This window comes from Patiria miniata, unplaced genomic scaffold (genome assembly GCF_015706575.1).
Source record: "Patiria miniata isolate m_02_andy unplaced genomic scaffold, ASM1570657v1 HiC_scaffold_2, whole genome shotgun sequence".
Lineage (NCBI taxonomy): Eukaryota > Metazoa > Echinodermata > Asteroidea > Valvatida > Asterinidae > Patiria > Patiria miniata.
The window spans coordinates 11,152,450-11,280,031 of NW_024037058.1; the positions used below are offsets into that span (position 1 = coordinate 11,152,450).

At 40.0% G+C, this 127,582-nt stretch overlaps 9 protein-coding genes and 1 long non-coding RNA gene across 10 annotated transcripts; 2 read left to right on the plus strand and 8 right to left on the minus strand.

The window, feature by feature from the left end:
* The first annotated feature begins 2,882 nt into the window (after nucleotides 1-2,882).
* Nucleotides 2,883-6,987, plus strand: LOC119726927. The gene is made up of 3 exons (XR_005270866.1): nucleotides 2,883-3,051; nucleotides 6,171-6,367; nucleotides 6,507-6,987. It is a non-coding gene; the product is annotated as an uncharacterized LOC119726927 (long non-coding RNA).
* A 4,333-nt stretch (nucleotides 6,988-11,320) lies between these two features.
* Nucleotides 11,321-12,442, minus strand: LOC119726346 (alpha-1D adrenergic receptor-like). Its single transcript, XM_038198002.1, has one exon. The coding sequence runs from the start codon at nucleotides 12,440-12,442 to the stop codon at nucleotides 11,321-11,323; it is 1,122 nt and encodes a 373-aa protein (XP_038053930.1).
* A 5,525-nt stretch (nucleotides 12,443-17,967) lies between these two features.
* Nucleotides 17,968-19,258, minus strand: LOC119726347 (alpha-1D adrenergic receptor-like). The gene is made up of 2 exons (XM_038198003.1): nucleotides 19,203-19,258; nucleotides 17,968-18,739 (listed from the first exon to the last, which is right to left on the minus strand). Exons 1-2 carry the CDS (start codon nucleotides 19,256-19,258, stop codon nucleotides 17,968-17,970), a joined length of 828 nt encoding a protein of 275 aa, XP_038053931.1.
* A 1,181-nt stretch (nucleotides 19,259-20,439) lies between these two features.
* On the minus strand, nucleotides 20,440-21,710 carry LOC119726348 (alpha-1D adrenergic receptor-like). The gene has a single exon (XM_038198004.1). It carries the CDS (start codon nucleotides 21,559-21,561, stop codon nucleotides 20,440-20,442), a length of 1,122 nt encoding a protein of 373 aa, XP_038053932.1. The 5' UTR covers nucleotides 21,562-21,710.
* Nucleotides 21,711-23,099: 1,389 nt separating this feature from the next.
* Nucleotides 23,100-24,218, minus strand: LOC119726349 (alpha-1D adrenergic receptor-like). Its single transcript, XM_038198005.1, has one exon. It carries the CDS (start codon nucleotides 24,216-24,218, stop codon nucleotides 23,100-23,102), a length of 1,119 nt encoding a protein of 372 aa, XP_038053933.1.
* Nucleotides 24,219-31,344: 7,126 nt separating this feature from the next.
* On the minus strand, nucleotides 31,345-33,271 carry LOC119726493 (alpha-1D adrenergic receptor-like). Its single transcript, XM_038198205.1, has one exon. It carries the CDS (start codon nucleotides 33,258-33,260, stop codon nucleotides 32,136-32,138), a length of 1,125 nt encoding a protein of 374 aa, XP_038054133.1. The 5' UTR covers nucleotides 33,261-33,271; the 3' UTR covers nucleotides 31,345-32,135.
* A 2,604-nt stretch (nucleotides 33,272-35,875) lies between these two features.
* LOC119726350 (alpha-1D adrenergic receptor-like) lies at nucleotides 35,876-36,985 on the minus strand. Its single transcript, XM_038198006.1, has one exon. It carries the CDS (start codon nucleotides 36,983-36,985, stop codon nucleotides 35,876-35,878), a length of 1,110 nt encoding a protein of 369 aa, XP_038053934.1.
* Nucleotides 36,986-39,841: 2,856 nt separating this feature from the next.
* On the minus strand, nucleotides 39,842-40,948 carry LOC119726351 (alpha-1D adrenergic receptor-like). The gene has a single exon (XM_038198007.1). It carries the CDS (start codon nucleotides 40,946-40,948, stop codon nucleotides 39,842-39,844), a length of 1,107 nt encoding a protein of 368 aa, XP_038053935.1.
* A 1,293-nt stretch (nucleotides 40,949-42,241) lies between these two features.
* On the plus strand, nucleotides 42,242-108,773 carry LOC119726495 (WASH complex subunit 4-like). Its single transcript, XM_038198206.1, has 36 exons — nucleotides 42,242-42,323; nucleotides 45,398-45,451; nucleotides 46,687-46,752; nucleotides 47,337-47,382; nucleotides 48,624-48,691; nucleotides 50,459-50,541; nucleotides 50,964-51,006; nucleotides 52,225-52,328; nucleotides 54,474-54,594; nucleotides 55,819-55,936; nucleotides 58,399-58,526; nucleotides 79,344-79,507; nucleotides 80,256-80,373; nucleotides 81,844-81,969; nucleotides 82,948-83,055; nucleotides 84,117-84,158; nucleotides 85,424-85,472; nucleotides 85,608-85,663; nucleotides 86,075-86,154; nucleotides 94,975-95,080; nucleotides 95,610-95,726; nucleotides 96,910-97,078; nucleotides 98,654-98,808; nucleotides 99,462-99,536; nucleotides 100,656-100,850; nucleotides 102,012-102,165; nucleotides 102,340-102,406; nucleotides 103,197-103,283; nucleotides 103,422-103,485; nucleotides 103,660-103,743; nucleotides 104,396-104,492; nucleotides 105,180-105,274; nucleotides 105,982-106,068; nucleotides 106,858-106,963; nucleotides 107,078-107,143; nucleotides 108,372-108,773. The coding sequence occupies exons 3-36, from the start codon at nucleotides 46,702-46,704 to the stop codon at nucleotides 108,422-108,424; spliced, it is 3,282 nt and encodes a 1,093-aa protein (XP_038054134.1). The 5' UTR covers nucleotides 42,242-42,323; nucleotides 45,398-45,451; nucleotides 46,687-46,701; the 3' UTR covers nucleotides 108,425-108,773.
* Nucleotides 108,774-116,890: 8,117 nt separating this feature from the next.
* Nucleotides 116,891-119,854, minus strand: LOC119726353. The gene has a single exon (XM_038198008.1). It carries the CDS (start codon nucleotides 119,852-119,854, stop codon nucleotides 116,891-116,893), a length of 2,964 nt encoding a protein of 987 aa, XP_038053936.1.
* Between the last annotated feature and the right edge of the window lie 7,728 nt (nucleotides 119,855-127,582).

A 127,582-nucleotide genomic window follows, 5' to 3' on the forward strand; every position in this document is an offset into this window, starting at 1 on the left:
GACTCTTGCTGTGCAATATTCCATTGACTAAGTTTCCCCTACAGATGGATTTATTGATGGGGCAACGACCATAATTGGCCTTTATATATATCCCACGTGGAGAAATGACAACAGAGCCACAATGACTTTTCGTGCAGGCCTCATTACCTTTCTAACGACCACGTCAAACAGTGACAGTTAATAACTAACTAGACGAAATAATGAAACTTGACAACATGCGGTTGCGATATAATATGGGTTTTGGGCTGTTGCAAACTGCGCTCCGATGCTTGTTAAAAATAAAAGATTAATTTGTGGTAATTAGGTGGCAGAGTGCTGGTCGTTGATGTGATGCGTGGGTGCGTGAATTGGTGATTGTCAGTGCGTGGTTTCCCCAACAAATATCTCCAATTATTTTCGTATACAACAACAGTAGACCTAAAACAGGCAGACCGTGGGTTCAAGTACAACGGATTAATTAACCCCGTCTGGTACCCGGAGACGGTCAAAAGCCTAGACCCCGGCTTCATCTGTGCATCAAGTACCGCTTGACAAGAACCCTATCGGGTCCTTCTCATGACATGGCATTGACATGTCGATGGTTATAATTCCTCTACACTAGCTGGTGGGCGAAGGATCATGGATCAAGTTGCAACACGCTTTACCGTTCAAGAGCTAAAATGGCCGGTTAAGAGTCTTTACACTAAACGCAGGCAAAACTAGAAGCTTGACAAATCTAGGCGTAGTGTATTATAACATTTTGTTGATTGGTTTTACGTTGAGTGGTCATTGGTTTTAACTTAGTAAACAGAACTCGTCTGTTCTTTGTGGTTGCACTGGACATACAGCAAGGAAGTTAAGTTCACACAAGTACAACTGTAGGCATATTTATATGCAATATGCAGGTGCGAGATTCTCACACAATGCAAATTGTGAAAAAATCCAGTTGGTGAATTTGCTCTTTTTTTGTTTTTGTTTGTGCTTTCGCTTAAATCCGAGTAACCATCGCAAAAACTTTTTAAATCAATAAAATAAAATTAAAACCATGAAACAAGTCATGTCACCTGTGTACTGGGTGCACATGTGACAGCGAGTCGCTTTAAATTACGGATTAAATAAAGTGTGAATTCTTTTTATGAAATTAATGAATTAAAGTATTTAAATTTGGAATTAGAAATTATGTTTCTGACTCATTACTCGAAATAAAGTTACATGAGCCCCTTTTTGGTCAATGTATGCTTTTAATTTGACTCGAACCATCAGCAATTCATTCACAAGTTTTTAACATGTTAGTGGAACTTAAAGAAGACCGAAACAAACATAAATGTCTTAAAATTAAAGGCCATCGCCAGCGGAAAATGGGGGGGGGGGGGGGATGAAACTACACGGCTGGCTAACTCCAACCAAAATACACTCATCACCAAAAATCGGGGTAAGCAATGTAACGACTCGGTAGAGTGGGCGTAGCTAAAGGATTTAGGGAGGGGTACGGTCGAGGCCACCCCTGCTCAGGAACTATAGGAAAAGACAGAATAAGCTCTTTTTAAACATTATTTGAAACAAATATGCTACTGCGTCATTAGAGGTACATTGGCGTAACGGGGGTGGGGGGGGGGTGTTTCAGGGCGGATCCAGGAATTTTCGCAGGGGAGGGTTCACATTTATTTTGAAATGTAGACAGTTTTTGTCTCCGGACACTTGGCATCCGAAAAAAAAGGGGGGGGGGGGGTTGAGGCTCGTACCTATAATTTCAATGGGGGCGCTGTTCAAATCCGATGATTATTAACACTATTTTACAGAATAGTGTTCAAATATACCCCAACCAAGTTGGATCTGTCCGTATTTTAGGCATAGGCGGACATAATTACCAGTTTCATTTTGGGGGTGTCAGAGCAGGGGGGGGGGGTTGCATATATATAAAGGAATTGCTATTAATTGTTGTTGTTTTCTGTTGACAGAGCTCGGGGGAAAATTGACCCCCCCCCCCCCCCCCCCCCCCCCCCCCCCCCCCCCGCTTACGGAACCGCGCCTGGGGGTTCCTCCGGGCTCAAGATCTGTAAGCGCCCCCTCGCTCTGAATTTGAAGAAGGCGAACAAATCCATGAATTGTATTGTTTGAAACTATGAACTCACTGCTGTCTACCTCCTCCGGAAAAAGTTACCCCTATAAGCATGTCCCCGCCACCTGCAATAAGGACTACGCTACACTGCCGTGGTTTACTTTCCCTGTTGAACAAAAAAGGTGGTATAAGGAAGGGAGGAAAGGGTTCAATTAATTCATGATAAACAAATGATAAACCAAAGAGTCTATTTGCAAAACGCGATAAACGCCATTCGTTACCTTTTTGAATCCCGCTCCCTCCTAGCCTGGCTGCCCAAAGTCAGTTTAAGCGCCATTTAAAGACAATAAAGCGAAAAATGAAGTTTACAGCCGTTTATATTGTTTTATATTTTAACTTACCAAACTTTGATAAACGTGCACATTTTACTTCTTTTCAACTGGATATATCGCGTTTTGGATATAAACTCTTCCAAATTTTATATTCGGATATTAACTCCATTACACATTGGTACGGACTTTTAACACGCACAAAAAGTAGTTTCGTCAGCGACCTAGAAATACTTTATAACAAAGAAATTCCCGATACAAACCGCTCTAATTAAATCCATTCGCAGACAATTGTCATCTAGGCCCCAAGGGACCACGGGCCAGATGAATCAGCGAGCATCGTAACAATAGCAAAAGCGACAATAATAACGCGGCATTTTTACAGGCAACCCCCTGATCAAACTGTCACTCAAGAAATTCGTGACCCTGACATAATTACGGCCAATCTAATATAGACAGGCCGCGAGAGCGGCGCGGCGCTCGGCGGCTGCCTTTTGTCGTTGTCTCTCGCCCGTGGGTTGCCAACCATGTAGCGAATCCCGCCGGCCCAGACAAATTAAAAAGAAACAGACAGAGAAAAGAGAAGATGAGAAGTGGCCGACTTTACGGATGACAGAGGCAGAGGCGGCGACCGCGCAGGAACAAAGGGATACCAGCCGTCTGCCCCATCTGAGCAAACAATGGGTGATTATCGGGGGATGAACGCCAGTGACCGCCGCTCGATCGTGCCGCGGTCTGGCTGGGGGCCTTGGGTGGGTTGGAGGGAAAATTTGATTTCAGTCGCTGATTCGCAGAATAGAAAAAATCGTCGGCTCAACAATAAAGGGGCCTTAAACAGGCTCGTGATTTCTGGCTACAGTGCCTGGTCTTTAAAGGGCATTACATGAATTTTACTTGGGCTTATATTTTGTGCAACTCTCTACTCCTCTTAAATGTCTCAAAACTGTTTGACGTCCCTTTTTTGGTTAATTTGATTGAAAAGCGCAGGGGTGCAACCCTGCCAAAAAAATCCCATAGACACTAGTGCTAAATGCTCATACTTCAAAATTCTTTTAAAAATACTCAGAACTCTCACAGGTATTCAAGCTGCACAGAAAAATGATGATCCATGTGTCATCTTTCATTTTCTTTTCATTTTTTGGTGGATTGACCACTGACTTTTCGAGATATTCTCACCCAAAGAAGACGACGCCTTTTTTCCCCCAAGCGGAAAAGTAGCCATCTTGAAAAACGATCCCTCCACAACATGTCAAAATAGCAGTGTTGTAGATCTCGAGACCGGTCTCGGTCTCGGTCTCGAGACCGCTTCTTGCTGGTCTCGGTCTCGGGAGCTGTGGTCTCGGTCTTGGTCTCGGTCTCGGTCCCCTTTGGTCTCGATATTTTGGTCTCGAGTCGAGACCAGCCAAAACGACGAAATTTGAGTCGCGCACATAAAGCAAAGTAAGTACCAATTTATGCAATAAGGGCCAACCATTTTCGGGGATTGTATAGTTTATTAGCCCACCTCTGTGGGCGGTAACTTAAGTATTTTTTTTTATTTTTTAAATAAATGAGGTGCTCCAAAAGAGTGACCTTTTCGACCCCAATCTACTCTTTAATTTGGGATAGTATTTTGGAGAGAGAGTAAATTTCCCTGCCTGATTTTCCAGCAATGAGTTCACACACTCTTAGTCTTACCAGTTACCACTCACTGTTGCCATGAGAGTAAATGATAAGACTCGATTTTCTGGTTGCTCTTTTGAAGTACCCCATTGTTCCTCAAAAAGCAAAATCCCAGTCAGAAAAAAAAAATAAAATCCATATCTGGCTACCACCTCTCAACTTTTGGGTCTACATGTACAAGTCTATATTCTATGACTGAAATTTAAAAAAATAAATCAATATTTTCTTGCTTCATGCCATTTTTTTTAAAATCAGGTTTACAAGGAGGCCCGATGTAAAATTAAAGTTGCATTTAAATATCCATTAGGCCTAGTAGTCATAGCTGAAACCAAGGGGTGACTGTGGAGTTTAGGGTCCGAGTTCCTATAACAGATGAAACATCCACCTTGAACTTTTTTCTTTTGTCAAGTTTCAACATTACAAAACATTAGTAAAAATTGTCGTACTCCTAAGTTAGAGTTTCTTCATCAGATTTACATTTCATAGTAGTTAAACAATATTTAAAAAAAAATATTTAAAAAAAAGTGGCAACAATATATGGAGTTCATCAAATTAGGTTTTGCCCTTCCTTAAATTAGGTTGTTTCCAATTTTTTTTAATTGATCGTGACAATAACAAATTCTGTTGCCGTGTTGTAATTTATGGTATGAAGCAAACATGAAGAACATTCGCCTGACACAATTAAGCAGGTACAAGTGATTCCTAGCTTTCAATCACTTCCTTCACATCCCCATCAACATCATCATCTGAAGCACAGACTGTTCAACTGTAATTAGTGTCTTTTTTTTTTTACTTAGATTATTGTCATTTATTATCCGCGGTCTCGGTCTCGGTCTCGGTCTCGGACCATTTCGGTCTCGGTCTCGGTCCGCCTTAAGGGGTTGGTCTCGGTCTCGGTCTCGAAACTTCAGGTCTCGGTCTTGGTCTCGGACTATCCGGTCTCGACTACAACACTGCAAAATAGCGCCACTTTTGAGCCCAATAGCATCCAAATATGCCCGGAATTGAAAGCCCCAAGTCCGGGCTAGAAGTTCATTACCGTATCTCTCCAGTTCCCCAATTTTATGGTTCTCAAACTCTCTAATATATAGAATATTTTGAGGGTATAACTTTTATTCATGAGGCTCGGCGGACGGATTTAGCCTATTTACAGGCGTGCACCCCTAAACTCTTAAAAATGTCCATGCTTGGCTTGACAAATGAGGGCGCTGTTGCTGTGATGTCGTAACAGGAAGACACTGTTTTAGTTTAAGGTTTTTCTGTAAAAGTTGCCTATTATGGGACATTTGTAGAAAAACTGTAACAGTTGCTTATTGTGGGACATTTTGTAGAAAAAATTGGCTCATTGGCCTCATGTCATGTACTGAAACAACGACGAATCACCCCCCCCCCCCAAAGAGAAAATTTACAATTATAACAAAATATCCGAAATTGTGACAAATTTTGATACTGAAATAGCTGTAACATTGAGGTTTCTGCCTGAAATGACATCACATTTCTAGTTTTAAGTCAAATCAGTCAAATCAAATGTAGATAATTAGAGGGCCTAACATTTATTATAAGCAAGACCTTTCTCAGAGGCAAAAAAGTGGGGTTGGTGGTGTGAAAACGGGAAATTTGGCACATGGGAAATGTCAAATTTTAGAGTTCGAGCTACCTTGGATCTTGCCGAGCTTAATAAAAAAAAAATTAAAAAAAATTGAGGTACGGCGTTTGTTGAGTTACAAACGTAGGGTGTTGATATATAGGGCGGGCAAATTTTTCATTTGATCAATTTAGACAATGCTTTAATTTGAAAAGAAAAATGCGTCCTTTCCGGTTATTTCCGGTTTGATGACGTCACCAGTAAAACAAAATGTGCAAACTAAATATTGATTTAGTTCAGAGAGGACACATACTCATTATAAAATGAAAAGAACTTAATATAAAAAAACCTTAACAAACGCAATAATGTATCAATACGTTTTTTTAATAACACCTAACTTTCGGTTTGATGACGTCACAGCATTTGGAAGCCAAAGTTCAACATTGTACCAGACATAATTATTTTTTGCTATTAACGTAGGAATTCGACACGGATCAAATAATGGATTTCAATTAAAAAAAACTAACTTTCAAATTCCCCAACAATATTTCTAAAGGACATTCTGCAACTGTGCCAGAGGGATCCTGGAACTGCACGTTATGTCACGCTCGATAGGGAAGAGAATCTTAGATGTTGACTTCTAGAAGATGGAGCTTCTTCACTGCTAGATGCCAATGAACCAGAAGCAGACATCACCGACACATGACTGACCCAGCTTATTGAGCATGACATTACACTGATTCTTGAGTTAAGGTGAGTTAAAATCAAAAACTTAAATTCTTATTCCTGTGATATTTTTCCTTCCTAAAAACCCCCAATAGTGCTTGGTTTTGTCTTTATTTATAAATTTTTAGGTTTGCTTGCTTACTTTGTTTGTAATTTGTTTTCGAAGTTGAGGACCACCCAGCTTGGATGAGACTGGACAATGAAGAAGTTGCTCTATCTAGATAAGGATGCCACCCAAATCGAAAACCAAGGAACCGGAAGCAGAAGAAAGACCAATAGATATGAACTGATGATCCTGTTGTGTTTGCATTGACCGATTCATGAGGTTAATTTACTCGAGGAACAAGAATAAATATACCCGACAGATAGACCCCCGGCTTTTATCTGTCTCTTTAACCGTGTTATTAATTCACACAAGTGTGAAATAATTATAAGAAATCAGCTTTAGCCTTTGGTTAGCCGTTTTAACTCATCTGAAATCCGTTGTCAATGTTTGTTTTATATCAGAGGAACTGTTTAAATGTTTAAATGTTCATGTATATATTTGTAAATGTTTCTTTTTCATGTCACGTTTTAGTGTGTATTTTGAAACTTTTTAGACATGCAAAATCAAGGCGCATTTCACTGCATATGCAGTCTTATATTATCAATAATACAGCAATAATTGAAATAATAATAATGTTGAAAATCATTTGTATATCAGTCGGGCTTAACATTTAGAATAAAAAAACCCGAAACATTGAAACCATTGATTTCCTTGGTAGATTGTCAGTTATTTTTGCTGTTTTTACGTTGTGGGTTGGGTAAATGAAATAACTTGTTTATATATATTTCTTAATTTTGACCCCGTGGCGATTTGGGACGAGGTGCGCACATAATATGGTTAAGGGAAGATGAAATAAAACTGGCATTCTACAGTGTAGTTCAATGGTCTTTAAATTTGTCTTTAAATAACGTGAACCTTTTTAATGTTAGTATTTAGTGGTATATATATATATATATATTTATATTTAGTGGTATATGTTTATAATTGAAGTATTTGCGCGGCATGGGTGGCCCCAAGCTTATGTCCGTGCCCCGGTTGCCCCACCGTTTAAAGTCTTGAATTGAACAAAAATATGTATCAAGTCTCCCCGCCCTCCCCCCCCCCGAATACATTTATGCACCCCTATAGGTTCCCCAAAAGCCACAAGTTTGGTTAGCCTTTTTATTATTCTCCAGAGTACACGATATAAGCTTAAAATGTTCGAGCATATTGCAAATATTGGCCACGCCAACAACATGGAAAAAAAGATTCACTTTGGAAATGTATTCTGGTATTTTTGGAAATCTGACCAAAAAGTACACACAGCGAATTTTGTACACCCCCAAGTTTGGCTGTGTAATATCCGTCGACAGAGGGCGCTGTAACGCCTTCACGTGATGTTAACGCAATCGGATGGGATGTGGCTTTGACCTTTAGTAAACATGGCTTCTCAAGCGAAACAAGGCTGGGATTTCGACAAGTTTGACGATGGCTCGTTAAGTGAGTAAATAAATTTTAGACCTCTGAGTATTTTCTAAGAGTTTGTTTTTCATTCATGATAGTTTTGGTGTAATTTGGTATTTTCGATCATCGAAATAACACTTTTTTTTGCGCTGGTTAACTTAACTTGGGTGCGTGCATTATGTCTGCATTGGGCCAGTGTAACTAGTGTTACCACACAAAACTAGTTAATTTCAAACAGTGCTAATGAGTATCAGCATGGCTCTCAAAATAAAACAAGTGTCCTGACACAAAGACGAATATTAACTCCTTTTATCCAAAGAATTTATTCAGGACTTTGCATTCATTTGGATGAAAAAAAAATAACGACTAAACAAGGGAATAGCCCCACTAGTGTGGCCGTCGGTATGCTGCGCTGAACCTTTGGCCACACACCGTGGTACCGCGCGCTACTGAGGACGAAGTTTTTCATAAAATTCAGGGCAGTTTCTTACATTTTCAGTTTCTTACTTTCTTATGGTTGTATTCTATGATGTCTCCTATCACTTCTGGGATGCTTAGCATGTGCTTAGATCTAATGATGTTCCATTTTCCGAGATATTCTTCAATCTTTCTGGAGCCCATAATGCACTCGTGAAACGTCTGGTGGTGGCAGCCATTTTGAATGTGACAAGAGATGACCTCAAGCTGTGACGTCGCCGTTTATGCAAATTGCTTGTCGAGCGCGCGAGGGCGCGAGTTGCAAATGCGACGGCTGTTTCCTGTACCATGCATTTATCGTCAGGGGGCCACGTGCACCGATCTCTATTCAGGATCTACGGCACAGGAAACAGCCGTCGCATTTGCAACTCGCGCCCTCGCGCGCTCGACAAGCAATTTGCATAAACGGCGACGTCACAGCTTGAGGTCATCTCTTGTCACATTCAAAATGGCTGCCACCACCAGACGTTTCACGAGTGCATTATGGGCTCCAGAAAGATTGAAGAATATCTCGGAAAATGGAACATCATTAGATCTAAGCACATGCTAAGCATCCCAGAAGTGATAGGAGACATCATAGAATACAACCATAAGAAAGTAAGAAACTGAAAATGTAAGAAACTGCCCTGAATTTTATGAAAAACTTCGTCCTCAGTAGCGCGCGGTACCACGGTGTGTGGCCAAAGGTTCAGCGCAGCATACCGACGGCCACACTAGTGGGGCTAAACAAGGGAAGAGTTCCGGAAACGGACGCTACCCGTCAGCGCTGCCGCCAAATGTATAAATCATTCACCGGAAAGATTTTCATATACGAAGTTCACTAATTTTCCTCTGTATTGACTAACAAGCCCCCAGATAGCAATTTCATGTCATCAAAGTCAATTTGAGCAGTGAGAAAATACAAGCATTTTCTTAGAAAACACTTAGAATTTTTCAGTCCACTCTCATAGGGTTTGTACACAGGGTGTTGAGTGAACTTCGTAAATGGAAATCTTTCCCATTCACCTCTTCTTGTGATTTCATTGAAGGCAAATCCAAGAGGCTCAGTAAAACTGAAAACATCTTGGGAAAAAGGTGTTTTTTTATGTTAGAACTCATTCATTTACAACATATTTTAAGTTGGTCGGACTGCCCCTGGCCGTATGTCTGTAGGTGTAGTAATATGGGCAAACAGGCGATTCGGATGCTCCCCCAAATGCTAAAAGGTGATGTAGCAATTTTGGTACCGATTTTGATCGATATTATCTTCTCATCCAGGACAGAAATTTCCAAAGTTAGGGTACCTAGTCGTAGGGTACCCCTAGTCCGAGTAACTTGGACCCAACTTATCCCCTTTTTAAAATTCGGACGTATGGTTTGGTACAGTAGGCATGGTAGGGTCCAAGCTAAACCGCATCAGTTGGTCGACACAATTTTGTCCTTGACCAAAAACCCAACATTGCCTAACAAAAACATCAGATTTCACCCTCAAAATGGACTACAAATTACTAGATACGCCACCTGAGGTACAAGTAGACATCGATGATTAAAATGGTTGTACTGAAGTTTACTTACGATCCGGATGAAAAGTGACATTTCCCGTTCAATTCCGAGAGCTCTCCTCGCGATCACGTTAAATTTCTGACTCGTGTTAATGTTTAAACGATGCGATGTGGTCATCATGCCCAGCATACATTTGATGGGTCCCCATATCCCCAGTGCGATTCCGTTACCGAGCGCGATGCATCGATTATGATAATGAGAAGACTAGATCACGTTTGTAAACACAAGTGCATTTAGAACGGTAAAAGGGAGTCGGGAACTTCATGTAGCTTGAAATGGTTTCCGCCCATAAAACCTGCCCTAGTTCCCGACTCCCTATTATTGTTTGAAATGTACTTGTGTTTACAAACAAGATCCAGTCCACTCAGTCTATGACAAAACTAATAGAGCAAAATGTTTTTGTAAAAGATATTCAGAAGATCTACATTGTACATTGTATTTCTCAAAGTGAAGGAAACGATTGGGCTTAGATTATGGACAAGAGCAAAAAGTCGTTAATTATTTTTTTAAAATTCGAAATCGCTTGAATGGCCTTCAACTCGAAACAAAAATAACGGTTTTACCGATACCGAAAATATTTTGCTTTGTGTCCGGATTGGCTATAAATTCCCACGATGGACCTTGTTGAATGTGGCCCGCTAAAGCCTACTGAAGTTTGGCAAAGTATTGCGCTGACGTGGCCTTTTTTGTACCAATTCATCGGAAAAACCGCAATCAATTCAAATAACTTGCTTTCCTGGAAAGCCCTGGCAGTTAACCGTGTGTCCACATATTCACTGTTTTTCACTTCCTTTGACCACCAATTGTGTTTTTTTATGTGGTAAATTTGTAAATTGACACTGTTTCCTTCATTGAAACAGCATTTTGAAGGCTTTGCAAAGGTTGACAAAAGCAGGAAATTTGTTCAACTTTGCAATATGTGAACATCGGCAATAAGTATACAACTATTTCCTGTTTAGCAGTGAAATTTCTGTCAATAAAAACAACAAACTTAAATGTGTCGCCTATAAATTGTTTATCTCAATACAAATATCCTTTTATTTTACAAAGCATGTACCGGTAATTGCAAAAATAAATCTTCAACAACATGTCCACCATCCCCATCGCAATAATTTCTCACAACTGATTATAATGCTTAAAGCACTTGCATAAAGTTTACTTCTATTATACAATATTTTAATTGTTAAATAACTGATAGTTTTATCCGAGTCAAGGTCACACCAGGCACATTGTGGATGTCCTCAGTATAAGTTACAATTGCTGCATGGATATGAGAGTTTAAAATGGCTCAGCTGTTGTTGCAGCTGTTAAAGTTTGAATAATTATCCACTGTAGATTTCACCCTAGTGTCGTACCGATATTAAGAAAAGTGTGATTATTACACAAAAAGAAAATGGATACGATCAGGCCTAAATGTAATCGTAATGGTTTTAACAAGATCATGTTTAAAAAGGCTAAAGTCCACAAAGTTTTCAGGTGACCACACCGCCCCCTCCACAGAATGGCCTTTCACCCGATATCAGCGTCTTCAGGAAATCCGAGGGTTCTGGAATGTCCTCCCACTTGTGGCGCAGGATGCAACGGAAGACGGTCTTGAAGTCGCGGTGTTTGGTGGCGTAGATGAGCGGATTGACACAACTGTTGAAGAGCAGGATCGCAAGGGCGTAGGGTAGGAACGGGTCAGTGCCGTCCTTTAACAGGCAGATGGCATAGGGAGTCACGCACAACATGAAGGCACAGACGATGTAGAACATGTTCTTGGTGATCTCGGTCATACGGCGACTCATCTGGGATTTGCGGAAGGTTCCTTGTGTCGATGTGCGTGCGTGGTTACTGCATGTATTCACAGTAGCTACCGATTGTGACTCCACAGTCATGTGGGTGGTCACCAACTTCGCTGAGGATTCAGGCGTCGTCACCGTCTTAGCGTGATTGCGGAGATGCTTCCAGATGAGAATATAACAGACGATGATGGTTATGAGAGGGATAGGGTATAACACAAAAACCAGGATGAGATCGTAGTCTTTGGAGCGGGAATGGGTGGATGGGAATCCACAGAGATGATACTTCTTGTTGTATCCTACCGCACCCACGTCTGCAAGTGGTGGGATGAGGGTGACAAGCAGCGGGATACACCAAGCCACTGCCAGCCATACGCCAATCTTTCTTGGTGTGTAGATGACTGGATGGATAGTCATAGGCCATTTGATCAGCAGAAGGCGTTGCAGTGCGATGGAGGCCAGGGTGTACGTGCTACAACCGAAAGCTGTAGCCTGTACCACGACAGTCACGCTGCACACCCACTCACCGCCCGGAAAGCCGTTCATGCTGAGCATCGCAACGACCGACCACGGGAGAACAAGACAAGTTGACAAGTCTGCTACGCCTAGGCTCACCACAAAGGTGTTGGTGGTGGTACGGAGTTTCTTGGACAAAATCACGGCCAGGATAACCAGACTGTTGCCCACGGTTCCAAGCAGGATCACGATCAGATACATGATGGCCACTATGACTCTCTGTTTGTAGTCATTGAATTCGAATGACGGGTTCTCCATCGAATTGTTGAAAGAGCTGTTTGTCAGATCGCCATCCATATTGCAAGATAATGTGAAACCCGCTTAAACAAAGATTTCTAAAAATAGTCTTGTATTACCAGGCTAAATATTAATAGCAGACTTTTACTTTTGTTCTTAATTCAGCATACATGTAAAGCCTACTGAGGTTTGGGTAAAGCATTGGGCTAGCATGTCCTTTTAAACAAATGATCAGGATGGTGTGCAAATTCATCGGAAAATCCGCAATCACCACAAGTACCGGTAACCGGCCTTCCTTGAAATTCTCAAGCCCAGGCAATTAACCGAGTTGTATTTGCAGGGCAGCTCAGTTGCGCTCAGGTCAAGTTACACCATGGTAGTGCTGTACATGTGGATGTACTATGCACAGTGGATGGTTTATTGTTTTTTTTTTCTCGCTACCTCGGTACCAAAAAGTGTAAAATCTTTGGATAACTTGTAAATCAATAGTGTTTCCTTCGTGGAAACTGCTTAATGTTTCGCAAACAACGAGAGAAAAGCAGGAAAATTGTGCAAATTTTCAACATTCGAGCTGCACACACAGTCACGTACGTAAGTATGTATGACTGTTTCCTGTTTAGGAGTGAAATTTCTGTCCTTATAAGGCCAAAAAAAAATATTCGATCTCTGGTGAGACCAAAGTTCCGGAATTGACGCGGCGACGCGGCTTTTTATTTTTTTCTTCAAGCTTGGATTGTACAGACAAGGTGGGGTACTATTTTGCTATTTGGTGTCCTCATGAACATTGGTGTCCTCCATTATTTGCCTTGGTGCTCTCGATCATTTGCCTTGGTGCAATTTCCCATTCCTTGGTGCTCTTTGGTAAAAAAAATTGAGGAGGTGCGGCAATAGAGGGCGCTGTTGGAGCTACCGCGGAACATTTTGGAAAAAAAGAAAGATTGATGCGCAGGATTAAAATCGACGCGCCCGCTGACCAGAGACCAACTTATTTTTTTTTTTGGCCTAATGTTTTTTTATTTTAAATATGCCACATGCATTCATTTTTGGCCGTTTGATGTCTGGAAAAAGTAAGTGGCTGAGAACTTTCAAGTGTAAAGTGGGCTACTGTTTTATAATGCTATCAGATTTCCCCCCTCCCCCAATTTTTTTTAGATTTTGTTTGTTATTGCATTTAAGCCATAAGGGAATTAGTCGGTCAAGTGGCTTATAAACTTTTGAAAGTCAAGTGGAGAGCGTGTAATACTTTCCTGTGCTAAGCACTGAAACGTTCATTTCAGTGGTCCTCACATCTCGTGAAATTATTTGTAACTTGACCCCAGACAATACAAGTTTCTGTCATATGTGCTTACATGTAGAATGTACATTATGTATATCAGCCATGTGGTTGCGAAGGCCGATTTCTAAAGGTTACGTAATATAGGTTTTCCTGGACAATTTCTGAAAATGTGCATTTGAATTTGTAAAATAAAAATTCAATTTGGCGCTGATTTTGGGAAAGACATATCCTAGTTTCATTTTCGCAATGACTAGCTTTCGATTTTATTTTGCATCATTCAAATAAATGAATGTGCAATAACGTTTCATTTAAAGGATTGCAAAAACGTGATTAGGCTTTCGGTTTAACGAAAGTGTTGCCGATTATTACGAATGTGCAATCTAATTCGCAGAAAATCGATTTGTTATTGTGACACGGGCTGAATTGAACATTCTTTTTCATTTGTCATAATTTAAATTCGCAAAGTCTGCATTCAATTTAAATAGATTGTACAGCCTATACAAATCACGATACAGCTTTGATTGATTCATTAATTAATCAATGTATTGTAGGCCTAATTGATCATTAATATGTTTGTTCTTATACACAAAGGCTTATTATAAATAGGCAAATTAAATGTTAAAAAGGTAATAAATCTTACCAAAATAAAATCAATCAAAGTACACGTAGTCTTGTAGGCTATTATTGGGACGGTAACGGAAACACCACGTGTCATGTTACATGGGATCTGGATACTTTTATTGTTGGTTCTTTGTCTTAATTGTATTTTAACATCTTTCTGTATTTCTTAAAGTTCTCTCTCATTTTATCAGTTCGATTGCTTGGTTATATGATGCGTTTGTAGCAAATGCTGAGCAAAAAAAAGGAACGATTGTCTTCAGCTTAGGTTTTTATGTAGGATTTATTGTATTGTATGTTTCAAAAGACTATACACAACTTGGTTTAGTTCAATCATCATGAATATTCAATCATGCAATCAAACATTTCTCATGTTTCTTTTGTGAACACATAAATGAATTCCAATGCTTGACCAGGCATACGTTAAACAACGCTGCGCAGGAAATCGGCTGCACATTTAGCGAGATAGTTTGATGATAAATTAAAAGGAATACAGGATTGCGGATGTGCCTTCAATTTCGTTCAGAAATGAAATTTCAATACACCGAATTCAGTGCACATTCGGGAACCTGTACGCTGATTTTTTAACGACTGAATGCACCTTCATGGAAATAGAATTATCATTTGTTACTTATAGAAACAGGGATTTGGAACGTTCATTCTATTTCGCACGAAAAAAAAATGCTTTTTTTTACAAATTCATGTGCACATTTTCCAAAATTGTCCGTGAAAACCTATACTTTATTTTGAATGAAACAACATGCACACAGACATGTTGATGTTCGCGGGCGAACTACCGGTATTTGAAAATCAATTTCTCCTGTTTGGAAGACTGTATCTTCATGCAACTTTCAGGGTTCATTTCCCTCATAAGGATCCAACTAGAAGTGCTAAAAATCATTTTGATGTGTAGTACTTTTCGTTGAAATTGGAAAAATAGGCCTGGTTATGTACATTTTTAAAAGTTGTAACACTTCTGTCAATCTTTTAAAGACTCACAAATATTCATAAGATTCCTATCCATTATGGTGTGCAGTAAAACTTTGCAGTATTGCCTCCTTCACGAGTTATTAATTAATAAAAGCAACCTTTTTGCCGGCTTCCATTGGTCACTATTGAGACCCACATGAAGTTACGCGGAGTCACGCTAATATGCTGATATGCGCTTTGTCATTGTTGCCCCCAAATTGGCCAACCTGAAAACCATGCACTTGAGTTTAATAGGTAGGGAAAAAATCCTCATCGAAATTTTTTTGGGAGATAGTTCTAGGTGTAACACAAGTGTTTGCAACAACAGATTAAGCTGAAATTCGGAAGATAAAAAGATGATATTAGTGTTCAACTACTCGTGAAATAACAACGTGTGGGGATGCCTAGAAATTACATAGATATGGGGACGTTTTCAAATGATTTCTTCACAACTTTAAGGTCAGCTTTGTCAGAAACCAGTATTGATGTTTCGGCATCAGTGATGGCGATTTTTTCACTTACATGAAGTTTAGAATTTCTTCTTCCGTTATAATTTAACATTTCAATCATACTGAGCATATTTTCTGAGAAACACAACGTTCAAAAAGCCACGTTTTTTGGGGGTACATACATTTCACTGCTCTGTCTGCAGTTTATGGATGTTGCATATAAAGGGTAAAAGATGAGCTAGTGTTTTCTTTAGTTTTTTTTCCTATACCTTGCTAAGTTGAAAGTGACTAGGACAAGATGAGACAAAAGATGATATCTTTTTTTATTTAAGGAAATACATGTAACAGGCATCTTTTCTGTGTGATATGTATGTAACGTAGACAGTCACACTGCAAGGAAAAGGGTGCTTAGGACTAATTCAGTTTCTAATAGGAACTTCCAGTGACCATGGTGACATTATATTAAGCCATTTTACATTGTTATCAAGCAAAAATATAACAGTTTTCACACTGGCTTCACATTTATGATGTGATTATAGGGTTATGTACAAACAGGGACAGACATTTTGTGACAATGTCCAATCTGTTCGTAGGTATAAATCCTGAGTACAAAGTATCAAATAATTCTTCACATTGACTCTGATTTTTCTAGGTTTTGACTGACAGCATTCCTCCAGGGTACATCTTCTTAAATAAGTCAACATTAGGGCATGATTAAATTGTATGCTTACTTTGTGACTTTATCGAAAATGTCTGTCCTTCGTACATATGTAACACTTTTTAAAACAATATCACTATATTTTCTAAAATACAAAACCAGTTATATCATGCAGGTGAGGATATTTGTTCGAAGCTTGCAATAGTTACAGCAAAAATTGGCAGACCAAGATGGTAGTTTTATCATCAAAACTAAAAGGTCTTCTCAAATGTCACACTTTTGGGCCCATTAGTGTGGAATTGCCCATACACATGTACTAAAGAGATGAAAAAAAATTCAAAATTCCATAAAAGAAAATCACATCATCACTTCACATTCACCTATAAAACATCTCTGTCTGCATCGTATTGTACATGTACATGTAGTTCTCTAGATGTCTTTAACAATTTAAGATGACGTCACGCGACACATCTTTGCTACATACAGTATACAGTATGGTCTTTGTTTACAATGTTAACCTTGTTTAAGATCTGAGCTTTCAAAGTGTCCAAAGTGGCTGCCAGAAAATTGTGTACAAAGTCTATAGGATTTGGGATAACAAGCACTATTATTAATTATTACTATTATTACCTGTATTTTACAAAACATACATGTACATACATTTGTTGTAAAGTGAGTGCCAACATAAATTTTCAAGCACATGTGTGTAGCAACATGTCCACCAACCCTATCGCAATAAGTTCTCACCACCGATTATAATGCTAAAAGCACTTGTATTTACATTGCATTTAAATCTGACTTCTACATGTATAATTTAATATTTCAATTAGATAGAGTATATACAGTTTATTTGCAGCTATCCAAAAACTAACTGACCAAATTATTGTGAAAATCTGATTAGGTTTAAAGATAGTACTGACACTAAACTCCCTGTGAAATTATTTCTTCTGGAATGCTGTGAGTGTCATTTTTGAAGGAAATAACAAAAGAAGGTTTTTGAAGTTTCTGTGAATCAGCTCCCATGGATTCCAATTTGTAGTTGGTTTGCAATTGGGCGAATCTGTGAATGGTTGACAAACGGCTGAATGAGAATCATTCCCTGAATGCTGGTTTCGGGATTGTGTCATGCGAGGGCGCAATTGAAAATATGACTTGGCAACTTTGGAATTTAAAGCAACATGCAGAATATTGTGTTCATGTTTGTTGTGGTTTGTCGAAATATACAGCATTCACAGAGCTAAAACTTCATCGGGTTAGTTATGAAGCAACCGTCTTTAGATTTTGAGCGGTTTTGTTGGTTCAAATGAAAAAAAAATCACAAATTACACATGGTCTACAAAACTACCTTTTGTACATTGTGTAGTTTTATCTGAGTCGAGGCCACATCAGGCACATTGTGAAATTGATGCATGGATATGAGAGTATTAAACTGCTCAGCAGTTGTTGCAGCTGTTAAAGTTCAAAATAATTATCCAGATTAGATTTCTTCCTAGTGGCGTACCGACTTTAAATAAAGTACGATTGTTACACAAAAAGAAAGTGGATACGATCAGGCCTATAATTCAAAAGATTTTAACACAAAATCATATTTAAAAAAGAAAAGTCCACAAAGTTTTTAGGTGACCACACCTCCACAGAATGGCCTTTCACCTGATATCAGCATCTTCAGGAAATCCGAGGGTTCTGGGATGTCCTCCCACTTGCGGCGCAGGATGCAACGGAAGACGGTCTTGAAGTCCCGGTGTTTGGTGGCGTAGATGAGCGGATTGACACAACTGTTGAACAGCATGATCGCAAAGGCGTAGGGTAGGAATGGGTCAGTTCCGTCATTTAACAGGCAGATGGCACAGGGAGTCAGGCACAAAATGAAGGCACAGACGATGTAGAACATGTTCTTGGTGATCTCGGTCATATGGCGACTCATCTGGGATTGGCTGAGGGTTCCTTGTGTGGATGTGGATGCATGGTTACTGCATGTATTCACAGTAGCTACCGATTGTGACACCACAGTCATGTGGGCAAACGTCAGCTTGGCAGAGGATTCAGGAGCAGTCAATTTCTTAGCGTGATTGCGGAGATGCTTCCAGATGAGAGCATAACAGATGATGATGGTTATGAGAGGGATAGGGTATAACACAATAACTAGGATGAGATCGTAATCGTGGGAGCGATGATTGGTAGATGGGAATCCACAGATATGGTATTTCTTGTTGTACCCTACCGCACCCACGTCTGCGAGTGGTGGGATGAGGATGACAAGCAGAGGGATAGACCAAGCCACTGCCAGCCACACGACAATCTTCTTTGGCGTGTAGACGACTCGATGGGTAGCCTGCCATTTGATCAGCAGAAGGCGTTGCAGTGCGATGGAGGCTAGGGTGTACGTACTGCAACCAATAGACAATTATACCACCCGCTGGATCTGTGCCTGTATGTATACATATGTTGATCAAGACTGCCGCGTGAAAGTGAAAATAGTAATTGAGGACCATCAGAAAGAAATTACAACAACATCAAGTGGAGTTTAGCAGAACTTGAAGAGCATCATTGTTTATAAATCACATTACAAAAAGCTAACCTTGCCAGTTGTCTCTATTTTTATGACATTAATTTGTTATCTACACGTATACACTTGCATACATTTTTTATTCATGCAACTTTTAGTATTTTCAGATTTGTCGGTTTTAAGTTCTTTTAATTATTTGTTTACTGTTTTAAATGTTACTTCTAATGCTATTTTGTTTTAGACCCCATTTGTCTCTATGTGCTTCTATTGACTTTTGGACTTTTGAAGTCTCTTAACATGCTCACTTTTACATAAAAGGTAAAGTTCAACACGCGAAACAATACCCGAGATGGGCCTGCTTCCGATGTTTGTGCATGCATGAATTCCGATCGGCTGCCATTCTATGTACATGTATCTTACTTCCATTATAATACAGTTTTTTAATTGTTAAATAACTTATTAGTTTTATCCAAGTCAAGTTTACATCAGGCACATCATGGATGTTCTTCATGATGTCCTTTTAATATCTATTTTTTTTGGTCACTTTTTTAACGCTGTTTTATTTTTGTGAAGCCTTTTGATACTCTTGTATGAAACGCTTTATAAAAATACAAGCATTATTATTATTATTTTACTTTTCTTTTCTTTTACAAAGCATGTAAAGTGAGCGCCAACATAAAATCTTCAACTATGTACATGTGTGTAACAACATGTCCAACAATCCCATCTTCTCACCACCGATTATAATACTAAAAGCACTTGTATAAAAATTTTACATATTTTACAATACATGTACATAATATACAATGTACATTGTAATTACCGGTAGATTATAGATAGAGTATACAGTGTATATTTTTTGCAGCTACATGTAAGTAGCCGACCAAATTATTGTGAAAAGCTTACTTGGTTGAAAAATAGTAATGACACTAAACTCCTTGGGTAATTATTCCTTCTGGCATGCTGTCACTTTTGAAGAAAATAACAAAAGAAGGTAATTTCCAAAGATGTGTCAAGTGACAAATTTTTGGAAGTTTCCGTGAATCCACCCCAATGTTTGACAACCGGCTGAATGGGAATCATATCCCAAATGCTGATTTCGGGATTGTGTCACGAGACTGCAGTTATGGGCACATTTCAAAATATGACTCAGCAACTTTGGAATTGAAATCAAGATCCAGAATATTGTGTTTTTGTTTAAAAATATACAGCATTCACAGAGCTAAAATTTCATCAGGTTAGTTATTAAGCATCCGTCTTTAGTTTTGAGCACTTTAGTTGGTTCAGATGAAAAAAAATCACAAATTACAAATGGTCTACATGTATTCTACCGTTAGTAGTTTTATCTCAGTCAAGGCCACATCAGGCACATTGTGGATGTCCTTCAGTAAGTTTTATTTTTGATGCATGGATACCGGTACATGTATGAGAGTATGAAACAGCTCAGCTGTTGCTCCTAGTGGAATTGATATTAAATAAAGCACAAATGTTACACAAAAAGAAAGCGGATACAGTCAGGCCTATAATCCAAAAGATTTGAACACAAAATCATATTTAAAAATGCAAAAGTCCACAAAGGTTTTAGGTGACCACACTGCCCCCTCCACAGAATGGCCTTTCACCCGATATCAGCGTCTTCAGGAAATCCGAGGGTTCTGGGATGTCCTCCCACTTGCGGCGCAGGATGCAACGGAAGACGGTCTTGAAGTCACGGTGTTTGGTGGCGTAGATGAGCGGATTGACACAACTGTTGAAGAGCAGGATCGCAAGGGCGTAGGGTAGGAATGGGTCAGTGCCGTCCTTTAACAGGCAGATGGCATAGGGAGTCAGGCACAACATGAAGGCACAGACGATGTAGAACATGTTCTTGGTGATCTCGGTCATACGGCGACTCATCTGGGATTTGCGGAAGGTTCCTTGTGTGGATGTGCGTGCGTGGTTACTGCATGTATTCACAGTAGCTACTGATTGTGACACCACAGTCATGTGGGTGGTCACCAACTTCTCTGAGGATTCAGGCGCAGTCACCTTCTTAGCGTGATTGCGGAGATGCTTCCAGATGAGAACATAACAGATGATGATGGTTATGAGAGGGGTAGGGTATAACACAAAAACCAGGATGAGATCGTAGTCTTTGGAGCGGGGATGGTCAGACAAAAATCCACAGAGATGATACTTCTTTTTGTACCCTACCCCACCCACGTCTGCAAGTGGTGGGATGAGGGTGACAAGCAGCGGGATACACCAAGCCACTGCCAGCCACACTGCTATCTTCCTCAGCGTGTAGATGTCTCGATAGGTGGTCATGGGCCTTTTGATCAGCAGTAGGCGTTGCAGTCCTATGAAAGCCAGGGTGTGGGTACTGCAACCGATACATGTAGCCTGTATCACGACAGTCATGCTGCACACCCACTCACCGACCGGCAAGCCGTTCGTGCTGAGCATCGCAACGACCGACCACGGGAGAACAAGACAAGTTGACAAGTCTGCTACGCCTAGATTCACCACAAAGGCGTTGGTGGTGGTACGGAGTTTCTTGGACAAAATCACGGCCAGGATAACCAGACTGTTGCCCACGGTTCCAAGCAGGATCACGATCAGAAACATGATGGCCACTATGACTCTCTGGGTGTAGTCGTTGAATTCAAATGGCGGGTTCTCCGTCGAATTGTTAAAAGAGCTGTTTGTCAGATCCCCATCCATATTGCAAGATAATGTGAAACCCGCTTAAACAAAGATTTCTGAAAATAGTCTTGTATTACCAGGCTAAATATTAATAGCAGACTTTTACTTTTGTTTTTAGTTCAGCATACATGTAAAGCAGGAAAATTGTGTATTAATTTTTTTCCAACATCCGCAAACACCAGGAAAAAGTATACATGTATGACTGTTTCCTCTTTAGGCCAAAAAAAATAATACATGTACATCCGCTTCCGGTTTCCCGACCGACCCTATTTTTAGGCTGCGACCCTAAACATTTTATTGGCAATTCACACACACAAAAAAAAATAATGATTGAAAAAAAATAATAGAAATAAAAACATGTTGTCTTTTCTGTCTTCACAAAATACCTCTCAACAACCATATGTTGATTACAACAACATCAAGTGGAATTAGCAGAACTTGAAGAGCACCATTGTTTATAAATCACATTACAAAAAGCTAACCTTGCCAGTTGTCTCTATTTTTATGACATTAATTTGTTATCTACATACACTTGCATACATTTTTTATTTATACAAGTTTTTAGTATTTTCAGATTTGTCGGTTTTAAGTTATTTTAATTATTTGTTTTTTGTTTTAAATGTTACTTCTAATGCTATTTTGTTTTAGACCCCATTTGTCTCTATGTGCTTCTATTGACTTTTGGACTAAATCTTCAACTATGTACATGTGTGTAACAACATGTCCAACAACCCCATCTTCTCACCACCGATTATAATACTAAAAGCACTTGTATAAATATTTTACATATTTTACAATACATGTACATAATACAGTCGACTCTCGTTAGTACAAACTCTGTTAATACAAAATTCTGGTTATAACAAACATAAAGCCTTAGTCCTGACTGTGTCAAGTGACACATTTTTGGAAGTTTCCGTGAATCCACCCCAATGTATTCCAATTTGTAGTTGGTTTGCAATTGGGAGAATCGGTGAATGGGTGACAACCGGCTGAATGGGAGACAACCGGCTGAATGGGAATCATATCCCGAATGCTGATTTCAGGATTGTGTCACGAGACTGCAGTTATGGGCACATTTCAAAATATGACTCAGCAACTTTGGAATTTAAATCAACATCCAGAATATTGTGTTTATGTTTGTTGTGGTTTGTCGAAATATACAGCATTCACAGAGCTAAAACTTCATCAGGTTAGTTATGAAGCAACCGTCTTTAGATTTTGAGCGGTTTTGTTGGTTCAAATGAAAAAAAAATCACAAATTACACATGGTCTACAAAACTACCTTTTGTACATTGTGTAGTTTTATCCGAGTCGAGGCCACATCAGGCACATTGTGAAATTGATGCATGGATATGAGAGTATTAAACTGCTCAGCCGTTGTTGCAGCTGTTAGAGTTCAAAATAATTATCCAGATTAGATTTCTTCGTAGTGGCGTACCGATTTTAAATAAAGTACGATTGTTACACAAAAAGAAAGTGGATACGATCAGGCCTATAATCCAAAAGATTTTAACACAAAAATCATATTCAAAAATGCAAAGTCCACAAAGTTTTTAGGTGACCACACCGCCCCCTCCACAGAATGGCCTTTCACCCGATATCATCGTCTTCAGAAAATCCGAGGGTTCTGGGATGTCCTCCCACTTGCGGCGCAGGATGCAACGGAAGACGGTCTTGAAGTCCCGGTGTTTGGTGGCATAGATGAGCGGATTGACACAACTGTTGAACAGCAGGACCGCAAATGTGAAGGGAAAGAATGGGCTGCAGGCATCAACCGCATCATAGAGGATGCAGATCATTAACGGACTCACGCACAGCATGAATGCACAGACAATGTAGAACATGTTTTTGGTGATCTCGGTCTGATGGCGACTCAAGTGGGATTGGCTGAGTGTTCCTTCTGTAGATGTGGATGCGTGGTTACTACCGGTATTCACGGTAGTTACCGATTCTGACACCACAGTCATGTGGGGGGCTGAGGATTTAGGCGCAGTCATCTTCTTAGCGTGATCGTGGAGTTGCTTCCAGATGAGAACATAACAGACGATGATTGTTATGAGAGGGATAGGGTAGTACCCAATAACTACGATGAGATCGTAGGCATTGGCGCGAGGATGGTCAGATGGATATCCACAGATATGGTACTTCTTGTCGTATCCTACTGCACCCACGTCTGCGAGTGGTGGGATGATGGTGACAAGCAGTGGGATAGACCATGTCACTGCCAGCCATACGGCAATCTTCCTCGGCGTGTAGATGTCTCGATAGGTGGTCATGGGCCTTTTGATCAGCAGTAGGCGTTGCAGTCCGATGAAAGCCAGGGTGTACAAACTGCAACCGATAGATGTAGCCTGTATCACGACAGTCACGCTGCACACCCACTCACCGACCGGAAAGCCGTTCGTGCTGAGAATTGCAACAAACGACCATGGGAGAACAAGACAAGTTGACAAGTCTGCTATGCCTAGGTTCACCACAAAGGCGTTGGTGGTGGTACGGAGTTTCTTGGACAAAATCACGGCCAGGATAACCAGACTGTTGCCCACGGTTCCAAGCAGGATCACGATCAGAAACATGATGGCCACTATGACTCTCTGTTTGTAGTCGTTGAATTCGAATGGCGGGTTCTTCGTCGATTTGTTAAAAGAGCTGTTTGTCAGATCGCCATCCATATTGCAAGATAATGTGAAACCCGCTTAAACAAAGATTTCTGAAAATTGTCTTGTATTACCAGGCTAAATATTAATAGCAGACTTTTACTTTAGTTCTTAGTTCAGCATACATGTAAAGCCTAGTGAGGTTTGGGAAAAGCATTGGGCTAGCATGTCCTTTTAAACAATTGATCAGGATGGTGTACCAATTCGTTTTCCAACATTCGAGCTGTACACACAGTCACGCAAATACCGGCAAAAAGTATACATGTATGACTGTTTCCTCTTTATGCCAAAAAAAATAATACATGTACTTCTGCTTTCGGTTACCCGACCGACCCTATTTTTTGGCTGCGACCCTAAAAATGTTATCGCCAATTCACAAAAAAAAATAAAAAAATGATTGAATAAATAGAAATAAAAACATTTTGTCTTTTCTGTCTTCACAAAATACCTCTCAACAACCCTTTTGCATCAAAAAAATGCTTGTATATATTTGTTTTCTTACATACATCGCTATTTTTTACAAAAGAAACCTCCGTTATTTTTACAAATTCGCTTCGCGATATAACTACTTCGCAATTCGATGTCACGGTGACTATAATCACGTGCATTAACCTTGCTCAATGAGGCGATGACTGGTTCCCGCCGCGCCGCGCATGGGCCAATTAAGAAGACATGATGAAATGGGGTAACTAGTCTGTGCACGGCTATGCGATCGATAGCGCTAGCATGGCTATGCATTGGGCACGTGCACTGTCATGTCAACTTGTCGGATTTGACATCGTAAAAATGCCAAGAAAACACCGATTGAGAAGGAACATTTTTGCAAGTTAATTCACAGAATTGATCTAGCTTGTCTGTGTATGTATTTTCCATGTTCAAGAGTTCATTTTGAGATCACACTACTGGTATTTGACGTGATACAATGCAGCGTGTTTCCCAAAATTTTCGTTTCGACCGTAAAAACGAGGTCTGTTGACCACGGGCCACACATGCACAGTGCATCACACACTTCGGAGTTTTGGCCAGCTTCCCGTCTTGACTAGCGTTGTGCATATGGTGCGAACGACCTGAATTTTCCATTATTTTTTTTTTACGAATTATCAGGTTTTATTCACTTTTTTGTGGCCATTTTGTGTATAGCTTTCGTAGTGCAATGGAAATAGTTCAGGCTAAACCTTCGCATATAATTGAATACCCTATTCAAAATTTCCGACCAACCGACCGACCCTATTTTTGAAAGGCATGTAATCGGAAGCAGAACTATTTTTTTTTTGGCCTTAGCATTGAAAGTTCTGTCCTTACAATTTTTTTTTTAAGAATCTGCCACATGCATTCATTTTTGGCCGTCTGATGTCTGGAAAAAGTACATGTACCGGTTAAGAGGCTGAGAACTTTCACGATTAAAGTGGGCTACTTTTTGATCAGATTTTCCCCATTTTTCCCCAGATTTTGTTTGTTATTGTATAAGTTTCAAGGGAATTAGTCAGTCAAGTGGCTTATGAACTATTGAAAGTCAAGTGAAGAATGTGTAATACTTTCCTGTGCTAAGCACTGAAACTTTCATGTGAGTGGTCATCACATCTTATAAATTGTCATCCATTTGCACTATGTGGTATTATTACTTGACTTGACCCCAGACGATACACTCCTGTCATACATGTATGTGCTTACATGTACTGGTAGGATATCGTCTGAGTTGTTTTTTGTTCTTCATGTTCTTACCTTGTAATTAGGCTTGGGCAACAAGCATCATTGGGTTTTCCCTGTAACAGATGTACTGTCCTTGGCTCCTTGCTATTTTTGAGTTTCATCCCCAAATTACAACATGTAGGTTTGTTTTAGGCTGCAATTTTTCAAGCGATACAAAAGTTATTCAATTTTGAATGAGACAGCGACAGAATGAAGATGAGCTCAAATTTAGTTATGGATTACTGTTTAATAAAATTGAATTATTTGCAGCCTGACAATAATCAACCGCATGTTCAATAATGCTAGATTCACACATTCCCGATCTTTAAGCTGAATCGCCGCGAATACCAATTCTTGAGTAAAATCGTGGATAGTTCTCGGCTGCCTCTGATGATTCTGTTTAGTTCGGTGAAAGATTATTAAAGATCGGGAAGTGCCCCGACAAATTTGAACATGTTCAAAATTGTCGGGGTGATTCGGGAACCAATTTCAATTCTTGGTTTGTTCTGGTTGTATTCATAACTAATTTGGGAATGTGTGAGCCTAGCATTTCTTCCCTAGCACTTACAAAATAAGAATGCAAATTGGTCTTCACAGCCTATGAGGGTAACTCGTTTTTCCATGATGAATGCAAAGGCATGCGCGAGTAGGCATGATGGATAGGGTTCTTTTTTTTCCCCGAATAAAACACAAAGGGAAACTACCTACATGTGTGCATACCGGTAATATTTTTTAAGTTGAAAGAAAAAATGAGAGGAGGGAGATTTTGAAGATGCCACCTCCGGATTTCCATACCAGAGCTCTACCAACTGAGCTACAACTGCAGTCTGCAACTGCAACTAGTTAAGTTGGTAGAATACTGGATCTGTAATCTGGAGGTTGCTTGCAGGCTCAAATTCGACCAGTCAATTTCTTTGTTCCACTGTATAATCCATTTTTTTCTCAACTTTTTTTTAAAAACATCTATTACAGAGAGCAAACAACATGGATTAAATGAGGAATTTGAAATCCTGTCATTTTTACATCGGTTTGTTAATGTTTTTATGGCTGCGACGTGGTCAAGCATTTGTGGATGAATAATAAAATTCCCTTCATGGCTTAACCTTACAAATGCAGAATCTTGTTGATTTGAGCCTGGTAAGGGGATGTACATATATCAGGGGCGGATCCAGGATTATTTGCAGGTGGGGGTTTTCATCAGCAAAAGCAATCTGAAAATGTAGACAGGTTTTTTTTTTCTCCGGACACTTGGCCTCCATAAAATCACAATCTGTGGGGGGGTTTCTAAGCTGCCCCTATTTTGAACAGGCGGACATTATACCAGTATAATTTTTTTGTCACTATATTTCAATAGGGGGCGCTGTTCAAATTCAACAATTATTAGCACTGTACAAATAACCCCTATCTAAGGGCAAGTTCGCGCAAGGACTATAGTTAACCATTGGTCGACTAACGCTTACCCGAACTCTGTCTAGTCGACGATGGTTAACTACGCTAGTCGACTATTTGGAACCAACCTACTGGGGTTGGTTGCTTTGCTGGTAACCATAGCCGCGCGCATTCATATCGTACAGCAGGGAGCCAGGATCCAGACGTTTTGTAATGACATTTTGACCAGCGTTCGACTAGAGACGTTCGCACTTTGCTATTAGTGCGCAGGCGTAAGGTACGTCACAAATCAACCACCAGTCGACTAATGGTCCTTGCCCGAACTTGGCCTTAGCTGCCCCTGTCCGTATTTTGAACAGGCGGACATTATACCAGTATAATTTTTTTTTTGGGGGGGGGGGAAATTGCATTATTTGTTGGAATTTCTATGAATTTTTTTACATAGCTGGGGGAGGGGGGGGGGGGGGGTTGACCCCCAAACCCCCTCTGGATCTGTGCCTGTATATATACATACCGTATGTTGATCAAGGCTGCCGCGTGAAAGTGAAAATAGTAATTGAGGACCATCAGAAAGAAATTACAACAACATCAAGTGGAGTTAGCAGTACTTGAAGAGCACCATTGTTTATAAATCACATTACAAAAAGCTAACCTTGCCAGTTGTCTCTATTTTTATGACATTAATTTGTTATCTACAAACACTTGCATACATTTTTTATTTATACAATTTTTAGTATTTTCAGGTTTGTTGGTTTTAAGTTATTTTAATTATTTGTTTTTTGTTTGAAATGTTACTTCTAATGCCATGAATGCTATTTTGTTTTAGACCCCATTTGTCTCTATGTGCTTCTATTGACTTTTGGACTTTTGTAGTCTCTTAACATGCTCACTTTTACATAAAAGGTAAAGTTCAACACGCGAAACAATACCTGAGATGGGCCTGCTTCCGATGTTTGTGCATGCATGAATTCTGATCGGCTGCCATTCTATGTACATGTATCTTACTTCCATTGTAATACAGTATTTTAATTGTTAAATAACTTAAAGGGAATGTACAACATTTGCTGTTGCTGCAATATTTAGAAATGGATTTGGAGGATTAGTCATTAGTATGTATAGCAAATGTTGATAAAACTGAGTTGTTTTGTAGATGCTGGAAAAACCAAGAAAACCAATCATGTTCTTGTAGTCCAGTTCCCTGACCCCACTTAAGATGAAAGGGAGCAATTTATAGTCTTTGGGGAATTGTAAGGTCAGAGAATCAGTCTAGCAGGCTGGTTATCCCTTACAGGTGTATAATCAATCGCAAACACAATGTAGATTAACAAAATATGAAAAATTAGGAGCAGCTTTTGAAAAAAGCCAGTTTTCTCCAACGCTGGTTAGCCGACCAGTATTCGAGAAACACACTTTTTCTTGAAAATGTCAGTACACCAGGAGCCCCGATTTTACAGGATGCTTTAGAATGTCATTTCCTAACAATCCAGCAAGGTTTTTCGTGGTAATTTGATAATTGCGTTTTTTGATGTTTGCAAATGTTGTATATTCCCTTTAATAGTTTTAGCCAAGTCAAGGTAACATCAGGCACATCATGAATGTTTTTCATGATGTCCTTTTAATATCTATTTTTTTTGGTCACTTTTTTAACGCTGTTTTATTTTCGTGAAGCCTTTTGATATTCTTGTATGAAACGCTTTATACAAGCATTATTATTACTATTATAATTATTAGGCCTATTACTTTTCTTTTCTTTTACAAAGCATGTCAAGTAAGCGCCAACATAAGTCTTCAACTACATGTATGTACATGTGTGTAACAACATGTCCAACAACCCCATCTTCTCACCATTGATTATAATACGAAAAGCACTTGTATAAATATTTTACATATTTAACAATACATGTACATAATATACATTTTAATTACCGGTAGATAGAGTATACAGTGTATATTTTTTGCAGCTATCCAAAAGGAGCCGACCAAATTATTGTGAAAAGCTTACTTGGTTTAAAAATAGTAATGACACTAAACTCCCTGGGTAATTATTCCTTCTGGCGTGCTGTCACTTTTGAAGAAAATAACAAAAGAAGGTCATTTCCAAAGATGTGTCAAGTGACACATTTTTGGAAGTTTCCGTGAATCCACCCCAATGTATTCCAATTTGTAGTTGGTTTGCAATTGCGCGACTCTGTGAATGGTTGACAAACGGCTGAATGAGAATCATTCCCTGAATGCTGGTTTTGGGATTGTGTCATGGGAGGGCGCAATTGAAAATATGACTTGGCAACTTTGGAATTTAAATCAACATGCAGAATATTGTGTTTATGTTTGTTGTGGTTTGTCGAAATATACAGCATTCACAGAGCTAAAACTTCATCAGGTTAGTTATGAAGCAACCGTCTTTAGATTTTGAGCGGTTTTGTTGGTTCAAATGGAAAAAAAATCACAAATTACACATGGTCTACAAAACTGCCTTTTGTACATTGTGTAGTTTTATCCGAGTCGAGGCCACATCAGGCACATTGTGAAATTGATGCATGGATATGAGAGTATTAAACTACTCAGCCGTTGTTGCAGCTGTTAAAGTTGAAAATAATTATCCAGATTAGATTTCTTCCTAGTGGCATACCGATTTTAAATATAGTACGATTGTTACACAAAAAGAAAGTGGATACGATCAGGCCTACATGTATAATCCAAAAGATTTTAACACAAAACCCGCTTAAACAAAGATTTCTGAAAATTGTCATATATTACCAGGCTAAATATTAATAGAAAACTTTTACTTTTGTTCTTAGTTCAGCATACATGTAAAGCCTAGTGAGGTTTGGGGAAAGCATCGAGCTAGCATGTCCTTTTAAACAATAAACAGAATGGTGTACCGGTACCAATTCATCGGAAAATCAGCAATCACCACAACACCTGGGCTTTCCTTGAAATACTTGAGTCCTGGCAATTAATCTGGTTGTGTCTTTTGAGTTCCCAGTCAGCATCGCAGCTCGGTTCCGCTCTGCAATTTGCACTATGGTAGTACGTGTACGCACATACATTGTACATTTGATAGGTAATCACACTCCAACTTCCAAGGGTTTTTTTTTTGGTCCCAAAATGTGTAATATTTTGGTAAAGTGGTAAATTGACACTGTTTCCTTCATGGAAACTGCATAAGGCTTCGCAAATATCGAGGGTAAAGCAGGAAATTTGTGCAACTTTCCAACATTCACGGGGCACATACCGTAGTCACGTGAACATCATGACGTTTCTATGCATATTAAAAAAAAATAAAAATTAGGCTGAAGATCCCAACAGCCTTGTGATGTCTGGAAAAAGTAAGAGGCTGATAACTTGAAATTTTACTTTAAGATAGGTCGAGAAATAAAACACCTAAAAGCTACCGTTTTGGAATGTCAGTCAGAGTTTTCCAAAGTTTTTAGATAAGTCCCTCAAATTGAGTGGCTTGTGGACTACTACATCTACATGTATTCTATGTCACTGTGTGTGGTACATATAGTGCAATGTTCCAGGCTTTCAAGTATTCCTACTTTTCCTACTTTTATAATTTTTTGTTATTCCTCCCTTATTCTCGAAATTCCTTTTTTTAGTACATTTTCCTACTTTTTTTGTCCCACAACTCCGAAAAATGAAATCTTGTTGACAATTTTTAATACAAAGTCACACAATGAAGGGCTTGGGGACAGGAGTACTGCAACTGTACTTCCAAGAGCTTAGTTACGGTAAAAATGGAGCACAATTTAGTGTTGTGACTAGTACAGAACATGCCAAATGAGGCTTATAAGATGCTGCAGGACATGGATGAGGAGCAACAAAAACTACTCCTCCAAGGTCTTACTTTCGTCCTGATTTTTTGAACATTTTAATTTGACTGTTGAAAGCCTGGTACATGTATTGATCATAATAGGCCAACATGTACTAGGTTTTAGTATACAAATATAACATGGTTTGAGGATTGACAGTCGATATTCGCTCCCTGAGGTATTGGAAGTTGACAAACTATTTGCCGAGGGAACTAGTTTGTCAACTTCCAATACTGAGGGGAGCTATTGACTGTCTACCTGAAATAAACCATGTTATATTTGTTTTACTATACCTCATACATATTCAGTTGCCGATTATTTTTTCGTTGCAGTATGCACCTTAAATAAAATCTTTCGGAGAAACTTGTCCAGCTCACCAAAAGAATAATATTGCTCAACTTCACTATTTCAGTTCGTTTGCAATACAGTAACTACTGACACAAGTTACACATTTTTGGATGTTTCTGTAAATCCTCCCCAATGCGTTCTAAGTTGCAGTTGGTTTGCCATTGGGCGAATCGGTGAATGGTTGACAAATGGCTGAATGAGAATCATTCCCTGAATGCTGGTTTCGGGATTGTGTCACGAGAGGGCACAATTTAAACTATGACTCAGCAAGTTTAGAATTGAAATCGAGATTCAGAATATTGTGCTTACATGCATGTTTGTTGTGTTTTCTTGAAACATACAGCATTCACAGAGCAAAAAAATTCACAAATTACAAATAGTCTACATATGTACACGTTCTTTACCTTCAATAGTTTTACATGTATCTGAGTCAATGTCACATCAGGCACATTGTGGGTGTCCTTCAGTAAGTTAAAATTGATGCATGGATATGAAAGTATCAAACTGCTCAGCCGTTGTTGCAGCTGTTAAAATTTAAAATGATTTTCCATAGTAGATTTCCTCCTAGTGGCGTACCGATAATAAGGAAAGCACAATTATTACACAAAAAGAAAACAGATACAGTCAGGCCTATAATCCTAACGGTTTAAAAACAAAATCATATTTTAAAATGCGAAAGTCTACAAAGATTTTAGGTGACCACACCGCCCCCACCACATCGTGGCATTTCAACCGATATCAGCGTCTTCAGGGAATCCGAGGGTTCTGGGATGTCTTCCCACTTGCGGCGCAGGATGCAACGGAAGACAGTCTTGAAGTCGCGGTGTTTGGTGGCAAAAATGAGCGGATTGACGCAACTGTTGAAGAATAGGATCACGGTGGCGTAGGGTAGGAATGGGTTTCTGTCGTCAAAGAACAGGCAGATGATAAATGGAGTCAGGCACAGCATGAAGGCACAGACAATGTAGAACATGTTCTTGTTAATCTCGGTCTGACGGCGCCTCATTTGGGATTTGCGGAGGGTTCCTTGTCTACATGTAGATGTGGATGTCTTGGCTTTGCTTTTCATGTTAGCTATCGATTCTGACACCACATTCGTGTGGGTGGTCACCAACTTGGCTGAGGATTTAGGCACAGTCACCTTCTTAGCGTGATTGCGGAGATGCTTCCAGATGAGAACATAACAGACAATGATGGTTATGAGAGGGATAGGGTATAACACAAAAGCTAAGATGATATCGTAGTCGCGGGAGCGGGGATGGTCAGACAAAAATCCACAGAGATGGTATTTCTTATTGTATCCTACCGCACCCACGTCTGCAAGTGGTGGGATGAGGGTGACAAGCAGCGGGATAAACCAAGCCACTGCCAGCCACAAGGCAATCTTCCTCGGTGTGTAGATGACTTGATGGATAGTCATAGGCCGTTTGATCAGCAGTAGGCGTTGCAGTCCGATGGAGGCCAGGGTGTACGTGCTACAACCGAAAGCTGTAGCCTGTACCACGGCAGTCACGCTGCACACCCACTCACCGACTGGCAAGCCGTTTGTGCTGAGTGTCGAGACGACTGTCCATGGGAGAACAAGACAAGTTGACAAGTCCGCTACGCCTAGGTTCACAATGAAGGCGTTGGTGGGGGTACGGAGTTTCTTGGACAAAATCACCGCCAGGATGACCAGACTGTTGCCCACGGTTCCAAGCAGAATCACGATCAGATACATGACGGCCAATATGACTCTCTGGGTGTAGTCATTGAATTCAAATGGCGGGCTCTCCGTCGAATTGTTGAAAGAGCTGTTTGTCAGATCCCCATCCATATTGCAAGATAATGTGAAACCCGCTTAAACAAAGATTTCTGAAAATAGTCTTGTATTACCAGGCTAAATAGTAATAGCAGACTTTTACTTTTGTATTTAGTTCAGCATACATGTAAAGCAGGAAATTGTGTATTAATTTTTTTCCAACATCCGAGCTGTACACACAGTCACGCAAACACCAGGAAAAAGGATACATGTATGACTTTTTCCTCTTTGGGCCAAAAAAAATAATACATGTACTTCTGCTTCCGGTTTCCCGACCGACCCTATTTTTAGGCTGCGACCCTAAAAATTTTATTGGCAATTCACCAAAAAAAAAAAAAAAATAATGATTGAAAAAAATAATAGAAATAAAAACATGTTGTCTTTTCTGTCTTCACAAAATACCTCTCAACAACCATATGTTGATTACAACAACATCAAGTGGAATTAGCAGAACTTGAAGAGCACCATTGTTTATAAATCACATTACAAAAAGCTAACCTTGCCAGTTGTCTCTATTTTTATGACATTAATTTGTTATCTACATACACTTGCATACATTTTTTATTTATACAATTTTTAGTATTTTCAGATTTGTCGGTTTTAAGTTATTTTAACTATTTGTTTGTTGTTTTAAATGTTACTTCCGATGTTTGTGCATGCATGAATTCCGATGAGCTGCCATTCTATGTACATGTATCTTACTTCCATTATAATACAGTATTTTAATTGTTAAATAACTTAAAGGGAATGTACAACATTTGCTGTTGCTGCAATGTTTAGAAATAAAAGGATTTGGAGGATTAGTATGTATAGCAAATGTTGATAAAACTGAGTTGTTTCACTTTTTGGGATTGTAGATGCTGGAAAAACCTAGAAAACCAATCATGTTCTTGTAGTCTGGTTCCCTGACCCCACTTAAGATGAAACGGAGCAATTTATAGTCTTTGGGGAATTGTAAGGTCAGAGAATCAGTTTAGCAGGCTGGTAATCCTTTACAGGTGTGTAATCAATCGCAAACAAAATGTAGAATAACAAAATATGAAAAATGTAGGAGCAGCTTTTGATAAAAGCCAGTTTTTCTCAAACGCTGGTCGGCCGACCAGTGTTGGAAAAACAAACGTTTTCTTGAAAATGTCAGTACACCAGGAGCCCCGATTTTACAGGATGATTTAGAATGTCATTTCCTAACAATCCAGCAAGGTTTTTCGTGGTACAGTCAAACCTGTACAGAAAGACCGCTCAAGGGAAACAATAAAAGCGGTCTTTATAGACAGGTGGTCTCTCTGTACAGGTTGGAAATATTTGCCCTCCCTTTGGCTTCCCTAACTTAATGCGGGGGGTCATTACAGTCTAAACCTGCCTCATCCAAAAGTACATGTATGTTCTTCTTTCCTTTAGTTATTTGTTTAAAACATAACTATTTCTTTTAAAAAAAATAATGAAATTAAAAGTCATAAATGTGAATGATTTCAAGTCATGCACATGCCTACTTGCGTAGTGCATTTTGTTGAATGGAGCTCAGCTATCCAAGCTGCTGCACTGACAATAGGAGCATTGTTGATGCGACCACAGACCCAGATTAAGCTTGAAAATGTCCTGGAAATCCTGTGGTTGAGTTACTAATCCTCTGAAGTGGTTTATGTGGCTCTTGCTTTTTCTTTTGAGTAAGGAATCAACCATTGTACAGAAGCAAGTGGGCATTTTGTGGTCGCTTTTCATGGCTTGCGGTCGTTCTGTACAGACTTAAGCATTCCTACAGAAGCAAAATGTGCGGTCGCTGGTCGCGTTAAGCAGGTGGTCTTTCTATACAGGACTTAAGTAATGGGATTTGTCAGCGGGGGATTTTTAAATGGTCGTTACGGACAGGTGGTCTTTGTGTACAGTGGGTCACTAAGGCAGGTTTTACTGTAATTTGATAATTGCGTTTTTTGATGTTTGCAAATGTTGTATATTCCCTTTAATAGTTTTATCCAAGTCAAGGTAACATCAATCTCATCATGGATGTTTTTTATGATGTCCTTTTATCTATTTTTTTTTTGTCACTTTTTTAATGCTGTTTTATTTTTGTGAAGCCTTTTGATATTCTTGTATGAAACGCTTTATACAAGCATTATTATTACTATTATAATTATTAGGCCTATTACTTTTCTTTTCTTTTACAAAGCATGTAAAGTGAGCGCCAACATAAATCTTCAACTACGTACATGTGTGTAACAACATGTCCAACAAACCCATCTTCTCACCATCGATTATAATACTAAAAGCACTTGTATAAATATTTTACATATTTAACAATACATGTACACGTACAAACATGTAATATACATTTTAATTACCGGTAGATAGAGTATACAGTGTATATTTTTTGCAGCTATCCAAAAGTAGCCGACCAAATTATTGTGAAAAGCTTACTTGGTTGAAAAATAGTAATGACACTAAACTACCTGGGTAATTATTCCTTCTGGCGTGCTGTCACTTTTGAAGAAAATAACAAAAGAAGGTCATTTCCAAAGATGTGTCAAGTGACACATTTTTGGAAGTTTCTGTGAATCCACCCCAATGTATTCTAATTTGTAGTTGGTTTGCAATTGGGAGAATCGTTGAATGGGTGACCACCGGCTGAATGGGAATCATATCCCAAATGCTCCACAGAATGTCACTTCACCCGATATCAGCGTCTTCAGGAAATCCGAGGGTTCTGGGATGTCCTCCCACTTGCGGCGCAGGATGCAACGGAAGACGGTCTTAAAGTCACGGTGTTTGGTGGCGTAGATGAGTGGATTGACGCAACTGTTGAAGAGCAGGATCGCCAAGGCGTAGGGTAGGAACGGGTCGCTGTCGTCATAGAACAGGCAGATGGCATACGGAGTCAGGGAAAACATGAAGGCACAGACGATATAGAACATGTTCTTGGTGATCTCGGTCATATGGCGACTCATCTGGGATTTGCAGAGGGTTCCTTGTGTAGATGTGGATGCCTGGCTACTATTCACGGTAGCTACTGATTCTGACACCACAGTCATGTGGGCAGTCATCAGCTTGGCAGAGGATTCAGGAGCAGTCACCTTCTTAGCGTGATCGTGGAGATGCTTCCAGATGAGAATATAACAGACAATGATGGTTATGAGAGGGAGAGGGTATAACCCAATAGCTATGATGAAATCGTAGTCATTGGAGCGGGGATGGTCAGACAAAAATCCACAGAGATGGTATTTCTTATTGTATCCTACCGCACCCACGTCTGCAAGTGGTGGGATGAGGGTGACAAGCAGCGGGATAAACCAAGCCACTGCCAGCCACAAGGCAATCTTCCTCGGTGTGTAGATGTCTCGATAGGTGGTCATGGGCCTTTTGATCAGCAGTAGGCGTTGCAGTGCGATGAATGCCAGGGTGTACATACTGCATCCAATAGCTGTAGCCTGTACCACGGCAGTCACGCTGCACACCCACTCACCGACTGGCAAGCCGTTCGTGCCGAGCATCGCAACGACCGACCACGGGAGAACAAGACAAGTTGACAAGTCCGCTACGCCTAGGTTCACCACAAAGGCGTTGGTGGTGGTACGGAGTTTCTTGGACAAAATCACGGCCAGGATAACCAGACTGTTGCCCACGGTTCCAAGCAGGATCACGATCAGAAACATGATGGCCACTATGACTCTCTGGGTGTAGTCGTTGAATTCAAATGGCGGGTTCTCCGTCGAATTGTTAAAAGAGCTGTTTTTCAGATCCCCATCCATATTGCAAGATAATGTGAAACCCGCTTAAACAAAGATTTCTGAAAATAGTCTTGTATTACCAGGCTAAATATTAATAGCAGACTTTTACTTTTGTATTTAGTTCAGCATACATGTAAAGCAGGAAAATTGTGTATTAATTTTTTTCCAACATCTGAGCTGTACACACAGTCACGCAAACACCAGGAAAAAGGATACATGTATGACTTTTTCCTCTTTAGGCCAAAAAAAAATAATACATGTACATCTGCTTCCGGTTTCCCGACCGACCCTATTTTTAGGCTGCGACCCTAAAAATTTTATTGGCAATTCACACACACACACAAAAATAATGATTGAAAAAAATAATAGAAATAAAAACATGTTGTCTTTTCTGTCTTCACAAAATACCTCTCAACAACCATATGTTGATTACAACAACATCAAGTGGAATTAGCAGAACTTGAAGAGCACCATTGTTTATAAATCACATTACAAAAAGCTAACCTTGCCAGTTGTCTCTATTTTTATGACATTAATTTGTTATCTACATACACTTGCATACATTTTTTATTTATACAATTTTTAGTATTTTCAGATTTGTCGGTTTTAAGTTATTTTAATTATTTGTTTGTTGTTTTAAATGTTACTTCTAATGCTATTTTGTTTTAGACCCCATTTGTCTCTATGTGCTTCTATTGACTTTTGGACTTTTGTAGTCTCTTAACATGCTCACTTTTACATAAAAGGTAAAGTTCAACACGCGAAACAATACCTGAGATGGGCCTGCTTCCGATGTTTGTGCATGCATGAATTCTGATCGGCTGCCATTCTATGTACATGTATCTTACTTCCATTGTAATACAGTATTTTAATTGTTAAATAACTTAAAGGGAATGTACAACATTTGCTGTTGCTGCAATATTTAGAAATGGATTTGGAGGATTAGTCATTAGTATGTATAGCAAATGTTGATAAAACTGAGTTGTTTTGTAGATGCTGGAAAAACCAAGAAAACCAATCATGTTCTTGTAGTCTGGTTCCCTGACCCCACTTAAGATGAAAGGGAGCAATTTATAGTCTTTGGGGAATTGTAAGGTCAGAGAATCAGTCTAGCAGGCTGGTTATCCCTTACAGGTGTATAATCAATCGCAAACACAATGTAGATTAACAAAATATGAAAATTAGGAGCAGCTTTTGAAAAAAGCCAGTTTTCTCCAACGCTGGTTAGCCGACCAGTATTCGAGAAACACACTTTTTCTTGAAAATGTCAGTACACCAGGAGCCCCGATTTTACAGGATGCTTTAGAATGTCATTTCCTAACAATCCAGCAAGGTTTTTCGTGGTAATTTGATAATTGCGTTTTTTGATGTTTGCAAATGTTGTATATTCCCTTTAATAGTTTTAGCCAAGTCAAGGTAACATCAGGCACATCATGAATGTTTTTCATGATGTCCTTTTAATATCTATTTTTTTGGGTCACTTTTTTAACGCTGTTTTATTTTCGTGAAGCCTTTTGATATTCTTGTATGAAACGCTTTATACAAGCATTATTATTACTATTCTAATTATTAGGCCTTTTACTTTTCTTTTCTTTTACAAAGCATGTAAAGTGAGCGCCAACATAAATCTTCCACTACATGTATGTACAGGTGTGTAACAGCATGTCCAACAACCCCATATTCTCACCATCGATTATAATACTAAAAGCACTTGTATAAATATTTTACATATTTAACAATACATGTACATAATATACATTTTAATTACCGGTAGATAGAGTATACAGTGTATATTTTTTGCAGCTATCCAAAAGGAGCCGACCAAATTATTGTGAAAAGCTTACTTGGTTGAAAAATAGTAATGACACTAAACCCCCTGGGTAATTATTCCTTCTGGCATGCTGTCACTTTTGAAGAAAATAACAAAAGAAGGTAATTTCCAAAGATGTGTCAAGTGACACATTTTTGGAAGTTTCCGTGAATCCACCCCAATGTATTTCAATTCGTAGTTGGTTTGCAATTGGGAGAATCGGTGAATGGTTGACAACCGGCTGAATGGGAATAATAATAATAATAATAATTTGGGAGGCTAATCATCCTTACTCGCAGCTGGTATGCTGAATTGCGAAGGACGCGGCTACAACGTGGTCGGGCCGCTGGCACGTAAAGGCGCCTATGGCTGCCGGCCACATCGACCCATATATGACCACGGAGCACAGCCTGAGATCGAAAGTGTTTGATTTTTCCGGAGGGAGGAAAACCGGAGGGCCCGGAGAAAAACCCTCGTGGCACAGGAGAGAACCAACGCACAACTCTACTCACATGCGATCCGCGGCCAGGATTCAAACCGTGGTCACCTTGGTGAGAGGGGAGTGCTTTACGCACAAGCCACCCATGCCACATGCTGATTTCGGGATTGTGTCACGAGACTGCAGTTATGGGCACATTTCAAAATATGACTCAGGAACTTTGGAACTTTGTTGTGTTTTTGTTTAAAAATATACAGCATTCACAGAGCTAAAATTTCATCAGGTTAGTTATTAAGCATCCGTCTTTAGTTTTGAGCACTTTAGTTGGTTCAGATGAAAAAAAATCACAAATTACATTGGTCTACATGTAATCTACCTTTAGTAGTTTGATCTCAGTCAAGGCCACATCAGGCACATTGAGGATATCCTTCAGTAAAGTTCAGTTTTGTTGCATGGATACCGGTACATGTATGAGAGTATGAAACAGCTCAGCTGTTGCTCCTAGTGGCATATCGATATTAAATAAAGCACAATTGTTACACAAAAAGAAAGCGGATACAGTCAGGCCTATAATCCAAAAGATTTGAACACAAAATCATATTTAAAAATGCAAAAGTCCACAAAGGCTTTAGGTGACCACACTGCCCCCTCCACAGAATGGCCTTTCACCCGATATCAGCGTCTTCAGGAAATCCGAGGGTTCTGGGATGTTCTCCCACTTGCGGCGCAGGATGCAACGGAAGACGGTCTTGAAGTCACGGTGTTTGGTGGCGTAGATGAGCGGATTGACACAACTGTTGAAGAGCAGGATCGCAAGGGCGTAGGGTAGGAATGGGTCACTGCTGTCATTAAACAGGCAGATAGCATACGGAGTCTGGCAAATCATGAAGGCACAGACGATATAGAACATGTTCTTGGTGATCTCGGTCATATGGCGACTGATCTGGGATTTGCAGAGGGTTCCTTGTGTAGATGTGGATGCGTGGTTACTATTCACGGTAGCTACTGATTGTGACACCACAGTCATGTGGGTGGTCATCAACTTGGCTGAGGATTTAGGCACAGTCACCTTCTTAGCGTGATTGCGGAGATGCTTCCAGATGAGAACATAACAGACAATGATGGTTATGAGAGGGATAGGGTATAACCCAAAAACCAGGATGAGATCGTAGTCGTGGGAGCCGGGATGGGTGGATGGGAATCCACAGAGATGGTATTTCTTGTTGTACCCTACCGCACCCACGTCTGCGAGTGGTGGGATGAGGGTGACAAGCAGCGGGATACACCAAGCCACTGCCAGCCACATGGGGATCTTCCTTGGCGTGTAGATGACATGATGGGCAGCCTGCCATTTGATCAGCAGTAGGCGTTGCAGTCCGATGAACGCCAGGGTGTACATACTGCATCCAATAGATGTAGCCTTTGCCACGACAGTCACGCTGCACACCCACTCACCGACTGGCAAGCCGTTCGTGCTGAGCGTCGCAACAACCGACCACGGGAGAACAAGACAAGTTGACAAGTCAGCTATGCCGAGGTTCACAACGAAGGCGTTGGTGGTGGTACGGAGTTTCTTGGACAACATCACCGCCAGGATGACCAGACTGTTGCCCACGGTTCCCAGCAGGATCACGATCAGATACATGACGGCCACTATGACTCTCTGGGTGTAGTCATTGAACGGTGGGCTCACCGTCAAATTGTTGAAAGAGCCGTTTGTCAGAACAGCATCCATTTTGCAAGATAATGTGAAACCCGCTTAAGCGAGGATTTCTGAAAATAGTCTTGTAGTTGTAACCTGTCACTGGTAATGCCAAATATTAATAGCAGACTTTTACGTAGCAGACTTTGGGCTAGCATACACTTGATGTTCTTTTAAATGATTGGGATGGGATACCAATTCATTGGAATATCGGCAATCACTACAACTCCCTGGCTTTCCTTGAAATTCTTGAGTCCTGGCAATTAACCTGGTTGTGTCCTTCGAGTTCCCAGTCGGCATCGCAGCTCGGTTCCGCTCTGCAAGTTGCACTATGGTAGTACATGTACATGTTCATTGTACAGTCGTTAGGTTATTGTTCTTATTTGCTTTTCTCTGTACCCAAAAGTGTAATATTTTGGTTAACCTATAAATAGACACTGTTTCCTTTCATGGAAACTGTATAAGGTTTCGCAAATATTGAGGGTAAAGCAGGAAATTTGTGCAACTTTCCACACATTCACGGGGCACATACATGTACCGTAGTCATGTAAACATGAAATATCTATCCATCCTATATTAAAAGATCCTACGCTGTCTGATGTCTGTCTGTCTGTCTGTGTGATGTCTGATGTCTGTGTGTCACGTTTTTTGTAAAAGACCTAAAAAGTGTGCGCAAGTACAAAATGCAATGGTTAATGGAGAGGCTTGGTTATATGTCCCGGTATGCCATGCCCCTATGCCCCAATTTCACTGACCTGTGAACATGTTGAAATCACAGTTGGCACAGGAAAAAAATGATTCATTTTTTAATTTTTTTGTTTTGCATTTTTGGCCAATTTGAATCTCTCAGACTTGGAATAGTTAAACAACATTATCTCTATGAAAACACTCCAAAGCGTTTCTTTGAGATTTTGAATAGTAAAATATTACAACATTATCTCTATGAAATCACTCAAAAATGTTCTTGCATTTCAAAAGCTGACTAAACAATCATGACGATGAACCCAGTCTCAAAAATACGTCAATTGAGGGCGGGTGCCGCACATCATTCCGCTAGTATTAAAAAAAAATTAAATCTGCAAGGTGCGTTTTGGGCTGAAAATCCCAACAGCCTTCTGACTTCTGAAAGAAGTAAGAGGCTGAGAACTTTAAATATATAATTTACCATAAAATCAGGATGATTTAAAAAGTATATTAATGATACAAATTTATCGATATCCAATCAGCTGTGTTCACTCACATGTCCTTAATTTTTTTTTTAAACCCAGAAATTGTCGGAGAGGTTCAACTGAAGAAGTATGGGAAATTCCTGGAGGACTACGCCACTCAGCTCAAGGGCATTGAGGATGCCTTGGACAGCTCCGTCGGTGATGCCTGGGACTTCACTCTCGATCCCATCTCCTTACAAGTAAGTGTGATAGGCCTACAGGCTAAAGTCCCACAAATGTGGCTCAAATACTGGCGATCGTGCAGTGTAGGGCCCCGTTCCCTATAAGAGAACGAACTCCACTTTTAATTTATTTGACTTACCAAACTACATGTAGTTGGCGACATTCATAACAATTGAGTACATGTACATAGAGGGCAGGGTTTTGAATTTTTGAGAGAAATTTGGGGGTATAGTGATGACGACAATGACAAAACGCAACACGTAAAATAAAGATGGTTATCACCGTGATGATGTACCGTGAAAGCGCGATACCAAGCTGAATCGCACGGTACCAACCGTAAACCACGTCTGGTACGAATATAATCGCAATGTCTACCCTACGAAACTGTTTCTATTACAAAAAAGTGTAATTAGAATTGAGAGGTCATTTTTGAAAAAAAAAACCCCTTGACTCTAATTTGATCAAAACTAAAGAAGGGCCCTACACTACACGATTGCCCCAAAAATGGACTTCCTCCATATTGATAGCCACATGGCGGTGACAGTAACATTTGAGGAAAAGTTATTTTTAAGGAAATTGAAACCAGGCCTTTTTTTTACCATGGAAGATACTAACAATAACATGTAAATGTATGGTTCATAACCAGGAAAAAGTAATATGTTAAGGTGATGACCCCTAACCTTTGGAAAAATATTGCAGTAATTTTTGGACAAACTCTCTGCAAATTTCGCCTGAAAATGACAGGATAACTAGACATCTTGATATACAGCTCAGGAATTCCAAGCAGAATTGTGTGTGCATTTGCATGCATGCATGACGTCAGCTTGTCTGGTTTCTGTAGGAATTACAGCTTGCAAGCAAGCCTTTGAGCGTAGTTGGAAAAACAAATGTTGACCTTGTGGACCAAGCAATCAATTTCGCAGCAAAGAAACCAAGCCTGGTAGGCTAAAATTCCCGAGACGTTCTTTTGCGTGCGGTGCGTACATTTGTAGACTGAGTCAGGTGCGTGAATGGGAACATAAATGCTGCTGTGTGGACGGTACAAAGGCTGTGCTTTCTTATCGTGAACTACCACGCTAAGGACGTCTTGCACCAAGACTAGTGCTTGACTCATGATGGTCATGACTTCCACCCAGGCCATTGTTTTGCAAATGTAGTGCCTAAGACAAGATAAGTTTGCGGTAGCACCATGTGAATAAATCCCTTTTCTGAGTATCTGAAAAGAACCGGAGGGACTCAACATTTCGAACAGTGTGCTCTGCCCGTCGTCAGGAGAATGAGGGATTCCAGCGATGATGCCATGTTATATGTGACCCGCTCTGCAAAAATGAGTCCGATGTCGCATAGCTTGAATTCCAGCTTTTACCACTTTTAAATGGAAGCAGTGAAAATTTGCTCAAAATTTGGATTTTTTGTTCTTGTTTTATTTTGGTTGTTTGATAGTTTAAGTTCAGATATCTTACACAGAAATTTAAATATTGTAAGAAAAAGTCAAAAAAATGTATGATTTTTGGTGCTTTTCTTGGTTAGTTACATTGTATTTGTAATTTTTAAACCCTTTTTTCTTCATTGAGACATTTCTTGCTTTGCAAAAACTTGACAGAATTTAAAAAGTCACAACAGTGCAACCAAACGTCCTAGAGAGGCCCATGATATACCAAATGAGAGCTTATTTCATTCCCATTTTATTAAAAACACCATTTAGATTTCATGAACAAGTACATGTACATGAACATTGACATTGACATTGCAACTGAAGCATCATGACGCCATAGGCGACATAGTCTACACAGATTTATTTCAGATCCTCTGATGCATGACACATATTTTTTTCACGAAGGAAGTCTTAATTAACAACCACTAACAAACAGTCAAGGAATTGGGTTTATGGGTCTTCCAGAGGCCGTGAATTAAAAGGAATGGCTGATGGGTTTAGCAAGTTGAGTTCATTGCTATTATTGGATCCCTGGAAATGTTGGTCATCACTAGGAAGGCACAAGCAGTCCTTTTTAACTGGGCGTGGTAATTAATATGACAGTCCTGATCGAAGACATTCTCTCCAGAGCCCAATATGCATTGCTGAGCCCACAACTTTCTGCTAACACGGCTTCTGTCTTTCACAGTGACTCTGAGCCCAACCTGAACCAAAAAGATTTGCTTAAACTAGTGATGCAACAATATAAACGTCAATCAAATTAGGTTTTGCCCTTCACCGACGTACTGTATTCTCAGTGTGTTACATGTACCTCCCAAGGGAAAGTTGGAAAAAAATCACTCGGATGGGACTCGAACCCACGACCTCCTGCTTTCCAGTGCAGATGTCTTACCACTCAGTGGGCAAGTCGTAACTGCACTAGAAAGCAGAAGGTCGTGGGTTCGAGTCCCACCCGATTGATTTTTTCTAACTTTCACTCTGGAGGTAACACACTGAGTATACAGTGTTTATACGTCGGTGAAGGGCAAAACCTAATTTGATTTACATCACCCCGACTCAAAAATCCTATCTGATGAATAAACGTCCACGCACCGGAGCAAGACTTTTCTGCTAGTGATAAGCAGCACCATGAAACTGGCCCAAAGAGAGCACGAGAAGGTCCTCTTTCTTTAAGGGTAGGGAAAACAATTTAATAACTGCCTAACTGTATACATGTTGGGTAGTGGGGAGTAATGTCGTGCAACCCCAACCCGAAACCTAAACCGACCCGACCCGAAACCGACATCAGTTGAGAACGGGTCAGTGTTTCCATCATTTCAGTCGGGCCGGGTCGGTTTCGGTTTTGCGTTTGCAATTTTCGGGTCGGGTCAGGTTGGTTAAGCCATCTTGTGAAAAACCCGAAATACACCAAAAAACCCCCCCACGAAACAGTTCGGAAGTTCGCTCCTGAAGAAGACCAGAGCATACTGATGAGTTTGCACAGCCAACCACAGAACCACACTGCTTCTCACAAGACATTATTCCACATGGTGTTACTGCAACTCTCAGTGTACATATACTGTATTGGGATATTTTCATATCGCAATTATCATGTACATGTATCAGGCTTATCATGACCGTCCTACTGATTAGTTTGTATTTTTTTTTTCTTCATAGTTCCTGCCTTATGAGCAGACCAGTATCCTGGAGCTGATCAAGACGGATAATAAGGTCAGTTTGTCTTATTTCTTCTTGTTGGCTGGTTTGGTCTTTTGTTTGTTTTGCGTGTTTTGTGCTTTTCACTCCTTCATTTTTCCAATTCTTTACTTGCTTTAAACTTTCTCAACTTCAAAATTTGTTTATAAACATTATTTTGAATAGTGTTTTAACCCTCCTAGGCAAACATAGGGGTACATTCTGTGCAAAGTTTATATTTCAGTCAAAATCAGTTGAGTGACTGTTTTTAACAGTTAAGAACTCCCAGCATATGTACATAAAGCAGGATTGATTGCCTGTGACTGTTTATGTAGCTTGATCTATGCTTTGACTGTATGTGATTCATAAGCCAGCTGTGCCTACCAGTTGCCTGCTTTTGTCTGTTGACTGAATTTGACTAGTCACAGTGTTTGCTTGAAATGTGATCTGACTGTTGGTGACTAGCCTGTGTAAAATGCATAGCACGTATCTACCAACAATTAGGTACTCAAGGCACTAGTAATTATGTCTATTTTTAAAGACAGGTAAATGAAAATTTTTGAGAAATCTGAGACCCATTATGTAGCACCTTTTTTGCAAGGTGCTGCGCCGCGCATATTGCAGCCACTGCCAGAAACACCAGGGCAAACCCCTTCTCTAGCGATAAGTGTTACTGGGTTCTTTAACGTGCATTACACAACACACGGGACCTACGCCTTTACGTCCCACACGAAGGATGAAGAAATAATGGTAAAGTGCCTTGCTCAAGAGCACAAGCACCATGTTCCCCGTCAGGATTCGAACCATGTACCATGGCACACAAGTCGAACACCGTAACCATTGGACCTCAGCACCCCACAAGTTCATATATTGGCGAGGGGGAATGCTAGAAAAAGCTAGCTGGCTAGTTGAGTCCGGAGAACAATAAGACTATTGCTCGTTGACCTCAGATGTGACCTGACAGAGTGGAAGTTGCAGCATGTTCTTTAGATAAAGAGGGGCAGAGCCATGAAGTGTCTTGGTGTTCCTGCATGGCATTACGCCTGAGGACAGACAACAAAAGGAGCACAAAGGGGCCATTGATCCTCGAAGGAAGGTGCCTATTGTCCTCGAACGCAGGTTTGTGTGCTTAATCTATGGGAGAGTGTTATATTACAGGGACAAAGGAAAACACAAAGCCAATCCTCGGAAGCATAGCAAAAAACGACTGTGTGGTTATACTTGTGTAAGTTCATTTAAATGATCTTTTTAAAATTCTTATTTTCCTTCAGATCTTCAACAAGGTGATGACAGTATTCGCCAGTCTCTGTTGTGAGATGAACACACTGAAGCATGAGGTATAGTATACACATACCGGTATGAACTGGCAATGAGGTCACCAGTGCACCTCTATGTGCCCCGAGGGACTGTGACTTACCAGAAGAGGGTCTTATTATATACCGGTAGGACCCGGACCCTCTTTTGGTCACTCACAGGCCCGAGGGGGGCATAGGCATGCACTAGTGACCGAATTATGCCAGTCCATATGTGTTTTATAAAGTTCTCACCTCTGTCCAAAATATCAGATGAGAACAGAAACTTGTCAGGGTTTTGTAACTGAACTGTTTAATTCAACGATAAACTCATAAGCAATTCAACTATAAGCAATTCAACAATTAAAGGAACGAGGGCGCTGTCACCAGTCAAAAAATGTTAATTATAGTGCCCGATCAGGCACTACACTCCGGAAATTACGCGTGCACTAGCCTATATTAGTGAACCACATGTAACCGCGTTTCAGCCAACCAGGATAAAGAACCAGCAAGAGGTGTGTTATTATGATAAAAATTGATTATGATCAAGCTCTACTCTTGAAACCTACTTCTTGCAAGAAAAATCAGCCCATTTTATTTGTGGATTCCATTTTGCTATTTTTTTGTAGGCTGAAATGAAGTTCTACCCAGGTGTAATGTTCTATGGAGAAGGAGGTAGGCAATCTATCGACGAGTTGGCTAATGTATGATTAGGGCCCACAAAAAGTTTAAACGTTATCACAACAATGTGTATTGCACAATCTTAAAATATATGTGTGAGGCGTTCTGGCAAAATGAGACACAACAGGGTGGAGGTTAATGCGAGGGTTTGTGGGTATTAGGAAAGAGAACAAAATTCTCCTTACAATACTGTTGGTTGTTCTTGAATTAGACACTCAGTTGACAAGTCATGGCTGTTTAAAGTTTGCACTTTATCAACCTGTCATAAAGTGTAAAATACTAAGAGGAAAGGCCTTTAAAGTCAGAGTCCATCATTTGCAGCTATCCAAAAAGTAACTGGCATAATTATTGTTGAAAAACATACTTGGTTGAAAGATAGTAAGGGGTTTAAACTCCCGGTAAAATTATTATTTCTAGCAAGCTGTCATTTTGAAGAAATCAACGAAAGAAGGCCTTTCCAACGGTGCGTAGACGCACCGTTGGAAATTTCCGTTAGTAGTTCTTTTTTTATTCAGCGAAGTGCGCGCAAGCGTTGGCGCGGCGCGCACGGTTGCTATAATTTGTCGGATCAGTGCGCGACATCGCGTAGCTGCAATCGGCTCAGTGAGAACGTGTCTCAGTGAGAACGTGTCTCGGACGCTGAATTCAGGCCCAATTCAAAACATATTCAGCAACTTTTGATTTGAAGTCGAGATCCTAGAATGTTGTTTTTCTCGAAATATACAGCTGAAGCTGAGCTGAAAGTTCATCAGATTAGTTGTTCAGCACCCTTCTTTAGATTTTGAGCAAGTTTGTTGCTGCAAACGAAAAAAATGCACAAATTACAAATGATGAACTATACCTTTAAAGTTTTGAGATTTGTAGATGTGCAATGCAAATTAATTTTTCTTGAAAACACTTTTATTCCACAATTTTTACTACATTTTATATTCATTAAAATGTGTGTAGTAGACATATCAAAGGTAATACAAGTATATTTTTTTGTGTAAATACACATATAAATATCTAAAAATCGAAAAAATCACCTCGTTTCAGTTTTTTTCATTTTTCTCCACCATGGCTTTTGCCCAGTACCGTCTCATTTTGCCAGAATGCCTTACATATTATTAAATACAGAGGCAGATTCAAGCAGATTCTTCCAATCAACTTGGAACAGAGGAAGGGGTGGTTTGTGCATACAGTAGACATGAATTTGGTTAAGAAATATGATTGTTCTTTAACGATGGTTTTTGCAGAGCCCGAGACAGGTCTTGAGGAAGGTGAAGCCCAGGTACAGATGGGTCGCATGATGCCCTTCATGCAGGTAACATAACCTCTTTCTGAAAAAGGAAGACAGCAACTTTAATAGTCTCTTGAAATTCCTTATTTGCTAGAAATTATATTTGGTGTTTGCCCATTTCTGATGCATTTTATGAGCACTTTATGGGCACCATGCGGAATGGCGTGCGCATCTTAGAATAACGCAATACGCGGAGTGCGGTATGGGCCGTGGCTACATGGTTTTATGTAGCACGGCTTTTTGCCATGGATAGACCAATCAGGATTGAAGAATTCAAGTTTTTATAGACGAGGCACGAGGTCATTCTCGACCAATGAAATTACAGTATCCAAGCAAATGAGATAACAATCCAGGATGCGTGCGAAATTCCCACTGCATGCATGTGTAATACCGGTTAAAGGTAGAGTCCATCATTTGCAGCCATCCGAAAAGTAACTGGCGTAATTATTGTTGAAAAACTAACTTGGTTGAAAGATAGTAAGGAGACTAAACTCCCTGTGAAATTATTCTTTCTGGGAAGCTGTCATTTTGAAGTAATCAACGAAAGAAGGCATTTCCAACGGTGATTCTTAAGAAGCACCGTAGGAAAATTTAAATTAGTAGTTCGTTTTGTTATTCAGCGCAGCGCGCACAAGTATTCGAACGACGCACACGCGCGCGCGGTTGTTATAATTCGTCGGATCAGTGCGCGACGTCGCGCGTATAGTTGCAATTCAAAACAATTCAAAACATGATTCAGCAACTTTTGATTTGAAATTGAGATCTTAGAATGCTGTTTTTCTCGGAATGTACAGCTGAAGCTTAGCTGAAACTTCATCAGGTTAGTTGCTCAGTATCCTTCATTAGATTTTGAACTCTTTTGTTGCTTCAAACGAACAAAATGCACAAATTACAAATGATGGACTCTACCTTTAACCCCTGAATAGGCCATGAACAGTGTGCGTGTTCCATCTTGACCGTCAAGTTTGCTTGAAGATAGATTCGTTATCCCACTCGTGCTCGTTCAACATTGTGTCCAATAAACCACTCGGACTAATGCCTCATGTGGGACACAGACGCACTGCTTTATTCCGTGTTCCACTCGCGCTCATGGGATTACATGTACATTGTTTACTCACTGCTGAATCCATAAACCATAGGGTGCTCAGGCATATCAGGCAGCTCATGGGGTGGTGCAGTGACTATTAAAGGGAAAATACAACACTTGCAAACATCAAAAAATAAAACTACCAAATCATTTTGAAATACCTTGCCGGACTGTTAGTGAATGACAGTGTAAAGCATCCTGTAAAATCATGGCACCTGGTATACTGTCATTTTCAAGAAAAGTGGTATTTTTGTATCAATTTCCAAAGCTGATCGGCCGATCAGCGTTGGAAAAAACTGGCTTTTTTCAAATACTGGCCCCAATTGACCATCGCACTTGTTTGCAATCGATTACAAACCTATGAATGGGTACGAGCCAGCTAGACTAGTTCCCTGACCTTACAATTCCCCAATGTATGTAAACTGCTCTGTTTCTTCTTATATGGAGTCAGGGAACCAGACTACAGGAAAATGATTGTTTTTCTTGGTTTTTATAGCATTTTCGAACCCAAAACCTCAAAAAAGTCAGTGTAACTATATTTGCTATATATTTCCAACCCCCCAATTCCATCCATTTCTGAAAATTACAGCAAAAGCAAATGATGTATATTCCCTTTAAATGGTTGTTATCTAACAAAGTTATCACAGCTATTAAAGGACTTTTTCTTGGCCTAAAATACTGACATGATTTGACAATTCTTTCAGGAAACGTCTTGCTTCATCAACCGCTGTTACGAGGTCATCAAAACCACAATACACCAGCTGGCGTCATTGTACAACAACTCAAAGTGAGTAACATTTGTCTTATTCAAATTTGGCCAAAATGAATTTCGGAAATAGTTTTATGAATCTGGAAAGGTATTTTAACAATAAAGAAAAATCAGAGACAAGGTTAACTAGCTTGAAATTAACAAGAAGAGCAGGTTTTCAGGAAAACCCATGTGGATAAATGTTTTCAGTTATTTGGAGAAGAACCCTACATTGACTTTTCAAATGGTGCACCTTGTTTTTCTACAGGAGAGTACACTTTAATCCTTAAGCTTTTTCCCCATCCAGTATTTTTGAACGGCCTGTCATGTTGACAGAATGGTTGCTAATTCAGGGCTTGACATTCTTTGACCTTATTTCAAGTCGGATGCACAGGCACAGTCGATCTTATTTGTGGCTGTTTAAATTGATTCTCTGTGGCATTTTCTTTCTTTTTTTTCAGAACTGCGCCAAAGATAATTGATGTGACCCATGTACACTTACAAGTAAGTCAAGTTATGAAATTAAAAACATAAGAATCAACATGATCAATGGCGGTGCGTGTACAGACACTGCAGAAATTTAGAAACTGTTGTGTGGCCAGCAGCCGATTTCAGGAGAATTTTCACAACGGAGTAACTGCACTTTAATACGCCACCTTCTGTTGCAGAAGTTGCACAACATTTCACATTGTTTAACATTTTGACACATTTCACAAATTTGTTTCAGTGTGTAAGTCGGTGACTGACACAAACTATGGCGTAATTTTCACAGTCATTTTAGGTGGCGTAAGTTACGGTGTAGAAACTAAAAATGGACTATTTTAATTACTTATAATTACTTAATCATCTTGGAGCCAATCATTGCTCAACTTGTCGAGTTTGATACGAGAAACTCACAGGTGGGGCTGTTCTGAATATGCGAAATATATTCAAATATTCAATCATCAACCGAATAGTCCAATAGCTTTTCACCGGTTTGAATATTTGCAAGAAAAACACTCTACATATAATCGTAAAGTTGTGGGGCTTATTGTCAGATGCCACTGTTTGTTGACGGCGACAGCAACCTTTTCATCCTTTTATCAGGCTTAAGCCCTTGACAATTATTAAATACTTACTGCAATACATTCCAGCGGCCCATAACATCGAGCGTTGCATGCAAATTATTATTATTAATCATTTCTGGTAATGAAACCAAGGATTCCCCAAAAGCGCCCTAGGCACTGTAGCTCACAAGCCTGAAGAAACCCGTGGAGAGAAGACAATGAGAAGAAGTTACAGTTTTAGAGGTGGGAGGGAAAGCCCAAAAGAATATTCTGGGGAAAACCCATGGAATCAGGCAGGGACTGAAAACCCAATCCACATATTGGCCCAGGCGGGATTCGAACCCGGGTCAGAGCGGTGGAAGGCGAGGAAAGTACCGCTACGCCAACCTGACTCCCCCTTGCACTTTCCGTGCAATATTTGAAGGGCATGGCATGCCGTTGCAGCTGGTGTGTGTGAACTTGATAGCAGGTGATGAATATTCAAATGTTCCGTCAAAGGCAGTTTGGAATAAATGAATACTAAATAATTCGAAAATGGATGACCCAACTCACAGCTTCATTTTTGAAGGTCCTTCATGCCTCTGTCTTGTTGACCGTTGAGGGGGTGCTTGTGCAGGGAATCCGTAGTCCATGTACCCATCATCTAGATTTCTCTCTCTTATCAATCTCATGACAGACAGTGTATGAGCATCTTGGGGACATGCTGCGTGTGCTTATCACCCTGGATGAGATTGTAGCTAACCAGTCTACTCTCAAGGATCACTGGACACTCTACAAGAGGCAAGTATAAGCAAGATTCCTTCTCAAAAATTGAGTTGTTTCTTGATAGTCCGATTTTAAACTGTTTTGTCACGTTCAGACAATTGACCTATTGCGGTAGAATCGCGTTAGAATCCCGTCAACGCAGCTTGTGAAATATTGTCCAATTACATGATATATACAAATGGACGCAACATCTGAGACAAACACAACTTGGCATACAAAAATTCCATAGGGTTGTCTAAGGGGCTTTGCTAACTCGCAAACGGCGATAGGTCAATTCCTTCATCTTCTTCATTCGAGTAGCTCACCGGGATCGACTCGGGTAAAGGCAGACGGGTTAGCCAGTAGAGCCGTGCTAATCAAATGCTCAAACACGGACTATCATGATCTTCACTTGACTTAAAGCCCCTGTCACACCTTTGCGTATCTTAATTCCTTATAAGTTCCTTATCAAAAATTTTCAATACGCAGCCGTACGCTCAATTAACGTCGAAATTTTTGATCACTTTGACTTATGTGCGACGCACATCTAGCGTACAAGTAACGAATGCAGCGCATCCATTGCGTATGAGATGCGTTTAAGTTGCGTATGCAGTGCACAACATTATTTTTTGGGCTACGAATAGGTCAGTATGCATTGCACATGCCGAGCGTATTCCGGACGCACCCGACTTATGCCAACCGCATGCTTGATGCACTTCTGAGCGTATTCCCGCCGCATTTCCGCCGCTCGCTGTTCAGCGTGCGTTGCATCTGCGCTGCAAGTACGCTATGTATACGTCCAATACAGGCGGCTCATATGCTGACGGGGTGCGTCACGAACACATAGCGTACTCGTAACGCACTTGATCGATGCGCTGCGTATTTATAACTTATGACCTGCGTAACAGCGTACGCAGTGTAGTTTTGTGCATGCCCAAAACTATCCTGCGTACTGGGCCGTACCATGCGTATATCTGCGTACATAAAACCTACACAAAACGATAGAGATGCAAATGAGGTGCGTATTGTGCGTACGACTGCGTATGAAAAAAATGTCAATGCGCAACTCATAAGGAATTAGGATACGCAGAAGTGTGACAGGGCCCTTAGTAGCTGTGGACACAATCATTGACAAAACGCCTGTTTCGGAATGAGTCTTCCTTTGAGATTTACTGTTTTTTAGTCAATCGCAAAAAGAAAGTAAATCAGGCAGGAAATTTTGGCCTGTGAAGTCCCTGCTGTCGGCAGCCATATTTGTCCATTTCTTGGAATGAACAGTGCACGCGTGTGACGTATCTCCACCACTGACTCCACGAGCAGGGTCTGTGGTGGCTGAACCGGGTAAGCCCCGAGAATGACGTCAGGGCTAATCGAACGGCACGGGGGCTGACCCTAGGCGACTCAGGTGAGCTAAGCTAAAGCATAGTACGCACCCTATAAGTGTATTGGAATTTTTTGCCCATTTTTTGCCAATGGGCTCCGTGCACAAGTACTCCCTCAATGTTAAGAAAGGGAGAGTTGGGGGAGACCACTGGGAGAGACATTGGAACGCGTTGCTGACGACGCCTGATGCTCACACAAAGATTTTGAGCACATCCAAGTAATGCGTACTGTGCACTCTATGCGGTGTGTCCTGTCCATGGGGCTCTCAAAAGTGGTTAAAAAGCGCCGTCTCTTGTTTGCACACCGTGCCCATTGTCCTTTTAGTGACTGATTCACTTAGTGTAATGTCCTAAACTGAGCCTAGTCTTTTTCTTTTTTTTAATATTCCAGTCCACATTAACATCATTTGATAAAAAAAGGAAACAAAATCCTTAATTTTTTTATGTCCTGCCACAAAAGAAATAAGAAATTTTTGCCAGAAAACTTAACAAGACACATTGTTTATTTAAAATAACTATTTAATTCGGTCAAACCTACATTGTTTCAAAGGCTTACAGTTGACTGACACTACTTTTTAACTGTTAGAATTATTTTTGTGCTTATCAATTATCTTAATCTATTAATGAATGGCATTTGGCTTTACTTACTACGAAGAATCCGTTTACTTTTGATGTGCGTTGATCTTTGTTGGATGATCTGTTTCTAAGATACATACATGTGTGTTAAAACAAACTCACTGATGTTAAAGTCTTTATAAAGAAAAAAGGCTTAGAAAGTATTGCATTTTTTTATCTCTAGAATGCTGAAATCTGTTCATCACAATCCCACCCGTTTTGGAGTGGAAGAATCCAAACTCCGCCCATTTGAGAAGCTTCTGATGGGCCTGCAAGGTCAACTGCTGGACGGGATGATTTTTCAGGTGGGTGTGGGCAGTTGGTCGGACGAATGATTCAGTTTTCATTCCCGCAGTTGCTATTTTTCAACGAGAAACTTTATCTCTGTGAATGATTGGAGTTTATTATGTTTTGATAGAAGTCTGTTTCTTACAAGAAAAAACACTTAAAACCTGTTGGCTGTCATTTTGTGGGGTTTGGTATATTTTAAACTCGTGAGGGATGCATGCAATCCAAGAGCAAGATAGAGCTTGAACTGTGGTTTAATAATGATAGCTGTAAGCCAATTTAAGTTGTACTAATGTAGTCAACTATTTGTGAACAACCCGCTTACATGTATGGTAGTTGGTTCACTGGTTACCAATAACTGGGGCAGCATGATGTACAGCAGGGAGCCAGGACTGAGGGTATTTTGATGGTGTTCCAGGGTACTTCAACTTGAGACATCGGTACCTTAATATCACTCTGCGGATGCAACAAACATCGTGAATCAGCATCTAGTTAATGAATGTTCTTTAAACAAGCTTGCTCGAACTTGAGCTAAGAGCTATATCGTCGTGTCAGTGCAACAAGCTCGTAACTTCATTCTGCAACAAAGTTGTATCTCGCGCAAATACGCTCCGTGCAACAAGGTCGTATCTCGACGTCCACTGACTTTGTGTGTACATCCGGGTTATTTTAAGTGAGATACGACCTTTTGACATTCTGAATCTCGCGTTTCACGTACGGATCATTTGAGGAGATACGACCTTGTTGCACGGACATGACGATATGTACATATCTTACTTAAAAATCCATTACCCAAACAACAGCAGTCATTAGTGGTGTGTTCCAGTCATGCGAATGTGTTTGCGTTTTTCAGGTAAGCCCTGCAAACATGCCAATCCCATACATAATGATAATGTAAGTGAAGGACGGTTGTCAAAGTGGCTGCGCCCTGTATGCCTATCGTACAAGTGTCACTGTTTCCAAAGCTTTCAAAATCCTTGAAAAACGAATTATGCCAAGTAATATGAAGTTGCTGGAGATTTAGAAAACGGAAAATTTCCACCTGGACAGGATCATTTTCTTCATTGTGTCAGCCATGTTAGAAATCAGAAAGACCCTTTGCCTTTGTTACTGTAGTTGGTCCCTCTTGTGTAAAATTAGCCAACAAATAGTGCTGCTCATGTATTAGTGGAATGCACCCAAGTTTTTATTTTGCAACAGTTGAAAAAAGATGACATGTGACATGCATTGTTTTTTTTCAGAATTGTGTGGAGCAGGGCTTTGACAACAACAGTGTACTCGTCTCCAAGAACTCCTTCTTTGCCGAGGAATTTGCCTTCAACATTCGCAACATGTTCACCCAAGTGGACCCAAAGATCGGTGAGCCAGTGGACAAAGCCTAAAAACAAGAATAGACTTTTTATAATGGACCTTTGTTTTTGCATCGGGAGATGTAAACATTCAATATTGGGGTTTTGCCCTTCACCGACGTCAGTTACTCAGTGTCGTCCAATGGCTTGCAAGAACAAATTCACAAGCTAATAATGCTAGGTTCACACATTCCCGATTTTTTAACCCAAATCATTGCATAGAGCAAGTCTTGAGTAAATCTGGGAATGGTTTGGCTGCCTCGGGATGATTCTGTTTAGTTCGGTGAAAGATCGTTAAAGATCGGGAAGCGCCCCGACAATTTTGGACATGTTTAAAATTGTCAGGGTGATTCAGGAACTAATTTCAATTCTTGGTTTATTCTTGTTGCATTCGCAACAAATTCTGGATATTCTTTCAGCATTCTGGACATTCTAACAGCATTCTTACAAGTTTCGTAGAGTTATTCTTGGTCTTAAACCATCGAGAATCATGCTGAATCATTATGAATGTTTCAAGAAATGTACGAATATTACAAGAATAACTTAAGAATGCACTAAATCGGCATAATTCTTTGTCATTCTGGATGATTCTGAGGTTATTCGTATTTTATTCTTGACTAATTTGCTACAATTTGGTTTTATTCTGCACTAAATCACAATCATTCGGCTTGATGCAGACTGATTCGGCTTCCAATTCTTACGCGGTTCTTGATTATTTCTGTTTCATTCTTAAGTTATTCTTTTATACAAACAGTAAATCGGGGCTAATTTCTCCTGATGCCATCAATAATTTTTATTCGGTATTGATCTGGGTATTCGTGGCAATAATTTGGGAATGTGTGAATCTAGCATTACCTAGCAATCTTAGTGGTCGAGTGCGACGACATCTAGACTAGCAAGCAGGAGGTCGTGGGTTTGAGTCCCACCTGAGTAAGCTTGTGAGTTTTTCTCTGGCGAGCTTGCTCAGCCTGAACAAAATTCAGTTCTTGGAAGGCAGACAAATTCCTTCCAACCAAGGTCGATAATGTTTGAATAGGAACTAGTCTACTTGGTGGGGTCTAGTTGTGCGTAAAAAGGCAATTCCATGCGAAAGTGGAAATATGGCTGAAAAGTGGAAAACTTAAATCTTCAGAACTACAATCATCATAACCTCAAATGTGGTATTAAATAAAAACAGACGACAAGACCTCTTATTTTAATTGTGAGTCGATGATTTGGAATATGGTATAATGTATTTTTTTGGGGGAAAAAACACACCACTGGTAATAGGGCAAAAATTATGGATCTTTGGTAGACATTTTGTGTTAATATGAGTTTTTGTACAAACCTTTGGCCTTTCAGTTACTGTCATTCTGTTACTGAACCTGCATCAACTTACATGTCTGTACTTTAATTACTGAACAATAAAATTGCATTCATAAATACCTCAGACAGTTTAGCCATTCCTATTGGTCGAGAGCCCGTCACGTGGCCGGTCTTAAACAGATGATAAAGACATGGCTAGCTGGTCTTAAACACTTTTCCAGTGTCACATAAAATGTGGACTCCTAAAAATCCAGTGCCTCTTGCCGTTTTATTGTTTGAACGTTCACAGTCCTCACGTAGGCATGCGCAACACTACCAGTGAGTCAGAATTTTACAGTTCTAAATTAAAAATGCAATGCACCAGGTGCGTTCTGCGCAACATTGCACAGAACATGCCACGCGCGCGTCAATGTCCATAAAAGGGTTGTTTACATCTTAATCGCCAGCTGAACACTCCATTATTGAGCTAGAGGGATGTTTCAAAAAGCATGAAGTGAACTTGTTGAACAAAATCAGGATTTTTTGACCGAAATATTGTATTTTTTTGACCAAAAAGGTATTAATGAATGGGAATAAATGTATGCTCGGTCGGTATTTATCACTCTGTTTAAGACCGCTTAGAGTCTGGGTGCTGATAATTACCCTCGCTTCCGGCTCGGGTAATTATCAGCACCCAGACTTTAAGCGGTCTTAAACAGAGTGATTAAAACCTCTCGAGCACACATTTAATCCCTTAATTAAAAATCATAATGTTAAGGCCTAAATTCTAGTTCTGGCATTGCAACCCTTTAAATCAAGATTTCCTTAAAACATTCATAGACTTATGGCAAAATGTACATTATGTAAAACACATTCATGCCCATTTAAGCGTCATTTCGTTACCCACCTCATTATTATGTAAACAAAAAGAAGTTTTTCAAAAAATTAAAGTGGAAATAAAAGGCAGTGGTAAGAGTTTTTAAGGAATAGTGACATTGTTTAGATCTTGTGGTAAAGGTTTTTGAAGTACACATGCTTAAAATTTGAAAAAGAAAAAAAAGAGTCTGGTGTCATTCCGTTACCGTGGCATTGCCCAAAAGTTACCCAAAATAAAGTAGTTAGTAGAAAAAAATAGGGTTTGAAATGACTGAAATGACTTTTCTTCTAATGGTCAATGTTTGCTTGCAGGCGAAATCAACGAGATCAACCAGCGGCTGCAGTATGTAGGCATCTGCGGTCTGTACGTCCTCCACTTCCAAATATTCCGTGTCATCGACAAGAAGATGTTCAAGTCTCTCTGGGATGTCTACCGAAGGGTAAGGTGTTGCCCCCACCCCCCCCCCAAAAAAAGACCCAAAACGAAAGCATTATTATGGAACCATTGCCAAATTGCTTCAGAACAGATGTTTTTAAATGTTTGTGACTATTTTGTAATCATTCAAACCATCAAATTGCCCTGGTAAAGTTGAGAGCAAACCTGAAAAATAATCAGAAAGTATCACCACAGTCACGAAGGATGTTTACTTCTAAAGCCCTTTTGATACTCGGTCGAAAGCGAACGCGAACATGCGAATGTGAATTTGTGATGTCACGGCAAGTACACTCAACCAAAAAAGAAAGTCCCCCTTAATACTTTGTCTAACTCAAAAACTACCGGGCACATCTTGCTCAAATTATGACTGATCAGTACAGAAATTCCGTAGCAATCTAGCCATACTCTTTGTTTGGCTAAAAACAGTGATAATGTGTACAAAATTATGCAATTTATGACAAATGGTACCGAAAAAAGAAGTTGCACTTTTGTATACGTGCAAGGTGGGTGTGAACCGCAACTTGCACGTATACAAAAGTGCAACTGTTTTCGGTATCATTTGTCATAAATTCAATAAATTTGTACTCATTATCCCTGTTTTGGGCCAAATAAAGAGTAGGGCTGGATTGCTAAGGAATTTCTGCACTGATAAGTCGTTATTTGAGTGAGAGCTGCTCAGTAGTTTTTGAGTTAGGAACAGACCAAGATGGAGGAGCTTTGTTGATGGCCTATGTGCCACTAGGCATCATCAAGGCATTAAGTAAGGAGTATTTGCGTTGCAAATTCGCAAACATTGAGCCATTGGAGCACTGTGGCCCAATTGTTACGATGTTCAACGCATGTGCTGTGGTACGTGGGTGTGAACCCTGAAAGGAAACATGATGCTTGTTTTCTTGAGCAAGACACTTTACTACAATTGACCCTCTCCACCCAGGAGTATAAACGGGTACCTGTGAAGGTAGAGACCAGACTTTACTGATCTCGAGCTGCTGCAAAAACTGGTCTCATGACCTGTGTAAAGCGCTATATAAGCATCACATTATTATGGGTTTTTCCGGCCAGTTTCCTAAAATGTTCATTCACTTCTGAAAATTGGTCATTCATTTTCGTCTGAATTTGAGAATCGCTCTGAACACGCATTTCATTTTCACTATCAGAGCATTCAATTCCATGTCAGTTCAATCAATTAAGTGATTGAGCAGCACATTTCGTTTATGCTCATTCAGATTCGTTTTACAAGACTTCCTTTTCGCTCTCTGAGGGCGATTTCAAAAATTGGTCATTCTATTTCACTTTTAGTTTAATGTTATGTGATGCAATCTGCTATTTTGAATGAGGAAAACGTACTTTTGATTGCCCATTCACGAAATTGTATGTCAGAACTCTGCGTGAAAAGGTAAGCTTGCGTAAATGAATGCACAGGTAACGTAATTGGCTGTCTGTTTCTCAAAACCGAATGCACGGACAATGAAAATGATTGAACTTTCGTTAAATTGAAATGGGATTAAAGACGTGCATTCAAATATAGATGAAAATTTTCAGAGGCGAATGTACATTTTAGGAAATTGACCGGGAAAACCTATATTATTATTTCAACTCCGGCGAAACTCGCTTCGCATTTGCGTGAAGTATGACGTGGCATTAACTTGAGCTAAAATTAGAACAATCAATATAATAACCAGTAACAAATCATTTATAAACAAAAGATTTCATTCCGTCAAATTTGACAAACAAATGTGATGCGGTCAAGCAAAATGAGTCATTTGTCGACCCTGGTCAATTTTTTTTTTTTTACTGTTTTTGAAAAGAGTACAATCTCAGCATTACTGCTGTGAAAACCGCATGCTGGTACCATCGTTAGTTAAACAATTATGGAAGTCAGAAAACCAAGAAATGTGATGAAGTGGCCCTATTTTGGCCTGTACCTCCAAATGAAAATTCCCGACAAACAACTCATTTAGCCTGATCGCATCACAAAAGCTGATTACAGAAAAGGAAAAGCAATTCCCGATAAAAAGATTTTTCTTACCATACTATAGTAAACTCCGGCTAAGACGGCACTCTCGGGACCAGAGAATTTGTGACGACTTACGCGAATGTCGGCTTCTGCTGCAAGTCGTCATTTTGCCGACTTACACAAATACACAAATTGAATCACGGAGTGAAAAAAATTGATTGGATTGATGGCCTATGCGCATCTGTATCTGGATCATGCAAACAAGATTCATGGCTAAAATTCAAAGGCTTTGATTGACCCTGGTTTATTTCTACATCCATGGTTGATACCAGCAAATATATCCTCAATGTTTATCATCACAAACAGGCTGTGGTATTGATCACAGAAAGTCATGCATGTACATGTACGTACGTATGAAGCAAGGACGGCGCAGCCGGCTAGCGTTAACAGTGGGTACGATATACAGATCGCTTGCATACTGTACGTCCATATGTACATGTAGTGTACATCGTACAGTCACGAAGTAAATGTGTGCATGGTACTGGTACAATAAGGGGACCCCCAAAATGAACAGAGTGCATACGTGCAGTTGAGAGGGGGTACTGGTATTGATGTGCTATCGGGAAAACCCCTTTTTGATCGCGCACGTGTAAGCGAACGATGCACACAATGTACAGACTGTGCATGAAACAGTGTACACGTGCGATTAGTGTATCGTCAGACCCCCTAAAGCTACGCGGTCCTTTTTCTACGCATTTACCTTCAATTTGTGTGTGACAACGCGCGGGCGTGTATGCAAGCGTTACCTGCACAGATAATGGAGGGTCGAGGATACACGTGCTGGCCGATGCATCAATCACAGGCTGTGCCATTGATAGACAGATGTCAGTTAGCAGTGTGAGATTTTTCACTCGACACTTCTTGCGAACCGCAGAGCACGATGCAGACTTATACAGAGGAATTTTTGTGGTTTTGAGGAAATGGGACTGAAAGTAACACGCCGACATAGGCGAAATGGCAGCTTACAAAGGCCGACTTAGAAAGGAAAATGTCAATGGAAATGCATTAGAGACAATCGGGACTTTCGTCAGACGGCCGATTTAAGCGATATGACGGTTTATACGATGTCGGTTTAGCAGGAGTTTACTGTATTACAAAGTAGACATTTACAACACCAGTGAATATTAAAATTGTATCCATTCAATCAGTGTCATTCATTGGAAACAAACATTGCATGACTGCTTTTTAAGGGATTGTTTCAGTTGTAGTGAACAAAAGTGAAGGGAAATCACTCATGGAGAAACTGCCCCCCAGTGTCACTTCCCAGTAAATTTTTGCTTGATCACCCGCCACACCTTCTGCAAAACCTGTCGGTGTTCACCCTGCGTATATGTCAGCAACACCGTCCCGAGAAACATTTGACTGAGAGCCATCACCGCAAATGCTGCAACAAAGGGTGCGAAAGTTTGCGTATCTGGCTGAGTCAACACAGCGATATGGATAACAATGTAGACCGGTATCCAGGCTGCGACAAACGTGAAGAAATTGATGATGAAGTAAATCGTAATCTTGTGTTGTGTCCTTCCTGGATGTTGTCTGATTGGAGGATTGGGGGTGGATTCGTCGTCCAACTGAGGGCGGAGTCCTTGAAGATGGGTTACAAGTTGCCTCTCCTGTTGCACTTTTCGTTGTTGTTGTCGGGCGATGCCGGTTAGCGCAACCATCAAACAGAAAATGGCAATGGCACTGGGGATTGCTACAATGTCTATGAAGCAAATAGTTGAATAGGAGACTTTAGAGTCTCCATCATAGAAGATTTGGATGGTGGTGTCATCATCTATAATAAAAACCATCACTGACGTTAACATCACTGAGCCAACTATCCCAGATATTAACCACACCGTAGCAATGATGAATGCGCATCTTCTCCACGACGCCAAACAGATGTATCGCATTGGCCGGGAGACTTTTAGATACCGGTCAGCTGCTACGGCAACCGAATTCATGATAAAACTGCAGTTGCAAAAATAGACGTAGACGCCGAAGAGTCCGACATGCAGCTTTGGCTGTTCCGTTTGCAAGGTGTAATTGTAGCCAGCCAAGACGAACTGGATGCCCATCAAGGACTCCGAGGTGCCGAGACTCGCCAGGAAAATGTTGGACACACTGTGGAGCTGTCGACAGGAGATAATAGACATCACTATCCATAGGTTGATGAGGCTGGTGGCTGAGCCTATGACGCAAGACCCAGTGAGTACCAATGTAGGCCAAGGCCCTGCCGCGTCCACCAAAGTCTGGTTGTCTGATGGTGAAGCGGTTGTCAAACTGGTCAGATTCATTTTTGGAGTCAGCCCCTCTAGGTTTTTAACTTTTTTGAAGAACTTCAGTAACAAGTTTAGAATGGAGAAAGAAGGTTGTGTGGCAGTGGGCTGCCCGATGGTTAATCAGTCATCATGCTTGTCGCATTCATACTTTGGGAAACACTACGGTAACTAGTATAGCAGAAAGGAAAACAAGTTGTTGGACAGTTGCCTGTGTTCCCAACTGACCGGTCAGCCCTCTACTGTCACATGCTCTCAATCATGCAGGAAGCTACTGGTACATAGATGTACACATACGGGTACATGTTCACAGAAAAGGCATTTTATGTACATAAAAGAATGCAGGCAACGGAAGAGCATCAATAGCCACCGGGTACCATTAATCTCTACATGTACATGCTCGGTGGTCCAAGTGTACTTGGAGCTGGTACGTACATGTACATGTACCCAAATGTCGAGACTATTAACTCTGCCTCCACGCAGCAATACAGTTGTAAATGGAGCTCATCTTCTTCGCACAAGTAGAATGCAGAAAACCCTGTGCAGTACCCCTCGATCTCTAGTCCTCTGCCACATCTGCCTGTGTGTGCAGGGTAAACGTGTGTATATTTGTCAATATCCCATAATACACGTCAGGTACAACAAGTTTGTGGTAATGCACCATTCAGGTCTGTGCATCGCACTGTACGTGCCTGCACTGTCAATTTGCACATAATGAATAATGGTCAATGGTCAAGTTGATTTGTTTCCCCCTTCTGCTTAAAAGCATCCTTGATTGGGCTGTCGTTTTAGAAGGCTTTTTGTAGGAAGCCTTTGTTGTATTCACTTCACTGTCAATTACGGTACCTTGATGTACATGTACTTTATTGATGGACCACTCCTTTCGAAATTGAAATTGAGTCACCACTTATTGCACTCGAACGCGGATAATGGTTTTGGCGCATGTTTTCAATTATTATGTCATTGAGTGAAGGTTGTCTGCATATGATGTCGTAAGGAGGTTGTTCCACTTGATTCTGCAAGTAATTATTTCATTGATTGTTTCATAGCCTGTGTGTAGTTTGTGATTTACTTGTACATGTATCAATATATTTAAAAGAAAATAGAAAGATCAAATGACAGTGCAATGGTACAGTTGCAAGTATTGAGTCAAATGTGTATTTATAACACCAGTAATGGGTACTTTTGGTGAAACAAATCTTATTCAAATTTGAAGAATATATTTAATTAAACCAGTTAAAAATGTAACAAATTTTTTTTTTAAATTCCCAAGATCTTTAGCCAATTTCAAATTTCCCAATTTCCCATGGATTTTTTCCCACAATTCCAAGTAAATGTGCAGTTTCGAAAACTCATAGCCCTCCCCTTCCCCCCCCCTTCCCCCCCCCCCCCCCCGACTGATTTTGTCGGCTAGAAATCAAATGTAAATAGTAGGCGATTATCGTTTATGAATTTCACAACTTTAAAATGAGATAATAATCAGGTGTGCAACTTTTCCTCGGATCCGCTGATTTCCACTTTTTCTTTAACTTCTCATGAATGCCATTACAAATTGAAAGATACTGTGCAAAGTCTTTAGTCTTGTGTGCAGAGATACCAACCATTTCTCTTTTGGAGTAGCCTAATTATTAGGATTTTGAGGCATGTTACTATTGAAAACTCCAGCTGCCCTATTTGCCAACATTTCTGGTTACTCTGAAAAGCACTGTGATTACTCTTAAACTTGACTGCTGTCCTATGTATTTACATTAGCATATTACTCTTTGCAGGAAGAATCATTACTATTTTGTAGTCTGTAAAGTTGCCATCTCTGTGTGTGCTCTGGAATTTCCTCTTTTTTCTAAGTTCCCAGTTGCATGCCTGAATAATAACTTCCTTTGAAGTTTTACCTATCTACTTGAAAACTAATAGATTTACAAAAACAATTTGCATGCTTATTAAGTCATCAAGAAAGTACCTTGAAATTGAAGAAGGGGTGTTCTGGCTTGAGCTGAACAAATTATTTGTGACCTACTGTGGCAAAATAAGGAATGTCCCGCAAAACCATGTTTTGAGTAATCACCGCCTGAAGTTGGATACACTAGAAAATTCATGTCAAACTTAATATTGTTTTTTTCTTATTTTTGAGTAGCCAAGGTATCCAAGATTCACACTATGCTTTTTTGTTCTCCAAAAGTTGGAAACTGAAGAACGTTTTACACCACCGTTGGCGGCGCAAGGCATATTTCTTTTTTTCAAAGCCGTTTTTCTCGAATTGAGGTCGGTGAAGTTCGGCGGGACACTGTTGAAGTTCCTGCGTCATATCTTTAGAATAAATTAAGCTACATAAATAAATTTGGTATCATTGGAAAGCCGATTATTTACGCATTGACATGATGTACGTAACTTGAAAAGTCAAAGGTGGGGGTTATTCCTTATTATGATATGGCAGGTCACATTTGAACAGTCAAAGCACAACCAATAGCACAACAATATTCTCTGACATTAAAATTAAAAAGTGCTGAATTTTAAGGGATGTTTTATTAATCAGGAATTACAAACGTATAGACTTTTTCTTACCTCACTGTTACAACCTACCAGTGAATATCGAAATTTTATACGTTCAATCAGAAACAGTCATTGGAAACAGACATGCATGTCTGCTTTTCAAGTAATTGTTTTAATAGCACTCCGCACAAATGACGTCAATTTTGCTCCGCGCCGTAAGAGCGCATACCCTGGATGTCCGACAAATTTTCAAACCTCAGCGCGCACATGCCTGCGCATCTGGCCGCATACATTTGCATAGAAATGGTGTTGCAAGTGTGCGCATGAATCTTCACACGAGAAGTTCGTACAGCATGCTTGTCTGAGATCCAGGTACTTGCTTCTATTTTTAACATTAGTGTGGAGTGCTATTGTAGTGAAAAGAAAGTGAAAGAAATGACTCATAGAGAAACTGCCTGCCAGCGTCACTTCCCAGTAAATTTTTGCTTGATCGCCTGCCACGCTTTCCATAAAACCTGTCGGTGTTCACGCTGCGTGTATGTCAGCAACACCGTCCCAAGAAACATTTGACCAAGGGCTATCACCACAAACACTCCACCTAAGAGCGCGAAAGTTTGCGTATCTGTCAACACAGCGATATGGATAACAACGTAGACGGGTATCCAGGTTGCGACAAACGTGAAGAAATTGATGATGAAGTAAATGGTGATTTTGTGTTGTGGCCTTCCCAGATGTTGTCTGATTGGAGGATTGGGGGCGGAGTCATTGTCCATCTGAGGGCGGATTTCTTGGAGATGGGTTACTAGTTGCCTCTCCTGTTGGACTTTTCGTTGTTGTTGTCGGGCGATGCTGGTAAGCGCAACCATTAAACAGAAAATGGCAACATCACAAGGGATTGCTACAATGTCTATGAGGCAAATACATGTATATGAAACCTTTGAGTTTCCATCATAGAAGATTTGGATGGTGGTGTCGTCATCTATGATAAAAACCATCACTGACGTTAATATCACTGAGCCAACTATCCCAGATATTAACCACACCGTAGTAATGATGAATGCGCATCTTTTCGACGACGCCAAACGGATGTATCGCATTGGCCGGGAGACTTTTAGATACCGGTCAGCTGCTATGGCAGCCGAGTTCATGATAAAACTGCAGTTGCAAAAATAGACGAAGGCGCCGAAGAGTCCAATAAACTGCTTTGGCCGTTCCGTCGACAAGGTTGAAGATAGGAAGCCACCCAAGATGCACTGGATGCCAGTCAAGAACTCGGAGGTGCTGAGACTCGCAAGTAGAGCGTTGGACACACTGTGGAGCTGTCGACATGAGATTATTGAGAGAGCTATCCATAGGTTGATAAGACTGGTGGCTGAACCTATGATACAAGACCCAATCAGCACCAATGTAGGCCAAGGCTCTGCCGTCTCCTCATGAGTCTGGTTGCCGGATGGTGAAGCAGTTGTCAAACTGGTCAGATTCATTTTTGGAATCAGCACCTCCAGGCTTTTAAGTTTGTTTTTTTAAAGAACTTCAGTAACAAGTTTAGAATGGAGAAAGAAGGTTGTGTGGCAGTGGGCTGCCCGATGGTTGATCAGTCATCATGCTTGTCGCATTCATTACTTTGGGAAATACTACAGTAACAAGTATAGCAAAAAGGAAAACAAATTGTTGGACAGTTGCCTGTGTTCCGAATTGACCGGTCAACCCTCTACTGTCACATGCTCTCAATCATGCAGGAAGGTACATACATGTACACTTAATTTACAGAAAAGGCATATACATTTACATGTATACAGAATCCAGGCAACAGGAAAGCATCAATAGCTATCATTCATCTACATGTGTACAAGTTCATTGGTTGAAGTTCTACATGTACATATACTTGGTGCTGATACGTACATGTACATGTACTCAAATGCCGAGACAGTAGAGAAAAAATGATGAACTTTGCCTCCCCCCAGCAATGCAGTTGTAAATGGAGCTCATCTTCTTCACACAAGTAGAATGCAGAAAACCCTGTGCAGTACCCCTCGATCTCTACTCCTCTGCCACAAATGCCTGCGTGAGCAGGGTAGGTACCGGTACATGTCCATGTACGTGTATTTCCCATTATTCATGTCAGGGACAATAAGTTTGTGGTTATGCATCACACAGGTCTGTATCTTGTACGTGCCTGCGCAATCAATTTGAAATAAATGGCCACACTTCCACTTCCAGTTAATTGGTTCCCCTCTCACTTAGAAGCATTTTTGATTGGGGCCTCATATTTTTGGAAGGCCTTTTATGAAATTATCTTTTGGTGTATTCACTTCACTATCAATTACAGTGCCTTGATGTACATCATTGCTGGATCTCTCCTTTCAAAATTAAAACTAAGTCACCTACCTTATATTCGAACGTGGATAATTGTTTGGGGGCACGTTTTCAGTTATTATGTCATTAAATGCAAGGTTGTTCAAACGTGCATTTATGACGCATTACACTTACACCATAACTAATCATTAAAAGGAAATGGAAAAATATCAGCAGAATTTTTGAAACATTCACAAATTCTTTCCAATTTCAACTGTTCCAATTTCCCATGGATTTTTTTCAACGATTCCCAGCAAATGTGCAATTTTGAAAAAGCATTTATAACCATAATGGTTTTTTTAAAATAATTTTATTTTATCCCATACCGTGACCACAAAGAATTTATTAACAATTCTTGCTGTCCATTTTGGAATAATTTGGTATGCGATTACTCAAAACTGTGTTGGACCGAATATTCAAATATTTGAAACTGCAAGCCGCAAAGTCTGCGTGCTGCACCGTTAAAACGTTACACGAAGAGTGTGCCGATTAGCGTGTGGCGATCGATCTGGGGCGTTAGAGTGTTTTGAAGTACGTGTTCTGTAAAGGTGCTTTGACCTGCTACATCGTTGCTGGATCTCTCCTTTCAAAACTGAGTCACCTATTATATTTGAGCGTGGATAATGGTTTTGGGGCACGTTTTCAATTATTATGTCATTAAATGCAAGGTTGTCTGCATATGATGTTGTATAAAGGAGGTTGTTTCACTTGATTCTACAATAAGTTACAAGTACTTCATCGATTGTAAAGGAAGTGTATGCATCTCATAGCATGTGTGTAGTCCTTATGGGCTGCAATCCTGGGGGGGACAGGGGGACATGTCCCCCCCCCCCTACTTTTTGAAGGGTGGGGGACACAATATCAAATGTCCCCCCCAGATTTTTGAACTTGTGTCTCATTTACAGGGCCCTATTATGTACTTCAATGTATCTTTTGCTTAAAAAAATATTGGTTAAAGTGGTCAGAAATTGCCTCAGATAGCACCACAGAGCATTTAGAATCCAAATTTTTTCGGGGCCCTTAAGCGGGCCCCAAACCCCACGCCTGTAGCTTAGAATTCTGGTAGCCAATTTCAATCACTCCAACCTCGAAAACAATGTTCAAATAATTATCTTTTGCTACGAAAATATTACTTAAAGCATGGAGAAAAGTGGTAAGAAATTGCTTCAGATCACACCACAGAGCATCTAGAATCCAATTTTTTTTTTGGGGCCCGCCCACGCTGTAAGTGCTTCGCGCTCGCATCAGTTCTGATCAAGGTATGTCCCCCCCCCCCCACTTTTGAGAAGCGATCGACGCCCCTGGCAGTCCCCCATGTCATCAATAAGTAAAAAAGAAAGAAGAGAAAATGAAAGAGTGTTTAATAAACAGATATTGCAAAGGTACTCTAGCACATTCTTTATGTTCAAACGTGTGTATTTGTGACACCTTACAGTTACACCATAGCCAATCATTATTAAGAAATTCAAAAATCTTAGAAGACTTTTTCAAACATTCACAAATTCAGGCCAATTTCAACTGTTCCAATTTCCCGTGAATTTTTTTCTCAACAATTCCCAGCAAATGTGCAGTTTTGCAAGAGCAAAATCTGTTTTCCAGATGCCATGACCACCCAGAATTTTTTAACAATGACAATAGGGCTGTCAATATCGGAGTAATTTAGTATTCGATTACTCTTAATTGAGTTGGACCAAATATTTGGATATTTAAAACTGCCAGCTGCAACTGTGCGCTGTGCCGGTAAAACGTTGCAGGAAGAGTGTGCCGGTTCAAATTTGCGTGCGACGATCGATTGTGAGCGCTTGAGTGTTTTGCAGTATGTATTTTATAACTGTAAAAGGGCTTTTACCTGCTAAAATGGATGTGAACAATGAACTGTCATCCACAATCAAAGTTAAAGCCAATGACAAAGTGGCACCTGACTATAAAGGGCGGCAACTTTACGATAGAATAACATCACAGTCTTGTACATATACACACGACTGGGATGTCATTATGTCGTGAAGTTGCGGTGCTTGTAGCATTGTTTTTTTCCCCCAAATATTCAAACAGGCAAAAAGCTATAATTGAAATATTCAGTTGATGATCAAGTATTTTCGACTGTTCAGTATATTCCGGACAGCCCCAATTAACAATTATCCATCAAGTGCAGATCTAGCCGAGTTTCTATCTCCTTGTGGTTTTCTTTAACCCTCCTGCTGTTTAAAGATATAGTCCATCATTTGTAATTTGTGCATTTTGTTCGTTTGAAGCAACAAAAGTGCTCAAAATCTAAAGAAGGGTACTGAACAACTAATCTGATGAAGTTTCAGCTCAGCTTCAGCTGTATATTCCGAGAAAAACAGCATTCTAGGATCTCAATTTCAAATCAAAAGTTGCTGAATCATGTTTTGAATTGGGCTTGAATTCAGCGTCCGAGACACGTTCTCACTGAGCTGAATGCAGCTACGCGATGTCGCGCACCGATCCGACGAATTGTAACAACTGCGCGCGCGTGTGCGTATGGTGCCAACGCTTGCACGCGCTTCGCCGATTGAAAACGAACTACGAAATTTCCTACGGTGCGTCTTAAGACGCACCGTTGGAAAGGCTTTTTTCGTTGATTTCTTCAAAATGACAGCTTGCCAGAAAGAATAATTTCACAGGGAGTTTAGTCCCCTTACTATCTTTCATCCAAGCACGTTTTTCAATAATAATTGCGTCAGTTACTTTTTGGATAGCTGCAAATGATGGACTATAGCTTTAAAAGGTCACAAACGATCAAAGTTTCCTTCCACTTCCCCTGGTATACTGGTACTTTTAACAAACCAATGGGTCACTTGACCTATATTGACAGCATGGCTGAGAATGCATGTTTTCATAGGAGGGTAGGGCTTTGGCACACATCTCTCCAAAAATTTACAGGGAATACTGTGAATTGTACTGAGTTATTCAGTGTGTTTGGATTCACCATTCGGTATTGTTCAGTATAAACAAATCTACCGTCACTACACAGTATTACCGACAAATTTTCCAAGCCAATTGTCATCTTAAAGTTGGAGATAATGTAGGAAATCGCTCGTAGAGAAACTGCCTGCCAGTGTCACTTCCCAGTAAATTTTTGCTTCATCGCCTGCCATGCCTTCCACAAAACCTGTCGGTGTTCTCCCTGGGTGTATATCAGCAACACAGTCCCGATAAACATTTGACTGAGAGCCACCACCACAAATGCTGCAACAAAGAATGCAAAAGTTTGCGTATCTGGCTGAACGAACACAGCAATATGGATGACAATGAACACCGGCATCCAGGTTGCGACAAACGTGAAGAAATTTATGATGAAGTAAATCGTAATCTTGTGTTGTGGCCTTTCCTGATGTCTGATTGGAGGATTGGCGGTGGATTCGTCGTCCATCTGAGGGCGGATTTCTTGAAGATGGGTCACTAGTTGCCTCTCCTGTTTGATTTTTCGTTGTTGTTGTCGGGCGATGCTGGTAAGCGCAACCATTAAACAGAAAATGGCAACATCACAAGGGATTGCTACAATGTGTATGAGGCAAATACATGTATATGAAACCTTTGAGTTTCCATCATAGAAGATTTGGATGGTGGTGTCGTCATCTATAATAAAAACCATCACTGACGTTAACATCACTGAGCCAACTATCCCAGATATTAACCACACCGTAGCAATGATGAATGCGCATCTTTTTGACGACGCCAAACGGATGTATCGCATTGGCCGGGAGACTTTTAGATACCGGTCAGCTGCTACGGCAACTGAATTCATGATAAAACTGCAGTTGCAAAAATAGACGAAGGCGCCGAAGAGTCCAATGAACTGCTTTGGCCGTTCCGTCGACAAGGTTGAAGATAGGAAGCCACCCAAGATGCACTGGATGCCAGTCAAGAACTCGGAGGTGCTGAGACTCGCAAGTAGAGCGTTGGACACACTGTGGAGCTGTCGACATGAGATTATTGAGAGAGCTATCCATAGGTTGATAAGACTGGTGGCTGAACCTATGATACAAGACCCAATCAGCACCAATGTAGGCCAAGGCTCTGCCATCTCCTCATGAGTCTGGTTGCCGGATGGTGAAGCAGTTGTCAAACTGGTCAGATTCATTTTTGGAATCAGCACCTCCAGGCTTTTAAGTTTGTTTTAAAGTACTTCAGTGTTTAGAATGGAGAAAGAAGGTTGTGCAGCAGTGGTCTGCCAGATGGTTAATCAGTCATCATGCTTGTTGTATTCATTTTTTGGGAAACACTACAGTAACAAGTACAGCAAAAAGGAAAACAAGTTGTTTGACAGTTGCCTGTGTTCCCAACTGACCGATCAGCCCTCTACTGTCACATGCTCTCAATCATGCAGGAAGGTACATACATGTACACTTAATTCACAGAAAAGGCATATACATGTATACAGAATCCAGGCAACAGGAAAGCATCAATAGCTATCATTCATCTACATGTACATGTTCATTGGTTGAAGTTGTACATGTACATATACTTGGTGCTGATACGTACATGTACATGTACATGTACTCAAATGCCGAGACAGTAGAGAAGAAATGATGAACTTTGCCTCCCCGCAGCAATGCAGTTGTATATGGAGCTCATCTTCTTCACACAAGGTAGAATGCAGAAAACCCTGTGCAGTACCCCCCGATCTCTAGTCCTCTGCCACAAATGCCTGCGTGAGCAGGGTACATGTACATGTACATGTACGTGTATTTCCCATTATTCATGTCAGGGACAATAAGTTTGAGGTTATGCATACACGGGTCTGTATCTTGTACGTGCCTGCGCAATCAATTTGAAATAAATGGCCACACTTCCACTTCCAGTTAATTGGTTCCCCTCTCACTTAGAAGCATTTTTGATTGGGGCCTCATATTTTTGGAAGGCCTTTTATGAAATTATCTTTTGGTGTATTCACTTCACTATCAATTACAGTGCCTTGATGTACATCATTGCTGGATCTCTCCTTTCAAAATTAAAACTAAGTCACCTACCTTATATTCGAACGTGGATAATTGTTTGGGGGCACGTTTTCAATTATTATGTCATTAAATGGAAGGTTGTTCAAACGTGCATTTATGATGCATTACACTTACACCATCGCTAATCATTAAAAGGAAATGGAAAATATCAGCAGAATTTTTGAAACATTCACAAATTCTTTCCAATTTCAACTGTTCCAATTTCCCATGGATTTTTTTTAACGATTCCCAGCAAATGTGCAATTTTGAAAGAGCATTTATAACGATAATGGTTTTTTTAAAATAATTTTATTTTATCCCAAACCGTGACCACAAAGAAATTATTAACAATTCTTGCTGTCCATTTTGGAATAATTTGGTATGCAATTACTCAAAGCTGTGTTTGACCGAATATTTGAAATATTCGAAACTGCAAGCTGCAAAGTCTGCGTGCTGCACCGTTAAAACGTTACACGAAGAGTGTGCCGATTAGCGTGTGGCGATCGATCTGGGGCGTTAGAGTGTTTTGCAGTACGTGTTCTGTAAAGGGGCTTTGACCTGCTACATCGTTGCTGGATCTCTCCTTTCAAAATTAAAACTGAGTCACCTATTATATTTGAATGTGGATAATGGTTTTGGGGCACGTTTTCAATTATTATGTCATTAAATGCAAGGTTGTCTGCATATGATGTTGCAGTTGTATAAAGAAGGTTGTTTCACTTGATTCTACAAGCAGTTACTTCATCGATTGTAAAGGAAGTGTATGCATCTCATAGCATGTGTGCAGTCCCCCATGTCATCAATAAGTAAAAAAGAAAGAAGAGAAAATGAAAGAGTGTTTAATAAACAGATATTGCAAAGATATTCTTTATGTTCAAACGTGTGTATTTATGACACCTTACAGTTACACCATAACCAATCATTAATAAGAAATTCAAAAATCTTGGAAGAATTTTTCAAACATGCACAAATTCGGGCCAATTTCAACTGTTCCAATTTCCCGTGAATTTTTATCTCAACAATTCCCAGAAAATGTGCAGTTTTGCAAGAGCAAAATCTGTTTTCCAGATGCCACGACCACCAAGATTTTTGTAACAAATGACAATAGGTCAAATTAGGTTTTGCCCTTCACCGACGTTTAAACGCTGTATACTCAGTGTGTTACCTCCCGAGTGAAAGTTGGAAAAAATCACTCGGGTGGGACTCGAACCCACGACCTCCTGCTTTCTAGTGCAGATGTCTAACCACTCGACCACTGAGCTAACGGGATCAGTTGGCCGGTTCGAATCTGATGTACATAGCAGCGGGTACCGCATAAACTATTATAAGAAGGGCAAAACCTAATTTGATTTATATCACCCCGACGCAAAATTCCATCTTATAAATGACAATAGGGCTGTCCATATCGGAGTAATTTAGTATTCGATTACTCTTAATTGAGTTGGACCAAATATTCGAATATTCAAAACTGCCAGCTGCAACTGTGCGCTTCGCCAGTAAAAATTTGTGTAAAAGTCGTTGTTGCTGGCAGCAAACAAAACACAGTAAATTGTGACGTAATAAACAGGACTCCCGATGCAGAGTAGCATAAACGAATCCTCTTTATTACGTCACGATTTACTGTGTTTTGTTTGCTGCCCGCAACGACAACTTTTACACAAATTGCACGTTCGGGTCGAAACAGGACCTGAAAAATAGCTCTCAAAAGTACCCTTTGTACTCATTTCATGACAGAAACAATAGTCGTTTTTATTTCATCACACCTTAGGCTACGTATACTCAAAAAATGACGGAAATGTCTTCGGGCATTCCACAACCTCTTTACCCTGCTAGAAAGGATGTGAACAATGGACTGTCATCCACAATAAAAGTTGAAGCCAATGACAAAGTGGCACCTTACTATGCATCTAAAGGGCCGCAACTTTACGATATAATGACATCACAGTCTTGTACGTATGTATACACACGACTGGGATGTGATTATGTCGTGAAGTTGCGGTGCTTGTAGCATTGTTTCCCCCCCCCAAAAAAAATATTCAAATGGGCAAAAAGCTATAATTGAAATATTCAGTTAATGATTGAGTATTTTCGAATGTTCAGTATATTCTGGACAGCCCCAATTACAATCATCCATCAAGTGCAGATCTAGCCGAGTTTCTATCTCCTTGTGATTTTCTTTAACCCTCCTGCTGTTTAAAGATATAGTCCATCATTTGTAATTTGTGCATTTTGTTCATTTGAAGCAACAAAAAGTGCTCAAAATCTAAAGAAGGGTACTGAACAACTAATCTGATGAAGGTTCAGCTCAGCTTCAGCTGTATATTCCGAGAAAAACAGCATTCTAGGATCTCAATTTCAAATCAAAAGTTGCTGAATCATGTTTTGAATTGGGCTTGAATTCAGCATCCGAGACACGTTCTCACTGAGCCGAATGCAGCTACGCGATGTCGCGCACCGATCCAACGAATTATAGCAACCGCGCGCGCGTGTGCGTACGGTGCCAATACTTGCATGTGCTTCGCTGATTGAAAACGAACTACTAACGGAAATTTCCTATGGTGCGTCTTAAGACGTACCGTTGGAAAGGCCTTCTTTCGTTGATTTCTTCAAAATGACAGTTTGCCAGAAAGAATAATTTCACAGGGAGTTTAGTCCCCTTACTATCTTTCAACCAAGCACGTTTTTCAATAATAATTGCGTCAGTTACTTTTTGGATAGCTGCAAATGATGGACTATAGCTTTAAAAGGTCACAAACGATCAAAGTTTCCTTCCACTTCCCCTGGTATACTGGTACTTTTAACAAACCAATGGGTCACTTGACCTATATTGACAGCATGGCTGAGAATGCATGTTTTCATAGGAGGGTAGGGCTTTGGCACACATCTCTCCAAAAATTTACAGGGAATACTGTGAATTGTACTGAGTTATTCAGTGTGTTTGGATTCACCATTCGGTATTGTTCAGTATAAACAAATCTACCGTCACTACACAGTATTACCGACAAATTTTCCAAGCCAATTGTCATCTTAAAGTTGGAGATAATGTAGGAAATCGCTCGTAGAGAAACTGCCTGCCAGTGTCACTTCCCAGTAAATTTTTGCTTCATCGCCTGCCATGCCTTCCACAAAACCTGTCGGTGTTCTCCCTGGGTGTATATCAGCAACACAGTCCCGATAAACATTTGACTGAGGGCCACCACCACAAATGCTGCAACAAAGAATGCAAAAGTTTGCGTATCTGGCTGAACGAACACAGCAATATGGATGACAATGAACACCGGCATCCAGGTTGCGACAAACGTGAAGAAATTGATGATGAAGTAAATCGTAATCTTGTGTTGTGGCCTTTCCTGATGTCTGATTGGAGGATTGGCGGTGGATTCGTCGTCCATCTGAGGGCGGATTTCTCGAAGATGGGTCACTAGTTGCCTCTCCTGTTTGATTTTTCGTTGTTGTTTTCGGGCGATGCAGATAAGTGCAACCATCAGACAGAAAATGGCAATAACAAAGGGGATTGCTACAATGTCCACGATGCAAATAGATGCATATGAGACTTTGGAATTTCCATCAAAGAAGATTTGGATGGTGGTGTCATCATCGTTAATAAGAACGATCACCGACGTTAATATCACTGAGCCAACTATCCCAGATATTAACCACACCATAGCAATGACGAATGCGCATCTTCTCGACGACGCCAAACGGATGTATCGCATTGGCCGGGAAACTTTTAGATACCGGTCAATTGCAATGGCAATCGAGTTCATGCTAAAACTGCAGTTGCCAAAAAAGACGTAGGCGCCAAAGAGTCCAACTTGCAGCTTTGGCCGTTGTGTCGACAAGGTCAAATGCATGAAGCCAGCCAAGATGCACTGGATGCCGATCAAGAACTCGGAGGTGCTGAGACTCGCGAGGAGCGCGTTGGACACACTGTGGAGCTGTCGACAGGAGATAATGGACATCACTATCCATAGGTTGATCAGGCTGGTGGCTGAACCTGTGACGCAAGACCCAATCAGCACCAACATATGCCAAGGACCTGCTGCATCTACATCAGTCTGGTTGCCTGACGGTGAAGCAGTCGTCAAACTCATCTTCATTTTTTGAATCGGTGTCTCAAGGCTTTAAAACCTCTTTGAAGAACTTCAGTAACAAGTACAACAAGGAGGAAGAAGGTGGTGTGGCAATCGCTGCCTATCAGAAGTTACCGGCCAGTCCTCAGCTCCCCTGTGTTCTCAGCAAGCGTTTACAGAAATATCAATTTGAAAGAAAGATTCCAGGACCAAATTGTTCATATTCAATTGCACAGATGTTACAGGATCATGTACAGATGTACACGTAAATGTTCATGTACCGTAGCTCATCTTCTTCATGCAAGCAGAGTCTGGAAAACCCTGTGCAAAGCCCTACTGTCTCTGATTATCCACCACAGCTGCCTGTGTCAGGGAAAAATGTGTACACGGTACTTTCATTATACGGCTAAAACATCAGTACATCCAGAACTTGGTGCGTGAGCGGTCAATTTGTGCATTTAATGAATAAATGGTCGCGACTCCACTTCAAGTAAATCGGTTCTCCCACTTTAAAGCCTCATTGATGGCATGATTGGGATTTTTTTGTGGAAGGCCTTTTCGCTTTTGTTCGCGTTGTCGTGTTCATTTCACTTAGCCTTGATGTACGTTATTACCGGATCTCTCCTGTGAAAATTGAAATCGGGTCACCTATTATGTACTCCAACGTAGTTAATTGTTTTCGTGCATGTTTTCAATTATTATGGCATTAACTGCAAGGTTGGATGAAAGATGTCCTAAGTGGTCTTTCTGTTGTACAAGTAATGATTTCATCAGCTAGTGGGATGCCGCGCTATGCGCTGCACCCAGTAGCTTGGTGGAACCATATACGTGTACTAATGTTTCCTTTGACCTCAATTTGCATGTTGACCCCAAGTGGGCGTAGTAAGCCTTGGTGAGGCAATTTTGCCATATTTGTCATGAACGTTATGTTTTCCGTAAGGCCCCCCCAAAAAATAAGTCGGTCTCTAGTCAGCGAGCGCGTCGATTATAATCATGCGCGTCGATCTGGTTTTTTTTCCAAAATGTTCCGTGGTAGCTCCAACAGCGCCCTCTATTTCCGCGCCCTCTATTTCCACACCTCCTCAATTTTTTTTACCAAAGAGCACCAAGGAATGGGAAATTGCACCAAGACAAATAATCGAAAGCACCAAGGCAAATTATGGAGGACACCAATGTACATGAGGACACCAATGTACATGAGGACACCAATGTACATGAGGACACCAAAAAAGGAAAATAGTACCCCACCTTTTCTGTACAATCCAAGCTTGAAGAAAAAGGGAAAAAAAGCAAAAAAAAAAAAAAAAACCGCGTCCCCCCGCCAATTCCGGAACTTTGTTCTGACCAGAGACCGACTTATTTTTTTTGTTGACCTAATAGTGATACGTTTTGCAGTGTTTTCATAGGGATAACTTTGAACTATTCAAAGTCTGAAAGAAACAGATTTGCCAAATAATGCGAAACAAAACAATTTAGTCATTTGTTTTCATGTGCCAACCATGACTTCAGAGGACAGTGAAATTGGAGCATACATATACCATTTAAGGACCTGCATACACTTATGACCGCATAATCAGAGGAACCGTTGATATATAAAAAAGAAAATGTAACACACAGACATCAGACAGACATCAAACAGACAGACATCAGACAGACATCAGACAAACAGCGTAGGATCTTTTAATATAGGATTCCAAAAAAAATGTCTAGTTCAAAAACCATTTCCCTTGTTAGCTATGAATTAAACAAAAATAGTCCCTCTTAAAGCCCCTCTAACCGAATAACAAATTGATTTTTTTTACAGGTTGCAAAAAAAAAGTTGGCATATTTAATAAGGCCCCCCCCAAAAAAGTCTCCGGTTTCTGGTATGGAGCTTGCCCAAAAGGTGGTGCGGCGACGCGGCTTTTTTTTTTTTTTACCTGATTTTTTTGCTTCAAATGTCGGCTGATGACTGCAAATGGTGCCCGACTAAACTTAGTGCCAATATATGGGAGTCCAGAGAGGCCACATAAAGCTTATTCTCGACCATAACCCAATCTAAAAACACGTTAAAATTGTGCAGCAGCAGGATTCCAGTCAAACCAGTGAGTTTGGCGGTTTGGAGACATCATCTTTCATTGAAAAAAAAACGTTTTCATTTTGCCGACGCGCATGGCTACGAGGACGCGCGCGCATACCAGAAACCGGAGACTTTTTTTTTTTGGCCTAATTCTTCAAGAAATTATATTTTTTAAGCTAATGAGGATGCTGTATGAAGCCAATGTATGTTTACATACAATGTGTATTTTTTTTTCTATTAATACATTCTCAACTTGTATGTTTTATTCAAACCTCCTCAAATCAGCATCCCGTGAAGAAAATAGGCTTTTGTTTTGGGCATAAACAGATCCACTTTGCGAGCAGACATGCTCCCAGTCCGTACATTATCCATTACGGCTCCTAGTCCGTACATTATTGTCTGGCAGCCAATAATTCGACACTGTAAAGTAAAACTTCAATGACGAAACGTGGGCCCATTTTTTTTTCCAGGCAATGTCTCATTCAAAAACGTTTCACTTTGTATTGCATGTAAAAAGCCATTTAGAAAAGGATTCTATTTTTTCGGGATGAAATTTGAAAAGAACATGGGGAACTTTAAATGTCCAATTTTTGATGTCTTTTGTTTAGGTGCCAGCCATCACGCTGACAGCCAACATCGTCTGGTCAGCCAATCAGTTCCTTCTCAAGAGTCTATCTCCTCACATTGCCCGGCTACTGGACAAGAAATCCCAGCAGTCGGTGGTGCAGTCCACCCAGGGATACCTGCAGCAGAAGAGCCAAAGTCTGGTCAGGTGAGAATCTCTGATCTTCCTTTCACTGAACATGTACAGTACAAATTGTTTTCACACATTTTCATCAGTGTTGTAGTCAAGTATTTTTTTCCGAGTACCGAGTACTGCCAAGTACCTAGGTTACTGAGTATGAGTACGAGTACGAGTACTTGTATTTCCGAGTACAAGTTCAGGTCTCCGAGTATGAGTACTTGTACTTCCGAATACGAGTACTTGTACTTCCGAGTATGAGTACGAGTACGTTTATTTTCGAATACGGCCATACGGCAAATGGTTCAATGTGCGTAATTGGCCCAGGCTGGGTCAGACTGATGAACAGACCCACTCACGGCTAGCTGTTAATTGTGTTTGTCCGGACGTGCACAGAGTAAAATCAGGAATCAAGCTATACCATTTTTTTCCCCGAGTACTGCTATTTGAGTACGAGTACTTTGATGATCGAGTACAATTTCGACATGTCGAGTACGAGTGCTTTGCTGCCCGAGTACGAGTACTGTCATTTCGAGTACAAGTGCTTTGACATTCGAGTACGAGTACGAGTACTCTTAACAAAGTACTTGAGTAGTACTCGAGTATGAGTACCGAGTACGAGTACTGCAACACCGATTTTCATTTCACAAAGTGTGAAAAACTTAATATATCTTGAATTCCTGTGACCTTTCATCTTATATTTAAACTATTTTTTATTCACTGTACTGAAGTAGAAGGTAAACAAGTTTTGACCAGAATGTGATCTTGTCTGTTTCAGAGAGGTGCAAGTGTACTACATGCAGGTGTGTTCCTGGATGATCAAGATGGAGTCCAGCCTGACAGCAGCCAGCACAGTCATGGAAGATCTCACACACAAGTGCAATCTCTTCATTCATGTGAGTTTGGGAGCTTCAATTTGACATTATTTCACTTGCAATTTAACTTATTTAACATACTTAATCCAGTTAAGTATGTTTAAATCTCATTCATAAATACCTGAGACAGTTTACCTATTTCCATTGGTCAAGAGCCTGTCACGTGGGTGGCTTTAAACCATAGAGCTATATTAAATTACTAGAGCGCTAACTTCGTGTACAAAGTAATTCCTGCTGGGCGCATCCATGTTTGTGTACAAACCTATGGAGACCTAGAAATTTTGTACGGCTTTTGTACGGCTATTTGCATATCTGCGTTTGTATTCCATACCGGTGCGTTATCGAAGCCAATACTCCCAAAACCGAAACGCACGATCAGCAAATGAGCGTGTCATTTTGCTCTACGCAAACAGTGCAACGCGTGCACGTATTCACTGCAGATGCTTTTTGCCGTCTCATTTTTTTGAACCGTCAATGACTCGCTTAAGTTATTTGCGTATGTTCTACTTGCGCATTGCATGTAGAGTACACTTTCAAAATTCAATCCATCAAATTTCATTATGTTCTACAGACACGCACATGAATTCAAAATGTCTGCGCCCAGGATGGCTTCAAAGCGTCTCGGCGCGCAGAATGAAGAGTTAGCGCTCTAATAATTTAATATAGCTCTATGCTTTAAACACAGTTCCTATGCTCCGCACCACATAGCATAGTACGCAAGGCGCGCACGCCGATTTCCATATAAGGAGATTTTTAGCACTACGCTTGAGGCACATACCATAAGCATGACCAGGAGGGTGATTTGCAAAACGTGAATTAGTAAACTGTTGGGAATAAATATGTGCTTGGCCAGTTTTAAACAAGCACATTTAAAACTGGTTTAGGGGCCTGCTTGCTGATAATGGCCCTCGTCTTGGGTTGGGGCCATTATTGGCAACCAGGGCCCTAGCTGGTTTTAAGTGTACTTGTTTGAACTGGTCAAGCACATATATTTATTCCCTTAGCTGTTGCATTTCTTGTGGAAGAAGAAGTTAGTGGTAGCACCATCAGTGTTGTGAGTGTGTGTGGTTCTGTTTTGGATTTAACATTTTTTCGTCTGATGTCACACACGTAACCAAACTTTGATGACCCCTCCTAATATTTCAACACAACTTGTGAAAGTAGTAGCGATACTTTGAGGTAGGAAGTAAAAAGTACTAACCTGATGAATCAGATGTACATGTAGTAAACAAGGGGTAAAGATTCAAAAATCAGACGAGCCCTGTTTTATTTCACACGGTGACCAAAGAATGGCCCTATAAAAATTAATGTCAAACATTTAAAGTTTTTTTAAAAGTTTCATAATTATGCAAATTTTTCACTTTTTTCAATTGGATCTGTCGTGTTTTGAAAATAAACTCTTCATATTGTGGAAGAACTTGTCGGCAAGTTATACCAGATATTCAATGCGATGTTCCTGAGAATGGTTTACTCATTTTTCTCGTCTTGCAGGGTCTTCTGTTTGCCTACAATATCAGTAACCTGGTGCGTACCGTCATGAACCTGCATGCCCACATGAACAAGCCCATGACCAAAACGGCTGTCCTGGCCCTCTGTCGTCTCATTGAAATGCTCAAGGTAAAGTCTCGTGCTTTAGAAATCCTCTCATTTGTAAGATTAACGGCACGCCGGAACATTGATAATAACCCGGAAACGGACCTACCAATTTCAAAGGAAATTCTTGCTTCAAGTGAAGAAAGGACTGGTACTAAATACCCTGTGGAATTGTTTCCCTAAAATGGCGTTGTTCGGAAGAAAACAATCATTAACGGTGTCATTAAAGAAGTGTACCCAAAAACATGTGCATGCATTTCTCTGTCTTCTCAAAATGTATAGTAACTACGTACTGAACAAACTAAAAGTTCGACGGGTCAGTTGTTATTATACTCCCTATGTAAGATTTTGAGAAATTCTGTTGCTTCAAATGAAAAAAAAATGCACAAAAAGCAAATTGTTCAATGTACCTAAATGAATCATGTATCACAAAGTTGTTTTGAAAAAAAAAATAATTTGCTCCACAAAACTATATTATGCAAAACAAATATGACCCCGAAATTTATAACGGTGTAAGTGTTCTATTTCATTTTTTTTAAAACTTGTGATCCTAAAAATGTGTAAAATACACTTTAACAATTTTGCCTGTACATTTTTATCGTAAATGTCACTCTACAGGTGTTTCATTTTAAGGAATGCATTCAAAACTTAAACACTTAAACAGGCAAATTCTCAATTTTCATCTTTGTGGCATCATGAACTTAAAATCAACTTTTTTTTGCAAAGGAAGGTCCATTTTCTAAACTAACTATTTATTCTAATGGGGAAGGTCTATAATTTAACAATATTTAAATAAAGTTACTTTCGACCCGTTGCCAAGAAAAGGGCTTAGTTTGAGAAAACTCATCACAGATGTGTTATTTGAAAACAGATAAATAAATGTATAATTTTTTTTTTTGTAATCAAATAAAATCTGGAAACTCCTCTTTCTCCTCTTTCAACTTTTTTCATTGTGTTGTTAAAAAACTAAAGTATGACACCCTGTCTCGTTCTGTGTTGCAGTCTATTGAGCACACCTTCCATCGGAGGACCATGCTGGTAGCAGAGTCTATCACTCACATCATCCAGTATCTGCAGTTTTCGGCATTGGCGCTGGTCAATGGAGCAAAGGTATGTGTTCAATTAATAATTGAATGAATTTCAGTTTTAGGTAGAAGGTCTTTTATTTCTAGGACCAAAACAGCCGGCTGCCCCTCTTCTTTTCATAATTTGTGTATTTCAATTTAAAATCCAATTCGATATTAAAAAAATAAGATCCAGTTGTAAGTAGTTTGCAGCAGTTTTGTTCATTTTCCAAATATCATTATAACTGGAGTTTAAAATGATACCTCAGATCTTATGTCCATTTCTGTTATAAGCTTTAACCCTCCCATATGCATCAACATTCAGCAGGAGCTTTTTGTTCAGTTGACGAATAAGCCAGTTCTGTAATAGCGATGACGCGATGCTACGTGATGTTACGCGATGTTACGCGAATGCCCATTCTGCTCATAATTGACACGCGAGCTTGTACGACCATCTCATTGCACGTTACTGCGCCTTCGATGAGCTTGCGATTGTCCTGAATGACCCGTGACCCCATGTCACTGTGCGCGTGCGCAGTTGAAATACTGAACTGCCATATTTTCAGGATTGGGGAAAATATTGCCAAGCCACTATTACTTTAGATGGTAAATTGATGCCCTTTGACAGTTACAATTTAAAGTATGTGCAGTTGGGTTTTCTTGCAATAAAGCGATGGATTAAAAGGATTCAAGAAAATAGCCCATAAAAATTGGCCATGACGTAATGGTTCATTCTTTGAGTGTAGAATTGATTGCCTTGGATGTTTCAACTTGCAATTTCAATAGGGTGCAATTTTAGGCCAATATTTTGGCTCCCCTTATGCAGAGAGTTGAGGCAGTTTCCTACTTCATGAGAAGCCCATTTGAGGTCGGGAAACATTGGCTGTGAAATTTGCCCGAGCTGAAATGTGTTCAACTTTTCGGAATGTCACAAATCAGCATTCTGGTTTGCTTTCGCACTGAGTATGAACTGGCCTTTAAGCGAAAACATAGGAGGATACCGGTACATGTATGTTTTTAATGGGAATTCAACCACATATTACATGTATGTACTGCAGCAAGTGTAATTGTGCTATTGTTACAGTTTTTCTTGTTTTGTTGTTGCAGAAGCGTATCATCTCCGACAAGAAATACAGCGAGAAGAGATTGGTGAGTAGAGACCAATGTATGACTCAGAAAATAGAATCTTTGGCTGGGAGTCAATCTGACTCGAGTCAGTGGAAACTAGGGCCTGCACCAAATTTCATGAAACTCATCGTAACTTACGATGCATCGCAGCACTGCGCGACGCGTCGTATCCCTACGATGCGTCGCGTCCTGCGATTCATTTCGCAACTTACGACGCATCGTATGTGTATTTGTAGCACAACACGGTGATTGTTCGTATTTTATTCAGCGTACAGTAAATAGTCGTCTGATATTCAACAAAAAGTCTTTGGATCTCCTTTCAAAAAGTTTTTAAAATGTAAAACAAAATGGCGGACGTGCGATGCAGTTTTAAAGGAAAACAAGCCCGCGGTGGACTGTGTAGGTACTGTGAAATTTCAACTGCAATATTCTAGGATAATATTACTTCAATGCATTTGCCATTTACAACTTTACACACAATGTCTCGGTATTATAGTCGCATTCATGTAATATTTATGGCATAAAACTAGCTAAGAAAAGGACACTTCTTATTTTGCGATAATGTAAGACACGTTGTAACTTGCGACATGTTTTAAGCCGTTGTCAAGGAACTTACGAAGTGTTCAACACATCGCAAGTTTCGTGATATGGATCGCACGACGCGTCACGAGTTGCAACGTGTTACACGTCGTAACTCGGGATGCAACGCGTCGCAGCACTTCGTGAAATCAGGTGCTGACCTTACATATATCGTAGTCATGTCTTATGATGCACAGTTACCTCTCCCCCTCCTAAGTGAAGACGGAGACAGTTAGGAAGACCCCTGAACACCATTGCAGTTGTTTTCCAGGCACTCTTGTTAAAACCCGTCGGGCTTGTTCACTTTGGGATGAAAATTGGTTGTGCACTCTTTTGGGCCATACATGTTTATATGTACGTGTTCGACATAACCCCCGAGGACAGACACACAAAGGGAAAACAACAGATCCTTTCAGGGTCTTTTGTTGGCTACGGTCCTCTGTAGTAGGTTCGTGTGCTTAGTCTGTGGGAGAGTGTTATATTACAGGGACAAAGGCAAACACAAATCATTGTCCTCGGGAGTATAGTGAAACAAGAGTGTGTGCGTGAATCAGTACACGCTTGCAGTGTGTCCCACAGCATCATCTGTTTGTTTGTTCATAGAGTATGGCTCTCCAGGCAATTAAGATTATTTTTTTCGAGTGGTTCCTCATCGAAATTGAGAAGTATTCATCAAGTCATTGATTCTTATTTTGACTTTCATTCAGGATGCCTTGTCTGCTCTTGTTCTGGTGGAGAACGCACTCAGTGGCACAGGTGAGGAACTTTTCTACGAATTTTTTTATAATCACCTAGTTCTGTGAACATTGTATCCTCAATAAAAAATGTTTCAGATTTTTTATTTTTTCATTTCAAGTGTGTTTCAATTCTTGTTTATTTTCTAATGCCCAGCCACAAAGGAGAGAAGACTGATCGCAAACCTTGCGCTGCATGTTGGCACTCAGATGGTATGTGAAATGGCTCTGGCTGTATTTATTCTCATCTCCAAGTTGAAAAGTTCATATTTTCATCATTTGTATATGGTATAAAACTCTTTGAGGTATGTTGAGACAGAGCCAGTGACATCCCGGAGCAGTGCAGAGGATTTCAAGTATAACCTAGGTCTAAATTTATGTACGGCTGAGCGTAAACAACACAAGGTCCGGCCCAAGACCTTGACACATTGCATCCTCCAAAATCAGCCACACATTTTTGCCATGAAGTCTCAATCCTGCAAAATCCTGCAAAATCCTCCATTTTGCAAAGAGGATTTTGGAAGGTTAGGGTTAATAAAAGAGCAATCGTTATAGAGCCATTGGTTCAAATTTCACGGTTCTGGATGTACATTTGCAATCTTAGAATTTTGTTGATGTTTGCAGAAAGCCTTCAAGGAGGATGAGCTGGCCTCGTACCGTACCACCATGAACAAACTCTTCCTCATCAGCGACCTCAGGGAAAAGTAAGTCTGTCTCCTTTCACCATCTTCATGGCAGAAATACAATCTCAATCTGTACTCCTTGTGTGCGCTAATGCTAGGTTTACACATTCCCAATTTTTAAGCCGAACCGCCGTGAATAGCAATTCTTGAGTAAACCGGGGAATGGTTCCTGGCTGCCTCGGGATGATTCTGTATAAAGTTCGGTGGAAGATCCTTAAAGATCGGGAAGTGCCCCGACAATTTTGGACATGTTCAAAATTGTCGGGGTTATTTGGAAACCAATTTCAATTCTTGGTTTATTCTTGTTGTATTCATAATTACATGTTCATGTAATTCTGGATATTCTTACAGCATTCTGGGTATTCTTACAGCATTCTTACAAGATTCGTAGAGTTATCAGAGAATCATGCTGATTCGTTACGAATGTATCAAGAAATGTACGAATATTATAAAAATAACTTACAAGTACACTAAAGCGGCATAATTCTGGGTCATTGTGCATGATACTTGAGTTATTCGTAAGTCATTCTTGACAAAATCGCTACAATTCAGTTTTATTCTGCACTAAATCGCAATCATTCGGCTTGGTTCAGTCTGATTCGGCTTCCAATTCGTACCTAGTTCTTGATTATTTCTGTTTCATTCTGAAGTTATTCTTACAAACAGCGAATCGGGGCTAATTTCTCCTGATGCCATCAAGATTTTTTATTCGGGATAGATCGGGGTATTCGTGGCAATAAGTCGGGAATGTGTGACCCCAGCATATGCCAATGAAGAATAGTAGAGGGTTTAAATTCTGTCTATGAAGGCAGAATGATATCTTATCCAAATGGCTAAATTCAGAACAGCTCAGACGGGTTGTCTATTTTTATTTTGACAGAAGTGCAAACTACATCGCTACATTTTTTAGAGTGACTTCTCCGTCAGTGTGCACATTTAAGATTATTTCCATCATTTTTCAGTCACTACATTTCCCAGGAAACATTTGTGTTTGTCCTCCAGTGGAGATGCTGTTTTCTACAGAATACAGTTGGTCAATCAGCGTCATTATCTTGAGAGCAGTCAGACTTCAATTTTTTTTCTTTCATTATTTGGCTCAATTTTTACTTTTCCTTGCATTCCCTAGTTTATGTCACAACTTTTATACCAATCACATTGGCACAATTGCAGAATACCCCGCCACTCGATCTATCCACCTCGTAGCCGGCTACGCGGTCACGGTTGGTTGACCTCAATAAACATTCTCAGCGCTACTTGTATGTACTATGCGTCATGCTCCATTGCACTCCCACTTCGTAACCGCGTAGCTGCCAACAGGGTAGTTGGTTTGGACTTAGAATTTTTTCAGCAACTCCTATTCCTTTTGTGTTGCTTCCTTCTCAAATAATGAACCCCCACTCAGTATCCGCGTAGCTGGCATGGACTTGAATTGTTTCTTTTCCAGGGATTCCAACCTCGTAGCCAGAGAATTTAGGGGTGTATTTCGGAGTGGCGGGGTATTCTGCAATTACTCCATCACATTTCAAGAGATATTCATGTAGTGCAGAAGAGGACAGATTGTTGAAAGTTAACAACACGGGACCACAACGTCCAATTTGCAAACTAAAGGCACATGGTCTATTGGAACAGATCTCCATTGCCAATATTTGGGGTAGCATTCCACATCCTACAATAAAAAAATAGAGTCCGAGAAGATATTATTTCATATTCTTCATTCATTAAAACGACTATCTATTATTTATTTCACAAGAAGTTGGCTCAGTGCAGACAGGTTTCACATTTTTCTACATTTCAGTGACTCAGTGCAGTTATTCCAAAAGCTTCATTGAAATGACACAATATAATTATTTCATATTCTTCAAAGTAAAACTGACTAAATGCAATTTTTCTTTACATCAAATGTTTCAGTGCAGTTATTTTCAATTCCTCAGCACAAAAATGGCACAATTTAGTTTATTATTGATGTTCTTCAACATGCATTTGCAAACTTGACTAAGTGCAGTTCTTATGTCACATTCTTTTACATTGAATGACTCGGTGCAGCTATTATTGCAAATTATTCTACATTAAAATAACTTTGAATGTTCATTATTTCACATTTTATACAATACATTAAAAGTACAGGCAATTAGTGTTGTACATGTACATGTACATGTACATGTATGTCACATTCCACCAAACTAAAATGACATCAGTGCAGTTATTATTTTACATTCTTCTACATTAACCCTTACCCTACTTGACCCTCCAACGCATGCCAATATGTGCCTCAAGAAAATCTCCTATGTTTTTTGCATGGCCCTCCAATATCTGCCATGTCATTTCAAGGGTAACTGGACAGGCACTCCAATACATGCCACAGAGAACAATGAGAGTCCTCTGATAACAAAGTGAGTGCCCCCAGCTGGTCAGTATCAGGCACCCTCCAGGGCCTCCAACTCCTGCCAATTGGAGCCTTCACTGTCAAGATAGTTTATCTGCCAATATACTGCAGCTGGAGGGCATTGGCATAACCAACTGACATGCAGTAAACTACCCTCAGAGAGTAAGGGTTAAAGATCATACTCAGATTTTTTTTTTAAACAAATTTTCAATTTGTATGTTTTGTTTTAAATAGAAAAGCTACCGGTACTATATTTAGCAGTCAGTAATTCAATTTTTTTTTTGAAGAAATATTTGAATAACAAAAATGTTTGTGGATTTTTTCAATCAACGTCTCATTAATAAGCGAATATCTTTTATGTTTCAAGGAAAATAGCAGTCAAAAAACAAATCAATTTTTCGAGGTGAAACTCGAAAGTAACATGAGGAATGTATCTTTAAGGTCATTAGTCCACATTTTTGTACATTAATAGTGACTCAATGCAAATACAATGTCACAATCCTCTACATTAAAACGACTGTCATGTTTCACATTTTCTTTGAATGCCTCCATACAGTTAAAATTTCATATTCTTGTGCATTAAAGTGACTGAGTGCAGTTATTTTGTTCACAATTATACGCGCACATTACAAATGTTTTACTGCAATTACAATTTCACAATTATCTACATAAAAATAACTCTTTCCAAATGGTATTTCACAATTTCTTTAAATGACTCAATACAGTTAATTTGTTCACATTCTTCGGCATAAAATTTGACAGTGTAGTATTATGTTCACATTCTTTTACATATACACAGTACAGATATAATTTCACATTTGATTACATATAAACCTCCCGCAGTGTAGTTATTTTTCACATTTTCACATTAACATGTCTCAGTACAGTATTAATGTCCCATTCATCTACTTTAAAATGACTCATTGCCGTTACAATTTCACATTTAGTTACAATGACTACGTGCAGTTGTTTCACTCTCTTCTACTTTAGCCCTTTGGAGCACATATTATTTGTGTTAGCTGCGCATAGGTACATGTATATGTGACCCGTCATCACAAATGAAATTTTAGTGAAGTCATTGTGGATACAGCAGAATAAGAGCTCTCCAATGGTATATAATGTTAGGGGTTTTGAGTTCAGTAATGGAAATATAGACCACCAACCTTACATGCAAATGAACTTGAAGTTGTAAAAGCTGGTTCTGGAAAAATTGAAAAATCCTCCAATTGTGATACAGTGAATGAACAGTCAACTAATAAAACAGGATGAAAAAGGTTTCACAGATGTTTGACAGAACAAAAAGGTTGGAGAAAGGTCAAACAGGACTTACAGATTAAGGTTCACCTGAAACCAAAAATTAACCGCTCCTTCAAATTTGGGCTTTTCCCCACTGTACGCCAAAATGGCAATTTCCAACTTTAAGCTCATTTTGCAGTGACAATTTACATATTGGGCGGTTGCTAGTTAGCACTCTGTGCACCAAAGGATTACAAGAAGCAGTGCAGTTATTATTTCAATTTGTGAAACATTGAAATAACTCAGTGCAGACATCATTTTTTGGGCAATCCACGGTTACTCACGTTACATTTTCAATGTTCTTTTGAGTTTCCTTGGGCTGTAATTGCCTTACTGGAAATGTTTAATAACTGTTATCCCCATGGTAGATAGAGTAGACCTAGACCTACATGTACCTAAGCACCAAAGATGACATCCAGAAAAATGTGTTATGTATGATAAACAAGACGCACAAAATCGGTTACTCACGTTACGAAAATGTAACGTGTGATTGGCTGTTGGGGTTTGATGGGTTGAGTTCTGTTAGGGTTAATGTTCCTCAATGGTTCAATATTTTTCCGCAAGGATGCGAGTGTCTTGAATGTTTGTTGAATATTTTGGCATTGGTAATGTATATTGCATTTCCCTGTAAAGGGAAAAGAAATTCAAATCTGAATTTTACACATGAAAAAAAGTGGATACCAACAGCTGGCATCATTCCACGTACCTCGGTCCAGAAAAACCTGAACACAATATTCTTCCTGAGCAAGGGCACTCGGCTCAAATGGATTCCAGTTGCGATAGCCGCTGGTACTGCCATCCGTCCACACGAACTGCCTGTTACGATTCTGGTCAATCAGCCCGATAATGTAGCCCTGGGGAGATCCAGCTGCCGTTGCGTAACTCTGCAAGAACACATTCTCATCATAACTGGTCACTGATGCCAAGTGAGCAGGTCTGCCAGGTTTGGAGAAAGTCTGGCAGTGGGCCTCGGCGTCGGGGAATGACAACCTTGTCTTGACGAAGAGATAGCAGTGGTTGCCGTGATGCAGCCATGGCGGTTCACATGATGCCTTGGCCTTTGCAATACAGGGTCCATCTGCTTTGATTTCCTTAAAAATTAGCAACAGCAGAACTGGATACAGTACGTCCTGTTTCAGAAAAGCCATACTGCAGCCGGATGTGTAATTGTATAATTTACCGTTTTCTTCAATTTGAGTCTCCAACAATCCCTTGTCAAAGATGGAAAAGTGCTGACTTCTGACTGTTCTCGTTGTCTTGCTACATGTAATTCCACATTGCTTCTTAGCAGTCAAGTCAGACTGTTGTTATTCAAGGAATAGTGACCATGGAAACGGTAACTGCGTAAATGTCTTTGATTGTTGGATCCTTGTTGCACAAACAGACCTCCAGTATTGTTAAACCCTGGTTTTTCATTAAATTGGTGCATTGTCAGTAAAATCACTGGTAGAAAATTGCCTGCCAGTGATAACAAAAGACTACCTGGCAGTGGAAAGGTAGGCATGGCGAGGGTTTTATATTTATTTTTTCAAGCGGCACTCATATAGTAAAGTTGTACCAGTATGCAGTCCCGAAATGTGCAAGTCAAGCTACATGTCGATATTTGATCATCAGTGTAAATAATAGCATGCAGTGCTAGACACTTTCTGTCTCAGACAGAAATTCCCAAACAAAAGGTGCAGTCAGGCTCCAACAAGTCTGAAACACCCGTAGCGGCATTTGTGAAAGCAGACATTTTGGTGGCCATGGCAACATCTTTTTTGATTCACCGATTCTCGAGGAGCCAATTTGACTGCCCTACTAGTTCCACCACACTGGCCTCAAACATATCGATGGCTGCATTATTAGTTATGGGCAATTCTGTAAATTCGGACGTACATGTCAGACACTTTAATGATCTGCTATTGGGATGGTAAATGTGATACATCAATAATAATGTGACATCTAATGATCAGAAAACAATTACAGACCAAACTAAGGTACCACCACCTTAACGACCGTGGACATGTACCGGTACATACATGACATGTACATGCACATCATGTGGTTGTTCCGGTATGTTCATTTACAGAATTGCCCTGACGAAATCGCACCAAATTAAAAAAACTGTGACTTAATACAGTTATTATTTCACATTCTTCTACATTAAAATTACCGAAATAAGTATTTTCCCTCACATTCTTATTCATTGAAATGTTTGACTGGTGCAGTAGTGCCACATTCATCTCGGTGCAGTTATAATGTTGCATTCTTTGTATTATTAAAACTCACTAAGTATATCACTCTGATGAATTTTCCTGTTCCTCGATGATGATTTTTTTCTACAAAGCCTCAACTGAAAAGGTTTTTGTTGTTGAAGATTTGATTGTTTTATTCCAGCCAGGAATACCCCACAAAGTGGCATGAACTTCAAATCTCAATTTTACACATGAAATACCAGTTATGTCCACAGTAAACATCGTTCCATCTACCCCAGTCCGGTGTGACAAGAACGCAGAATTCTCCCTGATAGAGGGGACTTGGTTCATATGGACGCCATTTCCGATAACCGCTGTTACTGCCATCCGTCCACACAAACTGCCTGTTGCGATTCTGGTCAATCAGCCCAATCCAGAATTGCTGAAATCTGGCGGTTGTTGCGTAATTCAGCAAGAATGCATTCTCATGGTCACTGGTAACGGACGCCAAGTGAGCAGGTCTGCCAGGTTTGGAGAAAGTCTGGCAGTGGGCCTCGGCGTTGGTGAATGACAACCTTGTCTTGACGTAGAGATAGCAGTGGTTGCCACGACGCAGCCATGGCGGTTCACATGATGCGGTTGATGCCTTGGCCTTTGCGGTACAGGATCGGTCTGCTTTGATTCCCTTCAAAATCAGCAACAGCAAGACTGGATACAGAACGACCTTTTTCGGAAACGCCATCTCAGTAATTCATAGATATCTTATTTGAGTCCATGACAAACCACCGTCAAAGCAGCAGCAAAGATTGAAAAGTGCTCTCTTAAAAATCACCAATCTGTCCTAGTCCAGATAGTCTTTCGAATTCTGAATGGCCTCCAACATTCAAGTCAGACTGCAGTATTTCCGTAAACGGTTACCAGGGAAATGGTAACATCATAAATTTCTTTGGTATCGTGTTTCAAGAAGCAGACCTCAAGTATTGTGTAAAAGTTTTTTTCATAAAAAAGTATTGCTTGGCAAAACGCACTTACCTCTATTAATTACAATTATTGATTGGTGCTTTGTCAGTGCTGGTAGAGAGTACGTGTTAGTGATAACAGTACAGAATACCTAGGCCTGACTGTGCTATTCCTTTAAAAAGGAAGCCACCTTTAAATGCTTTTTTTTACAGCACTCATTTATGAATTCGGGTGCAATACCTACATTGTACATAATCAAGGTATATTTACATGTACAGATAAAAAAACAGTGACCAAGTTAGAAAAGAAGTGTTTAAAAGATATGTGGCTCTCTTCATTGACTTAAACAGTTATATAGGAATAAAGTACATGTTATTGACTAGTAACTGAAAATGTCACATAATCTGCATACTCTGTTCACAAGTTATTTCTACTTTAAGAGAAATACATGTACCACAAAACTTGGCTGTCCACCACTAATCGTTTACCGTTACACATTGATGAATACCCTTTAAATACAATAAATGATTAGTTACGAAGGAAAACAGACAAAAATCATCATTCTCATTTCAGAAAAAAAGCTTTGATTTATTCCTCTTATACAAAACACAAAATCCGATGGTAAAATAGCGTTTAAGACTTGGTTCAAATTAAATGTCGTTCGAATTAGGATGCCTGTGTTTAATCTATGGTTCTCACTCAGCTGAACAGCTTCAAAGCATCTAGCATCCCATAAACAGCTGTGAAAATGGGTTCTTTTAGCGAAAACATGCTTAAATTCTGATAGCCAGGACCAATTTAATTAATTATTTTGTATTCTTCTTGAGAAGATTGGAAGAACATATAGATCTACGTGCCTCATTGGTGTATCAAGTTCAACTGCTTTTTAAGGGGGAAAACACCATAAATCACAGTCTCTTTCTTTTTGAAGCTGCCTGTAGATATTTTAAACATCAGTGTAAATAATTGCATGCATACTCGCTTTCAAACGCTATTTTAATATTTTTCAAAACGAGTCTTTAACAGTTTCTACCCGAGACAAAGTTTTCTTTGAAAATGGTAGTCTGGCTTGCAATACTCCAAGCAGCTGAGCGACAGTTGTAAAAGCAGACGTTTTGGTGGCCATGGTAACATCTTTTTTGATTCACTGATTCTCAATTAGCCAATTTGACAGCCCTACTAAGCTTAATGCCACTGGCCTACACTTACTGGTATATTGATTGCAGCATTGTCTCTGATATGAAACCCACAACAACTTCAGGAAACGAAGTGGCGGTGGCAGTTCAGTTTGTCTATAAACAGTACAATTCAATAGGAGTTTCCCCCATGCTTTTATTGCAGGGATAGTGAAATAATTACTCTCAACTCTTGTTGTCCAACTCTGTATACAATGTAATACAATGTAATTATAGGTGGTAAAGAGTTAAAGCTATAGTCTATCAATTGCAGCTGTCCAAAAAGTAACTTGACAAAATTATTGTTGAAAAGCATACTTGGTTTAAAGATAGTAATGGGACTAAACTCCATGTGAAATTGTTATTTCTGGTAAGCCGTCATTGTGAAGAAAACAAGGAAAGAAGGCCATTTCCAATGATGTGTCTTTAGGCGCATCGTTGGAAATTTCCGTTAGTAGTTTGTTTTTAATTTGGGGAAGCGTGCGCAAGGGTTGACACGATGCGTGCGGGCGTGGTTGCTGTAATTTGTCGGTTAAGTGCGCGACATCGCGTAGCTGCAATCAGCTGAGTGAGAATGTGGTCTGGACGCTGAATTCAGGCGCAGTTCAAAACATGACTCAGCAACTTTTGATTTGAGATCCTACCAGTAGAATAGTGTTTTTCTCAGAATATACAGCATTCACTGAGCTTAAAGTTCATCAGGTTAGTTGTTCAGCACCTTTCTTTAGATTTTGAACACTTTTGTTGCTTCAAACGAACATGACGCACAAATTACAAATGATGTACTTTACCTTTCAATTTCAAAAAGAAATTATAATATTTTGATCTCTTCATGTGTGTGTGTGTCTAGGTTGCGAGAGGCCTGTGACTGTAGCTTCCTGTATTGGCATCGGGTTGTCTTCCCTCTCTATCTGGCCGATCGATTTGAGAATGCCGTAGATGCCCACAGACTTCACGTAAGAATGTATTATTTGTATCAGCAGACCTGTAAACAATCTGAGCTGCAACACTCACAGTCATCTCAGTTAATGCTGGAATAATTGTGGTAGCTTTGTGAAAAATTCCATAACATGTGATACTGTTCATTGAATGTGAGTTATTCTAGTTTTTTTTTGTGCTTCGCAAGAAAAACGAGTGAAGCAAAATTGTCTGCTTTATGAAATTGGGCCATAAGGTCAATGTTGCAGTGCCTCAAGGCACAGTAAGTGTAGAAAATTCCTGTTAAGCAAAAGAATCCACGAATTGACACAATGCACACACGCGCGCGGTTGCTATTATTCGTTGGTTCATTGCGTGACATCGTGTAGCTAAATATTGTTTTGTCGGAATACACAGCATTCACAGAGCTAAAACTTCATCAGGTTAGATGTTAAGCACTAGTGTTAAGATTTTGAGCAATTTTGTTGCTTCAAACAAAACAAATTCACAAATGACAAATGATCTACCCTTCCTTCAAAATGTTTACTTGATTGACTTTTTTCCCAGTACATGTTCGGTGCGCTAGCAGACTGTGTACCCCCGATCATCCAGTCCAAGCACCTCGAGTCTCCACAGCTGCTACTGGACTCCTTTGACAAAGAAATCAACACTCAGTTTAGAGAGGTACGGGGCAGAATATTGCTGAACACCACCCACTGTTTAAGTCGAGTCCATCACAAGCCCATCATAATTAAGTCAGTCAAATGTAGATCACAAGTCATTTCACAAGTTCAGTCACAAGTAACAGGGGATACTCTGTAACAAAGTAATACTTCTAAGTTCATTTGATAACAGCTTGAGACTTGACTTAAGACTGGAGGGCTTATGATGGACTCAACTACATTGATGACACCATCCTTGTTTACACCTCAGTTCTTGGATGTCATTTGCGTCTCCACAGTTTGTATTTATAATGCACTATATAGAGATGCACAGGCAAATTAGGACCAATGGTCTTGACTCAAATCCAACTTAGACTTGTGGTCTCCAGTGGATCAACGTTAAGCTGATCCACCCGCAGTACAAAAAGAACCAATGGGAAATTCTGCTTGTCGGACAGTATGCTCTGCCCATCATAAGGCAGAAGTTACTGCCAGAAACATTGATTTTCGCACAGATTTTTTTTTTCTAAAGAATCACACAGACTCAAAAAAGAGAGTTCTTTTTGTAACTTGGTGCAAATGCTGACTTGCTTTATGTACTTCAACTAAGGATGAGGTCTCATCACAGTTAATGAAGATGATGATGATGACCTTGCAAACCTCAATATCCTAACACAAAGAAAAACTGCAGTCGCTAGGCCCACGCAGAATATTTTCCGTATTAATCTGTTTTCTGTACTAATGTGTTTTCCGTACTAATCTGTTTTCTGTATTAATCTGTTTTCTGTACTAATCTGTTTTCTGTACTAATCTGCTTTCTGTACTAATCTGCTTTCTGTACTAATCTGTTTACCGTACTAATCTGTTTTCCGTACTAATCTGTTTTCTGTACTAATCTGTTTTCCGTACTAATCTGTTTTCTGTACTAATCTGTTTTCTGTACTAATCTGTTTTCTGTACTAATCTGTTTTCTGTACTAATCTCTTTTCTGTACTAATCTATTTTCCGTACTAATTTGTTTTCCGTACTTATCTGTTTTCCGTACTAATCTGTTTTCCATACTAATCTGTTTTCTGTACTAATCTGTTTTTTGTACTAATCTGTTTTCTGTTCTAATCTGTTTTTTGTACTAATCTCTTTTCCGTACTAATCTATTTTCTGCACTAATCTCTTTTCCGTACTAATCTGTTTTTCACTTGTGGCAGCACCTGTTGGATCCTCTGTGCCGTTCCGTGGAGACAGACCTCCGTCTTTCCATCCACAACCACCTGCAGCTAGACAGTCGCAATCCCTTCCGCGTCCCCCTGCAGGACATGTCCCACTTCATCAAGATGAGACCCATACGCTTCTTCAACAACTTCCTGGACATCAAAGGTAAAGAGAGAGTGCGAATTAAAGGTCGAGATAGCTCAGTCGGGGAAGCTAACGACAGTATTGTGGAGACCGGAGGTTCAAACCCCTTTCAATAAGTTTCTTTGTTCAACTTTTAATATATTTAAATTAAAACGTAGTCAGTTCTCTTAATGTTTATGTGGAGCGCGTTTGATTACTTCCCTCGCGCTTACTCGTGCAAGCGCGACTGTGTTTGAATTAACTCTCACGTGGCTTCTCATGATAACTCCAGCCTGGCCGCTGGGCCGGTTACTTGGGTTCGGCCAACAAAAAAAGTCTCCAGTTTCTGGTATGCGCGCGTTGCCGTAGCCATGCGCGTCGGCAAAATGAAAAAGTTTCTTTTTCAATGTTACATGATGTCTCAAAACCGCCAAACTCACTGATTGACTGGAATCCTGCTGCTGCACAATTTCAACGTGTTTTTAGATGGGGTTATGATCGAGTATAAGCTTTATGTGGCCTCTCTGGGCTCCCATATATTTGCGCTATATTTAGTCGGGCACCATTTGCAGTCATCAGCCGACATTTGAAGAAAAAAAATCGATAAAAAAAAAGAAGCTGCGTCGCCGCACCACTTTAGGGGCAAGCTCCATACCAGAAACCGGAGACTTTTTTTTTTGGCCTTAGTATCCCACAATACAATTTGAAAACAAGGCAGCTAAGTCTAAAGCTGCAGTGGCAGGGGATTCAAAAGTGGCTCAGCTTCACTTCATACTAGTACTAGACTAATTTTTAATATACTGGGCATTTCTTGATCACTTTGGAGGAGCAGTGGCTACCATGGCTCGCTGACAGCTCAAATCCATTTGCAAAGGGGATTTAATCGCCACATGACCTCTTGACCCGGTCCAGTTGCTATGACTCAACCTCCAGTAACCCGAGATCGTTCGTTTATCGCTACAGATTGCGCATGTGCATCTATACCCAAGACGAAAGTACTGGTTTTAAGCGCGACATAAGTAATCGAACGCGCTGGAAATGATAAGCTGGTGAAAAAAAAAGTGAGGCAGTAGACCATTTCACATTTGTTGCATATATTTTGGAGCAGTTTCATCTGTTCTTCATTGCGCGCCTAAGCACACGTGGCTTTGAAGCTTTCTACATAGATAAACATGGTTAAATAGAAAACTTTCAACTTGCAACTCATGCTTAAACACAGCAGGGTGCAGGAGGAACACCGTTTTGGAATGTCTTAACCGGTTTTTAACTTATTCTCATGATACAATGCCAAAAGAGGACCTCTCAGACAGTACAATTGATGGTACTCTGTATGACAGTACTAGTACTACATGTATGTGTTGTGCTGTTGACGGGACAATAATGCTTCAGTTGTAGATGTATCTTATTTATCCGGTTAAGTAATAAAGGGTGCAATTTTGAGCTCAGCAGAGCTCACTATCCCCATGGCAAACAACTTTTGGCAAGCAATGCTAACAACAATCACCGCCTTTTCGAGACCCATTTGTTCTCCATTGAACAAAGTAGTTGTTGCAGAAAAGTGCCCTGCTCAAGGACAATAATTGCATATTTTTTTCTTTTTAAATTCAAATTTCACAGCTGCCGTCACCCACTACCTGGACAAGACCTTCTATAACTTGACGACAGTTGCCTTGCATGACTGGAAGACCTACGCCGAGATGCGTAACCTAGCCTCCCAGAAGTACGGCCTGACCATGACAGAGGCTCACCTACCCACACAGACCCTGGAACAGGTCGGTCACATCTTAAAACATGTAAAAAGTCAAAGTTTGATTACAATTTTTTGGGGTCAAATCTTATATCTTTCCAATTGTTTTATTTAAAGGCTAATTCGGCGACGGCCATTTTCTGAGGCAGCACCAGGCTCACACCAAATACCTGCACGCCTCGTCTTTAACCATTTCAGGCCGGGATTATTTTGACAAGAACGGAACAAGGCGCAGGATTACTTTTCACTCGACCTCAAGCCAGGCGGGTTGAAGCCATCACCCTCGGGCAGCACGCTCATATTTCCGGCTTCGCTCGTTGCGAGCGGGTCGCTGACAGATATTTCCGGCCTCGCTCCCTGCATGTTTATCTGTCATCCATTCCGAAAACCGCAACATTTTGCGTGATACACGGCCTCCAGCGCGAATTGGTTAAGAATGCGTGCGGCATGCATGCGAACATGGCACCACCGCAAAAATGGCTTCTAATTTTGTTCGGCAATGTCCAGCATTTTGGTTTTGAGACATGGATTTAATATGGATATCAACTGTGGAAGATTGAAGTTGGAGTTTACATGTATTTCTTTACCTCGGTCAATTGAAATGAAAAATAAAGTTACCTGCATTGTATTTTATTATTCATTTAAATGAACTTATCCTAAAATGTCTGTGTTCTGCAGGGCCTTGATGTATTGGAGATAATGCGCAACATTCACATCTTTGTGTCCAAGTATCTGTACAATGTCAACAATCAGGTAAGAACATAGTGAAAGGGCCCATGCCATGTAATTATTTAATGCAATCCTTGAAAATTTGACAGGTTCCTATATAGCACTTTTAACTAAGATCAAAGCGCTTTACATTATTATTACCCCTGATCATTGGGCCAATTAAACATTCCAAATACCATCTCAGCTCCCTGGGGAGTATACAGCTCGATGCTGCCTGTTAGGCGCAAGCAAGCTAATTCAATCACAATAACCATCTCTGCCCTCACAGGTACCCATTTACTCCTGGGTGGGGAGAAGCAATGAATGACAAAGTGCCTTGCCCAAGGGCACACGCACCATGACCCCGGGCTGGACTCGAACCCACAACCCGCAGCTTTACCCACAGACCATGAATCCAGTGCCCTTAACCACGAGGCCACACCTTTGTGTCCCATTGAACTTCACTTTCAATTTTCTTCTTGTCATTCTCAAGGGTATTTTGGTGCCATTTTTGTTTTTATGTTAATGCAAATTTCCATATTCATGAGCAAACCTGTGATGTCATTCTGGGCAGACACCTCAATGTTACAGCTATTTCTGCACAAAAAGTTGCTAGAATTGTTGGCATTTTGCCGTCGTATATTTTCTTCTCTTTGATGATTCGTTGTTGTGTCAGTACATTGCAGTAAAAGCCAAGGAGCAAACCTTTCTCACAAATCAAATGTTGGGTTCACGATTTGAACAGAAAACCCCTAAACTGAACAGTGTCTTCCTGAAATGACATCACAGCGACAGTGCCCTCATTTGTCTGGAAAAAAATGGAACATTTTAAATGTTTAAAGCAGTGAATTTTTCAACAATTTTTTACCTCTGAGAGACGACTGTATGTCCCCACAACTACGGAACAAGTATGTGTGAACTTACAGATCAAGCTTTGCCTGGAAACAAAAAATAGACCACCCCTTCAAATTTTGGCTTTGCCCCACTGTACTGCAACATGGCAATTTCACACTTTTAAGTTCATTTTGTGGTGACAGGACACATATGTGTTCGTGGCATATGGGACAGACATACTACCTTATTCTGTGTTCCACTCAAGCTTGTTTGATATCTTATAGAATCTAAAACTCCTCACGTGATATCCTTTTTCTCTCCCCTAATCAGATCTTCGTGGAGCGTTCCAGCAACAACAAGCACCTGAACACCATCAACATCCGGCACGTCTCCAACTCCATCCGCACCCACGGCACGGGCATCATGAACACCACCGTCAACTTCACCTACCAGTTCCTGCGCAAGAAGTTCTTCATCTTCTCTCAGTTCATGTACGACGAGCACATCAAGTCCAGACTGCTCAAGGTACTTAGTCTTTACTCCCTAACTGTCTTAAATTTACTGATGGAGTTTGTTAAGCGGCGCCTCTTGGAGGCAAATTAATAGAGGACAAGCTGACGGAACCCTCACAAAGACCAAGTTACATTTTTTCCAACAGTTTATGGATATTCCTTAGAACATTACATGGAATTACAATTTTCCTTTCGTCTTCTTCTTGGAGATTGCCCAGAACAAATTGCCTCGTGTGTCATGAGCCCAATGAGTCATCTCAATCCCGGAAACTTGTGGAGAAATTTCCCCACGTAGCCTTATTGGATCTCAGTCAGTGATAACGTGTAACATTGATTTTCTGCCTTGTGGCTAATTTGGGAAGATAGTCCCCCTCCCCCCACCACCACCACCACCAAAATAAGGAAGTATGGGGAATTAACTTTAAAGTTGCATTCCCTGTGTCATTTTCAAGTTTCACCAAAAAAATAGATTCCTTTTCTAAATTGCTGGGGTTTTTTCCAGCAATACAAAAACGTTCACATTTAAATTAGACATCGACCGAAAAACATCGGTCCATGTTTACAGGCATGCAATGTTTCCTCGGATCCGCTGATTTCTCATTTTTACTTTGAATAATACTGTACAAAGTCTTGTGTGGTTGGAGTTTTGTCGTTTTTTTTCCCCCTGAATTCCCAGTTGCATGCCTGTGTTTAATTAGTTGTTGAATTATTACTTTACACATTTTGAAATATTTGCTGCCAGACAGCGATAATTCCATTCATGCAGGGTAGACTGGTTCCTGCCCTACCGTCAGTATCGATAATGTGCAAACGGGGAGCCAGTCTGTAGTCTGCTCGCAAAGCAGATCTGTTTGTGCCCCAAACAAAAACCTTTTTTTCAGAGGGTTGCATACATGTATGTTTAAAAAAAAAGTGTGTTGTTGTATAAAACGTACAAGCTGAAAATTTCAGAGAACAAAAATTTCAATTTGTTTTAGAGCACAGGGAACACAACTTTAACATAGGTAAATTTTGTAAAGTTTTTGTTTTGGAAATTCAGCATAAAGCTAGCACCACCCTCTTGGACTACCAGCCTCATGGGAGTGAAATCCCATTTTGGAAGAACCCAACCCTTGCACGAACCGTTGTCAAACGAAGATTGATCAAGTTTTAACCAAAAATTAATTGTGTGTAGGACCTGCGTTACTTCAAAGAGAACAAGGTTGAGATTCACCAGATGTACCCGTTTGAGAGAGCCGATAAGTTCAACAAGGGGATCCGCAAGCTGGGACTGACGCCGGACGGTGACAGCTACCTGGACCAGTTCCGCAATCTCATCTGTCAGATCGGTGAGTAGAAACAAGTTTTCGAGCTTCTTATTATAAAGAAATGTTCTTCTTGCAACACCACACATTCCCAGCAATTCCCACTGTTACAGTGTACCTGGTAAATCCTTTACATCTGAGGACTTGGAAAAATGGGTAACCTGTCATAAAACAATGTCATATTTTCTTTCTGGATAGGAAATGCCATGGGATACATCAGAATGGTCCGGTCTGGAGGCCTGCGCTGCTGCAGCAATGCCATCAGGTAGAGAAACAAATATTTAACATATGTTTTGAATTTAAATGGATTTGGACCACAATTTTTACACCTACCACTTTTTTTTTGTTGGGACAGTATTACTCGGGTTTTGTAGTATATCACTCCAAAATGCAAACTGTATTGAGCCACTACCAAGGCCACATTTTCACGACTCTGTTAAACATGGAATTCTGTCATTTCTGGTCACAATTCTCTTGCTGCACTAGCACGGCACTTATCTTGCTGCGCTAGCATATTATCCATAGTTATGGGATGCTTGCTCTAGCACAAGCCAAATTTACGTGGGGAATATGTGAGTAACGCTAACCAATTTTGTTCCCATAGTTTGGGAGACCATTACTTATTTAGGCTTCAGCTCAGTGTACGGAGGCACAAATTGCAAACACATGTGATGTGATTAAGTTAAATGAGTCGTTTGTTGGGAACTTTCATTTAGAGATACAGGCCAAAATAGGGCCACTTCACCACATCACTTCATCACATCTCTAGGTGTTCCGACTTCCATAATTTTTGAACTAAAGATGGTACTAGCATGGAGTTCTCACAGCAGTAATGCTGAGATTGTGCTCTTTTCAAATCTGTAAAAAAAACGACTCATTTAGCTTGATCGCATCACATATTAGTAAAAGCTCAGATTTAATTTATTTCAAAAAGCAAGATTCTCTCCTGCTTGGAATTTTTGTTGATAAATCTTTAAAATTATAGAAATAGAATCATCCAGTGCACCAGATAAGCTCCGACTCCTTTTTTCCTGATCTGATCTTTTCGCTTCAAGGTTTGTGCCTGATCTTGACGACATTGTCCAATTTGAGGAACTTGTCTCCGAGGAGAACTTGTCCGAAGAAGCTAAGACGGCCGCCAAGTAAGTCACATCAAATTGTTTTTTTTTAAAAAGATCCAGAGGATAGTCATAAAAACTGTTGCATATGCCTGTATTTATTGGTTGTCCTCGTAATTTTCTACTTGAAGGTGATAGTAATGGTTGTTATTTTGTCAACAGAAATCTGGACAGCGTGATCGGCAATCTGACGAAGAATTTCGCCGAGGGAACAGAGTACTTCAAGGTAAAGCAAATGCTCCAATGGACTAATAATTATAAAAACTTGAAAAAAGATGATAGCATTCATTCATGTGAATCCTGAACAAACAAAGATTTTATGTATAGCAAAATCATTGTCAAGTTAAATGATGGGTGCTCATTGTTGATTTAATACGAAACAAATTCTGATGTCACTCAGATGCTTGTGGATGTCTTCGCTCCAGAGTTCCGAAGCTCCAAGAACATGCACTTGCGACACTTCTTCATGATCCTTCCTCCCCTGGTAAGTGTTGCATGCAGATTTGGAGGCCCGCAAGTATTTGTTTATTGTTTTGATTGACTGTTCATTTTAATCAATTTGCAGATTTGTTTCTTGCGTAAATTGGTACATATTGAAAAATGTGAATGATACTGACAACAGAAAACTCAATGACCAATAATTCATTCATTAATCAAGACATTGGCGTCGGAATCTTTTTCTTTTTTGCAGAACTACGTTTTTGAATTTGAAAATAAAAAGTAAAAAACTTCAGTTCAATCAAGACTGTTTGTAAAGGCTTACAGGGCAGCCATTTCGGATTTACACAAACTCTTTTTAAGCACAAAAAAGAAATTTCAACAAATTCTGTGGATGATTCTTGTTTCATTTACAGCATTATGTGTGTCTCCTGTGCCCATAGCTAGCTAGCTGTGGGCATGGGAGATAGGGCAGCTCGGCATTGCAGCATCAGCCTACAATGATCTGATACAGAAGTGATAATTTGATTTGTGACTGAGGCCGCGTACAAATCTCTTGTCAAGCGCTATTGTCTAGGTCTTTACTCATGACAATTACGTGGGAACAAGCTGACAGAATAGATGCAGCAGTAGCTCTGGAAGCCTGTTTCAGTCACGGCTTTAGTCTTATACCTATCATTTTTTAAAATTTTCTGTAGTCGTTGAACTTTGTTGAGCACTCCATCAACTGCAAGGACAAACTCAGCAAGAAGAACAAAATAGGGGCCGCCTTCACCGACGATGGATTTGCAATGGGTATGCCAGTCATTGTAGAATACCTCCCCACTATTTACTGGTTAAAAATTCCATTTAGAAATACCTGAGACAGTTTACCCGTTCCTATTGGTCGAGAGCCCATCTGGTGGGTGATCTGAAACTGCCGTTTAAACACTGATCAGCACTGTTTAAGACCTGGGCCCAGTTTCATGGCTATGCTAACCACAGCATTCTGCGCTTACAATCAGCATGTGCTAACAGTGCTAGCAGAAATATTCTGCACATTCACAGTAAGCACATAACCCGCGAAATACGCTTACCGTAAGCACAGAATGTTCTGCTGCCGTAATTGGGCCCAGATTTTAAGCAGTATGCAAGACCGTGCGCTCTACACCACATGCGCGTAGTATGCGTACCACGCACAGGCAACAACCAGGTGCCGTGCTTGAGAACCAAGCACTTTGTTGCACCTCTTAGGCCATTGGTTGACTATAAAAGGCCATTAGACTTTTAGACACAATATAAGAGCGCTTTTTCGGTTTGGGATAAATTTGGGTAAATACAAAAAGAGTTCCCACAAACCACAAAGCATTCATCTACTGAGTCCACCTTATATCAAAAAAGGGCTAATGCTGCCATCGGGAAATAGACATACACTAGTGCCCTCACTGCCAGTCAATATGTGTATATTACACCCTTTTTTTCTTTTTCTTGGTCCCCCTGCAGGTGTGGCTTACATCCTGAAGTTGCTAGACCAGTATAATGAGTTTGATTCCCTGCACTGGTTCCACTCAGTCAGTTTCAAGTACAAGAAGGAGAAGGTGAATGATTCTTTCAAGGTGTATTCTCCGTGCTCTTCAACAAAAAGTCTATTTTTTCCTGACAAATAGTCATTGTGAATGTTGTATTTAAATGAAAAAAAACCAAACTCCATTTTTTCACTAGTTCGGGCATCGGCAACCCTCTTTAAAAATTACTTTAATTTTGGGTTGTGTTTCGACACAAACAGACTAGCACAATGAGTAGACTGGTTCCCCATCCCTACATTTTCTATTCTGATTGGGGTTAGGAACCAGCCTGCCCTGCAAGAACTGAATTATTAATTTGGAATTAATAAAGTATTTATTCCATAAGTAAATGTGGTAAAATCTTATCTTTTTCAGTCAATGTCTCTCATTCAAAAGCCGGTAACATTTTTTTGCTACAAAAAAAAAGCAAAGTAAAAAACATTTGATTTTGTGGTTTTAAAACCTCACAGAAATGGCTGACCTGTATTTTAAACAAAGAGAAATTACAGAAGTCTTAAAATCGTTTTTCACTTGTCATTCTAAGATTTTTGTCAGCTAGCTGTTCTTCTCTGTTTGTGACATCATCCAGAGGCGGCAAAGAAACAATTCGAGGAAATAAAAGAACTCTGTAAATCACTTGTCCAATTTCATCATTAGGAGCTCTGAACGTGAAATTTGGTTTCAAATTCTTAATTTCTGTAAAGCTAACATTTTTTTCTCTTTTGGGTGACAATTATCAGGAGACTGTGAAGAAACAACAGGCTAACGATGAGAAACTCCAGCAGACAGTCAGCCTGACTATCAAGAGACTGGACACGTACCAGAGAGTGAGTACAAGTATTATGAAACCGAGGATTCTTCCAAAGCATATGAGGCATAGCAGCTCAAAAGCCTGAAGAAATCTGCAGACATGAAGACAATTAAGAAATTACAGTATTAGACGTTGAAGGAAAATGCCAGAAGACGGGGGAAACGGTGGAATCCGGTAATGACTGAAAACTAAATCCAAATGGTGGACCAATGCAGGAAATTGAACCGGGACTGTAGATGTTGAGCGCAAGGAAAAAACCACTGCGCCAACCTGTCGCCCAGTTGTACACTGGTATTGCATTGAGTAATTTTCAAGTGAACATACACTAATCTGCAGATTCTACTTGAGACAAATGCACCTAAGTTTGACACATAACAGCATCCTTCAATTTCTTTGTACGTTCCACTGTAGAGGGTGCACTTGTGCACAGACAAATTTACCAATATGTCAATGGGCGCTAGTCAGTGCCTTTGTTCAAGTGTCTTGCACCTGTTGAAGAAAGACATTGATGAATTGGGGAACCGTAAACAAAGGGCTGGATAGCTAAGTTGGTAGAGCAACAGAACGGCAACCCGGAGGTCGCGGGTTCAGCCTCGCTCAAGTCAATTTCTTTGTTCAACTTTAAAATATATTTATAATGTTCAGTCAGTTTTCCATTGTGGTTTATTTGGAACTAATGTACACTGAATAAAAATGAAAACAATTTTCAAGGCTGGAAGAGAGGGCTCTTGTTAAGCCCTCACCCTCACAAAAAAAGGATAAAAAAGGAGAAAACTATTGCTCTATGTTTCTCATCATGCTTTAGGAGTTTGACCTGCTGTACTACAGTCTTAGCAGTGCTCGCATCTTCTTCCGTGCCGACAAGACGGCCGCTGAAGAACAAGAAGAAACAAAGGAAAAGGAAAAGGAAGGTAAAACACTAAACAATATTCATTTTCCTTACTGATTGAGGACACTGTGGGGAAAAAAAACGGGTCTTAAGGTTAAATATTTGCCTAATCCAAAAGTATTTTCTTCCCTTACAGAAGCTGCAGCAGAGGAGGACAGTGAGAGCCAACAAGGAGCATTACCAGAGGCACCCAACAACCAAGGTTTGTTGAATATTAAATGGACTCACATTGAAGAAACTTGTCTTACAATACAGGCAATTCTCAATACAGAGGCTACCCTGGAAAGTCCATTTTGCAGGTTTACATACAGTCCACAAAAACATGGCCGACTTGCTGCGATTTGAACGAATGTCAGTAGGCAACATTTTTGATAGATCGGGGCATAGCATACTGCCAACTCACAAAAAACACCATCTTTGATAAAAAGAAAAGAAAAAAGATACTTCAATCATACGCTTACGAAACTACTGACCAGACAAACTAACAATTTTAACTGTCCCGTGCCTTGCAAATGTGTTGATCATCTCCCACAATGCACTGCGAAAAATAGACTCCGTAGCAACCTCTTGGTGGCGCACTATATTGGGAATCGCCCATATTGACTGTGTGTACATGTGGTGGTTTTAGAGGGGCTTGCCTATCCTCTTTGTACTGGCTGACTGACTGACTGACTGACTCCCCGACTCCCGAACAAAATGTCACTTTAGAGTTAGACATGCTAAAAGTCTATCACTTTCATGATGCATGTGTAGGCAAAAGTCAAGTCTTCTTTCATACAGGGAAAGGTGGATTTTTTCGTTCCCTCACGTTATCACTTCTGCAGCTTATTTTACCAACTTTTTTGACATTCTGAATCAACTGCATAGAAATGTGTGCACTCTGGGACCAGCTTTACAATGCTTGCCTGGTCTAGTTAGTCTTTTTTAGGACTTATATTGGCCTCGGTGGAGGTCAGTTTCTATGGAGCTATATAAAAAGGTGCTCAGCACCCAAATATTTGCTTCGAAAAATAAAAGAAGGAAAAAAGGTTACATGTACCACACAGAATGTCCTGCTATATATGTATATTTCTTTTTGGTTTGGCGTGGGTAACTTTGCTTTGTACTAGATTAAATGTATGTAAACCAAGCGGCAGCACAGTTATGGTTATGATGTTCGACTCATGTGTAACGGTACGTGGGTTTGAACCTTGTTTGTGTTCTTGGGCAAGACAGTGTACTACAATTACCTCTCTCCACTTCAGAGTGTAAATGGGTACCTGTGAGGGTAGACACCAGATTGCGGTGATCTGGAGCTGCTGCAGTAAAATGGTCTCACAGCCTGATAGACAGGGGTAACATTGTGAAGGGCTTTGAGACTTGGTGTAAAGCGCCATATTAGCACAACAATATTATTATTATTCTTTGTTGGTGATATTTGTTCTAAACAGCGGCCATCCAAGCCCCACCACAAGCTACTCTCCCTGCTATCATGCCCAGCTAAACACTGCCAAGGGGTGAAGGACAGTTCTGCCAAGGAGATGATGACATCAGGTTATGTCATGTACAAGTTGTGGAGTTAAGATAAAAGGGTATAAAGAGGGGGTATTTTTGACCAGGGGGGATTCGGGGGAGGTGGGGGTTTGGGGAAGAGAGCTTGACCACTCTTTATCAAACATTAACCTTGAGTCCGACTAGGGTAGATGCTATGCTGCAAACATAGTAAGTACATGATCATGTCATAAGTAATTGTGACCGGCACCACAAAAAAGGGTATTAAGTCGCGCTGAGCTTTATTGTGCAATGGCCCACTCAATATTGAGAGGGTGAACATTTCGTCAAAATGTGATTTTCATTTTTTATCGTGATTGACATCTTTAATACCTATAGTTTCAGGTTTCATTCACAGAAATGTTAATTTTGATTCTGTTGTTCTACAACAAAGCCAGCTATTTCAAAGCCTGTTTTCTCAGTTGTGCAATTTGAACTCCAAGGAAGTAATTAATATGCAAATGCATCATATCTCCAGAACGGGAGGGGCTATGGAGTTCTATTATATACCAAATGAAAGCTTACATTGTGGGCTTTCCAACCATGCACATAACTCAATTTCACTTGTTTGCGACATAATACCCTTTTTTGTGGAGCCGGTCACAATTATGGTTAAGATCTCACTCTCATTAACACCAGGCAGTGTCCGGTTTTCCTTATCTGGTCGAATACTCCCCCTTTTACCCTACCACGCCAAGCCCAGCACATACTTTCAGATGTGTCTGACTACTTCACTGCTACGTTATTTATGTATGATTAAAGTACATACTGGAGATGACAGATCGGGGTTTATAGTATGGCTGCATCGAAACGATTTGAAATAAAACAGATCGTAACAGTCCAAGTTGAAAAATTTGTCTGGCTGGTCTTGCAATTCTAGATAAAATGTTTCGATTGATGATTCTGATTGCAAGTTTCTGTATTTAATCGGATCATTTTAAGAGTATCCCAAAAAAGATGTGAAACTAATTCCTTTTTGGCACTGCTCATTTAACACTTTCCAAAATCTCAGAGCTACAGGGAATTTGATTTTGCAGATTGCTTTGATATTTTGGGAACTGACTACATGTTTTTGCCAGATAAACAATGTGGCCAGAAATTCTAAGGGGAGAAATGTGAATTCATGTGTAAGCATAATTTAGAATTGTTGTAACTGTAGGACACCACTTAATGTCACAATCAGTGTCGTAGCCAGGGAATGCAGAGTGGCAGATTGCAAAAGGATGAAGATATTAAAAGCGAAATCAGGACGCTGATAGAAGCAAAATCGGGATGCTGAAAACGGGTTTAACGGAACGAAAATTCTGTTTTGCATGGGGCAAACAAATCCCTGGCTACGCACCTGATCATAATACTATCCTCAAGTCTTTAGCAAGGTACGGTAATCATAAATCGTTAAAAAATGGTTAGCTGACATGTTTAAAAATCCTCATCGAATTTGTCAGTTAAATATAAGACTAATAAAACTAATTAATTTGGTTAAAAAAGGCTGACCTCATTATGACTAAACTGTTGCTTGAGCTAACGTTTGCTACCTCGGAATGTCAGCAATATATCAATGAAAAGAAAAATAGGAACTATTTTTGTTCGGAAAGTTGAAAATGTAAATTTTGATTCCAGAAAAATATTCTATCATTCACCAGAGCACAATAAAAAAACATTAATTGTATATGTTGGACACACCGCCAGAAATGGTTTGCCCGTTTGAAAAAGTTACTTAGGCTACTACTGGTATGATAATGGTATATAGGCATGTACAGTTGATCAAGTCGAATTTGCTTGAGGGCACTTTTGGTTAATCAGTGATAAAAAGTAATACTACCGGATGAGATATTTGTGAAGACTTACAAATATATTTGTTATGTCAATTATTGTGAAATCTTGCAGGGAACGGTTACGTGCAGAAGTAATACAATCAAATTGGGCTTTTTTCTCCAATGACTGGTTCTTGACGCCACTTTTCTCTGCAAATTATTATCTTTGCAAAAATTATATTAGGACTTAAACATTTTTACTGGACAACAAATTAAGGATCAGCTGTGGAGTGGGTAGTGCGCACTTTTACTGAAACTTTTTTGTTGCGTTGAGGTTTACATTAAAGTTCCATTCCCTGTGCTATTTTCAAGTTTCGTCCCGGAAAAAAGATGAATTCCTTTTCTAACTTGCTATTTTTCTAGCAATACAAAAGTTATTCACTTTTTGGGATTGAGAAAACGACCGAAAAAGAATCAACCAACGCTATAGTTTGAAATTTCAAATTACTTGCAGCCCACAGTAATTCTGTTCTTACAGGGGAGACTGGTTCCCAACCCATAAACAATGTCGATAATGTATTGACCGGGAGCCAGTCTGCTCACAAGGCAGATCTGTTTGTTCCCAAAATAAAAAAATAAAACAAATTCTGAGGATTGTAGATGCCCCCTCCAAAAAACCCAAGAGTGTTTGGTTGGACAAAAACATAGAAGTTGAAATTTATTTAAATTTAAAAGAGAAAAACCGGATTTGTTGAAGAGCACACGGAACACAACTTTAAGTGAAATCAATTGATATCATTTGAATAATTTCATTAGTGATATATCGGCTGCATTTCAAGTCAAACAAAGTTGGTTGTTTGTCATAGTTTTTGAAGTTTACTTGAAGACTAGGCCTGGGCGAGTAGTGGATTTTTCAACTCGAGTACTCGCAAAGAACTTACTCGCGAGTAGTCGAGTACTCACGAGTAGTTACCGAATTCCCATACTTGCAGGAAAATGACATACGTGTTAGTATGACTGGAAGTTACTACAAGTAAATAGCGTGCAACTCACACCACATTCTTAAGCACTGAGATATCCTTACTGTGCGACGTTTTGAGTCATTTACTTGAGTTTCTTTTGGGGGACAAAATCCTAGGGAGAGAGAGGTGGAGGGAGTGATTCCCTGTTTGCAGAGCACATATTAAAGGGCAAATACAACATTTGCAAACATTAAGAAATAAAACTACCAAATTATTTTGAAATACCTTGCTGGACTGTTAGTGAGTGACAGTGTAAAGCATCCTGTAAAATCATGGCACCTGGTATACTGTCATTTTCAAGAAAAGTGCTATTTTCGTATCAATTTCCAACGCTGGTCGGCTGACCAGCATTGGAAAAAACGGGCTTTGTTTCAAATACTGGCCCCAGTTGACCACATTTTAGTTAGTCTGGTTTTGTTTGCAATCGATTACACACCTGTGAACGGGTACAAGCCATCTAGACTGGTTCCGTGACCTAACGATTCTCCAACGTCAATAAATTGCTCCGTTTCATCTTAAATGGAGTCAGGAAACCAGACTACAGGAAAATGATTGCTTTTCTTGGTTTTTATAGCATCTGCGAACCCAAAACGTAAAAAATAGTCAGTGTAACAATATTTGCTATATATTACCAACCCCCCAAATCCATCCATTTCTGAAAATTACAGCATAAGCAAATGATGTATATTCCCTTTAAGCCGTGAACCCTAAACCCTAAATTGCTACTCGCGAGTTCCTGCTTCTACTCGCACCAGGATGAGTACTCGAGTAGATGAAAAACCATGAGTAGAACACTGAGTACCATAAACTACTCACGAGTACTCGAGTAATCGAGATACGCGCCAAGCTGTATTGAAGACCTATATCGATTTAATGTAAAATTATTTATGACAGTGTAACATGCATATAATTTGCAAGCTAACACAGAATGCATGATGCATGGAAAATGCATGTTTAATTATAATGATTCTGTTTGTAAAACATTGTCTTGAATTGATTTTTATATCCAAACAGTAAAGTAAGGGAATTTGAGTAAATGGAAAATTGAAACATGCACGTGTTTCATTGATATTTTCAAAATGAAATTTTGATTTTGGCTGAGTAAATATGATGTTAATTACTTACTAAAGAAAAAAACGTGTGCATTGTCTTATGTTATTTTCATCTTGCATTGCGTTTTTGATAAAGTGAAGTTTATAATATGCTTTGCCCAGAATTCTTATAAACCAAATTCAAAAGTGTTTCAGAGCAGATCTTTATTAAAAAGCTTTTAATCCTTTAATTCAAGCTTGCCAAATATATTTCCTAAAATTTAACAAATAAACCGCATTTTGTTACTTGTTATTAAAAAATAACACTGTTTGTTTTAACAAGGAATAAGCTTTCTAGAAGTATTGATGTCATCATGTGCTGTTAATAGTTTGTAAGATACAACTTTAAGTTTAATTTTCATACCAGCTGCGATCCTAAAAAAAACCCAATATCCTAATATAATAAAGCTTAGTTATTATAGCTTTGTCAAAATACAGCTAGATTTACTAATAGATCAATTAAATGTATCCCTGCAATTTGTTTTTAATTGGAAAAGTGCATATCAGCCATAACGTGTATGATTTTAAAGACAAATTTGGACAAAGTAAAAATGGGGAAACAGTTTGGAATGGTATTTCTCAAAAGTGACTGCTTATGATTTATTACAACTTAACTGATTTTTCGCATTCCATATCGTTACAAGTTACATTTCCACCAAAAGTGTAATCATTTTGTCAATATCAAAATGTGCTTTTTATATATAATTGAAGGAATGTTCACGATCTCAAGTCATTGTCAATACGGAAATTGGTATTCAGAATGAAGATATTTTAAATCCAGTTATGACAAGCTGTGTATTGGTTTGAGTTATTGTGTTTGTTGCTGTCGTTTTCAACTTGGATTTTGTAGAATAGTCTGATTAAGATGAAGATGATTTTTTTGCACCCCCCCCCACCGCCCCGCCCCCTTTCTTATACGCAATTCCTTCTCAATCTTATTCTTCCGTGGGCAAAGTAAAGAATAATGGAAACGATAACAAAGATTCAAAAAGTCAAAGAGGAACGAAGACCGAGTTCCCTTATCATTTTCTCTGAGAAAACAACACTTTACGGCAGACGTGAACTTGCGGCTCATTTAAAAGTCACTCGGATAAGTTCTCGGATAAATTAAAGGTAAACGCATCGTGCTCTTTTACAAATTGAATAGTTTATTCAATTAAAATGTTATGTTTTCATTTAATAGAAACAATTTTGCATTAATTTATTTAAATTATTATTTCGGGATGCTTTTGCGTCGCCAACGCGCCCTGCGGGAACTAGACCACTGGGGGTAGAATTGGAAAGTGATTATTCCGACGCACCTTAAAAAAGGCTGGCCCTCGCGCGTATTTTTTTTTCCTAGGAGGGTTAGGGGCAATGTCATGAATAATTCAGTTTTTCCTTTGAATCATTGCAAGACTTAGGTTCTCGTTCTATTTTCCCCTCAATTTAAAATTATCTCAGTGATAAATTTGGAGAAGAAAAATAGCTGATGAAAAATGAGCAGCGAAGACGTGGAATCGAACCAGGGATCTTTGTATCCATAGCTCATCTCGCTATCCACTAGGCTACTGTGTGGTAGCTCGACGACAACCGTTCTTTAAAATGCTTTAATGTATTGTAACTAGTTGAGTATCTAACAACAATGCTGTTGATGTCATTGTCCGTTCTCATGGATAAACATAAATTATTCATGACATTGCCCCTAACCCTCCTAGGAATAAAAATTACGCTAGCTGCAAGCAAATGATTTGTTTGTTTGGCTTGAGACAGAATTCTTGTCTCCAGTCAAGTCAAGGCCACTCCTTTTCCAGTCGTCACATTGGCAAGCGATCAAGGCATGAAGGATGAATGTTGCGAATAATATTGTTATTGGGAGGGGAAAAAAGACGCTTATGAAGTTTAAACAATGTTAAGTCTAAGAAATGTTTAAGCCTTTTTTTTACTTATTTTGAAACAGGAAAAAACAATCGGCGGTCAAAATGTGCATTCTAGCTTGTCAATTGACTTATAAAACCTGATAAGTAATTTACTTTCGTTACTTGATGTTTCTTATAAATAATCATGGTTCTGAATCAGAACTTCTGATAACAGGCTTTTGTTGCGAATATGTTGCAGACATCTATTTCACCATGTCATTTCAAACATGTCAATAAAGGGGGTAGGGCCCTAGAAGTGTTTAGCTTGTGCATTGATCATGCTTTCCACGACATTGAACCAGACAAAAATTGAAACCAATAGTGCGCCTGAAAGCGGTTTGGTACCCAATCCCTCGTGTACACTGCATGAAGGTACATGCAGACGACCCGCAGGTGCAGTGATTTTGAAAATCTATTGTGATCATGCGACGCTTCATGGGTATTCATGGTAGGTACAGAAGACATGCACAACAGCCATGGCAATGGATTTTTCTGGAGAATCACCTTCAAAATCATCCACAAATTTCATATTTTAGCCCTTAGTGTTTGAGGTTGTTTATTAGCTTGCAGGGTGGGGGTGTGAGCGAAGTTTCATTCTGATTCATGAATAATATGCTACGGTGGCCCCAAATTAACAAATAGATTTTACGCGCAGTCAAGTAGCAAAAATGTATACGTTTATTCTTCTATGCTTGATCAATATGTCATTAATGCACGTATAGTTGGACTCCCTTATCGCTGCGTCTCTATTGTAGCAGCTTGGGACATTTCTCTTTTTGTGTTGCCAAAATTGTGACTCAAATATGCAAGTGCGTGAGAAATATGTTGAAGTTTGCAATTTCTTTTTACAAATTAATACAGTTTAAAGGTACAATGCAACCTAATTAACAGAGTATATAATTGACACAAAATGATTGATCACACCAGAAACAATTGTGAGATACAAACATGATGTATTTTGTTTTGTGGATCCAGAGTACAATTCATACGTCTACTCCATCAGGTTATTACTTGCGTAAAGGAGTTAATTCTCAAGTTATTTTTATGAGTATTATTTACTGATAACAGATATCAATGAAAAACAGCTACATGTACTAACATAATCTGCTTGACGGTTATTTGAAACTGATGAATTTTCCTTCAACTGAAATACTTCATTAAAACATCGAATCCAGCATATAAGTCACTGCAAGACACAGACTGCAAATTTGACATCACTAAATATGACATGACACTAATTTGATTTATATCCAAATATGTCAGAAGTTTCTTTTTCCACATTTTGGTAGACTTCATTTTCACTTAGAACGGATACATAATCCTGAATACAGTTGTGCAAGGATCCCATCCCCCTCAACAGTTACTGCTTCACTTGCAGTGTTTTAAGTAATCTTCACAACAATCTTAGCACCAAAGTTTATACAAAATATAAACAGCGTGTAAAATAAACGGTTCTTTAAAAAAAAAAATGACAATCTTGTTTACATTATTGACAGAATTATTACCGATACTCTAGTTGGTAGTTGGAGTAATCCCAAAAACACTCAATACTCAAGGTTTAAAATTGTTTATACTAAGACTATAATTATCAGGCCAATAAGTCTATAAAAATACAATTCTATTTACAAAAATGTACATGTATTTGTCATCTGCGGTTGGATGAATCCACTACTAAAAGGATACTCAATATTTTAACATGGTGGATGAGATAAAGTAGAAAGATCGCGGGTAACGCCATGTGGAAAGTAATCTTTTCTTTGAGGACGGACAGAGCACACTGTCCGAAACGTCGAGTTCTAAATTCAACCAAGCGGTTCTTTTCAGAACCACACTTTTTCAAAGAAGAGATTACATGGTGTTACCCGCAATCTTTTCACTTCATTGTTTTAACGTTGTACATGAACACAAATTTCAACTTGTGAAGGAAATGGACCAAACCACCCATACAGCCTCAGGGTTTGATAAGAAATCAACGAGTACCATACATCCACTAGGTTTTCAAATCAGCGATATTTTCTTGCACACACGTAAAGATTCGAAGCCTATTATAATTTTGTTTGCCAATTTAAAATGTTTGCAGATGCACAATCGGCAAATCATTTACACTCTAAAAAGTCCTGGGTCAGATTGGCCATGAATCCAGGTCAGCTTTGACTTGACACTTTTCCGGGTCAAAATGACACTTCCCTGAGTCACCTTTGCGGTCATTTGACCAAGATGAATTGTCATTTTGACCCAGAAGTGTGTCAGGTCAAATCTGAGAGTGTCAGTTTGAATTTGATGGCCACTGTGTCGTACGTAGAAGGTGAACAGCTAATTGATGATCTGAATCGAGAATGTTTCAACTTGCAACACGCATCCTGGAATGACACATTTTATTTTGTAAATTCCGATTTCACAGTGTTAATTTTTGTTTTAGCAAAAAGGGTGATATTTTACAAAATCTGATTTATTGTTGCTGGGACAAATATTTTGTGTGGTTAATGTGGCTGAGAAGAAAACAAATCCCAGTTTCCACAAAACTTTCACCTAAATTTAAATTTCGTAATTATGTTTAGCATACCCTAAATATCTGATTTTTCCCATAGGTTTTTAACATTGTCATGTAAAAAAAAGTGTCTCTCTTTCATTGAGAATGTTCATATTTGATTTTGTTATAAAAATGGTAACTCCCAGCGGGAGAGGTCCATGTGAACCCTAAGCGATGGGAAGCGGGACTTCAACTTATCTAACAATTCAAGGTTGCCACCAATGTACAAGTCAGTCAGTCTGAGCATCTCACCTACAGCAGAGGCGATATGTTCAAAGTCTGATGGTTGGAAGTTACAATCTCTCAGGTCAAGCCTGTTTAAGTGTGTCATCTTCGCCAATTCCTTAGCACAAGCCGACTCACTCATTGCTTTGTTAGAAGCAAGGTTCAAGGCAGTCAGTTTGGGCATGTTACCTACAGCCGGGGCAATGTGTTCAATGTCTGTCGGTGTCAAATCGCAAAAGCTCAGGTCCAGCCTATTTAATCGCAACATTTTCGGCAATTCCTTGGCCCACTTCTCAGCCGATCTGCCCAGTGCTTGGTTGCCGGCAAGGCTCAAGTATTTCAGTGTGAGAATGTGGCTTACCACAGTGGAAATTGTACCAACATCTTTCCACGTTAGTGAGGAATTGCTCAGGTCCAGCGTATGTTTTTCCTTCACTCTTAACAAGTAACGGGACCACTCCTCAGTCGACACCCCAAGTGCCGGGTTGTCAGCGAGGATCAAGTCAGTCAGGCTTGGCATAGTACCTACAGCCAAGGCAATGTGTTCGAAGTCTGTCCATTGTAATGTACAATTGCTCAGGTTCAACGTCTGTATGTTCGTAAATCGCAACAAGTTCTCGGCCCACAAGTTAGCCGATCCGCCCAACGCTGTGTTGCCGGCAAGGCTCAAGTTAGTCAGTCTGGGTATGCGGTCTAACACAACAGAAATCGTATCGATATCTTTCCACGTTACTGAGTAATTGCTCAGGTCCAGCGTGTCTCTTTGCTTTACTTTGAACAAATAATGGGACAACTTCTCTGTCAATACGCCAAGTGCCGGGTTGTCAGTGAGGATCAAGTCAGTCAGGCTTGGCATGGCACCTACAGCCAAGGCAATGTGGTTGATGTCTCTCCATTGTAATGTACAATTACTCAGGTTCAACGTCTGTATGTTCATAAATCGCAACAAATTCTCGGCCCACAAGTTAGCCGATCTGCCCAACGCTGTGTTACCGGTAAGGTTCAAGTTAGTCAGTGTGGGAATACGGTCTAACACAACGGAAATCGTATCGATATCTTCCCACGTTAGTAAGGAATTGCTCAGGTCCAGCGTGTCTTTTTGCTTTACTCTTAACAAATAATGGGACCACTTCTCAGTCGACACCCCAAGCGCCGGGTTGTCAGTCAGGATCAAGTCAGTCAGGCTTGGCATAGTACCTACAGCCAAGGCGATGTGTTCAATGTCTGTCCATTGCAATGTACAATTACTCAGGTTCAACGTCTGTAGGTTCGTAAATCGCAACAAGTTCTTGGCCCACACGTTAGCCGATCCGCCCAGCGCTGTGTTGCCGGCAAGGCTCAAGTTAGTCAATGTGAGTATGCCACTTAAAACCGAGGCGATGTGTTCAAAGTCTGTCAATTGCAATGTACAATCGCTCAGGTTCAACGTCTGTATTTTCGTAAATCGCAAACAGTTCTTTGCCCACAAGTTAGCCGATTCGCCCAACGCTGTGTTACTGGTAAGGTTCAAGTTAGTCAGTGTGGGAATGCGGTCTAACACAACGCAAATCATATCGATATCTTCCCACGTTAATGAGTAATTGCTCAGGTCCAGCGTGTCTTTTTGCTTTACTCTTAGCAAATAATGGGACCACTTCTCAGTCGATACCCCAAGCGCTGGGTTGTCAGTGAGGATCAAGTTAGTCAGGCGTGGCATGGCACCTGAAGCCCAAGCAATTCGTTTGATATCTGTCCATTGTAATGTACAATTACTCAGGTTCAACGTCTGTAGGTTCCTAAATCGCAACAAGTTCATGGCCCACAAGTTAGCCGATCCGCCCAACGCTGTGTTGCCGGCAAGGCTCAAGTTAGTCAGTGTGGGTATGCCACTTATAACCGAGGCGATGTGTTCAATGTCTGTCCATTGCAATGTACAATTGCTCAGGTTCAACGTCTGTATGTTCGTAAATCGCAACAAGTTCTCAGCCCACAAGTTAGCCAATCCGCCCAACGCTGTGTTGCTGGCAAGGCTCAAGTTAGTCAGTGTGGGTATGCCACTTAAAGCCGAGGCGATGTGTTCAATGTCTGTCCCTTGCAATGTACAATTACTCAGGTTCAACGTCTGTAGGTTCGTAAATCGCAACAAGTTCTTTGCCGACAAGTCAGCCGATCTGCCCAACGCTGTGTTACCGGTAAGGTTTAAGTTAGTCAGTGTGGGAATGTGGTCTAACACAACGGAAATCGTATCAATATCCTCCCACGTTAGTGAGGAATTGCTCAGGTCCAGCGTGTGCTTTTGCTTTACTCTTAACAAGTAACGGGACCACTTCTCAGTGGACACCCCAAGCGCTGGGTTGTCAGTGAGGATCAAGTCAGTCAGGCTTGGCATGTTATCTAAAGCCGAGGCAATGTGTTTGATATCTGTCCATCGTAATGTACAATTACTCAGGTTCAACGTCTGTAGGTTCGGAAATCGCAACAAGTTCTCGGCCCACAAGTCAGCCGATCCGCCCAACGCTGTGTTGCCGGCAAGGCTCAATGTGAGTATGCCACTTAAAACCGAGGCGATGTGTTCAATGTCTGTCAATTGCAATGAACAATCGCTCAGGTTCAACGTCTGTATTTTCGTAAATCGCAAATAGTTCTTTGCCCACAAGATAGCCGATCCGCCCAACGCTGTGTTACTGGTAAGGTTCAAGTTAGTCAGTGTGGGAATGCGGTCTAACACAACGCAAATCATATCGATATCTTCCCACGTTACTGAGTAATTGCTCAGGTCCAGCGTGTCTTTTTGCTTTACTCTTAGCAAATAATGGGACCACTTCTCAGTCGATACCCCAAGCGCTGGGTTGTCAGTGAGGATCAAGTCAGTCAGGCTTGGCATGGCACCTAAAGCCCAAGCAATGTGTTCGATATCTGTCCATTGTATTGTACAATTACTCAAGTTCAACGTCTGTAGTTTCGTAAATCCCAACAAGTTCTTGGCCCACAAGTCAGCCGATCCGCCCAACGCTGTGTTGCCGGCAAGGCTCAAGTTAGTCAGTGTGGGTATGCCACTTATAGCCGAGGCGATGTGTTTAATGTCTGTCCATTGCAATGTACAATTACTCAGGTTCAACGTCTGTATGTTCGTAAATCGCCACAAATGATTGGTCCATGCTTTGGCCGATCCGCCCAACACTGTGTTACTGGTAAGGTTCAAGTTAGTCAGTGTGGGAATGTGGTCTAACACAACGGAAATCGTATCGATATCTTCCCACGTTAGTAAGGAATTGCTCAGGTCCAGCGTGTCTTTTTGCTTTACTCTTAACAAATAATGGGACCACTTCTCAGTCGATACCCCAAGCGCCGGGTTGTCAGTCAGGATCAAGTCAGTCAGGCTTGGCATAGTACCTACAGCCGAGGCGATGTGTTCAATGTCTGTCCATTGCAATGTACAATTACTCAGGTACAACGTCTGTATGTTCATAAATCGCAACAAATTCTCGGCCCACAAGTTAGCCGATCTGCCCAACGCTGTGTTACCGGTAAGGCTCAAGTTAGTCAGTGTGGGAATGAGGTCTAACACAACGGAAATCGTATCGATATCTTCCCATGTAAGTGAGGAATTGCTAAGGTCCAGCGTGTGCTTTTTCTTTACTCTTAACAAATAATGGGACCATTTCTCAGTCGACACCCCAAGTGCCGGGTTGTCAGCGAGGATCAAGTCAGTCAGGCTTGGCATGGTACCTACAGCCCAGGCAATGTGTTTGATATCTGTCCATTGTAATGTACAATTACTCAGGTTCAACGTCTGTATGTTCGTAAATCGCAACAAATTCTTGGTCCACAAGTCAGCCGACCCGCCCAATGTTGTGTTGCCGGCAAGGATTAAGGCAGTCAGTTTGGGCATGTCACTGAAAGACAAGGCAATGTGCTCAATGTCTGTAATCTGAAGTTCGCAGTAACTTATTTCCAGTTTGTTGAGGCTTGTCAAGTGTTTGATATGAGGGGCCCATTCTATAGCTCTACCCCCCAATGTACTGTCCCACTTTATGCACAAATCGGTCAAGAGTTTGTGGCATTTCAGTGACGTCAGGGTTTTCTCAAGATCGCCCGTCACTAAAGGACAACTGTAGAGCCTCATATTCCTGAGGTTTTCCATGTAACCCAGGGCAACAGCTGAATCACCGACCGAAGACACACGAGAAACCTCAATTGTTTCAACGAGTGCCAGTTGTGCCGTGCGGCTCTCAGCACTACTGAGGATTTCAAGAAGGTACATGAGACTGCGGAAATCATTATTGTTATCCACCTTGATAGTTGAAGGGATCTGTGAGTCTCTGGTAAGACACTGTGGGGGTTTTTTTGATTGGCTTTCAAAAAAGCAGTTTCGAATAATCGCTTGTACTACATCTGATTGGTACCTGGGCTCATCCTTATTGAACTTACGGTTAAGTAAGTTCACGATTTTGGTCATGCACCTCTCATTGTCACCACAACAAAAACGAAAGAGAAAATCATTTGAAACAACGTCCTGAAGTTTTGAACACATTTGCCTCAACTTGCTCTGAAATGTTCTTTTTTTCTTCCAACGCGTAAGAAATCTGAGGGTTGGGAATGTCAAACTCTGCAAGTATTTCGCTGCACAGTATTCCTGCATAGTTTTGTGCATGAATTGTATGTTGTTGTGGGATTTGCGGTTTTTGATAACTCTCGCTTTGGTTAGGATGCCCGTTTTTAGTGCCAGGTCCAGGGCATTCGGTTCAAACTCATTTTCTTGAAATGAAAATCTCTTGTTGGCATTCATGAGTCCATTCAACGCAGTTTTTCCTATGGCAATCACTATTTCCGATGCATCTTCGATATCTTCGATTTTTCTTGTGAACATGTGCTCAACTGCCTCACTGAAGAGACTTGAAGTTGTTTCTGGGAGTTTGTTACTCTCTCTCCACAACAAGCACATGAGAAGTAGCAACATTGGAGTGGTTGAAAAACCACGCAGCGTGTTGGACTTGCGAATGGTTTGCATTAGCGCACTGCCACTATCAGGATCTTTGTCATAGAATTTCTGAACGTATTCATTGACATCCTTGTCAGCAAACCCCATAACCTTTACGTGTATGCAAGGATTTTGGACAAGTGTTTTTGACATCAGTGTCTCAAGATGAGAGGGGCGAGTGGATACGCAAATGAAACATTCCTGGTATTTTGTTCTATTGAGTGCTTTTAGGATAGAACCAAATGAGGCTGCATGGAGTGTTTTGGTCCTCATTTCATCAAAACCATCCAAAAGAATCAAGACCTCATTTGGGTTGGCCTCGATGAATTGATCAAGTTTATCTTTTGCTATTCCTGGATCGTTGTGTAGAAGTTGATCAAAAGTTGAATCAATAAGGTCAGATTTTTGCGACAGGGCACACATCTCTAAAAGAAAGACAAGCTTGAATCCGTTCAGGATTTCGCTTGTCTCATCGGCCCAGTCGAATGCAATCTTATCAAAAATAGTGGACTTCCCGACACCTCCCATGCCAAAGAAAAGGAGGCGTTTGATGAGTTCCCCAGTTCTTGTCCTTAATCTGAATATTTTAACATATTCTGTTGAGTTTACAGTTTCCCCTTTCTGGCCAGTGACATCTGCTACCCCTTCCCGTGTGTCTAACTGTACTTTGGTGTATATACCAGCTATGTGCATTTGGTCATCATCAACCTTAGGTGACAACTGCACGTAACTGCCTGTTGTTTTATAAAGTAGCTTTAACTTGTCCCTAGTCTTGTTACCAGCTTCTTGGCATTGATCTGTCAGCCTTGGTTCTTGGTCTGGCCTCTGACTGTGCTGGGGTCTGGGTGCTTGCACTCCTATTCAGATCAAAACAAACAACAAATTGCTTCAATAAAACAATGTGTCTGAAACAGATTGACTGTTTTCCTCTATGGAAAAAAAACATGTAAAGGAAATTAATGGATTTCCAGTCTGGTAGTAAGGCAGTGCACAAAATAAATCTGCGCAAACATAAACAAATGAATGTTCTGGCTATTGTACTGCTGTTGGACACAAACTTGTCCACTGTTACCTTATAGTAAATGCAATTTTTACACTGGTAAAGCTGGTACCTGCAGGTGTGCAAAAATGTTGATTGGACATCATTATCCCAAGGTTGACTAACAAAACAACAATAATCTTTTTATTATAAGATGGAACTTTGGAAGTTCCATCTTATAATAGTTTATGCGGTACCCGCTGCTATGTACATCAGATTCGAACCGGCCAACCGATCCCGTTAGCTCGGTGATCGAGTAGTAAGACATCTGCACTAGAAAGCAGGAGGTCGTCGGTTGGAGTCCCACCCAATGATTTTTTCCAACTCTCACTATGGAGGTTACACACCGAGTATACAGTGTTTAAAACGTCGGAGAAGGGCAAAACTTAATTTGATTAATAATCTTTTTGCTGATTCCTTAAACCCCAAACAGGTCATATATCGTTCCTTCAATTCATGAACAAACGCAAAATTTAGATGCAACTTCAATAAGGTTCTGTTAGCCTTTTTTCAGATATGACAAACATACTTAGGGGCGTAATCTTAATTGGCAAATATACATAGAGGAAACAATATATATAAATAGATGGACAATACATCAGTTGGTTTCTGTTTGTTACACTTAAACTTGTAACGTGTTGTCTGAGCTCAAAATACTGTGAGCGGCGTAAATAAACGTATTTAGTTGGATAACAGCACCCTTTGGTGATAAAACTACAGTCATTGGTGATGTTCTAGCCACCGACATTTTTTTGAAAAGTATGAATTTTACTCCAAACTTTTATCAGAATAGTAAAGGTCGCAGGAAAAGAAAATGATAAAAAATCCAGAGTAATTATTTATAAATCGCACTGTATCAGGAAATCCTATGCAAATAGATGTACATATACCACCAGTGGCGTAGCCATGGGGGGACTGAGATTTTCAGTTTCTAAAAAAATTATCATTGATCTACATGAGGCCGCCCCCCCCCCCCATGAAATGTTCCAGCCCCCCAGCGCCCCCCAGCGCCCCCCCCCCCCCCTGAAAAATTCCTGGCTACGCCTCTGTGTACCACGCGGATACCCATCTGCAATCATCACCGCCAAAAGCGATCGGACCACATTTCCCAGTTTGTATCCCACGAAAACTAACTACGATAATCACTACACTCCAAATAAGTAATATCTCATTCGTTCAATTCTGATTGAAAATCATCTTTGCCCAACAGCTCACGATCCTAACTACGTGCGTATAATTCTTCAAATTTTGCCTAGCAATTTTGCTCATCTATTCATTTATATACAAGTGAAAATTAATGTGTGACTCAATAAAGAACTTTTTAGCCTTTTTGTTTTGAAAGCTTATGAGCCTTTTTTTATATATGGCAGAAACACAATGCGGAGGGAGGTACAGTGTACACATTTGAAGTTTTCAATACTTTGTCAATTGAAAATGTTTGCAGATGCACAATCGGCAAATCATATACACTCTAAAAAGTCCCGGTTCAGATTCAACCCGAATCCGGGTCAGATTTGACTTGACACTTCTCCCGAGTTAAAATGACACTTCATTTTCTCCCTTGAGTTAATTGACCCGAGGTATTTGTCATTTTGACCCAGAAGTGTGTCAGGTCAAATTTGACTCAGACTCCGAGTAAAATCTGACCCAGGACTTTCAAGAGTGTAAGTACGACTTTGATGACAAACCACTTTGTCATTATGTAGAAGGCGAACATAATTTGACCTGACATAATTGTCATGTCGACACAGACAATTGTCATTTTGACATACCACGCACACAATGCGAAGAGACATTTATAATTTATGCAAGTAACATAACTCTTCTTTACATTGCCCAATAAGCAAAGGCATGTATTTACCATTCAGAAATCCGGCAATATCTGCTTTTTCCATGTTTGTCAATGCTGTGCACAACGTGGTCCTCTGCTGTTCAACACCGGTGGACTGGGCATGTTTCCACGCTACAAGCATTTCCAGACCTTGCCTTTTGACATCTTTTGGGTAATTTGTCTCCATAGTGTGAACATCTACCATCGTAGAGCCCAGCTCAAGTGCCAGTGTGACCCAATCACGACCAAGCCTCTTAGCAACCTCTTGAAGAGTTCTGTCATCTAAACATGATTCGGAAAAAAATGATAACAAATACTAAGTAATACTATGGAAATCAATACCCCATTGGCCAAAAAATATTAACCAGAGCTACCAGGATTTTTTCTGCCAACTTGCCGACCTCACAATGTTGTGACCCCAAGCAACTGGTCTAGCTACATGTACTACTCACCTATTGCAGGGGTGGGTACATGTACATGAGCCTCTGTAGAGACATCAGTCTGTTGACAGGCTGCTGCAGATTGTTGCATCGCGGTACTCTGGATCTCCTGCCCACAAATGAAAACAAATCCCGTATGTCAATGATGAATGAAAAGTTCTGTCACATTTTGCTCTTGGTAGGTAAACTTGTGAATACTCGTAACATAGTTTTTACTAATTAAATACCATTGAAAAACAAATACAAGGAAAGACAAAACTTAATTGTGAGGATGGTTTCAGAGTGCACAAAATTCAATTCAATTGACGCAGAAAGGCTGAAAAGATCGTAGAATTAAACTTGTGGTGGTAACGTGACGAAAGAGAAAACTTCACTTTCGCTGTTCGCAGGGAGACTATCGAATAGGGGCGCCAGACTAATGTACTTGTGGCATACGTGACATACATGAAAAGCAAGTCTCGTAAAAACCGCTCAAAAACCAGAGTCAGTCACAACTCTTATTATCCACAAGTGTGATAAGTACAATACATACAACAGCAAGACGCATTCATAGGTAATTCAACGTTTACTATATAATCCATGAAACTGAAGAAAAAAATTAAACCATTGCTGTAGCAAAACTTACAGTTAAATTCGGAGCGGGTTGATTCACAGACATCCAAGACAACACTGACGCACTGCAGCTGCTACGCCCACCGATCTCATGACCACTTGACGGAACTGCATTATGCAAATTATTCTCTGGATTAATCTCCTTTTAATTATGGTGTCAACTCAACCTTTACAAGTTAATAATTAACAAGCAACTTCGATATTCTGTCACATGCAAGCAATTTCCTGACTTTCCTCCATATAAAATAAACCATGTATTTCAATATTTTATATATCTCAATATGAATATAACAATCATACCATAATCTTAATTAAAAGATTAAAATGTTCTGTTTTAAATCCTGACAAATCGCGCAGCGATATGAAACCCAATATTTGTCCTTGGTTTTCCCAAAAAGTTCTGAAGTCCACACTGAAGTGTTTTGCTTTGGTCTGCCGTGACGCAAAGTTGTACAAAGTTGACGAGTCAGTAGGTGACTTAATTTCCTTATCAAATGATGCAAATTCAAGTGTTTACAAGTGTTATTCTTAGCACTGCATCTATTCAATGCAAATTAATTACCTTTGAGCCTTCAGTCAACACTGATACGTGTATATGCCTACATAGCTTGGTATAATACAGCATGCAATACGGCAATGGTAAATTGAATTACTATACAAATTGTATCTTGTGGTATTTTAATACCGGCATTATGAGAAGCTATGCAATTCCCCTGTTAGAACAAAATAATGCTGAAATAATTACTTGGAAGTAGGCCTTCATCCTGAAACTGTCACTAAATGTCTGGACCAAAAGTAAAGGCATCCAACATTTAATTCAGTAGCAACCATTTTAATAAAGAATCTAAGAGCCTGAAAAAATTGTTCAAAATATGTTGCAAAAGAAAAGTACTTACCCAAATATCATATTCAACTGCTACTTCCTGCACAAAGCACTGATGCTTTCACTAAGAAATCCAGCCACACTTTAAGACCTATTTTAATGCAGGCTAAAGACCTCTTTTGGGGTAATGTTTAAATTTTATACTTTTTGTTAATTTTACCTTGTAAAACTTTGGGAAAAATTTAGAAGTATGGTACAATCCTGTTGAACAATCCTGTTGAGAAAGTCATGTGGTATAAGTTCAGTGTTCGTGTAATCAGGGAGATAGCTGCATGGTGCAATGGCATGGCAAACGGAACACTGACTTTGTCACCTTCTAACAAAACATTTTTTTTAAATCTGCAAAATTCAAAGTTGTAAACTGTCACTGCACTTTTGAGATGTAATGCCATGGAGATTGTACAGTTTTTCACATTATGCATGCAGATGCCTTGTGGTTTTGTCACATATTTATTGTATTTTTTGTAACACACTCAAAATCATATCAACACATAACCGCCGCGTGTTGAAGAACAAGTGCAGACACATTAAAGAAATTAAAGAGTTTTTCTTTAAATTTCATTTTAAATTAAAGTTTACTCCTCCTCTGAAGTTTAGCCGCCCTTGAAAAGTTATCATTTTCCATTCATTACAATGGGTCTATTTTGTTTTGATTGACAGATGTAACTTTAGATAATATTTTTGAATGGATTGTATTATTTTTTTTGTCCAAGAACAGCACATACAAATGGTTGGCACATTTTGCCAACCATGCACGACTTGCATTGGCAAACTATGAGCTTTAGGCCCAAGGCATTGTAAAAAGGAAAAATAACTTTTAATTTTA

Bases quoted from the DNA above. Each gene is read 5' to 3' on its own strand.
- LOC119726493 (XM_038198205.1), bottom strand. From the start codon at position 33,260: ATGGATGGGGATCTGACAAACAGCTCTTTCAACAATTCGACGGAGAGC.
- LOC119726349 (XM_038198005.1), bottom strand. From the start codon at position 24,218: ATGGATGGCGATCTGACAAACAGCTCTTTTAACAAATCGACGAAGAAC.
- LOC119726350 (XM_038198006.1), bottom strand. From the start codon at position 36,985: ATGGATGGGGATCTGAAAAACAGCTCTTTTAACAATTCGACGGAGAAC.
- LOC119726495 (XM_038198206.1), top strand. From the start codon at position 46,702: ATGACAGTATTCGCCAGTCTCTGTTGTGAGATGAACACACTGAAGCAT. The intron at 85,473-85,607 runs GTGAGGAACTTT...TCTAATGCCCAG, and splicing joins GAACGCACTCAGTGGCACAG to CCACAAAGGAGAGAAGACTG. The intron at 106,069-106,857 runs GTGAGTACAAGT...ATCATGCTTTAG, and splicing joins GACTGGACACGTACCAGAGA to GAGTTTGACCTGCTGTACTA.
- LOC119726353 (XM_038198008.1), bottom strand. From the start codon at position 119,854: ATGCCAAGCCTGACTGACTTGATCCTCACTGACAACCCAGCGCTTGGG.
- LOC119726348 (XM_038198004.1), bottom strand. From the start codon at position 21,561: ATGGATGGGGATCTGACAAACAGCTCTTTTAACAATTCGACGGAGAAC.
- LOC119726351 (XM_038198007.1), bottom strand. From the start codon at position 40,948: ATGGATGCTGTTCTGACAAACGGCTCTTTCAACAATTTGACGGTGAGC.
- LOC119726346 (XM_038198002.1), bottom strand. From the start codon at position 12,442: ATGGATGGCGATCTGACAAACAGCTCTTTCAACAATTCGATGGAGAAC.
- LOC119726347 (XM_038198003.1), bottom strand. From the start codon at position 19,258: ATGGCAGCCGATCGGAATTCATGCATGCACAAACATCGGAAGCAGGCC. The intron at 18,740-19,202 runs GTATTGTTTCGC...TATTGGTTGCAG, and splicing joins CGGAAGCAGGCCCATCTCGG to TACGTACACCCTAGCCTCCA.